The 142,784-nt window shown below is 48.9% G+C and overlaps 2 protein-coding genes and 1 long non-coding RNA gene across 3 annotated transcripts; 2 read left to right on the forward strand and 1 right to left on the reverse strand.

The window, feature by feature from the left end:
* Window positions 1-33,101: 33,101 nt before the first annotated feature.
* LOC141370243 (uncharacterized) lies at window positions 33,102-40,769 on the reverse strand. The gene is made up of 3 exons (XR_012374132.1): window positions 40,275-40,769; window positions 34,200-34,445; window positions 33,102-33,841 (listed from the first exon to the last, which is right to left on the reverse strand). It is a non-coding gene; the product is annotated as an uncharacterized lncRNA (long non-coding RNA).
* Window positions 40,770-42,798: 2,029 nt separating this feature from the next.
* TGM3 (transglutaminase 3) lies at window positions 42,799-82,696 on the forward strand. Its single transcript, XM_073878473.1, has 13 exons — window positions 42,799-42,955; window positions 53,428-53,601; window positions 53,963-54,205; window positions 54,832-54,950; window positions 56,321-56,449; window positions 59,294-59,471; window positions 59,569-59,704; window positions 68,898-69,001; window positions 71,581-71,826; window positions 75,118-75,426; window positions 77,505-77,662; window positions 81,610-81,743; window positions 82,119-82,696. Exons 1-13 carry the CDS (start codon window positions 42,799-42,801, stop codon window positions 82,264-82,266), a joined length of 2,235 nt encoding a protein of 744 aa, XP_073734574.1. The 3' UTR covers window positions 82,267-82,696.
* Window positions 82,697-116,538: 33,842 nt separating this feature from the next.
* On the forward strand, window positions 116,539-133,383 carry TGM6 (transglutaminase 6). Its single transcript, XM_025876289.2, has 14 exons — window positions 116,539-116,560; window positions 117,471-117,530; window positions 119,885-120,058; window positions 120,549-120,791; window positions 121,568-121,686; window positions 122,953-123,081; window positions 124,755-124,932; window positions 125,481-125,619; window positions 127,966-128,069; window positions 128,148-128,390; window positions 129,074-129,415; window positions 131,830-131,984; window positions 132,277-132,410; window positions 133,230-133,383. Exons 1-14 carry the CDS (start codon window positions 116,539-116,541, stop codon window positions 133,381-133,383), a joined length of 2,196 nt encoding a protein of 731 aa, XP_025732074.2.
* The last annotated feature ends 9,401 nt before the right edge of the window (window positions 133,384-142,784 follow it).

Below are 142,784 nucleotides of genomic sequence, written 5' to 3' on the forward strand. Positions count from 1 at the left end.
TCTGGCCATTTCCCAAGTTCCAGGCAGGAAGAAAGAAGAGGTAGAAGCTCCCCTCGAAGCAACCTGTTTCTTTCTCCTTGGCTGGTTAGGAGTCACCTAGCCACCCCCAACTGCAAGGAAGGCAAGGAAGCTTTTTAGCTCTCTAGCCTCCAAGGGCCAGCTAGAAGGAAGTTCGAATGGCTGTCAAATGATTTAACCTGTTTTAAATATTACCCTCTCCCTGAAGCCTTTTGTAAGCATCTTAAACTTCCTGTGCTTTATCTAGCATGTATGAACCTTTTTTAGAGCCCTCATATTTTGCTTGGTGTTAGGTACTTGCCTTACCTTTTCTTCTGGATTATAAGCTTAAGGATGATGAATGCACCCTTCACATCCTCGTCTCCCTTGCAGCTGCTTTTGGATCAATCCATGATTTCTGCCCCTTTTTCATGTGTCCTTCCTCTTTCTCCCCCTTTCCTTAAATACACATTAGACAGTCCATCAGTGTGTGTTGATTTAAACTGAGTTGAATTAGGGGCACCTGGGTGGCTCAGTCAGTTAGGCATCCGACTCTTGGTTTAGGCTTAGGTCACGATCTCAGGGTCGTGGACCTGAGCCCCACGATGGGCTCCATGCTCAGCGTGGAGTCTGCTGGGGATTCTCTCTCCCTTGCCGTCTGTTTCTCCGCCCACTCATGCACACTCATGTTCGCTCTCCCTCTCAAATAAATAAAATCTTAAAAAAAATAAACTGAGTTAAATTAAAAGGGAGAATAGTGGTGTGGTTATTGGAAAGGTGTTGAACTTGGGTGTTGGATTAAGTGGCCTGAATTTGAATCTTGCTTCTACTGTGTGACTTTGTAGGAGTCTCAGGCCTTCTGCACCTCAGTTTCTTCATCTGCAAGATGAGGGGATTGATTTAGATGGTCTCCAAGGTTTTTCCAGTTTTCAGAACTCAAGGACTCAAAGATGGAATTGATTAGCTGCCCTAGGGCACTGCAGGGAGCCCACCCAGGCCCAGTGAGAGCCAATAGAACAGGGAGCAAAGAAGTCCAGCACCTGTCACTCAGTTCACAGTGTGTGGGCATAGGCCAACCCCAGGGGCAGGAGGGTGAGGGGACAACATGTGAAAGAGACTAGATGAAGAAGCCGGGACAAGAAGTCAGTTAAGAGCAATCTGGGGAGGCCATGTTTCAGGAAGCTGGAAACTCCAATCCCCAAATCTTGAAGCCCTCAGAACCTCAAGTCTTGATGACAAGAGGAGGGTTCTCATGAAGACCTCCTTTAGGTTTGGGGAAAGTAGGGAGTCTCATGGCTGGCATCATATGTCAACCGGAATGGGTCACCATTGTGTCTGTCTACAATTCCTACAGGGGCTAGGGAAGCCAGACGGACAGGTTGAAGACCCAGGTCTGCCCTCGTGTTTCTTTGAGCAAGTTAATTGTTCTCTCTGGGCTTTAGATTCTATCTGTAAAAGATAGGCACTGGCCTACAACACTAATTTTCAGATCGTTAGGACCAGAACAAAAACAGATTAAAAGCTCGAAGAGGTTTCTCAAGCAGCGAGCCATCCTCTGGGCAAGAAAGGCTTCATGATTTGTCAGCACCCTGAAGTATCTCTGAAGACTCCCGTGGACACGGGGAAAATCACCAGACTAGGTGACCCTTGAGCTCCCTCCCTGCTCACTGACCCTATGCTTTTTTCTGATTTTGGTGACAGCCCCAGCAACGCCCCGTACCGCCCCCCTCCCCACCCAAACCACCATTTTCCATCTACTGTAGTTTGACCCCAACGACTGGTATCTTTACAAAGAGATCATTGAGTTAAGAAGCCATCATCATGACGTGCGATGTCAGGCTGACACGTTCCACCTCTGCTCCCCTCTTGTTTCTGCCCAGTCCTCGTTCTCTTCATTAAAGTTTTTATTTGCCCTTCCCCACCCTGATCATCCCTTTGTCGTGGCCACAGACACTCACTCATGAGAAGCAGTGATAAATTCCACCGTTCCTGCCCTTGCCTCCTCTGGGGGGTGACTCAAGGGGAAGTGGTGGAGCTGATGTTGGAAAGAAATCTTGCACCCGGGTGAGACTATTGCTTCTAGTTGGTGCCTCATCTCAGAGGTGGAAATTGCTGACTTGAAGGTCTTATTTTTGTGGTCTCTCTGGGGCGGGGGGGGGGAGACCTTTTGAGGCTGGTTTCACAAGGGACCTGCTAGACCAGTTTCACTAGGGTTCTCCAAGCCAAAATTTGTCATTCTTCTTTGTCCTGTTTCAGCTTATTAATAATAACAGTGACAATGACACAGGTACTCAACTATTATTATTTGCAGTGTCTATGAGGTGCCTGGGCTAGAGGCTCCACATGCCTTATCTTTAGTCTTCCTAACTTTAGAAAGTAGCTTTTAGTGTCCCATTTTGCAGATGAGTAAATCTCGTGGAAATTAGGTCATTTGTTCAAAGTTGCCAGGCTAGGAAGAAGTAGAGCCCTAGTTTCAAGCCAAAGTCTATCTATTCCAATACTCACATTCTGTCCACCTCCCCATAAAGAGATAGCATGCCGTTTCTGGGTTATTAAAGCTTTGTGACAATTTTGATAAGCAAAAGGAAAAAGGGAAAAGAGCAGAGAAAAAGCTCATAATGTTGAAACTCTAATGATGTCACTTGGAAGTCAAGTGAGAACAAACTATAAAGTCAGATCTCATTTCTGAGGGGAAACCACAGATTGACACAGGTACAAACGCATGACCTTGTGTAAGTCTTTAGAACCCTCCACTCCTCAGGTCCCTATCTATGAACGGGAGAATCAGGTTCCCTGTAAGCAGAACATCAGCTTGCTGGGAACATGCAGTCCTCTTCTCCAAGATTTTTAAAAATGAATATAAAGTTGATTATGCATAATTATTATTAGATCTAATAATAGTTTAGATCGCCAAAGTGCTTTGCCATTTGTAAAGTTCACTTCCCTCCATTAGCTCATGTAATTCTGCAGACAACCCCGCGGGGGTGGGGCAGGTGTTGCCATGACTCGCACTCACAGCTGACAACAGATCAGTGACTTCTCGATCGAACACCTCTTCATGCCAGGTTATTCTTAAACCTGGGTAGGACAAGGAGATGACTAAAACAGGGATGGCACGTGGTTTTTGTTGTTTTATTTTCATTATCTCCCTGCAATACATTTATCCTGAGATGAGATTATCCCCTCCCCCATTCAAAAAAATGACAAGAGGAGAGAAACAGTCAGACCATGCCCCTTTTAAAGGACTTCAAAGTCCAGGAGAAAAGACAAGCGTGCACAGGATACCAACATACACAGCCGATCACAGAAAGTCTTATCCAAGAAGTACACACAGAGGGGACAGTCTTGGTGCTAGGAGTGGGAAGCCTTTCCGCACTGTGAGTTAGGGAGCAATAATCCTGGTCCGTCTGCCTCGCAAAGGGGTTACAGAAGTTCAGCAAACGGCACAGGAGCTCTCGGATCCCATCTGTCCCTGTAAAGGATAATCCTTTCTGCCCATGCGTCCAGGTAGAGCTGAGGGTGCTGGTCATTCTGTTCCCCTGGGGCAGTCGTGCTGGGCCGGGGTCAACCAAGGACTGTCCTCTGAACACTTCTACGGCCCTGGCACTCCCAATGGGTGTGTAACCCCAGCGGCCGCTAAATTCCGTGCCACTGCTGTATTGATCCTTGCCCTCACTTCCTTTCTTTGTCCCTTTCCCCATCTTCTGGTACTAGGCTCTCTTTTTCTTTCCAATGAATCTCTTTCAGCCTTCCCGTTCTTGTTCCTTTTTTTTTTTTTAAGATTTTTATTTATTTATTTATTTGTCAGAAAGAGAGAGAGAGCGTGCGCACAAGTAGGGGGAGCGGCACAAGAGGAAGAAGCAGGCTCCCCACTGAGCAGGGAGCCCGATGCGGGGCTCCATCCCAAGACCCTGGGATCATGACCTGAGCCGAAGGCAGACACTTAACAGACTGAGCCACCCAGGCATCCCTCCCGTTCTTTTTCCATACTGTGTTGGTGTGCGCAAGGCCACCTGGGGGTCCATGACTTGTTAGCAGGACTCGTATATACAGCTGTGGCCACAGGTGTGACTTACTACAGCCACAGGCCACAGAGCCAGGACAGCTCAGGGGCGGGGGGCGGGGGGTGCAGTGGGCCAAGTCTCCCCTGCAGAGGAGAGTCGGCAGGGGCTTTCAGGACTCTGATGTGGCTCTCTCCCAGGGGAGACACATGGGATGCGTTTAATTCCGCCCTCACGCAACACGTGTGAAACGTTGCCTACCAGGGAGACTCACCTGATCCTCAGGGTGCAAGGTGTTTTATCGGGGGTCAGTCACGGAGGTACCCTCTGCCTGGCATGTACCCAAGTTCTAGTCTCCCAGAAGGAAAGATGTTCAGCAGAAACCACATTGTTGGTACAAATAGCTAGCACAGGGAGCCACTCCTCATCTCTAGAATAGCGAGAACCCTCCCCAAATCCGTATCACCCACGCCAGCCAAGGCCCAAACTTGCAAAGCCGTTCTAAAAATGGCAGCCTCAGGTTGGCTCTGTTCACTCTGTTCTGCACCACACCCCCCCACCTCTGCCCTCGGCCAAGCATCTTTACAGCAAAATTATGATCACCCAGGCAGCGGGGAGAGAGCACCCTGCAGTACTGAACTCAGTCATGGGTTCTGGACTTGGGGGTTCTAGGGCTTGGGGTTCTAGACTTTGCCAGTTAAGACAAAACTCGGGAGTCAAAGGGTCTGTCTTTAAAAACCAGGTGGCCTCCTCCTTATGCTTTTTGGACTGGCCTGAGGTACAGCACGGCTCTGGCCAGCCCGTGGAAGCTCGCCTGAAGGCTTTCCAGGGCCAATGTGGTGATGGGAGGCGGGCACACAGGCAGTGCGGCCCAGAGGTCACACGTCGTGCCCCTGGAAACAAAGAGCCGATAGTTATGGAACACAGGCCGGGTTAACAGGGACCCCGGTGGTGGGGGAGGTCCTCCTATCCTGGGAACTCTGGCCATAGGCTCCCAACCCCATCCCATTAATTCAGTTCAGTCCCCGGATTCAGAGGGACTGCCTGAGGCTGTCAGTTACCCAAGGTTTGCTGTCTGTGACTGGAGTTGGAGCGTAGAGGCATCTGGAAGTGTTCAGCGCTTGGCGGGCAACCTGCTGCTGTCCCCGTCAGGCTGTCAGCTGTGATGAGCTCAGCGGGCGGTGTGAGTTGAAAGCTTCCCAGCAAAGGCAACTCAGGGGGGTTTCCTTCAGGAAAAGAGGGAAGCTTCCAGAGACAGTTCTGAAAAACAGAGCATTAGGGCTCCCTGCACCTCTCTGGATGCTGGTGCTTTGGTTTTATTGTTTTTTGTTTTTTTGTTTTTTTCTGCTGCTGTTTCAAACTCAGCGTGTCCCATTTAGCAATCCTAACTTTACATTTTAAAAATCATTCCCTAAACTAGCATCCAAAACTTCACCTGGGAGGGTTGCATGCAGGAGGGACAAAAGCATTCTCATAGAAAAATGTTTTCTTGCACCTGAACCAGAAAGATCATCCTGTTCAGAACTGGTCGGGATGAAATCCCTGGTTCTAAATGGGTTTTATGTAACCACCCGCCCCCCATCCCTTTTCTCCTAATCTTCTATCCAGAGAACAGCCTTTTCTGGAGCAACTAATAGTCAAAAATGCCTCACAAGGTGTGAGCTCCAGGAGCCAGGCCGCAGGGTGCGTGGTTGCAAGCTGAGCCTGACCAGCCAGGGCAGCGAGGCAGGTCCCAGACGCCGTTCAGTGTCCCAACTGTCAGAAGAGGGCAAAGGGTTCACAGGCCCTGTGATGTGCCCTCCCCAGACTTGCAGCTTCCGGCAATAATCTCACGTTAGAATGCAGCCCGTCCTGTATCAGACTTACAGATCCTATCAGGAGCTCCATTTCAGATGTCCCATCAGAGCCTAAATCCTTTCCCGGGGACATCTGTGTGTGGCCCAGACAGCCCAGCCAGATCCAGGATGTCCTCATAGTTTAGGATATGCCAAAGGAATATCCTATACCCACACCAGCCCTGGCGTTGAGGTTCTGCTTTATCTGGGCCTGTGGCAGCTTTTTAGTTCAGCTCAGCTGAGGCTGAAATGGCCCAGAGCAGACAGAATCAGATTTCAGCTCAGAGTCTGGGCCAGGCAATTAGGATCAGTGAATTCAGGACTTCCAAGCAGGTCTGAGGCATTTCTTGGACGAGGGAAAAAGGCAGACGCTGGAAGGCCGGAGGGCTGGATTCCCAGCCCAGGTGACAAGCAGGGCTTTCTTTCTGATCATCGTAGAGCTCAAGTTGACCCACTCAAAAACACGCACACCTGGCAGGAAAATCACCAGCCTGTGAGGGTCAGCGTTTACAAGATCGGATATGATTCACAGGAGGTCATTAGTTACTAAAAACGGCTTGTTTAAAACTCCCAAGTGTGTGTTCAACTGGTGAGTGCCTCTTCATATCAGTTGCTTTTCCCCAGAGGCTCCAACAGGCAAAAATCATAGTAAAAATCATCAGTATGGATACTTATGCTGTTTTAATACCCAAGGAGTTTAAATTCTAATTTGCTCATCGGTGACAAAAAATCAAGGACTTTTGTCTTACTAAATACTCCACCCCCCACCCAGTTTCCCTGATTGGGACGATCCCTCTAGCATTTATGAAATTACAAGCCTATAACACGTTTCCCCACACATCCAGATGCCAGAGCCACAAAATACAAAGCCGTTCTAAAACCGGGTTGCTATTGTTTTTCTCATTACAAATAGACTCTGACCCTAAGCAGTGAATCCAGGATTTACAGGGTTAACATTACAGCTGCTGGGGATCTTGGCAGGAAGGTGAAGTGGGTTTGGGTCTGAAGAAAATGTTGCCTGGCCCCTGACCCCCTCCCCTTTTATTTTCCTCTCCTCTGGTTTAAAGTTTCGCTCCTGGGAACTCCTTTGTCCCTCCACCTTGGAGGAAAGAACAAGGCAAGTTTTTGCCCGCCCCTCCGCCCCCAGCTCACCTTTTAAAATAGCTAGGCGTCTTTTCTCCCATGTGGAGGAGAAAACCCGAAGGGATCACCCAGGCTAGATGTTTGGCCCGCGTTTTTTAGCCCACACTACCAAAAGCAGCCAGGGGGGCCCCAAGCCCGTTCTCCCCTTCTTCCAGAGTGGGAGCTGTCCTTTGCAGATTCCTAGGTGACTCCTGATGACAAGCAGTGGCTCAGGAGCTGTTGTGCACCAGCCGCATCCCCACAGCCACCCTGACCCCAAGTGCTCCTCATCTCCTGCCCTTTTGTCTTTCCTTTTCCCAGAAGGGACTTCAGTCAGGGTCCCAAAGACCCCTCGGCCTGAGTTCCCTGCCTGACCAGTGGGACTCCTCGCAGGCTGCAGATGGTTGCGCTCACAGTGGGGATGCATAGCTGTCAAAGGACACGGAGCAAAATCCGTGAACGGAAAAGGGGTGCGGGGGAGGGAGGGCAAAGTGCAAAGGACACCCGTGCCAGTCTCTGAGTCTCGCAGTGAAGTCGTGCAGGTCATGCTTAATCCCCCCAACAAGGAACTGTGACAGCAGATCTGAAATGTTGTCTAGAGGGGAGCTGACCTGCATCCACGACCCCACGGTGTGACGCAGGCAGCCTCCCCTAGCATGGGCCTTAACTCCAGAGTCCCAAAAGGAAAGTGTTTTGTTTTGTTTTGTTTTAAAGATTTTATTTATTTGACAGAGAGAGAGAGACAGCGAGAGAGGGAACACAAGCAGGGGTAAGTGGGAGAGGGAGAAGCAGGCTTCCCGCCGAGCAGAGACCCTGATGCAGGGGCTCGATCCCAGGACCCTGGGATCATGACCTGAGCCGAAGGCAGATGCTTAATGACTGAGCCACCCAGGTGCCCTGTAAAGGGAAAGTTTTAACCACATGGTTTATACAGTTTAGAGCAGTGAGCCCCTCATTTTAGGGAATGGTGGGAACCCTCCCCAGGTCTAAGGTCCCAGACATCAGCCAAGGGCCAAATCAGCAAGTAGGTTTTTCTGACGATGGTCTCAGGCCTGCTATGTTCACTCCTTATTATCTAAAAGGGAAGGCAAGTGAATGGGAAAATAAAGGAGACAAAGGAGAAAAATAGTATGACATGAGAAGAGAGTGCCTTCAGCTCAGGTCATGATCCCAGGATCTGGGATCAAGGCCCGCATGGAGCTCCCTGCTCAGCGGGAAGCCTGCTTCTCCCTCTCCCTCTGCCCCTCCCCCCGCTCGCGCGCGCTCTCTCTCTCTCTCTCTCTCTCTCTCTGTCAAATAAATAAATAAAATATTTTTAAAAATATATCATAATGAATAGAAAGAAAGAAATCACAGAATGTCCTGAACTTGTACTTGGAGGACATCATTCATTCAAGGCCCAGACTCCAGATGCTGAACAGTCCCATCGACTTATTTAGTGAGCCCTATATTTTAACTTTTTAGAGTAGCACAGCTCTTTATTCAAAGGAAGCCCAACCAAGGCACAGCAGTAGAGGCAGTGTGGGTGGGGTGAGTGTGGGGGTCACCACCCGGCTCCCTCTCACTCCTGCCGGTCCACAGAGCACGGGGACGGGAGGTGGGGGTGGGGAGCCATCGATTCTGGACCATCTCATTTATTTTCCAGATGGTGAGAGCAAGGCTCAGCTAAGGTCTTACAATCTTAGATACAGAACCCATTTATTTGGAGTCCCAGCTCATTTTGTTACTAATATCATTGTTTTTGGTAAACTCTACTAAGTGCCTCTTGAACAAAACGGGATTAAAGCCAACATTTCCTAGTAATGTCTCCAGATTCTCAAGACTCAATTCTCAAGACGGATAAAAAAATAAATAAACAAATGCTCTGGCTTTTGGGAAATTCTCCCAAGCATGCCATGATGTTGCATCTCATCGTGGACCATCAGCCTGTTCTTCGGGTCCAGGGTAAGCAACCCATTCTCCTTCAAGCCTTAACTTGTCTTCTTCTTTCGTGGGAATTAGTGCTGTTCCTCCATTATAGCGTCCTGGGCTGGCCCGGACTGGCGTTGTACACAGGCTTCTTTTACTTTGAAGGCAACGATGGTAGCTCATTCATGCCCTGTCCTGTGTAGTGCTCAGCTGAGCACCTCGGAGGCCCAGCTAATGTTCTCTGGTTTATATGGAACTCCATGGGGCTCACCAAGTCCACTGTGCTAATTGCCCAGAGGAGGTTAGAGTCTTAGCAAACACTGAGGCATTGCCTTAAAAAATATCTCTTCTACTTCCTCCTTCATTTCACAGCCTGGAAGCCGTTCATAAAATTGATGAAGGAAAAAAATGGAGGCTCATTATCTTCTAATTATACATGTTTCGTGTGTTTTTGTTCCTCCCAATAAGCTTCTCTAAGCTTGAGTTATGGCCCCTCTCTGTAGCTGGAGATTCCAGTCTTGCTATAAAATGTATGCTTGACAAATGCAGTTTTTTGCTTTATCCTACTTGAGGTCAAAAATATTTGTGATTTGCGGGGTGCCTGGGTGGCTCAGTCGTTAAGCATCTGCCTTTGGCTCAGGTCATGATCTCAGGGTCCTGGGATTGAGTCCCACATCGGGCTCCCTGCTCAGCAGGAAGCCTGCTTCTCCCTCTCCCACTCCCCCTGCTTGTGTTCCCTCTCTCACTGTGTCTCTGTCAAATAAATAAATAAAATATTTTTTAAAAAATTTGTGATTTGCTTTAGAGCCCAATTAACTAATGGAATTATAAGACTTGGAAGAGGCATTAGAAGCCACTGGGTCCAATGGCCTGCCTGAATCCTCCCTCTGATACCTTGATGGTTACCCATCCTGCCTTTCTGTCCATTCTGGACAGGGAGCTGACTTGCCTTGGGTTCAGCACATTCCAGGGTTTGAGAAACTTCAGCTTTTGGAGAAACCTTCCTTTTGTTAAGCTGCCGACTACAGACTCCCATGCCACTGCCCCCCGGATCTTGGCTTGGACCTCTGGGGCTCCCTGGGATATCCGTCACCTCGCACGTAATCCTTCTTTGAGTTTAGGGTAGGCAGCCTTCAACCAGCCAGTTACGTTTTCACATAGAACATTCATGAAGGACCTTGTGCATTTTGTCAGGGTAGATAGACTAGTATTATGGGACAAATGCAGTGTGACACATTCAGTTCAACCTAATTGTAACCTACTGTATGTTGTCGTGTTTAAAGGAAATAGTTTTCAAGAGAATATCCTAACACTCTGTTAATATGAAATTCTAGAACAGGAAAGACTACAGTGAAGTTTCAAAAGCATGGGGCGCCTGGCCGGCTCAGTTGGTGGAGCATGAGCTTCCTGACCTCAGGGTCATGAGTTTAAGCCCCAGGTTGGATGTGAAGATTACTTAAATAAGTCAATTAATTTTTAAAAAGAAAGGCCAATCGGTGGTGGCCAGGCGTAAGGAGAAGGGATCAGCTGTAGAAAACAAGGAAACCCTTTGGGGTAATGGAAATCTTCTAGATCATCATTGTGGTGGTGGGTATGCCAGTGTACATTTTTCAAAACTCATCAAATTGTACACAGATTTGGTGAATTTTATTGCATGTGAATTGTAGCTCAATAAGTAATACGACTTACTGAGAGAGAGAGAGAGAACTAGAACATCACCTTCTCTATCCCGTCATAAATTATTTTCTGTTGTCTGAAGTGTAGTTACGGAACCAAAGCAGGTTCTGACCTGTTTTCTTTTCAATATAAATTTTATTGAGGTTTAACATACATCCAGAAGAGTGCACGATCATTAGTGTACAGCTCAATGAATTTTCACAAAGTGAACACACCTATGTAACCACCATCTAGATCAAGAAAAGAAATTGCCACGGGAGGGGTGTGGGGGGATGGGCAAAATGAGTGAAGGGGAGTGAGAGGGACAGACTTCCGGTTAGGGAATGATAAGTCATGGGGATGAAAGCTACAGTGTATGGAATATAGTCCAACTGTACCGTCGTAGCCTAGTGTGGTGACGGGTGGGAGCTACACTCGTGGTGAGCACAGCATAATGCATAGACTTGTCGAATCCCTATGTTGTACACCTGAAACTCAGGTAACCTTGTGTGTCAACTATATTCAATAAAAATAAAAAAGAAAAGAAGAAGAAAAAAATTTTGCAGAATTCCAAAAGCCCCACTTGTACCCCCTTCCAGTCATCGATCCATTTCCCCAAGGACAAACATTCCTGTGACTTCTTTCTTTAATTTAATTTAATTTTTTTAAGATTTATTTATTCATTCATTTATTTATTTTAGAAAGAGAGAGAGAGTGAGCAGGGGAGGAGCAGAGGGAGAGGGAGAGAGAATCTCAAGCAGACTCCCTGCTGAGCGCAGAGCCCCATGATTCCGGGCTCAATCCCATGACCCAGAGATCACAACTTGAGCTGAAATCAAGTTGGTTGCTTATCCGACTGAGCCACCTAGGGCCCCTCTTGTGACTCCTAACACCATAATTTGTTTTGTCCTTCAACTTTACGTAAATGGAATTATGCTGTGTGTTCTCTCTTGTGTCTGGAATCCTTCATTCATCATGATGCATGTGAAATTCATCCATGATTTGTGCATAGTGTGTTATGCAGAATTCTAGTTGTGTAGATAAAGAATAACTTCTTTATGCATTCTGATGTTGATGGAAATCTGGGTTGTTTTCAGTTTTTGCTAGGAACATTCTAGTGTATTTTTGCTGAACACAGGTGTATAATTCTGTTGGGTACACATCTGGGAGTGGAATTGCTAAGTCTTTGGGTATGCACATATTCATTTTACTAGATGCTGCCAAACATTATTCCAAAGTAGTTGGTCTGTTTTACACACCCACAAGCAATGTGTGAGAGCTTTAGTAGCCGCACATCCTTGTTAACATCTGCTATAGTCCTTTTCATTGTAGCCATTCTGGATGGTGGGAGTGGTATTACACTGTGGTTTTAGTTTACATTTCCTGATGACTAATGAAATAGAGCACCTTGTTAGATGCTATTTGCCATTTGGATATCCTCTTTTATGAAGGGTTTGTTCAAGTCTTTTCCCCATTTCTCTGTTGGGTTGTCTGCCTTTTTGATCTGCTTTTAAAATAGTAATTTTCTGGGGCGCCTGGGAGGCTCAGTTGGTTAAAGCGGCCGACTCTTGATTTCAGCTCAGGTCATGATCTCAGGGTTATGAGATTGAGCCCCGAGTCAGGCTCCATGCTGGGGATGGAGCCTGCTTAAGATTCTCTCTCTCTACCTCTCCCTCTGCCCCTCCTCCCCCTCCCCCTGCACTCTCTCTCAAAAAAAAAAAAAATAGTAATTTTCTCCAACATGGTAATGTAGTAGCTATTTTTGTAACAAACATTTTTCCAGTTATAAATCCACAGCTTCTTTATTATTTTTTTAATTTTAATTTTAATATTTTTAAGGAGTCTTAGGAGATGGTGCAGTGTAAACCCTAGAAGGAACCCAACACCCCAATTATAAATTCTCTTTAGAATACTTTTGTGGGGTACAGACTGTGTCTCCAGCTTTGGGGTGGGTGTCTGTCTCTAACGAGGACAAGAGGGAAGAAAAGAGGAGCAGGCACCCAGCTGAACCAGATCTTACGAACCGAGGATGAACCTGAGGCTCACGGAGATAAGGTGTCTGTCTCAGGACACATGGCACAGAGGTCCTTTTACTAAAGTATCCAACATGGCAATAGAGATTAGGAACACACTTTACTGGAACCCAGAGATTTTTTTTCCAAGTCAAGCTAACCCAGCCTGACTCAACAGAGCCAATGAGAAAGTCTTTGGTCTTGAGAATTTGTCAACTCTTCCTTCAGGGTCTAGCTCAAATGTGGACTTCTTTGGTGAAAAAATTTCTGATTTTTCCAGCCGGAATCAATCTTTTGGTCCATGGACTGGGTTGCAGTATTTACCCAGTTCTCTCTTGGGCTGTTGGTATATTTGTCTTGTTTCCTGTGCTACGTGGCAGGGTGCTGAGAAGGGTGGCTTGGCTTGTCTCTTTCTGTTGCAGATGGTGGGTTTGCTCAGTCAAAGTGTGAATGAAATTGCATTGCCTCTAAGGAGAAAGGACTCCAGAGGCTGTGTGTTCCACGAACCAGTTGGCAAGCGTATTCATATGGAATTGATAGATGTCTCTCTTTTGGACTAGTGACTCCTGCACTTTTGAGAGTGGGCTCATGAACCCCAGAGTTGTCATAGACAGAGGAGGAGACCCCAGAATGGACTTTCTTTGGTGGGGTGCCCAGGGGCATGAGAACTGCTTTGCAGGAGCTGGTGGTTGACCCCTTTCCTGCTCCTGCTCCAGTTTGTTGGTAGCATAGACGCAAGAGCTGTGGTGAAGCCAGGGTTGTAGAAGAAAGCCTTGGAACCCTTAGGTTACTTGAGGGCCGGGGAACAAAGTTTAACTGGGAGAGTGAGTACACTGTGGAGAGGGGAGGTGCCTCTCCTGCCTCCTTCCTTCCTGCTTCTTGCCCGAGGGCTCCAGGTCCTTAGGTGGCAGCCTCAGAAGCATGACAGTAACGGCAAGGGTGTGTGCAGGCATCTTTCTTCAGGTTCCCTTGTCACAGGGACTATCCTGCCCTGCCCACTCTCTACCCCCCACCCTCCTGACACTCAGGGTGTGGGGGAAACTTGACCTGTCATCACTCAGGCAGGGCTCAGCCTTGGAACAAAACGGTACTTGGAGTCCCCAGGGCTGCCAAGTGCCAAGATTCAGGAGATGTCCATCGTATGCCCATTAAGGGAGCAGGCCTGGCCTCAGAAGGAATTTCTTTGAACTTGAGAGAATAGAATCTTTTGTAACAGCCTGATAAATGGTCCCTCCAGTAGACACAGAAGGGCTGGGGAGGAGCCTGGACTGTGTCCTTCCCCACTTCTGATTCCTGGAGGGAGAGAGGGTGAGCCGGAAGGCGGAAGGAAAGAGGGCTCACAGACTCCTAGAATTCTCTTTTTTTTTTTTCCTTTTTTTTTTTTTTGTTTTGTTTTGTTTTGTTTAGCTCATTAGAGCCATACTGTCACATTAATGGAAAGAAAACAAAGAACCAGAGAAGCCAAGTCACTGGTTAGAGGCAAAACTTAGACTAGAGCCCAGAACATGAGATATAAAAACTGGAAGGGTTTCAGGGGGAGGGGAAACAGATTATTCATCACTGCTCTGGGGCGCGGTGACGCTGCGTGACGTCAGATGCCGTGCAGGTTTCGTGCCTGTGTTACCTTGTTTTACTCTGCGTGACAATCCTGTTAGATCAATATCACATCGTTTTACACATCTAGTCACACTTCCAAAAATAAAAGCTGAGGAGCCTCCCAGAGTGCCGGGCACAGCCCCGGACACTGGGGATGCAGTGAAGACCAGGGTGGGCACGGCCCCACCCCTGCTGTGGAGGAGCGTCAGGTAAAGGGGAGGTCACGGCGCAGGCTGTGGCTATAACAGAGCAGGTTCAGAGTGTGGGGGAGCACATAGACGGTTCCTAATGAGACTTGGGGAAGTCAGGGAGGGCTTCCTGGAGGTGCTGTGACAAGAAGCAGGGAGGTCAGCTAGGGGCCATGGTGAGATGCACAGCAGCAAGGACAGTAGCCTGAACTGGGATAGCGTCAGCAGATCAAGAGAAACAGATGAATTAAAGAACCAGATTTTAGGGATGGCCAGGACTTGATGCCTGATGGGTGTTCGGGGTAAGGAGCTGGAGGAATGTAGCATGACTCTCAGGTTTTGGCCCCGGGCATCCCAGCCAGCACTGTCTGCCCAGCCGCCCATGTGAGGGAACCAACCAAGGCCCACAGAAGGAACTTGTCCAAGATCAGTCAGCTCCTACATGGCAGGGCTGGGCTCAACCCATCCCTGTTTCATACCTTCCTGATGGCCTTGACTTCAGAATTTTCCTGTTCGTGAGTGTCTGGACAACAGCCACTAGCTGCTTTGGCCAGACAGCACAAAAGAGGTAGGCTTCTTCAGGGGTTAGTGTAGATTTATTTTGAGCCTTAGCAGGTCATTTGAAAGAAGCGTTAAGAACCTCCCCACCCAATCCCCTGGTGCAGAGAGCCAGTCACTGTCTCAGAAGGCAGCCCGGGTCATGGAAGAATCACTAGCCTGGGTTAGGACAGGTGGCTTCAGGTCCGGGGCCTCCCACCTCACATACCTTCTCTGGGCCTCAACTTCCCGATCTGAGAATGAGGGGGGCTGGGCCCGTCGACTTCTGGGGTTCTACGTGTCTGGGGTACAGGGATGTGCGTAAACACGGAGGGTCATAAGCTAGAGGCATTCCGGAGACACAGAGTCCCCATGGCACAGGGGTCCCCTCAGACTCTACAAAGTGGGGCTGCAGAGAAGGACCTCCGAATGCTCTCTAGCAGTCCCCGTGGGTAGCCAGGACTGGGAACCACTGTCTTGAGGACTCTGGGCAATCACCAAGGTCTGTGTCACCCACAGGAAGCCAGTGGGAAGAGTCAGTGGCCTCCACAGAAGAGAAATCAGAGGAGTCAGGCATTCCTGAGCAGGGAGGGAAGTGAATGCACGGCTGAGAGTTAATCCTGACTCAGGCTCTAAAATGTGTTCCTGGTGCCTCAGAGAAAGGACAGGGAGGGGACATGAAGCAGGAGTTAGCCTCTTGCCCATAGCTCATCTCCCCTTCAGAGCAGCTTCCCATCAGCCTGCTCCTCACAGCAGTCGGTCAGCGTGGGTCCGGTTGCTTTTGTCTGACCCGGAATTGACTCGCCAGGTGACTCGCCACAAGTCCTGTGAAGAAAGAAGACACAAGATACTCTGGGTCATTCTGAATAAAGCGAGATTATGTCTCATCGAGAGATGGGGGAGACTTTGGGAAAGCAGGACTTCATGAGATAAGCCTTAATAACGCCTTACATTTCATCAGTGGGAATCTGCCAGCCAACACCTCTGCACGCCCACCCTGTGCCAGGCACCAAACGTCCCACGAGATGCAAACAAGGAGGGGCACTTTGATCTTTAGCCTCCAGATCAGCGGAGGTGACAGACAAACAAACATACATGCAATCGCGCTGCAGTGTGAGAGACTCTGGGAGCCCAGAGGAGGGTCATTAATGCTCACAACAAGCAATCAGGAAAACTTCCTGGAGGAGTTGGCCCTTGAGCTGAGTTTTGAAGGATGGGCTTGAATTATCCAGGTAGAAAGGGACGTGTGGATGTGTAAAGGAGGTAGTGATGCCATTTATAGTGTTTTATCAAATCTAAAGCCCTTATCCATTTATTATTTCATTTGGTGTTAACATGACTCTGGTTGGGAACTTCACAGACTGATACTTTCTCTTGGGCATTTCCCCTGCCTCGAGGGACGAGGAGGGAAGGCTATCCTCATCATCACAAGGCGGATCGGAGGGTTCCTTTGACAAACGTGGTGGTTACTGAGGGAGGAATCTTCTCAGTGGCTGGTCTCTCTGCCCATTATGTCCCTCGGTCTCTCTGGTAACTGATGAAATGGGTGGAATGTTCTCTATTTTATAGAGGAGAAAGCCGAGGCTTAGAGGGGTTGACTGCTCCGTCAACACTCTTGTACTTAAAGGCTAAGTAAGGACTCAGCATCCTTAAATACTTTGTGGCTTCAGGTAAAGAATACATCAATAAATAGTCCTTCTAGAGTAGGGCTTTCTTTTACCCCATCTGCCGGCTACATACAGACTTCAGGGAGGGATGATTATTATTATTCATGATGATGATTTACCTTACCTACTCCCTGCTTAATCCTAGATGTCTGACTATCACAAGCCAGCAATATTTTAATGACAATTAGATTGTTTTAGTTTGGCTATGAATAATTATAACATGCCATCTTAGCAAGCTTCTCCATGGCCACCTAATGGTAACTTAGATGTGAGAGCAGAGCCAATGACATCCAGGCTTTAAGTACAATGTCAACTTGACTTTTCAGCTGGGATTTCAAGCAGTAACCCAGATGGATGGGTGCTGAATTTTGCCGGCATCCCTGCGTTTTCCAGACAGTTCTAGTAGATTCTAACAGCTACGGTATCTCCCAGGTATAGGGGTTTGTGCGTTCAAGATGACTTATTCCCAGTGAATCCCGGTAAAATGCAGAGATCCATGAAGGAAGATCTGTGAAGCATATGTCCTAGCTCAGAGTATCATTCTGTCAAGCAACTTTTGAAAACTTAATTTTAGAAGTTTCTTTGTAATTAAAATCAAGGTTGCTGTGGTATAAAGAGAAAAACCATGGCTGCAAATTTTGAACTGATGAATTGATGAACGAGAAAACTGCCATTAAGTTCTGGAGAGGGGAAAGAGATTTTAATTTTTTTAAAAAATTAAGGTATAATTTACATTTACATTCAGTGAATTTCCTCTTTTCAGTAGACATTTTGACAAATGCACACAGCCATGTAAATGCCACCACAATGCAGGTATAACACCACCCCATCACCCTCCAGATTTTCTCCTGTCCCTGGAGAGTCAACCCCTCTGACCACCCTCAGCCCCTGACAACTCCTGATCTGTTTTCTGTCCCTATAACTGCCTTTTTGTTATGTCACATAATGGAATCATACAGATGTAGCTTTTGAGAGACTTTTCACTGTACACTTCTTGTATCCCCTAAATTTTGTGCCATCTGTATATATTATCTTTTCAAAAAATAGATACGATCTTTGTATCTATTTTTAAAAAAAGAGATATACAAAGTAAACACTTCTAATAATCCATAGGTTAAAGAGGAACCCAAAGAAAATTATAAAATGTTTAGATCTGAATAATAATGAAATTATTAATGAAATAACAGTAATGAAATGGGTTTTGATACATAATGGAAGTAAACAAAACCCACATATGCAATGAGAGAGGTTTTTGGAGGAAAATTCATAATCTTAAATGCATTTACTAGAAAACAAAGATTTTTTTTTAAGAACCTAAAGTGTTCTGTTTTAAAAGCCAGGAAAAGAAAACAAAATAAACTCAAAGAAACTACGATATAAATAATCAAGATAATTATTGAACAATTAATGAATAAAGACAAAAAATAAATGGCAAGAATAAAAATACATATGATTTATATATTTTTAAATATATTTTTTTATTTTTTTAAGTAAGCTCCACGCCCAACGCAGGGCTTGCACTCACGACCCTGAGATCAAGAGTCGCTCGCTCTACCGACTGAGCCAGCCGGGCGCCCCCATGTGATTTACATATTGATGCACAAACCAACTTAGGACAGTGGAACGGACATTGGACCTTTGAGCCTCAGTTTCCTCATCTCTCCAATGGAAATAATAATGCTCTCCTCTGCCCAACAGTAGGTAGGACTTCTGCCAATAAGGATTTGGCCAGTACAGAGCTTCCTTTTATGTATCTGCATAAAAGTTAATTACAGTGGGGATTACGGTGTGTCATTAGGGCAGTTTCTCTTCAAGATATTACACATGTAATCCCTTTACCTGGATTACTTTCTTCTCTATGACTTCTCACATCTCCCTTTTCCTCCTGCCCTGTTGGTCTGTGTTAGCAAGGCACTGCACAAGACCTCCAGGCCGCCAAGCCCTGGGTCGGGCCGTCAGAGCTCACACGCTGGATTCTGGAGTGCCCTCAGATAAAATCAACACCCCTCTCTTAGGAGACCAGGGTTTAAAACCACATCTACCACTTTCTAGCTGTGGGATTGTGAACAAGTCTCTTAACCTCTTCAAAGTTTGCACCTTTATCTGTTAAATGGGATCCTAATCATGTCCATATTATGGATCTGTTAGGAGAGTCAAATGGGATGGTAGATGTGAAAGTATTTTATGAATGGCAAAGTGCTGTAAAAATGTCAATTATTATGGTAATTGTTTTTATCAAAACTTGTTCACCAAGAGTTTGCTCCAAAAACACGTCCCCGGTCTCTGGGACGACTTTCTGTGCCTTATGGCGGTTGGGATGGGGGTAGATGCTCTTTTGATTAGCACCAGCCAGCTCCCGGCTTCCACGACTCTCCCAGGTTTTCAGGTGTATGGTTTAGCAGAATGCAGTAGAAACTTCAGGGGAAGGATTTAGGCAGGGAAAAAAAAAAAAAAAGATGGAGTAATGTTTCTTTTTTGTTGCAAAAGAAAGTTAATTAACCTCCTGTTTGTTTCCTAAGTTCTTGGTTAGCCTGAAGAAATCATTTATATGGGTGGGGGGGGGTGTGCCTGGGTGACTCAGTTGGTTAAGCATCTGCCTTCAGCTCAGGTCATGGTCCTCGAGTCCTGGGGATCAAGCCCCATGTTAGACTCCCTGCTTAGCGGGAAGTCTACTTCTCCCTTTCCCTCTGCCCCTCCCCACTTGTGTTCTCACTCTCTCTCTCAAATAAATAAATAAATCTTTTAGAAAAGAGAGATCATTTTTATTGAAAGATTAAAAATTCATATATAATTACTTTTCTAAAACTTCTATAGACTACAGTGTTATCCAATAGAACTATCATGCAGGCCACAAATGCAAGCCATGAGCAGAATTTAAAAAATTTTAGTAGCTGCATTAAAAAAGTAAAAAGAAACAAGTGTAATTTTATTTTTTTAAAGTGTAATTGTAATACTTTTTTAAACCAGCATATCCCAACTATTATCATTTCAACATGTAATCAATATGAAAAATTACTAGTGAGATATTTTATAATATTTTCTTCACACAAATCCTTCAGAATTTGAGATTTATTCATAGCCCTTGTCCACCACATTTCAAGTGCTCAGTAGCCACACGTGGCCTGTGGCTGTGGCATTGGACAGTACAGGATAAGAACTAGAATTTACGTAAGCTTGAGGAAACTAACTTCATTTCTGAAAAATAGAAAATATGACAGGACTCCAACTAGCTCCTTGTATAGTGGAGGGATAAAAATGAGTACTCGATTTGGGTTCTTTCAGTCACTCATTCATCAAGTGTTTGCTGAGCACCTACTTTGTGCCAAGTGTTGTGGTCTTGGCTCTGCAGCCAATTCACTCGGTGACTTTGGGCAAGTCACTTCTCAGGGCCTCAGACTCCCTGTTCCATGTCTAAGAAAATTGAGATACCCATATAGGAAAGAGAGAAATATTTGTGCTAGCTGGGGGGAATATGCACCTAGAAATCATTAGCTTACTGGTGGAGTTTTGCAAGGCCATCAGAACCAATCACTTTCCTTGATGGTATTGCTGGAGCTTTCACAATTCCTTTATTATTAATGTCAAAACTTGATCAACCCCATAGGATTTTACTGGAAGAATTAATCACATAAGTCTTATCTGTGGAAACAGTTTGGCATACTGACCCCAATTTCTTCATCAGTCTTATTGACCATCCTTTTAGGGAGTTTTTAAGGGAGAACTAATAAAACAAGTCATAAATTCCTCTGTGACTCCAAGTGCTTTATAAATGCTAAGCAATCATTCCTGTCTACCAGTAGATTTAACTGTGGGAAGATAGATAGGAGGTGTTGCAAGGAGTATGCCGGGACTGACTTGAAGTCTTGGAAATAAAGTCACCTTCACTAACTCGTAGGTGGCCATGACTTTGGAGTGACTGCAACCTAAACAGAAAAAGGAAATGGAGTTCTACTTCCTGGAAACAGGTTGGTGGTAGCCATACAGCTGGACTACTGGGTAAAGTCAGGTTTCCACTTCTGTTTTGGGAGAATGATTCTACACAGGTACATTTAGAGAGAGAGAGAATGACTCCTAGAAAACACAAGTGTTGGAAACTCATTGAATAGATAATGATCATAAAATCAGACACCATCACTTGTGGCTGCAGCCTGAGCCTGCACTGTTAACGCACGTTCAGGTGGTAAGCCCCGAAAAGTCATCCCTGACATTGGTACGTGGTCTTTTAAGTTTGCAAAGTGCTTTCACAGCACTGTCCCACTGGAGAATCACAATTCTGCTCTGCCTGGGAGGTAGGCTGTGTGTTATAATCCTTATTTTACAGATAAGGAGACAGAGGCTTATAGCGAATGGTCAAGATGTCCGTAAGAGTAGGGGGTTATTTGTTTTGTTTTTGTTTTTCATCACTGCCTTCCTAAGCTTCTCCAGAACTGAAAAGTGGCCCTGGTGCCTTATGCAACTTAGGGCATGTGCAGAACTTTGTAGAAGAATGCACATCTAGAGAGGTCGTAACAGTTGAGCAGACTTTTCAGCTAACTAAAGAGAATTCAAGCATAGGAGGAGGATGACCTCCATTCTTTTATAAGTACATAGACTTTTCACTTTGGACAGGGTGGAAAGAAAGGAAAAATACCTGTTCTCATCTATTATATTTCCAGTGGTATCAGCCACAAAAGAAGTAGGATTGCTGCTAAGAAACACTTTCTTAGAACCAAACATAATGGGCTTTATTGGGAAGGAAAAAATATTCCAGATCCCATCTTATATATAAGATACAACCCCTTCTCTTCTACGTGCACTTTATAATTTATGAAACTTTTCCAGACAGATTTCCATCAATTCTTATGTGTAGCAATTCCACAAGTAGAGAGCAGTTATTATCTCTTGCACCCAGTGCTTTGTTGAGTGAATGAATGGATGAATCTCCATTTTATAGATGAGAAAACCCAGATCCAAAGACGTTGAGCGGTTTGTCCCAGTGAGGGAACCGTAACTAAAACCCACATCTTCTGAGTTCAAGTCTGATCATGTTCTTACATGGATTCTCCCTTAAGATCTGGTTTCCAAACACGTATCATGGACTATCACTAGGGGAAATAGTCATACTTTTCGTGAAGTCAGGATTGGTCTCTCCAACCATTCCTAATCACTTATATTTATATAAATTAAATCACCATTCACTCTTTCTGCAACAGCAGTGAAAAGACCTAATTGACATTCCACCTCCCAAACAGCCCAAGGCAGAGAGAAGATGGCAGTGAACTGCAACCAAATTTCTAATCATCTCATCAAGAAACCAAAGTAGAACGGTTAATTTAGGAGCCATCAACCACAAGTATAGAATAATGCCTGTTTGGCAAAGAAAGTGGAAAAATACACACACACACACACACACACACACACACACATGCAGCACAGGGTACTGAAATCCCAGTTTATGGGATAGATGTCTCAACAGAGAAAAGAATGCTTCTTTATTCTCCAAGAATTTCAAGATAGAAGAGAGAAATCTTACAAGTTTAGAACTCCAGGCGTTTATTACCTACTCTAAAATGAAGAATGATAGAGTTATTGGTGAGAGAGGATATGGTTTCTACAAATCCAGAGGTATTTGGAGAAATGTACAAATCGTATTCTTTCAGGAAGGATTCAGGCACTACTGGGCAACCTCTACCCAGAAGGGCAAATGTCTTCTTATCAGGATTTTTCCAGAAATCACACCTCCAAATTGAAAGGGACCTTAAGTTGACCGTCTAGTGTAATGCCCTCGACCCTGGCTGATCTGCCAACTGCCTCCAAAACATTTCTGTCATGATCATCAAGCCTCCATTCATCCCTCAGTGATGGACAAATCCACCATCCCTTGACGTACTGTTTCTCTTTACCTGAGTTCTGGAAAGTGTTGTCCTTATGTTGAACTTCAACCTGCCAACCAGGTACTTCTACATCAGAGCCCATTCCAAAGAAAGCCAATCCCTCTTTCAATGTGACAGCCCATCTGTTCTGAAGACCATAATCATGATGCTTCTGTCTCACGCAGCTTAAAGTCTCTAAGCTAAATATCTCCAGTTAGAGGGTAGTCCCTTAAAACATTCCAAGAAGAACTGGCTTCCCAGACCCATTATCATCTTGGCCATCGTCCTGGCCAAATGTCAGCATTGACAGCTGGATACCAGAGATAGCCTGAATTCAGAGGGTACTTCCTCTAGGATAATTACTTGACATCTACCTCTGACCTCAGAAAAATGCCCTCTAAGCAGGGAGACAATGCAGGATGGGAAGGATGATCTCTGATTTCAGAGCTGGAAGCTTTAGAACTAATGGGGTCCATAGCCCAGGACTGTTCTGGGTTGCCAAGGCAACGGGCAGCACCATGTCAATAGCTCAGCACTGTATCAAGGCTTGGCCTTGGCTGAAGCCTGTGGCTGTGGGCCCAGCAGAGGGGTGGGACCGCATTCTCCAGAAGATCCCTCAGGGGCAGGTGGACCCTCCCTCCCTGCAGCTCAGGCAGCAGGCTTATCAGGCCACTCTTGCCACGGCAAGTTACCTGTCATTTATATTCTGCCCGCCGCACAGCCTGCCTATCTCAGGCCTTGTGTCTCTCATACACAGGTTCTATAATCTCAAGAGAGAAAATGTGCCCAGTAAATGTCCAGAGATTAAAGGGGTGAGACCATAGAGCAGGGACACTGAGAGGCAATCAGGTGTCAGCCATGCTTTGGCCTTTGACATGAAGCTCCTTCCCGTGGAACATTCACAGAACAATAGAGCTAAAAGAAACATCACAAACCCAACTTCTTCCTTCTCGTAGATGAGGAAACAGGTCCAGAGAGGGGAAGTGATACCCACCCAAGGGCAAACAGTGATTGCAGAGGCAGAGGCTGGACCCAAAACCCACCTCCTAGACCCTAGAGCAGCCACTCTTGTTTTCTAGGATCGACCATGAAGGCTCCCTTGCAGGAGGGCACTTGATATGAGTGTTTCCCTTCCTTCACCCATTTTGCATAGATGGAATGCAGGCTCACAAGCACTATGTTCTGATTTCCCATCTCAAAGAGCTTAGGTATCATATTGCACAGAAATCATGAGCTCACAAAGCGAGTGGGCGCACCATGCTGGACCCAATGACTAGGAGACCAGTAAAATACCGGTTTCTTGGGTATTTGGTAAGAAAATAAAGAGTCTCCTTGGGTAATTTGTTGCGCACTATAGCTCCCTCTTGGAGAGTCATGCACACAATATTGAAGACTCTAAAAGTCCTAAAGACATTTATTTAATTTTATTTAAACCAACTTTCTCCAAAATACTCTGGCCTCCTCCTATCTAAGGAACTGGTGTTGTGAAGCAAACAGCCTGGGAAATCCTGCACTGAAAGATTTCCCCGTCCGCTGTAAACTATATTTCATCTAGAGACAAGGTAGCCTGGTGTAGTGAAAAGACTGTGGGCCTTGGAGGTAGAAAGACCTGGGTTCAAATTTTGGCTCTGCCTTTTAATAGCTGCATGGCCTATAAGCAAGTTACTTACTCTTCCAGACTTGGATTTCCTCATCTGTAAAATGAGCACGATAACCCCATTTGTTAAGCTTGTCGGCTGTTAAAACTATCAAATGAGTTAACAGATATCAAGTATCTAGTACAGTGTTTGAGACATAATAGGCCTGTAAGAAATACCAGTTCCTTTGCTCTGTTATCCTTGACACTCTTCTTCTGCCTCTTTCCCCCATGCCCCCCAAACCAGAGCCAGCCATTGGCAGGGCGGAGAATGTAGCAGAAGAGTCTGTTGAGCCAAGATCTTCCTCACATGACCCTGACCATGTTCTCTTAGTTTCACGGAAGAACTACACCCCAAAAGGACCAAGGTGAAGGGGCTAAGGGGGAGGTGGCAGACAATCTTGCCCTTCTTTGCCAAACAAGGTGTTTGTGCTAGGCAGCTAGATGCTGTCAGTAAAAAGAGAAGATGAAAGAACGCTTTCAAACTGTTCCAGAATGAACACCCACTGTCATAAATGGACTTCCTAAAATAGCAAACTCTTTCCAAGCCCCAACTTGAGGGCAGAGCCTTGGCTTGTTTGCCTGGGCAAGAAACTGAAGCAAAAGTCATGATCTGAGTGATGGCAAGCACAAAGAGCAGGGTTCAGGATGGCTTCTAGGAGCTTTGGCACCAGGACCTCATTGTGGGATCTGCCCTTGGAAAGAAGCCACCACTTGACAAACACGAATCAAGCACTAGGTTTGTGCCAGACACGGGGCTTAATTGTGGAGAAGGAAACCAGGAGTCTGCCAGGGAGGCAAGAACGGGCGATGGGGCTTGGCTCTATGGAGACTGAACAAGCTGGTTGTATCAAATGCATTGGAATCTCTTTGGACTGATCTTGTTTCTGTACAGCTCTTTTCTTCCTCCCTGCCCACTGTTGGGCAGTGTTCAGAGAAGGATCACGGGCCTTAGAGACTTAAGTAGCTTCCAGTCTTACTTTGTCTTTGCTAGTTTCATGACATTGGGTGTGTGATTTGATCCTTCTGGATATGAGTTTCCTCATGTGTAGGATAAGCAATCATCCCTACTTCCTAGGGTAGTTGGGAAGACCAAATGAGCTAATCTAGATGTATCCTGAAGTGGGGCATATATAACTCTGACATGGAGACAAACATCTTTAAATTCTAATAGTTATATGTTGGTTTAGATGTACATTAGAAAAGTAACTAACATACCAAACCCTTTTAGAGATGTTATTGATTGGTACAAGGCTAAAGTAGGTATGTAAGGCAAAGAAAAAAAGAAAAGAGAGTTAATTTTAAAAAAATATTAAGTAAATGTTGGTATAGCTGGTGTGTAGATATAGCAAAACCCATGAACATGTTACGTGAATGGCTGAAGCATGGGAAACTCGGAGTTGATACAGGACCAAATATGGCGGCTGGCACGTGGCAAGCGCTGAGGGTCATTTCATCCTTTCTTTTTTGGGAGTGGAAGGGAAAGAGACTAGGAAAGGAAGGGAGGAATGAGGGGGGAAGCAAACCTACTTACTTACCTGCCTACTTGACTTGTAAGTCTACTTCAGCCCTACTCTTCTCTGCTCCAAGATTCCCTTTACATACCAATTGCTTCCCTTACCTGTGTTTCCTCCTCCTCCCAGACCCAGCTCTCAGCTCTCCCATCAGGACATTGTTTTTGCCTTAAGCCTTTGGATATCTTCAGGTATCAGAAGCTCTAACCACCTATACTCAGTACTCATCTCTAACACACTCCGAAATGTCTCCCAGAGCTTTTCAGGAGATAAACATTGTAACAGACATGAGAGAAACAGAGACAGAAACAGAGAGACACAGAGTGCATGAGAGTTACTTATGGAGGAGAGAAGAACAACTTAGGAAGGGCAGGTTGTGGGGACAGTAGAGTCTGATCATGACTTTTGAGTCTTTGGGACAGTACTGAGTTGTCTTCCTAAATGGGCTTTCTCTCTCTCTCTCTCTCTCTCTCTCTCTCTCTCTCTCTCTCTCAGGAGTGGAAGCCCAGAAAGGGGAAGTGACTTGCCCAAGAAAACAGTAAGTACCTGACTCTAAATATCTTGATTCTTAGTCCTGTTTCCTTGCTTTCTGCCATACTGGGGAATCTGGGCTTTACAGTCCTGGAAGAACCAAAGTTTGCCTTTAAAAATGGGTTCTGCTATTAAAGACAAAACAAAACCAAAAGCTGTGGGACTGAATACCTCTAAAATCCAGACTCTCAAAGGTCAAGGGCCCAGTTGTTCCATGACACAGGTGGACAGGCACGGAGGAAGAATCACCTGCCGGAGAGTAGAGCTCTCATCACACAGAGCCAGAGGGGAGAGGGTCGTGGCTCAAACATCACAAGCTCTACTGTTCCTACTGAGATTTAGCAAAATATTCCTACATCTCTAAGAGCCAGACTTATTTGGACTTTCCAGACCTTTACATTCCAGAGAGGTGAACAAAGCGATTCTCAAAACTTACCCCCACCCTTCTGGTTATCTCGACTCGTTTCCGGGAGAGAGCATTCTAGCATCATTTGCAAGTCACTCTGCCAGTGCAAAGTTACTAACTTCCTTGCTATGAAGGCCCATGCTATGCCAGGACAAGCCTTATAGCTTTTTTTTATAGGTTCATGAAACCAAGATCTAAATCTGCTGCATGGGTTCTTCCTACTTGTCTTTGAGCATTCAAGAAGTCCCAGTGTTGGATAAATTTGATGAAGACCAAAACTGCCAATCAAATCTAGCTCAAACTGTGAAATAATTCATTAGTAAGTCATCTAGTGCTGAACCCATTTTTACTTAGCTGTTCGATGTAACAAGATCAGATCAGAGTGGAAAGTGGACCGTTGGCACTGCTCATTCCTAGCTGCCTCCTTTGAAAAGACACGAGCTAGCTTGATGATGAAGCATGATGCTCAGGTGGGCCTGGCAGGTGGCTCATAAGGAAGAGTTGATCCAGTGTGCCACTCCCCAGCCTTTTCTTGGCTGAGAAGGCCTTTCTTCCAATTTTTGTTTCTTCATATCTACCTTTGAAGCCAGGGCCCAAATGTTCTCTCTTCCATAAATCTTTTCTTGAGCCCTTACTCCATTGTGGTTATTCACCTCCTACAGAAGGTGAACCTATGGAACCCTAGTCCCTACTTCAGTCAGGTGTATTCTGCTCTCACCTCCTCTGTTAAATTATCAGCTCTTAAAGGCAGGAACTCTATTTTATTAATACTTTCTTCAAAAAATAAAAACTTCTTTTTCTTTCTTGCTACCTAGTTTATGCATATTCATTATAGACACCGAACAATACAGCAAAGCAAAATCAAGAATACAAATCATTTGCATTTTATTGAACGACATACTAGGTTCTTAAAATTCCTACATTCGTTATAAAGATGCATCAAAATTGGATCATCTCATACATAGTTTTTGAATCTACTTTATATTTCTATAAATCATTAACATCTGTGGTTATCTGGTCATTTTTTTAAAGATTTTATTTATATATTTGACAGAGAGACAGCACAAGCAGGGGGAGAGGGAGAAGCAGACTCCTCGCTGAGCAGGGAGCCCGACATGGGGCTCGATCCCAGGACTCCGGGATCATGACCTGAGCTGAAGGCAGACACTTAACCACCTGAGCCACCCAGGCACCCCTGGTCATTTTTTTAAATGGAAATTTGTTTCTCTGATTTTAAAGATGTGTGATATGATTTATAATATGATTTATAAAAATTGAGAATATATAGAATTTTATAAAGTATCAAGATCATTTTTTAATAACACCACAGGGACGACTGTTTATGTTGTAGCACGGTCTTCTGTATACTAGACATACTAGATTTTTTTCTGTGAGAGCAAGTATGTATATATGTATCTCATTCGTATACAGTTGTTTATGTTCATTCATGCACATAATTTTGGTTTTTACTGAACATATCATGGACATCCTTCAATGTCAAGTACATAAACATCTACATCATCCTTTCTAATATCTGCATGTATGGCTCTGCCATGATTTAATAAGCTTCCTGTTACCGAACACATTTTTTCCAAAATATTTCCTTTTATTAACAAATGTTATCAACTGTTGTTTTATATGTATTTGTATATGTACCCTTTTCCAGGTTTTGGTAGGCATTGCCCTCCAGAAAACATGTTCATTCTTTAATCTCCCAAAATGTCAAAAGAGAGCCCTGTGCACAATGGACGTAAATAAATGTTGGGGGGGTATGAATGACTAGAATCCAGAAGCGATTGTTTGCCCCTCCCTCAGATCTTTTTTCTTTTCTTTTGAGACCTCAGAGGAAGATCTACTGATTCTTCAGTCCCACTGGGAAGGACCCAGATTAAGGCAGGGTGTGCATAAAGGAGCCACCTCAATTCTTTTATCTCAGTGGTGGTAGCCTCAGAGATGGGTCCTGAGAGGGGATGCCTGGTTTCCAGTCTGCCTGTAGGGGAGCTTCAGGGCTGGAGCCAGAGCGGGCTCCCTGCACCAGCGGACTCCCAGCTTGGCCTGTGCCTTTCCACTGACCACACTCCCCTGGACAGCCCTGCACCCCCTTCCCAAGACTTTAGGCTTCTTCGTAAATCACATTTATACCCAAGCGGCTTATGCTCTGTCATATGGCAAGCCAGCACAGGTGTGATCCAAAACTACATTTTTCTGAAACCCACTTATTATTAGCCCTAACATAAAGTGGGGAGAGAGTACGGAATTTGGGATCCAGAGTCTCCCATTTGAGTCTGGCTTCTTCTAAGATGCTGTGGTCCCCCGGGGCATTCACTTGCCCCCCCGGAACACGGCTGCTTCCTAGGAGCTGGGTAAGGATCAGGGGAGAGGGTGACTATCAGAGCAAATTTTGTGGCCGTTGTACGAGTGTTTAGCGATGTTAATAATATTTGCCGCTATTGATAACACGGACAAACCCTCCGCTACTTTTGCAGGCTACCCCGTAGGCCTTTCTGCGGTGGGTCTCTCAGCGGAAAGGAAGGGACGGACTGAGCCTGCGCAGAGGAAAGCAGGTACAGAGGGCCAGAAAGGCCGCGCACTAGTCCCAGGTGATTCGGCCTTCGGTGTCCTCATCGGTAAAAGTGGACAAGGTGGACAACTTGACCCCTAAATGCTCTTCTGGCTCTGAGACGCAGGTCAGGCGGTAATTTTGTGACCTTGGGCAGGTCTTTTCTCTGAAGGCCTGTTTCCTCATCTCTAAAATGGCCGGGTCAGGCTGGATGACCTCCCAGATCGTTTCCTTTTTGGGATTTTGCACAACCCCAGTGACCTGCTCTCTGACCGCCCTGTCCTCCAGCGTGCTCTCCGCTCCGATGCAAACCGCCACGTGGCCTTCCCGGTCAGGGCTTGGGAGCCCACACAGGATGGGCTGTGGCTTCTCCTCTCCCTGCTGTCTGGCTTCTCCGTGGCTGGCTCGCAGACAAAGCCGAGCCACAGCTGGGCAGAGGAAACCACGCGTCCCTCGGGAGGCCTCCGACACATGGCAAACCGAGGCTGCCCACCTTTCTACCTTCCCCACGCCTTCCTTCTGTTTCCCCGTGCAGCGGGGGCCTCTCTGGCCCCTTCCCACTGTGCTTGGGCGCCGAGCGCTCCCGATAAACTCATTCGCAGACTTCCTGGGCAGAGCTGTGTGCTGTCCTCCAGTCACTTTCCTCCCGCCCGGAATGTCTCCCTGTGATCTTGACCTTCAGGGTATGCCCCAAAGGCATCCTCCTCGATAAATAACTCTTATCTCCACAATGATATAAATCATTCCTTCTGAACTCTCTCCATCAGCAGTATGCACACCTTTTTAGTTCTTATCAGTTTCTGTCTTTTAAAAAACAAGTCCCATTGCTCCCCGTCTATCTTCTGGGGGTGTGGGGGGCTGGGCGTCCCTTGGCTGACTCTGCACCTCATGAGAGCAGGCATTTGATGAGATGAGCACAACAGGAGTTAGAAGGACTTTTACAGATCTCTTCCTTCAAGGTTTTGTTTGGGCGGGATTGGAAAATTTGGGCATAAACTTATTAAAGTGGAAGCTTTGATATTAGTCCTGGAAATGGGCTCGCGTTCAGCCCTGGGTTATTAATGCCATCATCACCAAGATCAGGGATAGTCTCCTGAATGCAAGACCCCGGTTTCACTGAACTGGAGAATTTGTCAGAGACAGGGTGGTAGAGACGGGGTCTCAGCTGCCAGATAGACCTGAACTCAGACCCTGATGCTGCGACTGGTTAACTGTGGAAGCTTGGTAAGTTCTGTAGCTTCTCCCAGCCTCTGGTTTCTGATCTGAGCAATGGAATAGGAATATCTCCTTGTTGTCAGGAGGCTTAAACGGTAACTGCTATGAAACTCTTAGCACGGAGACCGGCATGAGGAAATGGCAGCCAGCCATGTGGGCTGGCCGACTCCCCTCCCAAGGAAGCATCACAGACACGTCTAGATGGTGTGTTGATAGTGCCTGGTGAATGGCACAGAGCATGTCCGAGAGGCGCCGAGGTAGGGGGGAGTCGACGCGTCTGGTCATTTACAAAGGGCTTTCCGTAGGTCATCTCACGATTCTTCAGACTGCTCTAAAGGGTGAGGGGTGCGGGGATCATTACATTTTTCAAAGGAGAAGCCTTAGATTCAGAGAGTTTAAGTGGTTTGCCCAGGGTCAGTGTGATTATAAAAATACACGCTCATGCTCGTGATCAGTGAAAATGTGTCTCTGAGACTGACACCTAGATTTGCTTGTTTCATTGCAAACCCTCTTTCCACAATACACTGGCAGGATGGGGAGGGAGGGAGGGACTTGCTTGGGGCCTTGGTAATGAAGAGACCTCTAGCCAGAAGGAATGGGGAAGGTGTTGCCGGCAAGGGCATTTTCGTGTAGAGGCAAGGACAAGCAGGTCAGGTTCTAGGAAAAAGGATTCGATGTGTTTTGCTGAGGAGGAGAAAACAACGAAATTAAGGTTGAATTTACACTGAAGGGCCCTGAATGCCAGACTAGGGAATTTGGACTGCAGGAGCCCGTGAAGAGCCACTGAAGGTTTCAGAGGAGGCGAGTAACGTGATCTCACCAAGATGGGGAGCGATCTCTAAATCAGGACTCATCAGGAATGGTTGAAGAAACGGACGTTGAACCTGGAAAAGAGAAAACTTATTGCGGGGTGTGGGGGAGGTGTTTGCCAGACTTGCCCCCATGCTGGGGGAGAACATGGTCATGGCTGGGTGAAGGGAGAACGGACTTATTTCACGTGGGCTCAATGAGGGGTTGCAGGGGAAGCAATGAGGATCACCGGGTAGATGCTCTAGGAGGACAAATTCTCAGTTCAAATGAGGAAGAACTTTCTGGTCCTTTCAACGCACTTGAACCCCAGTTTAGTGAGAGCTCACGGCATGCCCCAGGCACAGGCATGCACTGATGGATGCCAGTGGTGGATGCAGACAGTTCCTGCCCTCATGCAGTTCCTATGAAATGGGGGAAGATACTCCTTGAACAGAAGAAGCACCCCAGAAATGACTGTTACAGGCAGACCTGGCTAGTGTGAGGCGGGGCTCTTTAAGAGTGGCAAGTTCCCCACCACTGGAGTTTTCAAGAGAAATTTGTCAGGAAAGGGGATCCTTGGGCTTGGAGAAAGGCTGGGTCGATGACATCTCATAAGATTCTGTGCCTCTCCACAGGTTGCAAATCTCCAGCTGCCCTAAATCCCTTAACTGGAGGGAGGAAAAAGGCAAATGATTAACATTGCCTGTTTTATTTTCATTTTGTTTTTATTTTTTTATTTAAATTCAATTAGCTAAGGTACAGTACATCTTTAGTTTTTGATATAATGTTTAACGATTCATTAGTTGAATATAACACCCAGTGCTCATAATATCACATGCCCTCTTTAATTCCCATCACCCAGCATTGTCTTTTTTAAAAAGCCCGTATTTGGGGGTGTCTGAGTGGCACAGTCAGTTGAGCATCTGACTCTTGGTTTGGCTCAGGTCATGATCTCAGGGTCGTGGGATCGAGCCCCATGTCTGGCTCCACGCTTAGCAGGTAGTCTGCTTGAGATTCTCTCCCTCACCCTCTGCCCCTCCCCCCCTCGAATAAATAAATAAATCTTAAAAAAAAAAATAAAGCCCATATGTGCATGTTCCATCTTAACTGGAGTCCAAGGTGCAGAGTGTGGCCAAGCAGGAATTTCATCCTGCATGTAGCTGGGTGACTCCACCTATGAACTGAAAGTCATTTAGCTAAAATTGTGACATAAACATGCAAATTACTTGGGCTGTGGCTACAGCCATGGTGCAATCCTCCAGCAGCTAACATTAGGCCGACTAAAGGCAGACTCTGGGGTGGCACAGGCAGGGCCCTGCTGCTGGTCAGTCAGCAGGTTGCAAGGGAGCTGGCCAGGGCATCAGGGAGAGGAGGAAGGAAGCCCAGCCCTGACATCTTTGCAATACCACCTTACCTACAGAGGAGTGTCATACTCAGGATTTCATGGCATTGAGCCTTGCTACAGCCCTGAAAGGTGTGTAGATAGGCCAGTGAGGGAACTGAGGCTCAGAGAAGTAAAAGAATTCCATCAAGGTCCCACGGTGGGCACACCACAGAGCCCGGCTTTCCATCGGGTCTTCTGAGTCCAACCTGGGCTTCTTTCTACCACACCGGGGTTAAGACTGATCAGCCATAGACCTTTGCAAAGGAAGACCAAGTGGGCAGGCACCTCTGTCCATGCTTGTGGGTCCCAGGGCAAAATCTGCACCACTCAGGACTGGAGGGTTCTATAAGGCTAATAAGAAGACTAATAATGCCCACACTAACGGATTGCACTGGGCTATGCCAGGCAGACACTGTGTTAAGCACTTTCTATTGATTGTCTATTTTGATTCTTGCTGCATCTCAACCTCAACTTTACAGATGAGGAAATGGAGGCTCTGAGAAGTGAGACGACTTGGCAGGACCAGAATTTGGACCCACATCTATGTGACCTCTGTGGCACCGCCTCCCTGTCACCTCTGCAAGTGGCCTCGCCAGGTCATTGAAAGTGCTGGGGAAGAAAAATGTCCTCTGCCCCTCGAGGTTCTTCTGGCTGCTCTGCGAATTAATTGATACGAGACAGATTAATAAGAGAAAATCAAGTTTAATTACATCCATGCAGAGAACCCACATAAATGTGAGAGATTCCAAAGACAGTCAGGCAAGATGAGGTATCTATGTCATTCTGGGCTAAGGACGAAAGGGTCTGGGGCCTCAGAGGGAAGGAAGGCCAGGCACAGGAAGAACAGGAAGGGTAAAGGTTTGCTGAGCAGATCTTGGCTCAGCAGATCCCAGGAACAATGGGACAAAGGGAGGGCTTGGATCAGACGGGCCTTGCCGGCCTCCTCCCTGTCCACCGAACCTGGTTCATGTCATACTGCCATTATCTATGGTGACAGCTCCCTTCCTGGAGCAGGTCCTCTCTAAAAAAACATTGTAGGCAGTTGGGGAAGTGGGGAAGTCGACGTTTCTTCCTGAGTCTTGTGGGCCTTGGTTGTTTTCAGTTCGAAATAATTCACATGCCAAAGTAGCACATCTTAGGGCAACTCGTTCTGAACCTCCAGGGTTCCCACCTCTGAAACTCCCCCTGGAAGTTTCACATCTTAAAAGCTGAGCCTGTGACTGTGGAGAGAGAAAATGGGCTAGTCGCTGAGTGGCGAGGGAGCCACCATGGGAGGGAAGACAAGGATTATAACGAGGACAAACAGGAAAGAACAAGTGGAAACACATGTCCCCGCGGCTCCTTAGAGCAGCTTCCCAGTCCCAGGAGCAGGGCCATCCGGTATTGGGGCTGGGTGCGGTCACCTGGCCCAGGAGATGTGCACTCTGCATGCGACCTGTTGAAAAGGAGCGCTTATTAATAAGGGCAAGACACAGATTGAAAAGGCGCCCAGAGTGGACACTTAGAGACAGGAAATGGAACAGATCGAGACCCGTGCTCTCCAGCCAACTTTCTGATTCATGAATACGGAAAAGTCTTAATAAGAAAAGGAGTGTTTGGTTTTGTCGTTGTTGTTGGGTTGTAGTGTGAATGTAGGGTGCTTTTGTTTGTTCGCTTGCTTGTTTGTTTTAAAGGAGGGATGGGTGACAGGAAAGTTGCCTGCTCCGTGATCTTAGGAAAAGCTGTCTACTTTGTGATGCTGACCGTTTCTGGTGCCTGGGAACTGGCCCCGGAAAGCCTCACATTAAGGTTACCTGTAAGGCTTGTCTCCAGTGGTCTTGAGAGCGGTGATCTGGGTCTGCTTTGGCATGGTTTGCGTGAACCCAGGAGGATTTTTCTTTTATTTTGATAGCAGTGTGGGTGGTTAGCTGTACCTCATAAGGTCTGTCCCAGCAAGGTGACAGCACATGCTTGCCTCTAAAGACCTTGATGCACGCCCAGTCTCCCGGTCAGAAGGGATGGCAAGGCTCGTCCGTCAGTGTGTGCCATGCTTCTTTCACCTGTTGGTGATATGCTTCTAGTATACTAGTTAGTTCCCCCAGATGGCTAGTCATGGCATTAAATTGTTCACTTCAGTCCTTGTAATGTTCACTTAACCCACAGAAGTTTGAGAGATGCCCATTGGGTAAGCATTGGGTACCCAAATGCTACTTCAAAAGGAGTTGATCCGTGCCCCTCTTTGGAGCATCCTGGATCTTTATAAGAGCCAAGGACAATGCTTCTGGACATTTAAGTCTGGTTTCTTGACAGATGTTTCCTGAAGTCCTTTCTCCGTCTAGATTGTTATGTCCCACTTACCCTGATGATCAAGGATGATACAGGGTATGAAATCTTAATGAGTACCCCAGAGTTTTTGCAAGCAAGTGGTTTATCTCTGCTGTAAAATGAGTTCCTTGATCTGATTCAGTCCCTAAAGGGATGCCAAAATGAGAAACAATCTCAATTATTAATTTCTTTACCACTGTTGTGGCATGAGCTGGTCTAGTCGGATGGCATCAGTCCATCTACTAAATGTGCAGAGAATAACCAAACAGTGAGAATAGCCCAAGGCTGAGGGCAAATGTACAAAATCCATCGGAAGTACCGCAAAGGGCAGCATGGACCTAGGAGGACGTCCTGGGGCATATCGATTTCTTCCAGAAATTTGGTGAGATTCACAAGTAGTACACAGGAAAATAATTTGGTCAGAAATTTTGTGGATGCTGAGGCAAAACCAATTGGCTTTTAGTTCCTTAACTATCCCCTACTGCCCATATGTCCCATTTGGTGGAAGAAAAGTACAAGCCAAAGGGTTGAAAAAAAAGGGGGGGGGAGGGCTATAGAAAGTCCATTTGGCCCGACAAATATATAATCCATCTGATAATTGTTTGGCACCCATTTGTATGCTACTGTCTTTTTCAGATTGTGGGGCATCTGCCTGCAAGTTAATCATATTGGTCAAGGACAAAGGCAGGTTTGCAAATTGGGTGGAGAGAAGATAAGGGGGGCCATTTGGGGCTGCATATTTAGCAGCTCTGTTAGTCCTATCCTTTCCTAAAGATATAGCATCCGTTTCCTTAATTTGGGAACAATGAACAAATGAACCACGGTGACTTTAGAAGGGAAGTGAATAGCTTGTAATAGGTCAACAATTATATGCCCATTAGCAACTGGAGTACCAGCAATGGTGTGCCAACAGCATGGCAGCCTCCAAAAGCATATTTGCAGGCTGCGTAAATAGTGGCAGGTTTCCCTCCTGCCAACATGCAAGCTCTAGTAAGAGCTAGGAGTTCAGCCACGTGGGCTGATTTTAACGGGCAAAGAATATGCCACCACTGTGCACGTGGGGAAACTATCGCATACCCAGTTATTATGTTTCTCCAGAAATACCATTTCTAGGAGCCATCACAAAATAGAAGTCAGTCTGGGTGTTTCAAGGGATGTCTGAGAGATCCTCTTGTGTCTTTGAGACCATTTCTATACTTGTAAGGCAATCATGGGGAATAGAGTGGGCTCTCCATCATCGGGGGGCGGTAAGGTAGCTGGATTTCAAGTGTGACAACCATCTAAGATGATGGAAAGGTTAGTCAAGAGCTTGTTCACAAGGGGTCTGTCACTGTGTAGAGAGGTGCTGGGTTTTATGAACTTTTAAGAGAGCAGACACAGCATGGGGAACACAGAGATGGATGTGGAAACCTAATGTAAGTGCGTTGGCTTTGTCAATCAAACTGGCAGAAGCCACTGCTGCATGCAAGCATGGGACCATCCCTGATGCCGCAAGGTCTAACTGGCACGAGAAATATGCCATAAGATATGTCTGAGAGGCACAAGATTGTCCTAAAATGCCAGTAGGAATCCCACGATTTTTATGGCAGTGTAGATGAAAAGATTTGTTAAAAGTCGGCAAGCCAAGAGCTGGGGGTGCTGACATGTTAGTTCCAAGGCTTCAAAGGAGGTCCATGTCTCCGAGGGCCAGGGTATATGGTATCTAGGAGAAGGGCATACAGATGTTTAGCAAGGGTTGCAAAATTAGGGATCCACAGGCAGCAATAGCCAGCTGCCCCTAAAAATTTGTGTAACTGCTTTCTCATTTTGGGAAAAGAGATGGATAAAATTGACTCAAGGCGTTTTAGGGTGAGCTTTCAAATGCCCCAAGATTATCTCATGTCCTAAGTAGGTAATAGTTGTTTGCACCCATTGAAGAGGGACTGGAGGCTCTCTGGCCTGGTTCAGCTAGTGCCTTTAGCAGAATGAGGGTCTGTAAGACCTTAGTTTGATCACAAAGTAAAAGATCATCAAGAGAGTGAACAAGCATGGAGCCTTGGGTAAAGGCTATAGAATCCAAGTCTGCTTCAATTACTTGGAAAATACTGAGGGAGACTCACAATATTCCTGAAGTATGCGAGTCCATGTTAATTGTCTCCCTCTGAATGTAGATGCAAAAAGAAATTTGTGAGTCAGGGTGCAATGGGATAGAAAAGAAAGCTGAGCAGAGATCAATTACTGTAAACCAGGCTGCCTCAGCAGGAATCGAACTAAGAATAATAGCCAAATCTGGGACTACAAGATGCAGAGGAAGAACAAAGGTTTCTGGCCCTTAGGTCTTGCACAAATAGATGGATCTGATTCCAGTCTCCGTCAAATTTACCTTCTTTCTTTACTGGCAAGATTGGAGTGTTCCAGGGTGAAGAAGTAAGGAAAAGAACACCCTGCTACAAGAGAAAGTCTATTATAGATTCAACTCCTCACTCAGTCAGGCTGGACAGAGGATCCAAGTGGCCCCCGCTTTTCAAAAGTCTGCGTTACACCACTTGGCGTTTATGAAAGACCTATATTGGTCCCTGCTTTTGCTAACTGAAAGAAATCCTAAGAGGATTTTCGTTTTTACAGAAAAAAGGCGAGAAGCAAAAATAGCATTCAGCGTTTGTTGCGCAGTGAGCCCTTATAGAGGCTGCACACGCCCCCAGCACTGAGAGCGGCCCCGCCCAGCTCCTTCCCAGGGACCTACACAAAGCATCTCAGCATCAAGACACCATAGCTTCGAAGTGTGTCTGTGAGCATCCATGCTTTGTCTTGATTTATTCTGTGCATCTGTTAGCAAGATGTGTCCTAAGGTATCATCAAAGCTAAAGAGAGGTTAATTTGGGGTCTGGGAACACTCAAAAATATTTTTCCACATAAACTGATAGCAATTGCTTTCTTCATTTTCTGCCACTTTGGCTTGCGAAAGATTTCATAGGGACACTCTACTTATCTATAGTGGCGGGAACCCGTATTGAGCTACTGATGGAATTCGTTTTTTCCTTCTCCAAAGTTAATGCAATGCACACAGGCTTGGCACTCAATCCAACTCCATTTGCGTGTGTAGCCCAAGGACTAATTAGAACATCTTTTAAACACCTCCTCTTGAGGGGCGCCTGGGTGGCTCAGTCAGTTAAGCATCTGACTTCAGCTCAGGTCATGATCTCAGGGTCCTGGGATCGAGCCCCGGGTTGGGCTCTTCACTCAGCGGGAAGCCTGCTTCTCCTCCTGCCCCCTTCCCCATTGCTCATGCTCTTTCTCTCTCTCAAATAAATAAATAAAATCTTTTAAAAAAAGATATTTTCAGGGCGCCTGGGTGGCTCAGTTGGTTAAGCGACTGCCTTCGGCTCAGGTCATGATCCTGGAGTCCCGGGATCGAGTCCCACATCGGGCTCCCTGCTCAGCGGGAAGTCTGCTTCTCCCTCTGACCCTCTTCCTTCTCGTGCTCTCTATCTCTCATTCTCTCTCTCTCAAATAAATAAATAAAATCTTTAAAAAAAAAAAAGATATTTTCAGAGGAATTAAAATCAGAATCAGTTTCTAGCAAAGGAAGTAGGAGATTTGGGGCTTGGTCTGAGGGAAGGGAGCTAAAAATGCCCTTTTCACTACATTTTAAAGTGGCATTAAATTTACATAACACACAAAAAAATTTACATAACACATCTCTACCAAAAAGCCTTGCTGGTGAGCAAGGCCTGGGGCACCTGGGTAGCTTAGTTGGCTCAGGTCATGATCTCTGGGTCCTGAGTTCAAGCCCCACGTCAGGCTCCCTGCTCAGCAGGGAGTCTGCTTCTCCCTCCCCCTCTGCTGCTCCCCCTGCTTGTGCTTTCTCTCTGTGTCAAATAAATAAAATTAAAAAAAAAAAAAGAAACTAGAAAGGTATGAATGGTGTTAAGAGAGCCTAAGATATTGGGGCGGTCTGGGATGTGGGCAGTGAAACGGGCTGCCCGGAGACTCGGACAACCTGGATGGAATCAGAGAGGATGGCTGGAGGGAAATCCTCTGAGCAGATAATGGAGAAAACCACACCAGTGTCAATTAAGAAATCCTGTTCTCCATCCTCTATTTTAGGCTTAATGGTGGGCTCTGGGGTGTGGCTGAAGTTCAGCTGACCTGTCATTTGAGGGGAAATTGTCTCTCAGGAGGAGAAAAATGAACTTTCTGAGGGTGATACAGTTTAGGGAAATTGCTTCTTAAACTCTCCTTTTTTCTTTCTCTCTCTTTTTTTTAAGATTTTATTTATTTGACAGAGAGAGACACAGCGAGAGAGGGAACACAAGCAGGGGGAGTGGCAGAGGGAGAAGCAGGCTTCCCGCAGAGCAGGGAGCCCGATGCGGGGCTGGGTCCCAGGACCCCGGGATCATGACCTGAGCCAAAGGCAGACGCTCAGTGACTGAGCCAGCCAGGCGGCCCCAAACTCTCCTTTTTTCTTAAGTCCAGCACAATTTTTCTTTTAATGTTCTAGGTTCTTGCAACATCTGCAATCGTCTGGAGGAAGATAGGGAATGGGCTTTGCATTCTCTCAGAGTCAAGCTTTTGCCTTTCCGAAGATTCAGGTTGCAAAAGCAAGAATTGTGGCTTTAAGGTCTTTTTTTTTTAAGATTTTATTTTTAAGTCATCTCTACACCCAACGTGGGGCTCGAACTCATAATGCCGAGATCAGAAGTCACATGCTCTATCGACGGAGCCAGCCGGGCACCCCTAAAATCTTTTTTTCCCCCCCGAGAGCTGGCACAGCTGGGCAAAGAGGAGATCTTGGAGCACCAGCCTCTTCCACTTCTAGGAAGTGCTCCTCTCGATGATGGAGACCAGAGAGAGTATTCTTGCTGGTCGTAAAGTGAAGCTCTCAGAACCCAGAACAAGATGAAAGGGAAAACCTCACCCAGTTTTTTTTAATATGCACATTAACAGCTTTAGCTAAGCCTTTGGTCCCTCGGAGGCATGCGCTACAGGGTGGGGGACTGTGTGCTGTCTTACAGAGCACCTGTAAGACCCACGGAAGTGTCCTTGAGGTTGTCAGGTGACCTAGTGTCCCCTTAACCCATTCTGTGGCCCACTTATCTGAAAAAGGGAGTCTCGGGGTTAGGTGGCAAGTGCTCTAACAGTTCGTAAGTGCTCCATCTGTGCCCACCAATTTTGTGACTTTGGCTTCCAAGATGTCCCTTAGCAACAGCCTTTACCTCATGTGCACGTTGACCCACAGCACAGCTGTCTAAACAGACACTGGTCTGGTGAGAACCATGAGCTCCCCGAGTCTAAGGCCACTCCAGCTGCAGACTTAGAGGACCTACACCTGCGTTCATACCCTATAGTTTTTCCTTCTTACGACAAATGACACAAAAGACACAGAGAAAAGCAGTGACTCTCTCTGAGAGGAAATGGATCCATAAAACCCAAATTTACCAGAGTCACTAAACCCAAGGAACTACTTCCACAAACATTTTCCTGCTCATCTCAATTTAGAGATAGAAAAAGGACTCTCCCCACTTTGGCTCCACCAGACCCCACAGAAAGAGAGTCCGGGCTGTTGACAGGGTAAGAATTCTTACCTCTGCTGGGCGGTTCGTCCTAGGATCTCTCCTCTGCAGCGTCTCTGGCCAGGGAAGTCTATTCTGCCAGTTAGGCCAACTACTGAGGAGGAAAAATCTTCCTCTGCCCCTCGAGGTTCTTCTGGCTGCTCTGCGAATTAATTGATACGAGACAGATTAGTAAGAGAAAATCAAGTTTAATTACATCCATGCAGAGAAACCACATAAATGTGAGAGATTCCAAAGACAGTCAGGCAAGATGAGGTATCTATGTCATTCTGGGCTAAGGACGAAAGGGTCTGGGGCCTCAGAGGGAAGGAAGGCCAGGCACAGGAAGAACAGGAAGGGTAAAGGTTTGCTGAGCAGATCTTGGCTCAGCAGATCCCAGGAACAATGGGACAAAGGGAGGGCTTGGATCAGACGGGCCTTGCCGGCCTCCTCCCTGTCCACCGAACCTGGTTCATGTCATACTGCCATTATCTATGGTGACAGCTCCCTTCCTGGAGCAGGTCCTCTCTAAAAAAACATTGTAGGCAGTTGGGGAAGTGGGGAAGTCAACATTTCTTCCTAAGTCTTGTGGGCCTTGATTGCTTTCAGTTCAAAATGATCCACATGCCAAAATAGTACATCTTAGGGCAACTTGTTCTGAAAGGAATGCCCAGGGTCCAATTCTTCTCAGCTCCTAGCCAACAACAACAACAGAAGTAATAATAAACAAACCCCTCTTGATGCCACACTCGAGAGTGTACAGCGCACTTTCAGACCCTCAGCCAAAACAATGCACCATTCTATGGGTTTCTGCAGGACTGACCCAGGATAAGGAGGGCTTTGCTCAGAGTCACAGAGCCAGTGTCATAGCAAGGGCCAAGACCCACAATTGGGGCCCAAACTCCGTGCCAGACACCCCTCTGCCCTCTTCTCTCTTCTTGGTCATCTGCCGGAGCCAAGAGGGGGTTGCATTCTGCTTGGCATGGGCACAGTGCCACCTTACTTGGACCCTCCAGAGAACTCAGTCTTTCCCACCTCACTTGGCCAGCCGACTTCAAATAGGCTCTGGAGTCGCTCACATATGGGTGTGAATCTCCAGGCTGCAGAGATTCAAGTTCACCCGTTTCTCCCCACTGCAAGATAGCAATAATTGTACCTATGTCATGGGATTGCTCTCAAGATGAGAAAAGGTAATAGATGTGAAGTGTTTGACCTGCCACGGGGAGCACTAAATTGAGGGTAGTTAATATTTCCATGTTTATGGTGATGGGTTGATTCACTTATTCAAAACTATGTGGCTCCTGCCGTGCGCCAAGCCCTCTGCTCGGCTCAGAGAAGATGCGAATAGTACACAGCCTGTATATTCAACAGCTCAGTCTAGGGATGGGGGCAGACCTAAGCAGATGAACCAGCGCAGTGAGATGCATATGGCCTTCTGGGGCCCAAAGTGCACCAGGTACAAAATGCTGTGGGAGCCAAGAGAACAGACAGAGGATGCTGATTCCTCTTTTCCCTCCCACCTGTCTGTCCGGTCTCACCTTCCTTGAGGCCCAGTCTTGCCACCTTCTCCCTAGAAACCCGATCTTGTTATGGTGGTGCTCGGTCTTCATTCCCACTCTACCCCTGGGGGAGGCCTCGAGCAATCTCTGCTCTCTCATGACTCCTTGAAGCATTATGATGTTTTTAAACTCCTTTGTTGATCACAGGAAACCCCGGTGCTTGTAAATATCCACACTAGGATTTCTTGAAAAATGTGTAAATGACAAGCCAGCGAACGCAAAATGCAATCAGAGTCATCCCCTGCCCCCCGATCCTTTTCAAACCCTTGTAGAATGTGGGCTCAGAGAGAGACCATGACTTACCCTCCCTCCTGCAGAGACTGTGGGGCAGAACCGGGATGAAACCATGTCACCACGACTAGCTCTGTGGCTGTCCCTGCTGCCTCTTTAGAAAGAACAGTCTCCCCTCGGTCTGGATTTACTCCATGACAGTCCACATCCGTGCACTTCACACTTGTACCACCTCATTTGATTGTTCCCAGCACTTAAGGAGCGGAGAAGGGTGGACACAATGACCCCCCAGTCACAGACAGGGCTTCCAAGGCTTTGAGGTTCAGTGATGGCCCAGGGCCCTGCGTGCGTCAGAACCCACTGCTTCAAGCTCCAAACCAAGCGCTCTTTCTGCAGCACTGCAGCCTCAATAAGCCGGCCGTGATGAGTGTCTCCTACCTCTTGTGCAAGCAGAAAATACCAACACTGTGTACATGGAGAAAGGACCATGCCCGTTTCCTGCTCCTGGGTTCTGTAGAAACATCCATCTGCCCCCTCCAGAGGACTTTTTAGCACCACCTCTGGACAAGGTCCTTTGAGAAAAGCATGACATCATTTCCTAAACTCTGCAATCCGGGAAGTTCGTCTTCGAAAAAAAAAATCACAAAAGTGAACCCCTGGCATTTCTTATCTCCCTTCTTCTGCCCAAGCTGGTCTTGCACAAGCAGGATGACCTTCCATTGGGTGACAAGTATGTTGTAAGGGAAACGTTTACAGGCACTACAGGAATGACCTGGTGCCTCGCCCACCTCATTAGAATTCTAATTAGATGTGTAGGAGAGGCTGCTATAAATGGTAAGGACATCCCCAGCCGTCTCCCCACACCTTCCGTCCGTCTGTCCGTGCCATTCCCACAGAAGAGGCAGAGGAAGGCAAACATGACGGGTGAGTGCATGGCATCTTCTCTCCAGGTCCTTGCTGGAAGCCCAGGCTTCTCCCGGGCCAGCCTGAGAGGCCCGTGTTTGGCTTGGGACAACTGCCCTGGGGGGCTCTGAAGGTGAGATCTTAGTACTGAAGGATGGTATTCACGGGCGCCTCTTTCTCAGGGGCTGCCTCGTCCCTCCAGCGCGATTCCAGGGGTAGGACATGTTTGAAATGTAGTCCTGAGTAATGGCCGGGTATTCCACCCAGCTGGACGTCACATCCCTTAGACAGATGGACATGCCTGGCCTTTTCAAGCCGGCTGAGCCCTGCTTCCCCTATTTCTCAGTGCAGTTGTTCCAGCTGTCAGGAACGTAGGCAAAGGAAAGCACATCTCAGTGCAAGAGAGAGCGAGAGTGACAGCATGTAAGTTTATTTAAAAAAAAATCATTAGCACAGCTGGAATGCTCCTAAGTAAACCACACATCCGGAAGCACCGCAGGCTCTTTGAAAGCGACTTGATGAGCTGAAACCTCCCGTGGCAGCAGGAGTAGGTGTGCCATGAAGCTGTCCCTTCGAGCAGCACCGGGGAAGGGGGTGAGAAAGAGCTACGGGGAGTACAGGTTCTTTGGCCCTGTGGTCACTGCTGAGGATCTGGGCTCTCGTTAGTCGGTGCCCCTGCCAGGCAGCGTGCTAATTATTGCCTGTCAGGGGTGCTCAGCCTCGTGGGTTGACTGCAATGCCAAACCCAAACAGGGCATGAGTCAAACCTGTAAAATACCATGAATGGTCGTTAGGACCTCGGGAAGGTTTGCCAAAGAAACCCTTCAGCATGATGCAAAAGGCGAATGCTGGTTACTTGGGTAATCCCAAATCCCAGGGCAGGGTGGCTGCGAACACGAGCCCCTCCCCTGTCCCCCATTTCCTCCTGTGAACATGCATTCGCGCCAGGTTGCTAACAAGAGCTCTGGACCATACAGACTGTAGCACGAGGGGATGTCAGTGTGACCTAGGCCATCTCCCTTCCTCCAGGTGGGCAGGCTTGCCGGGGTCACATAGGAAGTTGGGAGCAGAGCCCAGATGAGGTCCCAGCAGTGCCCTTTCCACTCTGTCCTGTTACCAGAGCTGAGCTCAGAGATGAGCACGTGTGGCATCTGGGACGCGGGAAAACGGTACTGACCTTGGTTTCTCCTTTGAGCTCTCTTCCCAACTGCCTTTGTGTTTCTTGACATCACCACGCCCCAGGTTCCCGTTTGTAAGATGCAAGGCCTGGAGTAGACAGACTCCGGGCTCCTTCTGTTATTGACCACTCTCACCATGAGAGGAAACCGGGGGCAGGGAGCCTGGGCCCCGGCACATGCTCACCCCAGGGGGCGAGCGCACGGCCATCACTCCGCAGGCCCTGCAGGGACCCCCCCCATAGCTTGCCCGCCGTGAGACCACCCCGCAGCCGCATGCAGCCTGTCAGTGCCCGTGACTCGTGAAGACTCTGAGCTCTAAAAACTCAACATCTAAATCAACCAGAGATGTCCTAAGGTCACGACAGAATGTAGACACTAGCCAGTTAGGAAAAAAATTCAATTTTTCAAAAGGCAGGGGAGACACAGGTGGATACCTTCATTCCCTTGGATTTGTCACGTTGTCACGCATGCAATTCCTAGCTCAGCACCAAGTCACTCAGCCAGGCAGTGCTCAGAAGAAGTTTCTTGAATAAATGAACTTTACGCGTAGGACAGCCAGGGAAAGGAGCCACGGCAGGTGCAGTGGGGGACCCAGACACAGGAGCTGGAGTCTCTGCCCTCAGTGAGCTCACAGCCGGACCGTGCTTGGAAACACCAGTTCATAGGCAAGCGACCCGCAAGGCAGAGTGTCATTAGGCTGCATTGCAAATCCAAATCCAGCACTGTGGGGGCTGGCGGGAGGAGGACATTAAGCTCAGCCAGGGTTTGGGCTAGGGGAGGCCCCGGAAGCAGATGGCATTTGGTCACAGACAGTGAGTTAGGCGTGGTCAGGAGCCTTGTGGGGTGAGGAGTGCTTTGGGCACAGGGAACAGGGAAATGAATGTGGGTGGGTCGGCAGGTGTGAGCCAGGGTTCCAGGGGCGCGTCCGGCTCCTAACTAAAGGTTCTAGTTGGAATCAGCAGGGACTCAGGTATTCCACTCCCGCTGGAGGGAGGAGCCTGGACGGTGGTGGGGACGGTGGTGGGGACGACAGTGGCAGAGGAAGGCCTGGCTGGCTGTGCTCTGCACAAAGTGGTGCAGAGCCCACCTGGAGGGGGAGCCTTGTTCCCCACCTCCAAAGCCACTTGGGGGCCCTGGGTCAGAGGCAGAGTCCTCAGGGTCCACACCTGCGGGGGGCCAGGACCTCTGTTCTGGGGACTAACCCTCGGTCCCCCTGGGCCGGTGAGCTTTTCTTGCCAGCTACTTTCCCGGGCAAAGCACAGACCTTCCCTGGACTCGTGCCCCGTCTGCCGAGGACCTGTGCCATTCTGGGCTGTGGGTCGGCCCCAACACATTTTTCCTTGGAGCTGGGACACCGGTGGCTCTTTCTGCTATAGAAGCAGCCAGGAATTCCTCCTGGGGTCCTGCCCCCCTTCTGTAAACTCAAGAGTGTGCAGGGCTTCGCCTTGCAGTGGCGAGGCAGGGGGGGTGTGGGGGGGCGCTGGCTTCCTGTCTCAGCCCCCTGGACCAGAGCGACACCTAGGCTCCTCTGCAGGCACATCGCCCCTGCGGGCTCAGGGGCTCAGGGGCTCAGGGGCTCAGGGGCTCAGCGCTGTAGCCGCTCAGCGGATCAATGACAATAAGCTGCCCCTTCTCTGGCTCAGCTCCCCGCCCAGCTTCCTGTCACCTGGGGCAGCCCCTGCTCCCTGTTCCCCGGACCCAGACCGGCCAGCAGCTGCATCTCCCTGCGGTGAGGGCTGCCCAGGGTTCCACTTTTGCCGCCTAGGATTCCATGCGGAGGTAGAACAGCTCCAGGGTTACAAGTGCACATCCACAGATGTGCCCGGGGCTGAATCTTGGCTCTGTCCTTACCAGCTGAGTGACCGTGGGCAGGCTACTTAACCCCGTGTCTCAGGCTCCTCATCTCTAAAATGGGGCTGCTTTAGGGGCACCTGGGTGGCTCGGGCAGTTAAGTGTCTCGATTTCGGCTCAGGTCATGATCTCAGGGTCGTGGGACCGAGCCCTGCGTCGGGCTTCACCCTTAGTGGGGCATCTGCTTCAAGATCCTCTCTCTCCCTCTGCCCCTCCCCTCACTCGTGCTATTTCTCAATCTCTCTCAAATAAATAAATAAGTCTAAAGTAAAATAAAATGGGGCTCTTTTGGTATCTGCTTCATAGGTGCTCAGGCCACATATTTTATTATTACTTGGAAACTTCTTTCATGAGCCTCTTCTCTCATTGCCTTGGGGTCTGAAGAAAACCCCATGAGATGAAGTCCATTTTTTAATCAAGGAGGAATTCCCAGGACCCTGCCCCGCTCCGGCCCCCTCACCAGCCCCTCTCAAGTCCCCAGTTCTTGTCTGCGTGCTGTTTTTCTTCACCTCCCGTAATCTCTCCATCCGTCTCCACCTTGCTGGGCTGCACTCCACACTCCCCAGGGCCCACATGCTGGCCTGGGGTGTGAGCCAAAGTAGGAAATTCTTTTCCCTATCGCTTAGGAGTGGAGGGAACAAGGCCCCAGGGTTTCTGATAGAGGCTGAGGGATGCGTTCAGAAGGCACCTGCCTTCCCTGCTCTTAGCTTAGTTTCCTCCTCTGTGAACAGGAGCCTGTGATTTCCCCCACCTCCCTCCCAGAGCAGCCGTGTGGCTCAGGCGAGACAGTTGGTGGGAGAGGGTGCTGATGTGTGGTAAATGGTGAATAGGCCTAAGGGAGGGATTCTCAGTCCTGCCTGCCTATTAGAATCACCAGGCAAGTTTAAAACAACAGAAAAAAAAAAAAAAACCATAAAACAAAAAAAACCAAACCACCAATGCTGACCCTATGCCTGAGACGCTAATTGAGTCAGTCTAGGAAGGGGCTTAGGCCAATAGAACACTCTGCAGGTGATTCTTATGTGTAGCCAGGGTGGAGAACCCCTGGTTCAGGAGCTTCTGACCTCTCTTTGGAAGTGAAGGGGCCACGGAGTCCTTCTTCCTTCCCCTCCCCCTGACCACATAACATCAAGGCAGGGAGTAGGCTACGGGTGGCCCCTTCTCTGTGACAGCTTCCTGGAACTGTGCCCAAGTCATTGACTCCACAGTCCCCTTGGTTAGCTACAGGGTGGCAGCTTGGAGTCATGTGTGGTCAGGCAAAACTGGCTTCCAGCCTGGGCTTGGGTCCAGGCTCTGCCTGAGCATGTGCTATTTGGCAAGTGACATCACCTAACTGGACTTTCAAATCATTCATCCGTGACATGGGGATAATGACATCGTGGGGTTTTTGTCACTATTGAGGGACATAATGCAGGTAAGATGCACCGTGCCTAGTGCGTCTGAGGTCCTCAATGGCAGCCAATAAAGAAGCTCAAACCCTCCTCTATCCTGTGCTGCTATTGGTGTTATGTGTGGGATCCCAAGGGATTTGTCCTCTGCACCCTCACCTCTGGGGGCCCGGGCGTTAGTGATGGGATCCCGATAATAACCCTACCAGAGAGGACGTTCCTGTCTCACTGTCCCCTTCTACAGATGGAGAAAGCATCGTCCAGAGATGTGGAGAGCTCGCCCGAGACCTCTCACCCCTTCAGCCCAACAGTCCAGGGTTCATTCCACATGACCCCAGGGGGCCTTGCTAGCCTCTCACTCAGCTGCCAATGGAACCCCGTCTTCCCCACCACCTGGGTGCCAAGAAACTCTACCCCCCCGCCCCCCGTGCTGCACGGGGATCAAATATGTCTGACTGTGGGGGAAGGACAAAGGGAAACTGCCCAGGCTCAAGAGAGTTGAGATCTGAGAGGAAAGCCCTGTGTGCCTGGGGCCGGTGCGGGGTTGGCCAGCAGCTAGGGGTCCCAGGTGCCCGGAGGGGAGCAGCAGGGAGAGGAGGGCGAATTGGGAATGGCTCACAGCCCCTCAGTGACCAGGATTCCAGACCTAGTTTCTGGGCCATACTCTGCTTCCAAACTACTCTGTAACCTTTTGGAGGTTCAGTGTTCTTCCTATAGTATGGGAATATTGGATTACATCGCTGTTTTTCAAGCTGCCAGTTGTCACTCATTAGATTGTAAAATCAGTTCAGTGGATTCTGACCAGAAATCAAAAAAAAGAAGAAGAAGAAGACAAAATATCAGTGAAACGCTATCTGTTATAGACCCATGTATTTAAACACTCTCTAATTTTTTAATGTGGTTTCTAACAAAATGCTTGAAGACACTTGGCTAGACGATTTTTAGTATATCTATCAGCCCCAAATAGCTCTAGAAACCTGTAAGATAAGAATCTGTCTAGGGAGGGGAGATGGGTCTAGGGTCTGGGCAGGTGGGGAAGACCCAGCCACCGGAGTATCAGTTGTCATGCTGGCCCACCTGCCGGCACCGGATGGTGCGGTCCTCCTGGAAATAGGACCACATGCAAACCCCAGGCACACACCGGACAACCCCTGTCTGCGGCCAGTGATTCAGTTATAGAGCCAGGCTGATGAAGATTGAGAGAGCTGGGATCTGTTCTATGCTTCTCATGTTATCTCTGACAAACGTGGACCACAGAATGAGTGGGTAGGAGTTACATTTCAGAAATATGGGATTGGGCTTGGTTATGAATGACAGTGAACTCCCAAATAGCAATGGCTTAGAGAAACAAGACAGAAGCTGGTTTCTTTCTTAAACGATAGGTCTAGATGTGGGCCCTTCTGGGCGGGTAAGGCAGCGGCACGGTCCCCAGCGGCCTGACTCTGTCCAGGCTCCCACTCTGCCATCCCCAGGGGATGGCCCTGCATGGTCTCAGATGGGCTCTGTCCACATCACACCCGCACTCCAGGCAGCAGGATGGAAGAAGAGGGAGGTAAGTAGATTCTTAATGGTTTGCCAACCATTTTTAAAAAGAGGTTTCCTCAAAAGAATTGAAAACAGGTATTCAAACAAATACTGGCATAAGCACATTCCTAGCGACACTCTTCACAGAGCCAAAAGGTAGAAACAACCCAAATGGCTCTCAGTGGATGAATAGGTAAGCAAACTAGGCTACAGCCATACAACAGAATATTATGCAGCCATAAGCAGGAATGAACTCCTGATAAATGCTGTCACATGGATGAACCTTGAAAACATTATGCTAAGTGAAAGAAACCAACCTTGAAGGCCACAGAGCTGTGTGATTCCTTCCATATGAAATGTCCAGAATAGGCAAATCCATGGGAACAGAAAGCAGGTTGGAGGTTGCCAAGGGGGAATGGGGAATGACTGCTAATGGGCGTGATGAGCAGATCTGAAATCGGACCATGGTGATAGTTTCCCAACACTGTGAACATACTACACACCACTGAATTGTACACTTTAAAATGGCTAAAATGGTAAATTGTATGTTCTGCGAATTTTAGCTCAATTAAGGGGGAAAAAGAAGAGGTTTCCTGGCAGCTATATAACTTCTGCCTACAGGCCATTGGCCGGAACTCATTCACGTGACACCCCCCCACACACACCAGCTGCAGAGGAGCCTGGAAAATGTAGTGCCCAGTTATATGGGGGCTTTTATTACCAAGAAAGAAGGGGCGAGGGAATATCGAGATAGACGCTTAGTAGTCTCTGCCACGTTGGGACTGCTGGCGGCACTGATATTCTCAGAATAGAAGATTTGGGGAAATTGCCCCAGGCCTGACCCTGGAGTCAAGCGCTAACTCAAGGAGGTGGCATGGAAACGTAAGAACACTGGGAAGAGGGTCCAGAGATGTCCCACTGCGGGCAAGCCACCCTCTGGGCCTCCAGGTGCTCACATCCGGAATCAGGGTGTGAGTTTATGATCTGTTCTCCATGGTTTCTTTCCCTCTGATGTTTTTTAAGAGTGTATGTTCATAAGTCAAGTGTAGGAGTCATGCAACTCTCCCTTCCCTCCTTCCTTCCTTCCAGACTGGGGCGGAATACAGCCCTGAGCCTCATAAATGTCCATGAGGTTGTAAACTCTAGAAGAACCTTACTTCTCCTGTCCTCCCCCTGCCCTTCCCTACCCTTCCCTTCCCTTCTACTCAGGCAGAGGGGGCTGGGATTAATGTTCTGGCAGCGGGGGGGGGGGGGGGGGAAAGGGAAAAGGGAAATCCTACGACAGGAACATCAGATCCCTGATTTGAGGGCTGGCAAAGCCGATCCTAGGGTTCAGAGACAGGACAGTGACTGAAGGAGACAGCTGTGGAAGGAGAAAGTTCTCCAAAACCACACCAGAGGCTTTACGAGCATGCACTCAACCTGCCAGTCCTCTCGGGAATGCAGAGACAGGCTGCTCCCCTTTTATCCACCTCCCACGTAGAATGAACGCCCTTTTGGAACACGCTTCTCTTCCAGACGCTCCCTCTCGCCTCTTTGTCAGAATACAAACGGCAGCAGGGAGGATAATGTATATAGTGAGGTCCCCTCACCACCTGGGTAACTTATGGACTGAAGGTCCTACATGGGTCCCCCTTCCAGGCAGAGAACTGGGGACCACGGCAGCAGAAGAGTGTCAGTAAGACCTGGGTTCAGAACCTGACTCTGCCAGTTACTAAGTAGACCTCAAATAAGACATTTATCTCCTTGAGCATCAGTTTCCAATTTGTATAAGGATTCCAGCCACGATGTATGCAAAGTGCTCTGTGTATTGTTAACAGCAGTTGACATGCAGTAGACTGATGTCAAATGTGAGGCCTACTTCCCCTCACCTTCCAGCTCAGAGAAGCCCCTCATGGGGAGCTTGGCTCCTTTGTGCCATGGCTCATGCTTGGGGTCAGGAAATGCAGAGATGACCATCACAGTCACTCTGAGCGAAGCCTCACCTCCTGGGGCATGCACAGAGTTCCTCATCTCCTTCGAGGATCTCTGCAGCCAAGTACCTGCAGCTCAGCCTTTTCTTTGTCGTGTTTCCTACAAACAAGCCATTGGTTTCTGGGATGAAAGGGAGAAGCCCCTGCTAGGGACTCAGCAAATAGTGTATAACCCCTGGTGGTGCAAAGAAGGAGGGGAGGCAGATGCAAGCTACAGACATGGAACCCCTCTTTCCTTACCCCTGTGCTTGGTAGAGGGCTGTCTGGGGACATACGTTCTGCTCTCAAAAAGGTCATGGTCTAAAGTAGTGAGCTTCACCTGGAGGAGAAAGGCATGCTTCCTTTTGGGTTTGGAAGGGGGAGGTGAGGAATCTCTGGAGACTCATATGATCTGAAGCTACATGTTCCTTAGGGCTCTTCTTTTCTCTAAAACAAGACAGAGAGTAAAGCTCTACGAGATAGCAACTGGCAGGGATGTGCGGTAGGTAGTAAGCAAGTTGGTAGGAAACGCGTTTAAAACGATGGGACCATTGCCCTAGAAAGACCAAGCAACTAACAAGCTAGCTCTATACACGTGTTATAGAGCTCAGTGTTTGCCCAGTTATACGGGGGTGTATAGAGTGTCTCAGATCTGGGCTGTCATTCAGTATTTATGTACAGGAACGTTCATCTTCTTTCCGCTGTCCCTTTATTCAGTAGATACTTGTTGATCGCATGAATGCTTTCATTTCCCTGAGTTTGTGCAAAACTTATCACTTTATTCTTTCAATACTTCTCTGTTGAATGAATGAATGAATGAATGAGTGAGTGAATGGCAGATGTCAATGAATGAATCTTTCGGACCCTGAGCCGGTGGCAAGATCACTTCCTGAACCCCTTCTCCAGCAGCAGTCTTTGGCTCGCCACCCCAAACAGTCTGCATTTCTCCTGAGAGAGAATCTATGAGGAGCCTCTGCCCATCTCCCCTGCTGCTTGGGTGGGAGCTCCCAGCCCTGGGCCTGCCCTGGAGCCCCACTCTCTCCCACTTCACCTTCCTCTTGCGTGCAGAGCCACTGGGCTAGCCAAACAACACACCCGCTTGCCCTGCCTTGGGAATCTTCTGGGATTGCTGCCTCTGCATCTAACAAAATTCTCTTCAAGACCCGACATTTTCAATGAAACTTTTTCTGATCCCTACAACTGAGAGGGATTCTTTTCTGCCTGCATCTCCTAGGCGCCTTTTACTCTGGACAGTGGACTTACCCCATTACATCATCCATTCCCACTTGTCTTACCCATGGCTGAAGCTCTTTGAGGGTTAAAACCACTTTTCATGCATTTTTACGCCTCCAACATTGTACCTAATGTAATGTCCTACAAATAAAAAATGCTCTATGTATGTTTATTGAATGAATGCCCCATACTCACCTTTCCTTATGGACAAAATTTTGAGCTGTAGTCATAATGGTCATTGCATGATGAGTCTCTGTTTGTTCATTTATTCCTTCATCCATTTGTCTATCTGTTTGTCCTAACACAATCAAGCAATGTGCTAGGGATCAAAATATGAAGATCAAGAATGCACATTCTGATGGAGAGAAGCAGACACATATAAAAAAAAAGGTTGTGCCCGGCACTGGGACGTGTCACCACACTCCCATCATAAAACCAGAAACCAATTGGGTTTGCAGAAGAAGGATGATAGAACATCTCAAAAGCAACTTGAAGGAATAACATTTCTCAGAAGGTTGAGCTAGGCTACCCTCCCTATACATCATGGCAATCATCATAAACCCTTCTCAGTTTAGCTCCACAATCACATAAGAAGAATCTGGGACCGGGGAAGGGGGGTTCGAGGTATTTGTCCTCAGGGTCTTATCCAGAGGTCTCATGGGGCTTTGACTGATCCCTATATACCATTCTTGCAAGTGAGCATCTGAAAATCTCCTCCAGGTCAGTGACCGCCCCATCTCTTGGCCTAGAAATGCTTCTCAGTGTCATGCCACCCCCAACCCCAGCCAGTAGTAGAGGCGCATCCCACACCCAGGGGGTGCACAGCTAGAGAAAGTAAATATACGAATAAGCACTTGCTGGATCCTGGAGTAGGTAAAAAGCACCTGGTGTCTGGGAAGGTGCAAAGGGAAAAAGCAAGCAAGATTTTCCCTTGGTGGGTGGTGGGTTTGAGACACACAGCCTCCTCCCGGGTCAGTCTGATGCCCACCCCCCACCAAAGTAATGATGCTGAAGCGACAGAATATGCTTACACAGAACTGGTTGCATGGTTCTCCTGGCTGGTTGGGTGAAGCTACGCTGAGCACGTGGCCTTGGGGCCTTAAAGCTGAGTGACAGGTGACCAAGTAGAGGGGAAGATAGTCTCAGGGGTAGTGTGCACAGAGGTTCGGCTGCCTGGACGGGCAGCATGGGAAACAGGTTATGAAGTGTTTGTTATGCTCAGTCAAGGTCTCTGCATTTTAATGTGCTTCTTCCTAGAAGTCTGGCTCTTCCCCAACCAGCCCCACCCAAAAGCTATCCTTTTGGTAATTGCCCCACGCCACCATCCCTTGCCTTCCAGGACCTCAGGTCCCCCCTCTGTCTTACAGCTTTAGAACCTCAGAACGTTAACTGGCAGACGACCTCCAACCGGCAGGCACATCACACAGACAGGTTCTCCAGCCAGGAGCTCATCTTGCGGAGAGGCCAATCCTTCAATTTCTCATTGAGCTTGAACCGAAGTCTTGGCAATGGAGAAAGCCTGGGTTTCGTCGTCTCCACAGGTACTTGCTCACCACTTCCCCCCAACAAACACACACACCTAAGCAGCCCTTGGGGCTGTCCACCCAAGGGGTGGTGGTGTGACATTGGGGTCACTAGGCGCTGGGCTCCAACCCAGCCCTGCCGTTGACTTGATGTGACCTTGGGCTAGTTCCTGCCTATCTATAAGCCCAAGAGTCCTACTAATCAAGTCCAGAGAGATTTGGCCTACCTGGTCTCTCTGGTTGCTTCCAGTGTCATCATGTGGTGCTTCTGTGGTTGATGTCCCCCCAAAGCGCCCCTGCGGTTGTACCAGGATCGGATCTCTCCCCACAGTCTGGCTGGCACTCCTTGGTTCCCATTGTCCTCTGTCTTCTTTTACAGGGCCGTACCCCTCAGAGTCGGCCAGGACAAAGGCTGTGTTTCCACTCTCCAATGGGACAAGTCGTGGGGGCTGGAGTGCCCAGCTTGTGTCCAAACAGGACAATATTCTGACCATCACCATCTCTAGTCCTGTCAGTGCACCTATAGGATGGTACACACTGAGCACTCAGATCTCCTCCCAGGGCAAAGACTTCATTCTGAAACTTGGGATGTTCGTATTGCTCTTTAACCCCTGGTTGCCAGGTAGGCACCTAACCAACCACACTCGCGGCCAACAGCTAAGCAGTACCGACGATGGAAAGGAGCTGAGGGAATGACTTTTACAGGCTCAAGTTTGATTAGGGAAAGTTTGTGGCCTATGGAAAGAGTATAGAGGCTAGGAGTCAGAAGCCATAGATCTGAGTCCAGCTCTGCCAACTAACCAGCTCTGTAAGTCTGGGCAGTCTATCCTTCTGAGCTTCAAATTCTTTACCATTAAAATGGAAACCCTGCTATTTCCTCTGGGGCTATTGTGGGGATCTCATGAGCTTTTACAAAGTGCACAATATGGTATAACTATAAGGGACAATGACCACAGTACAATTCTATAGCATGGAGACAGCTTCTCGCCTGAAGGAGAAAGTATTTCATTCCTAGGGTCTCATTTTCAGACCCTCAGGTCATCCCGGCTTCTTCAAGTTCATAGTTGCCACAATATGAGTTGGAAGCATTAGATTTCAAGGCTTCATTCCTTAGTGGAGGTTGAGGGAAGGGCTGCAGGTATGGTTTGCTCCAGCCACTAAGCTGGTACTCAGGAATGGGAGGAAGACTGGTTTCTATAGTCCTCTGTAAGATTCTAGTTCATGACATCTGATTTTTGTATCAAACAGAGGATGTTGTCTTTATGAGTAACCACGCTGAGAGAGAGGAGTACATTCAGGAAGATGCTGGCATCATCTACGTGGGGAACATGAATCGAATTGGCATGGTTGGCTGGAACTTCGGACAGGTACAAGGGTCATAAGGAGGCTGGGGATACTGTTCTTATTACCCAAGAAGCTCTGTGGCTGGCCCTGCAGAGAGGTGGAAGTTCCCAACTCTATTTGCCTGCCCTTCTATTCATTCACTTACTCATTCCGAAGACATTTACTGACCACCTACTATGTGCCAGGCCCCAGCTGCACACTTCTGCACCCAGAAGGGAGATAAGACACATTTTCTATCTTTGAGGGGCTCACGCTCTAGTGGACAAAACAAATATATAACTAAATCAATACAATGGGGTTTTTACTGGTACCATGATACGCAGATGAGGATAAGGCCTAGAAGAGCCACTTGGGACAAAAGTGTACTTTCTGTTATTCTTTCCATGTAAGAATATGACAGAACTTCCCTGGTAGGAGCATTTGGCCTCTCAAAGCCATAGCTTCCCGGTCCTTCGTTACTGTGACCTCCCCATCTGAGTCCACAGAGCTCCTAGGAAACATTCGGGGATCCCCTCCACCTCTCCTTCTTTCCAGCATATAAGTGAAGATATTAGGGTGGGTGGGGTGCCTTGGATATCCAGGAGGGGATGGGCAGAGCATGGGCCTCCAGATCCCGATCTGTAGTCAACCAGAGCAAGTCAGCTATATATTTTATATGTTGGAATTTTTCGGCCAAGTTTCATTGGAAGGAAGAAAAAAGAAAAAAAAAATGTGTAAGGGCATGCAGTGCACCTCAAGGTGGAAGGGAGGCTGATTTTGATGGCGTGGTCTGGAAAAGCCTCTCTTTTAATCAGAACTTTTAATCAGAAACCTGAGGGAGGGCAAGGGTGTTAAATAGATGTCTTGGGGAAAAGCATCGGAGGCAGAAGGAACAGCACATGCAAAGACCCTAAGGCAAGAGAAAGCGGAGCCTTCTCCATTTGAGAAGAGGTGACTAAAAATAAGACTTATTTTGGGAAAATGGCTTCAAAATCTTCTTTTAGTGGGATATTTTATCTTTATGATTGGTTTCCCAGAAGTCTAAATAATATGCTCAAGACCATAGAGTCAGATGGAAACTTTGAAATGAGCTTGGCCTGATCCCCTGTTTATACAGACAGAGAAATCAAGGACCAGGCAGGCTAAGAGATTTGCTCCCAAGGCCACGACAGTGAGGGAGTCTCCTTCAGTTTAGGGACCTCGACAAAGGGCCTGGTGGATAGCCAGGGCTCTGGCTGAGTTTGCGGGCTAGAGGCTGGGCAGCTACTCCTCGGGAGCTCTCTGTCCTGGGGGCCACAGAGTGGAAGGCCCCAGGTCGTTCCTGTGGTTCTCTGCCGCGTAGCTCCTGTACCCTTAATTAGCCAACACTCCATGTCATTTCTTTCACCATCACCTATGGTCCCATTTTGAACAGTTCGAACAAGGCATTCTGAACATTTGCCTCTCGATCCTGGATCACAGCCTGTATTTCCGCCGTGACCCTGCTACTGATGTGGCCCGCAGAAATGACCCCAAATACGTCGGCCGAGTGCTCAGTGCAATGGTGAGTGATAGGAAAACCATAATAACCAGTCGTTACCGTAGATCGAACTCATGGGTTCGGTACATGTGTTAGGTACATGTGTTCCTTACATATGTCATCTCATGGAAGCCTCACAAAATATGGTTGGTGGTTATGACCATCCCACTTTGCACACACAGAACATGAGACTCCTCTAAATTAAAGCACTTGCCTCAGACCCCTGGTGAGTGAACGGCAGAGGCCGAACCGGACCCAGGTCTGCCCGGCTTCAAGGCCCTGTCCACTCTATCTTGGGGCCTTTCTCAGATGATAAGGGAACTTGCCCTTTTGGTGTCTCCCAGGCTAGGAGGATACAAAGCTGAAACTCTGCTCCATCACTGGGCCTCCTGGGGAAAATGGTAAGTTCCCAAGTGAGCCTGAGGTATTAACCTCCTTTGCTTTGATCCCTGCCCTCCACAGCAGAGTGTTCAGATGTCAGCCTGGGCCACAGCAGGCCGGCCCACTCAGCATCTAGATGGGGAACCCCGAGCAGCTGAAGGGACTGGCTCACAACACACGGCCTCTGAGTCAAACCAGAACAAGTCCTCCAAATGCCTGCCCAGGCCTCTTGCAGTCACTCAGTCCTTTCGCGTGAGACCTGCCCCTCCCCCAACACACACACACACACGCACGCACGCACGCACGCACGCACACGCTGGGTCCTGGAGGAGCCTATCTCTCACTACTGAGTGTGTTGACAAGGCCTCCCTCAGAAAGTGTCCAAACATGGCCGCCCCCTGCTCAACAGTTATAAATTAAAAAGCGGAAAGCTGAAGAGTTCTTGAACTTTAAGCCTCTGAAACTCATGGCCCAGGAGTGTCTAACTTTTTTGTTATTATTAATGGCTTAGGCCTTTCTCCCTCTCTTTCCTTTGAGCATATCTGAGTTAATGAGCTAGTTAGGTTGCTAGACGTGGGAGCAATCTTCTGACTGCTGAATAACCAGAGGGCTTCCTGCAAGAGGCGAGGCTGACACCGGGCTGGCAGGAAAGGAGTGAGGGTGAGGCCCAGGGGATGTGGGGGCCACGGAGGCAGCGGATAAGAACCCGGGAAGCGGGGTCTGGGCTGACCCTTGGAAATGGAGTGGCCTGGGAGAGGTGGGATGGAGCTGAGGCCGAGGTCAAGGAAGACTGAGCCTCATAGGCCCAGGAGAGGGTGGGGGAGGCCAGCCGGCTCCAGCAGCTGCTGACTCACTTTGACCCTGGGGACCAACCAGGTTATCTCAGTGCCAAGTTCCTCAGCTGCACCTCCCTGCGCTCTCTCCAGGCCTCCTGATCGGGCCGGGCCTTGAGCTAATTACGGCCTGTATGGATGGGGCTTTGAAATGCTCAGCTTTCAGCCAGAGATGACCCCGCTGATTACCACTTTGGTGGCTGGAGCACCTCTGACTCAGGAGATGGGAGGGGCTACATAATCTTCCATTGTGGAGAAGGCCCGTCTTGCCTGATTCTGTGATTATAGCCCAGGCCTTGCTGGAAGTGGGGGGAGGAGCGCACCCTTCCTGCGGAGGGGCTGGGGAAGACTGGCCTGGCCTGTGCTGGGCAAGGATCCTTGTGTGTCCAGACTCTGTTCTCATTGGCCCCACAAAGACAGGGAGCAGGGCTCAGGGCCTCTCACCGGGCGGTTGGGGTCAATCAATGCTGCTGGTCCAAGTTTCATGAGCTCTGAACACTCGGCTCCTGGAAGCCCATTTGTTTCTAACTTTCCCTATTTGGGAAGGAAGGTGAAGAACAAAGGCCCAGAGAGGTGAGCTGACCGGCCCACCGCCACCCAGCTGACAAGTGGCAACGTTAGGCTTAGAACCTAGTTTCTCCTTTCTTTCTCTTCTAACTTTTGTGACAAAGCTCAGACCTTCACAAAAATAGAGGAAACAGTAAAACGATCTCCCAGGTACCCACCACCAGCTTTTATGGTCCCCTTCTCAAGGCCAGTCTGGTTTCAGGGCTGATCCCCTCCTTTACAGAGTATTCGATAAATCACAGACATTATATCATTTCATCTGTAAATATTACAATATGTGTCTCTAAAAGACAATGAAACTCAGGTCTCCTGATTCCTTTTTTTTTTTTTAAAGATTTTATTTATTTATTTGAGAGAGAGAGAATGAGAGATAGAGAGCACAAGAGGGAAGAGGGTCAGAGGGAGAAGCAGACTCCCCGCTGAGCAGGGAGCCCGATGTGGGACTCGATCCCGGGACTCCAGGATCATGACCTGAGCCGAAGGCAGTCGCTTAACCAACTGAGCCACCCAGGCGCCCGGTCTCCTGATTCCTAATCCGGTGCCTGTTCACACTGCATCCTGCCTGTGCTGCATATACAAGAATCAGGCCTTCATTTGAAAGAATGAGTGAGTGAGTGAATGAATGAATGAATGAATAGCAATATTCCATCTTCATGCATTCTAAGAAGTTAGCTGCTAAAGTTCTAAAGGCACCTTTTCAGAAGATCAGTATCCCCAAATTGAGTTTCAAAACATGGACTCCCAAGTCAGACATCAACGACAGCCCATGAGTCCTGGCAAGAAATCACCGTCAGGCTGGCCTACGGACCCTGCCTTGCCCCTGACAAGCCATGGAGCCTCAGGTTACCCTGTGAGCCTGCTCACGGGATTGATAGATGGGTTAGGGGCAATCGATAATGGCCCATTAAGCAAAACATTTTTAAATTAATAAACTGTTCAAGACCCCTAGAGGATCATTATTACCATTATCATCCCCAAATCACCCAGGCAGACACAGAAAATCCACTTGACATCTCCCTGGTTTCCCTCCTCATCTCCCCACCTTGTCCCCTGAACTCTCCGCTGATCTGGGGCTCCCTCTGCTCAGGTCAATGGCAATGATGACAATGGCGTGATCTCTGGGAATTGGAGTGGCAACTACACGGGTGGACTGGACCCACGGAACTGGAATGGCAGCGTGGAGATCCTCAAGGAATGGAAAAAATCGGGCTTCCGGCCAGTCCGATATGGCCAGTGCTGGGTCTTTGCTGGGACCCTCAACACAGGTACTCGGGGACGGTGGGCAACCGTGGGGGGTGGGGGTGGGCCCAAGGTGCCATTTCCGCTGCAGCCTGGGTCCTCATTCTGCTCCTTGACTTGCAGTGCTGAGGTGTTTCGGGATTCCCTCCCGGGTGGTCACCAACTTCAACTCAGCTCATGACACAGACCGCAACCTCAGTGTGGACGTGTACTATGACCCCTACGGGAGGCCCATAGACAAAGGCAGTGATAGCGTGTGGTGAGTAGCTGACCCTTTCTGAGCACCGAACCTGAGCGGCTTCTTACTCTCCCCCTCCCCCCGTCCCCCAGGTCCTGGGACCCTGGTCCAAACAGGAGCTGGGAGGCAAGTAACACGTGAGCGCAAGCTTTAGAATGGGAATGTTGCCCATGCTGATGTGACCTCTCGTAAGACCCAAAACCAAAAACAATGCTTCCCTGGGCTCTGCGAAGTCTGGGTGTCCACTGTCTCACCTTTGAATGAAGGGTCCAATACCAGTGACTCACGGGCTCTGGGCAACTGCTCTGAATTTAGAGGGTCCGCTAGACCCTAAGCTACTTTAGAATCTTGATTTTCCGGTACCAAATATAAATTTATCTTGTTTCAGGCAACCCATATGACTTATAGGCTGACTTAAAGGAAAGCGGTGCATTTTCTCTTATGCATGTGGACCTTTTATGCACCTTGATTGATAGAATACAAAGTCAGTTTATGCTGGATTTCAACTGAAAAGAGGAAGCCGTGTGTGTAATTGAACATATATATGTCTAACCGTAAATATGCCACGTGCACATGTATCTTTATGCACATATATACATGTAATGTCTAATGGGTGGCACCTGGAAGTCATATAAAATTTATAGACATGTATCTATAACTTCATATAGTAGTATATATACATAAAATAAATATTTTTTTTAAGATTTTATTTATTTATTTGAGAGAGAGAGAGCAGGGTGAAGGGCAGAGGGAGAAGCAGACTTCCCGCTGAGCAGGGAGCCCGATGCGGGACTCGATCCTGGGACTCCAGGATCATGACCTGAGCTGAAGGCAGACACTTAACCGACTGAGCCACCCAGGCGCCCTAAAATAAATATTATTACAGCTATTTGAGATCATACTATATGCCAAGTTATTACCAAGTGGTAACTGACAATGATTCTGTCTATCTCTGCATGTACATATAGATATCTATGTGCCTATATATGCAAAGAAGCACGTGCATATATGCCAACAATCTATTGTTTTTAATCCATTTCCAAGGATACCCCCTCTCTCTCACACACACACACACACAAACACACAATCACTCACACGCATATAGGGCTAAATAACCTGATAGCTGTTGCCACCTTATTTCCAGGTGTTCAATTCTGAGATAGTCTGTAGAAGAGAGTTCCTATTACTTCATATTCCCAGAATAAGGAGGTCCAACTTTTCTGAAATGTGCTTACTGTAACCAGTTGAATAAAGTCAAAGAAATATGAACGGGAAGAGGTGTTAAAACAAGTCAACAACAACCCCACACTAACACTGGAACTGAGTAAGATAAACATTCCCTCACCTCCGAAGGAGAGTAAGGCTTACGTAATTCACCCGAGGTCACGTGGCTTCTAGGCTGTAATGAGGAAGAGAAGGCTCGTTTCAGGATGTTCTTTCCAGATCTGCACACATACAACTTTCTGTCTAATGACATTGCTGCGTTAGCAAGATGTTGTTTCCCAACTACTCATAAATGAGGGTTTTTTTTTTTCCTCCTCCCTGTTTTTTTCTTTTGTTGTTGTGTCCCAAATCACTGCAACCTGTTTTACACCGCTGGGTGTAAAATGCCATTCCTGGCCTTGGTTTCCTTCACAAGAGGAGATGATTTGTCCAACATCATCTGGGAAGGGAAATCCCTTTGGGCGTACCCCTTCTGGGATTATCCTCCGTGCTAGGATGCGCAGAGGGACCAGAAAGCTGGAGAGTCAGTCCTCTACTGAAAGCATTCTGGTGCTGCTGGAAGACAGGGGATGGAGAAGCCATTAGTCGAGGATGTTTAGCAACCTCGGGAGGTGCATCAGACGGTAAGCCCCATGGGAGCTCAGGGAAGGAGTCACCAAGGAAGGCTTCCTGGGAGCAGAAATGTGGGGCTTTTAAGCTGAATTTGGAATTAGGACTCAGATCTCTTGGTTACTGGTTCACACTACCACCCCACATTAGCTTCATAATTCATTCCAAATATAATTATCTTGGGACAAGTATGGGCCCGCAGTGTCTCCACTGTCATTTTTTTGGCTTCGTTGGAGGATGTCAGGCCCCAAAGCTCTGATCTTTGCTGGGGGTCTCCTCCTCTCTTACCCTCTCACCCCCACCTCGCCCCCCCCCACCAGGCTTTCTGGTGAAATCAGTGGCAACCAGTGGTCCCTCCCCAAGCTGCTGCCTACCAGCTGCAGCTGGAGAACCAGCACTGGATGGAATGAGGACAGGGAGCCCTGAGTCCTGGTTCCAGCCCCACCACCATCTTGCTCCAGGGCTTGTGTAAGCCACCTCATCTTTCTGGTTCCAAGTTTCTCCTCAGGGAAATAGAAGGGTTGGCCCAGAACTAGGTGTTCACTTCAGTCTCTTACTGGCTTTAATTTTTTTGATCCCCACCCTCCTCTTTGTATGAGAGCTACCCTTCCCAGGGGACCGATACAGACCCTTCTGCATAGATCCCACCCAGGCGGAGATAAACCACGAGTCACTCTCTGCCTGGAGTGACTTCCCCAGCCTATTATTTAAGGACAATTTGGGTTTGGACAGAAACACTTCGATCTGAATCTGTGTGTTGCACATGTTGGAAACTTTTAGAAGCTTGCCCAGATTTGCCTAAAGTAATAGAAAGTAGGGATCAAGTGAGAGTAAGCCTCTGAAAGTTCTTGATAATAACGGCAGGAGCAAATAGTTTGCTGAGCAATTGCTGTGTACCAGGCACTTACTCTTCAGAAACAATGAGGTAGGCACTATTATCATCATCCCATTTTACACTTGAGGAAATTGATGCCCAGAGTCACTCACCCAAGGGCACACAGCCAGCAAATGGTGGAGATGGGATTTGAACCCAGGCAGTTTTGTAAACTATAAAGCACCAGAGAGATGCCAGAGAACCTTGTTATTACTCCTGATTAATGTTACCTTGAGCAACCGAACATTGCTCACCTTGAGATTTTCCTGGTTGGCTGGACACCAACCGGAGCTGTGGTGAGGTTGGGTGCCGTCCAGCCCGTGCAGATGGAGAAGCTGGGCTCTTTGGTTCACACCTCGGCAGCAGATGTCACTTCTCTGTAAAACTAAACGCTACCTCACAGGCTCAGTGAGGAGAAATGACTTACCAAAGTCAAACTGTGAATTCGTGTCCAAGCTAGGGGTAAAATGCAGAGTCTTGCCAACAGGACTCTCCCAAGTCAGACAACCTTAGGACTTGGGGAGGGACCTGCTGATTTCATGAATTTAGAAAACGAAGCCCCGGAGAGAAATTAGAGAGATATTTTGGCTCTCTAATAAGTGTATGACTTTGTATAAGTTTCTTAACTTTTTTGTGCCTCGGTTTCCCATCTGTAAAATGAAGGACTAGATCAGGGGACCTCAGCAATTTCTTCTAGATCTCCTTTCCTTAAATCACATTCACTGCATCCCCTGGAGCACATTTTCTTCTTAACCATTCGGCTCATGCCAGTGGTTTGGCTTAAGAGGCACAAGCCTCTGGAGTGTTTGCTTCTTGAGAATCAGGCTGCTTTGGGGTGTGGACGGGGACCTTAGTTTGGGATGCTGCTTCTCCACGGTTCCCTTCTGAGTCACTGTAAAGGAGGACTCTGGGGCCTTGATCAGTCACTAAGCAGTAGGCAAAACGATTTGGAACAGTAGGACCACGGTTACCTTTACCTTGACATTTCTGGCTTGTTTTTTTCTTTCTTTTTTTTTTTTTTTAAGATTTTATTATTTATTTGACAGGGAGAGACACAGCGAGAGAGGGAACACAAGTAGGGAGAGTGGGAGAGGGAGAAACGGGCTTCCGGCGGAGCAGGGAGCCCGATGCGGGGCTCGATCCCAGGACCCCGGGATCATGACCGGAGCCGAAGGCAGACGCCAAACGACTGAGCCACCCAGGCGTCCCTGGCTTGTTTTTTACTTGATTCGTTTCACTTGATTCCCCGATTTCTAGAGTCACAGAGCTGACTACTTGTAGACTTTCTATAGTCCTAGCAGGCACGTGGAGATCGCCCTGCCCTGTCACAGAGAGGTGGAGTTGGCTAGTTCTGGGGAAGAGCTGTTGGCAACCACACCACAGCGGGTGCTCCTGGCTCCTGATGCAATCTCTCCATGGCAACCAGCCCCCACTAGTACTTAGCCGCCCCAGTGTACCTCGCTCAGACCTGCAGCAAGGAAGCCAGCTCCAAGAGTGGGTCGGGCTCCAGAAAACATGATTAAGTATGTACCGTGTGCTAGACCCTGCCCTGGGCACTGGGCACCAAGGGTGGGGGAGATGCAGGAACTAGGCCAGAGGAGCTCGCAGCTGCATAAGAAGACAGGCAATTATGGAGTAGAAAAAGTGAAATAACTGAGTTATGTGCAAGATTCTGAGATAGCACAAACATATGGTTGGCACTCTTCCAGCAGGAAAAGACTTTTTGGAGGAGGCAGTATCTGGGCTGCATTTGGAAGGACAAATAGTTTGCCAGTGGAAGGGGTAGGAGTTTGGAGGTCACTTTCTAGACAGGGCCTCCTGACCCCATGAATTCACAGGTAAGCATAACTCAGATGGTGTCTTTAGGGCAGTGGCTTATAAACTTCCAAAATTACATTAGAATTGACTTAGGTGGAGGGAGATAGGGGAATTCACATCTTTTAGTAAATGCCTCAGGTAGTTCTGATACCTACAGTGCGTCCTTTTGTTGAGCTCCGCCTCCTGAAACCGCTCAAGACAAAACAGAGCCCAAGGTTGGGAGGTGGGAGAGAGCATGCATACAATCAGAAACAACCAGAATTTCCATGATGGTGCCCTTGGACATTTGGAAAAGCACGTGCATCTCAAGTAACTGTGAGTAAAGCTGGCTTCCAAATGAGGGAGGGACCAAGAGTATCTGTTATCTGCTCCGTCTTAAATTCCCGCCTTGCAAGTAAGTATGAAAACACAGCTACTTACCAATTTTGTTACCAATCCACCCTTCCCCTAGGGTTCTCTGCCGGGAACTAGATGAACGTGAAACTGCTCTCGTCCCTGTCTTGTCTCTTGATCACGTTCTCACACTCCATGCTTTCTCCTGGGCGAATTCTCACTGATCATGAAGACCCACTCAAAAAGACATTTTGTGGGTCTTCCTAGGGATAGTTCTAAAGAGAGTGTGCACAAGTGGGGGTTGTGGGGGAGGGGCAGAGGGCGAGGGAGAGAGAGAGCCCCCGACACCAGGCTCCATCTCACGACCCCGAAATCTGAGCCAAAATCAAGAGTCCGATGCTTAACCGACTGAGCCACCTAGGCACCCCGCCTAGCGATAATTTTTTATGATGACCTCCCCCCTCACAATTATAGGGAATAAAATCATCTGTAATCCTATTGTTCACATACTTTTAATATTTGATAGTTTTCCAGTCAATCTTTTCTCCATCAGTTGCTGTCGTTTATGGAATTGGGATTACACATTTTACAAGGCATGGGTACAAGACAAAGTATATAATAGGTGCATCCTACCTCTTCCCACACCTGGAAACCAACTTTGCAGTTTTAAATCATGTGTTTTTGCCAAAACGCTATATTTTGAGCATTTTCCCTATGTCATTAAATAATCATCAAAAATAAGATTTTAAGTGCATCGTATTCCCTTGTATGGTTGAACCATTATTTCTTTTCCTACTGTGACTATTACCATTCCCTATTCCCCTTCTTTTCCCTGTTATATATAACACAGTCATGGGCATTTGTATATGCAAATCTTGAACACATCTGCCATTAGTCCTGTAAGAAAGATTCCTAGAAATGGTATATCCTGGGTTAAAGGGAATGAGCATTTTAAAGGCTTATGACAGCTGTCACTGTTGCCTTCCAGAAAGACTGTGATCACCTGTGTTTCATTTTAGTAGTGAATAAGAGTATTCTTTTTCTCTATTCATATCGTTGGTTGGTATTATTCTTAATCATCTGTTCACCTCTTAGGGCCTAGTCCCCTTCTGCCTTGTTTCGGAGCCGACTTTTTATATCTCCCCTTGTTCCCTGAAGGACCAGCAGGGTCAGGTTGCACCCCATAAGTACTTAGGGGACACTTCCAACCCTCCAGTAGCTCTAGAGTTTACAACTCCCCCATGTACATAGATCCCATCTGGCCCCACATGAAGCTTCTTCCAAACATGCAAAATGAAAACACTTCTTTCCTGATTATAAAATAATAAAAAGTAGGGGTGCCTGGGTGGCGCAGTCGGTTAAGCATCCAACTCTTGGTTTCAGCTCGGGTCGTGATCTCGGGGTCCTGGGATCAAGACCCACAGCGGCCTCCATACTCAGCAGGGGGAGTCTGCTTGAAGAGTCTCTTCCTCTGCCCCTCCCCTACCCACTCGCGTGCATGCGCGTGCTCTCTCTAATCTTTTAAAATAATAATAGCAATAAATAAGTAAGAAGAGTCATTAATAATATAACTATCCAAAGGAAAATGCAAATAACATTTTGAGATAGATCCTCCCAGACATTTCATTCCGTTTATAGTCACACATATTCGATGTATGTGTGTTGTGTTTTAATTACCCAAATAGGATCAAGTTAAACAGTCTATTTTATGATTTCTTAAATCTTTCAATGCCAATAAATAAAAATTTAGAGAGACAGTATCGTTTGGTGGTTAAAATCATGGACCCTGCACCATTTCTTACTTGATATACTTTAGACATCCTTCCATGTAGGTGCTAGATTGATTTTGCTCTTTCTTCTGGACAGCTCCGTGATGCTGTTGCAAGGCTGTACCACAATTTCCTGACAATTTCCCTGTTGGTGGATTTTTCCCCCATTATTTTTGCTCTTACAAACAATGCTACCATGAACATCTTCCCATGTATACCTGTGTACACTCACGTGGATTATTTTATAGGAGAAATGCCTAGAAGTGAAATCACTGGCTCAGTGGGTACGTAGATTTTTAAAGGTTTTTCATACCCATTGCCAAATGGCCCTCCCTAAATATCACACCAGTTTCAACTCCTACCAGTGGGCTCTGACTGTGCTTGTTTTCCCGCACCTGGAAATGAGTATCACACAATTCTGTGTATCATCCTGGGCTTTCATCTTTGTCATCTTATGAGTGTAATAGTATCTCTTTGTCACTTTAATTTCCTTTTCATGGTAGTGAGATCAAAACTATTTTCATGCGGTCAGTGATCACTTGTATTTCTTATAAAAATTGCCTGCCCCCGTCCTTTTACTGGTGTGTTTCACTTGTTCTTTTGTGTGTCGTTCTTATTGACTTGTAAGTACTTTATAATATTAATTACAATAAATCTCTGCCTATACATATGTTATATATATCTTCTCTATTTTATTGATTTTTTTCCAATCATTTTTCTCTTCCTTCTTCAGCTTGGGCAATTTCTCCTGGTCTGTCTTCAAGTTGACAGAACTTTTCCTCCGTCCTCTTGATTCTAAGCCCATCCACTGAATTATTTCATTTAAGATAAGGGTGTGGTTTTTTTTTCCAGTTGCAAATTTCCATTTGGTTCTTCTTTCATCTTTTCTCTTGCTCTGCTAAGAGTTCCTCTCTTTTCACTTGTTGTTGCCCTGTTTTCCCTTATTTCATTGAGCTTAGTTATAACAGCTGCTCTAAAGACCTTGTTCAATCATTCCAGTATCTGGACTATTTTAAGGTTACCCTGTTGGTTGTCTTTTCCCTTGAAGGATAGATCCCGTTTTTCTGGTTCTCCGTACATTGAGTCATCTGGGTCCATAACCTGGGCATTGGGTATGTCGGGATTCTGTTAGTTTATTTCAACAGGCTGCCTGCGGTGGACCCGGACTGAGAGCCGGCAACAACTCAAATCTCAGCTCAGCTTCTTTTATCGTCAGCCAGACTGCTTGTCTGTATACGTGCATGGGTCAGAGTCGCTCAGAGACTCGGGCAGAGTTTATGAACTAATCTGGGATCTTCTTTCTCTGACCCCTTCCTTTCCAGAGCCTCCCCCTCATGCTCTAGTGGCCCCGGTTGACCTGGGCTCTTTCTTGGCTCCTCAGGTCAGAAAAATATGAGTTGTCTGTTACAGTTTCTACTGCCCTGCACTTCACCCCAGCTGTGGCCTGTCCTTAGGGCCAAGTGACCAAAAGTGCAATTTGCCCCATGCTGGCTCCTTCCTCCAAGTTTTGACTCCTTTCCAAAATCCTTCTGTTTTGTTCACTCTCAAGTAGTTGTCTTGTTTTTTTGTTTGTTTGTTTTTTGTTTTGTTTTGTTTTGTTTTGGAGTTGATTGTTATCTGCAGAAGGGACCATCTCTTATGAGCTTACTCTTCCATAGAGGAAACAGAATTACAGTCTGGTTGGTTGGTTGGTATATGCAAGTTTAATATTTTCACCTAGCCAAATTTATCAGTCATTTTCTTTATGGTTTCTGAGTTGGTACTCTGCGTTAAACTATCTTCTCCACCTCCTGAGTATAAAAAAAAAAAATTTGTTTTCACGTTGGATGGAACTTGGGCTCATGTCGGACTCACAGCTTCTGGTTGGATCAAAGCTGCCAGAACCAGGGCTAATGCAGTTGCACGGGGTGTGCAAAGGAGGACCAGATCGAGAGCACAGAACCACAGGACGGAATGACGAAGACCAGCTAATCGGCTATCCCTGGAGATGTGACTGAGACGTGCAGATTGGGAGACCAGGGGACGCCTTTGATGAAGAACGTTTTAGGACTGGTGTATGTCATTCTTCGATCCACACCTCAGCCCAGAAGCAGGTGGCTCTTAGCCAGAGCCAGGTCCTCCTCGCTGTAGCTCCATCCATTCTCAGTCGATGGGAGACACAGAGGTGTACCCCAGCAGGACGCCCATGAGAAAGCCGTGTGGGTTTGTTTGCCAGCTTGGTTGCCGGCTCTCACCTGGAGCCGTTCTTCTCCTCAGAAAGGCAGTAGAACCGTCATGGTCAAGGACCCAGGTTTGGGGGTTAGGCCTACCTGGGTCCAAACTTTGACTCTGCCATCGCAAGCTGCTTAACTTCTCTGAGCCTCAGGTTCCCTGTTTATGAGATCGGCAGAAAAATGGTACCTGTTTCATAGTGCTTTGAGGACTTGCGAGAGACAGAGCTTGGCAAGGTTTAGCACTGTAGCTCGGGCAGGGTAGCCTCACTCGATGATGAGTGGGGGGTGCTGCACTGTTCAGCCAGAGACGTGGTATTTTGTCACCTACGGCTGTGTGGCCCTGGGCAAGCTCTGCAGTCTGGTTCTGTCTGCAGGAATTTCCACGTCTGGAATGAAGGCTGGTTTGTGCGGACTGACCTGGACCCCTCGTACAACGGATGGCAGGTTCTGGACGCCACCCCCCAGGAGAGGAGCCAAGGTAACCCTCTACTGGCCCCGCTGACCACCCCCTTCTCTGGGTTTCCCTCTCTGTCCTGGCCTCTAGATTCTTTACGGTAGCGGACAGCGGCTCTCCATCTCTGGAAGGCACGACAGAATTAAGCCAAAAATATTTTCAGAGTAGACTTCTCATCCTAATTTTGCCTGGCTCAGGCTGCTATCTAAGTGAGTGGCTTCCCCGCGCCCACATGACTGTTGTCCCTGCTGTGGAGGCCCTGGCACGTGCCAGGCAACAAGGGAAGGAACCCGCGATCCGCCAACAGTGATTTCCCCACACCGCCTCTGGTAGCCTGTGTCTCCCAGCGCAGACACCATCTGGTCCCCGTTGCCCAGGGATTTAGCCCAAATTCCCCCGCTCGGCTGGAAGTCTCTGATCATGACCCCCGGCACCTCTGTCCCATCCACGGCATCCTTCTGCCAAACCAAACTCTCCTTTGTGCAGTCTGGCCCCCTCCCTGTCCCTGTGCCCAGGGCTTCTGCTCCCACTTCTGGCCACTCCCTTCCGAGCTTGGGTCCCAGACACTCCAGGAAGTTTTCTTTCCCCTCTTATGACCTCCAGGGAGTAACTTGTTTGCTACCTTCATTTTGAATTGTTTCTCTCAAACTTAAAAAAAAAAAAAAATTATGGGGCACCTAGGTGGCTCAGTCAGTGAGGCGTCCAACTTTTGATTTCAGCTCAGGTCTTGATCTCAGGGCCATGAGTTTGAGCCCAGTGTTGGGCTCCACACTGGGTGAGGGGCCTACTTTAAAAAAAAAAATTAATTATAAAAGTAATATGTGCACATGGTTAAAAAAATTTCAAACCATTCTAAAAAGATTCACAATAAAAGCTAAGTCATACCTCCCTACCCTAACCCCACCCCTCTACCAGAAGCAATAAGCATTACTGGATTTGGGGTGGGGGGTAACCTTCCAAATATTTTCCAGGCCTCTGGATTTCACACTTTTCACTGCAACCCATTAATGGTTATAAAATCAAGTTAGTGAGTTGTGACTAACATTTTTTTTAAAGATTTATTTATTTATTTGAGAGAGAGAGAATGAGAGAGAGAGAGAGTACATGAGAGGGGGGAGGGTCAGAGGGAGAAGCAGGCTCCCTTACTGAGCAGGGAGCCCGATGTGGGACTCGATCCCGGGACTCCGGGATCATGACCTGAGCCGAAGGCAGTCGCTTAACCAACTGAGCCACCCAGGCACCCATGTGACTAACATTTTAAGAAATGAAGTAGAGGGGCGCCTGGGTGGCTCAGTCATTAAGGTCTGCCTTCGGCTCAGGTCATGATCCCAGGGTCCTGGGATCGAGCCCCGCATCGGGCTCCCCGCTCAGCGGGAAGCCTGCTTCTCCCTCTCCCACTCCCCCTGCTCGTGTTCCCTCTCTCGCTGTGTCCCTCTCTGTCAGATAAATAAAATCTTAAAAAAAAAAAAAGAAGTAGAATGGGGGCGCCTGACTGGCTCTGTCGATAGAGCGTGTGACTCTTGATCTCGGGATTGTGAGTTTGAGCCCCACAGTGGGTGTGGAAATTACTTAAAAATAAATCTTTTAGAAACAAAAGAAAGAAACGAAGCGAAATGGCATGGAAAGTGGGGTTAGAGGAAAAGAAAAAATCTCAGGGTGCATTGGACACAATAAGAACAAGTATTGTCCTGTAAAACTTTTGTCTTAGGACTATCTATGTGCCATAATATAGAGATCGTGGCAAAAAAAAAAGGTTGAAAGTCACTCTTCCAGGCATATAAACGTGCACGTATGTGGTTTTTTGGGTTTTTCTGGGGTTTTGTTTTGTTTTGTTTTTAGGGGAGGGGGAAGGGAGAATCTTAAACAGGCTCTGTGCTCAGCGCAGAGCCTGACATAAGGCTTGATCTCACAACCCCGAGATCATGACCTAAACCAAAATCAAGAGTTGGACACTTAACTGACTGAGCCACCCAGGTGCCCCATATGTGTCTTTTTTGTCTATTTGTCTTGTAAACACAAACAGAATAACCCCCTTCTTTCTATTCTGCTGCACCTTACTTTTTTCAGCTGGGCACTTCGTGAATGAAACTCTATCTATTTCTACATCTATATATCTGTCTACATGTCTATCCATCTATCTGACCTACCTGTGCCAAGTGCTAGAAGAGGAAGGTGATAGACAGGGCTTGGGAGCTCAGAGGAGCAAGACTCCTATGGGCTGGGTTTAGGGAATACTTCCAGGAATAAGGAATGAGGGATTGGGAAGGATGATTTGTAGGGGTAGAAAAGAGGCAGCCATGAGCACAAGAGGTAAGAAAGGAGACAGCCCAAGGGTGGTGGATCAGCATCCACCACGCACCCGCGGAGGGCAGGACGGGGCCAGTCTTCTGCAGAAGAACACTCTGTGCGGGGTGCCATGCAGAAGATAACAGGAGGGTCCATGCTGAGTGCCATATGAGGGGGGCAGGCAGCCGGGGCTGAAGGGGTACTGGGGGGAGAGGCAGGGGAGTGGTGTCGCTGGGGTGGCTCCTAGGGGACAGGTGCCGGGGTGGGCTGTGGCACCTGGCTTTGGCATGCACGCAGTCTCTGTACCTCACTACCAGGGGTGTTCCAGTGCGGCCCCGCTTCTGTTGCTGCCGTCCGAGAGGGCGATGTGAACCTGGACTTCGACATGCCCTTCATCTTTGCGGAGGTAAACGCCGACCGCATCACCTGGATCTATGACGTCTACAACAACACTCAGAAGCAGAATGCCTCGGACACTCACAGCATTGGCAGGTACATCAGCACCAAGGCGGTGGGCAGCAACTCTCGCATGGACATCACGGAGAAGTACAAGTATCCAGAAGGTAGGGAGGGCACTGGTGGGGCTGTGCTACCCGGGGCTTGATGATGGGAAGACAGCTTTGAGGGTGGAGAAGGGAAAATCCTTCATACTCCTTCTGTGTTCTCTGCGCGTTCTGCCTGAATGGTAGGACTGCTCCCTGGCACCTAACGTCCAGCTCTGCAGACTATTTCCAGTGGGGACAGAACTGTCACAAGCAGATGCAGCGCCAGTGGAATTTTGCCACAGGACCCAGCAGCTGTCAGCCCAGCTCTTCTCCAGCTGTGTCCCTTTCCCACAACTGGGATGACAGCTCTGTGATTGGACATCAAAGGGAGAAACACGGCCCCCATGAGAGACTGCCCAGGGCTCTAGGAGAAATTTCTCAGTCGGCCTGCTCTCTGAGCCTCCAAGAAAGACAGGCAGGAAATACTATCTGAACAAAGAAATGGACAAAGACCCTGAAGAGGTGGGCCCATGCCTTGCATGCATCAGAGGCTCCCCAAGAAGCCTGAAGCACCCACATGAGTCACTGGGAAGGCTCATTTTTCTACAAAGCTGCCTCTCTGCAAATTACATTAGCTACTCTAGTTTGGAAGCTGCTCTCAGAGTCAGCAGCCTGTCTCGCTGGGGACTCTCCAGAGTGACAAAGTTCCACGTATGAAGGTGACGTCCATTTGTAGAAACAGCCAAAAGTGAATGAACACTGGCTCTAGCAAGCCAGTCACTCCGTAACGCATCCCATGTCTCTTTCTAGTGTGTTTAGAAATAGACACTTTGGTTGATCCTCACACAACACAGGTTCTGAGGGGCCAAGCAAAGTGCTCTCCTAAAGGCACCCAGAACACACCCTAAAGTGAACCCCAAAGCTCTCACTACTGCTGGTTGTTGGTGTCAGCTGCAGTTCACGAAAGAGAAAAGCTGGAGAAAGAGCTCAGGAGATGAGGTCTGACTCCAGGTCCAGGTGGGTAACCCCTCCGGGTAGTGGTACATGTGGACATTTGGAGGCATGGGCCTAGGGTCATGAGATTGGTGGCTTCAGGGTGGCCCCCAATCTGCCTCTGCAGGCCCTCCCATGGCTAGGTCAGACAGCCCTTCTCTAGGTCAATACACACGTACTGAGACCCACCCAAGTGCCCGCTCCATGCTCAGCAGCTCTGGGGAGGCAATGAGGGACGTAGCAGATGGGTCCCCTGCCCGCCCCGCCCCCCAAGCTCACAGATGTAGGAGAAGTATTTTCAACACTGTTGCGATAGAGAAACAAGTGTAGGAGCCAGGGAACAAATAACCAGGGGCTGGAAGTCAACTCCAGTCCTACACTGATCACCAGGAGACCCCAAGGAGGAGTCTTAGGATTTCGGACCCCTTGCTTCCTCACCTGTAAAATGACAATAGCAATGCCTGTCTTCAGTAGGATTTAAATGAGCTGGTGTAGAGAGAGTGCCAAGTGCAGGGCCTGGCACCGAGAGAGGACTTCTGAAATAGTGGTGATGCTTATCAACTCGGACATCTGCGGCGTCACTGGAATAATGACCTCCCGAGGTGACTTTTGAAGTGCACTGCTTACTGGGATAGATGTCTTGTGGGGGTCCTTCCCTTAGTGATATACCTTGATTGTGCTTATTGAGGGGCTCTGTCTGTCCCAGGCAAATCTCCTAAGCCACGGAGCGGGGCCAGGCCATGGCCAGGTTGGGGGTGGTTCCGGCAGGACTCTTGGCGATGCCCCAGTATCTCTCTGCATGACAGCAGAGCTGGTCACCCTGCCTGTTGTTGCCTGTTCTCCTTACCTAGTGATGCCAGCTTGTCTGCGAGGGCCCCAGGGAGGAAAAGCTCATAAAGTGGGTTGCTAAGCATTTGCGCAATGGCAACACCAAAGGAGAAAACAGCAGCAGGAAGCTTAGTCTTGAGTCAACCCATCAGGTGACCTATATAGGTATCTGGGCTCTGAGCCTCATTGTGCAAACACACCCACTTTGAGTTCTCCCGGGCTCAGAAGGCTCAGCTCCCTGCACAGACATCAGCCCTGGGTGTGGACTTACAACTCTGCTGCAGGATGGGAAGGCACCAAAAAGAACCCAGCCCACCAGGAGCTATCAGCTTGGGTAATCTGGCTGCCTGCATCCTTTTCAGGAGGATGTTGGGGGGGGGCGGGGAACCTTGGACTATGGGTGTAGACACCTGGGGGCTGCCCCCTCTCTGCCTCTAACCCCAAGATTAGACCAGTTGCTTGGACCAGTTGCTTCTTGTCGTTAGGACCTTACTTTTAACATGATGGGCTTGGATGAGTTGGCCTCTGAGGTCTCAGCCAGTTGTTACACGGAACTTACTGGAAAGTCTTCGCTAAGTTTTAAAGTGCTTATAATAAGTCATCTGGTGTCTTCAAAACTTCACGGTGGTTGGGGAAGATGGGGGCCCTAAGTATGGTCTGCAGGTATAAACATGGTAATTCTTCTCTGTGTATGTCTGCCCATGTTCCTGGAAGGTCAACACACCTTCTCCTTAATAGTAGATCTGTCTTCAGGTCAAGGCAGGGAGCCTTATGTGAACCATGTGGCCACCATGGGCCCAGAGGCTTGGAAGTGGTTACTCACCTTAGTGCCCAAAAGCCATGACTCTGAGGGTACACCATGGCCGTGCTCACATTCCACAGCCCTCACAATCTGAGTCAGAGTCAGAAAATCGGTCCTTTGTGTTTTTAAAACCTAAAGTCTCTCGACAACTTAAACCAGTCATAACTGGGACCAAACGAACAGTGGGGAGTTCTTTTTTCACAAGGGCAGAAGCTCCACTCTGTGACCTCGAAGGACCTTTAGAAACAAAGCAGAATAACATGGAAAAGTGGTTTGAAAAAAAAAATTTTTTAATGAAGCCAATTCTAAACCATAACCTTTTTTTGTTTTCGTTTTTTTTTTTTTTTGCTTATAATTTCATTCTAACCTTTTTTCCACTCAGTTTTTTTACTTGTGTTTAAAGGAGCTGTTTGTTCTCACAAGAGACCTTTTCTCCAAAAATAAAGAAATACATAAAACGAAGAAAAGGAAGAGGAAATCTAACCTAGTTAGCCTGAGCCAAATATCAGGCCATATGGTAACTTCGTACAGGTGCTGATAAAGTTTTCCCCGCAGCTCGTTTGGACATGCAGAGCTGTCAGGGAGAGCGCACGGACCAGCTGGTCCGTGCGCCTCGTACTAAGGAAGATGAAATGGAGAGACCCGGAGAGCAGGGACCCTTGCTTGGATCAGAATCCTTGCAGAGCCAACGAGTCCCAGGCTGCCACTCCGTCCCTGAGAAGCTTCCCTCTTTTCCCACCATGCAGGTTCCAGCCAGGAGAGACAAGTGTTTGAAAAGGCCTTGGGGAAACTTAAACCCCACGGGTCCTTTAGCGCCACGTCTGCGAGACACTTGGCAAGAGAGGAAAGGGAACCCAGCATCTTGGGGAAGTTCAAGGTCACTGGCATATTGGAGGTGGGCAAAGAAGTCAACATGGCCTTGTTGCTCAAAAACCTGACAAGCGACATGAAGACGGTGACCGTGAACATGACGGCCTGGACCATTGTCTACAACGGCACGCTGGTACACGAGGTGTGGAAAGACTCCGTCACAATAGCCCTGGATCCCAAAGAAGGTAACTCATCCTGTGGTTTGTGGGGGATGCCACGCATCCAAGATGGCTGATGTTCTTTTGGGGTTGGAGAGTTCCTGTTGGAACGGATTCAGCTAAGAGAGGAGCAGCGCACCATCACTGTGGTTAAGCCATGGGTTTTGAAGGCTTGAAAGTTGTCATGGGGAACAGTGCTAATCAGGGTGGCGCCGACCAGAATCCTTCCACACCAGGGGGGAGGAAGGAGGGAGGCTTTGGCAGTTAATAGCCCCACTGCGATATCCCTTAGAGGTATATACCACTTCACTCAGCACGCAGGGTGCTTCCTTAGATCCTCTCTCGTTTGACCTACTAAAAAAGGCAGATTTCAGTATCACCTTTTACAGAGGCAGAAACTGAGGCTTGGAGAGATGGTGACTTGTTTAAGAGATTAAGTGTCATAGCTAGTAAGTGGTGAAAGCAGGGTCTTGGTCCTGGGTTTCCTAATGCTAAATCCAGGCCCACCCCTCATCTTCTAGATTCTACTTCTGCCACCCCTGCCCCAGGGACTCCCCACCCCCACCCCACAATGAATCACTTTTCAGGTTTGACCCCGGAAGGGCTGCAACATACAGCAAGGTCTGACACCCTTGTCCAGTGTTCGTCCCCTCATAGCTGCCAGGTGGGGAGTCTCCTGATTCCCCAGGGCAGTGATGCCTGAGAATTTGGGAGGAACAGAGACCCGTGGCTGCTGGGAAAGGAGCGAGGTGGAGCAGCAAAAGCCTGGCACTCTGGGAGGATTAGCATGCAGGTGTGCTCACACTGGCAAAATCCTCCACGCTGTTATGAAAAATTGAGCCTTACAAAGCAGATTAACAAGGGTGGGGTGGCTCTTTGCTTCATATAAATAAAAACTGATTAATTGTACAGCCCATCTTGAAAGAGCTCTGTCTGTAGGGAAACTGAGATGTTTTACACCTGTCAGAAGGCAGCATCCCTAGCAACCTGGCTTCTGGCGGAGTTATAGCAGAAATCTTCCCCACACCAGAAGCAACCGCCAGGCTGCTAGCTACCTTCAAAACCCAAGGGGAGAGCTATTTTTTGCAGGCCAAAAATAGTTCACATGAGGGAAATGGTTAAAAATTTTTTAAAAAATCCATTCAGCACATTTGTCTGCCTACTCAGGGCGGGCCAGGCTAATTTCTCAAGTGGGAATGTCAGAGGCTACTTCCTCCTCAAAGAGCAGATGACCCTGTGGGTGCCGGGGCACCCCAGGCCACCCAGCATCACCACCGAGAGAGAGAGGTGGGAGTTACCCAGACCACAGAGGAGGGAGAGGGGCCCTGAGGCCTGGGGGGAGCCAAGTAAAGGGACAGAAGCCGGGGAAGGCATTTCCACGTGAGGGAACCATGCATGTCCAAGCACGGAAGTGACCATATATCTGTGTTGGCAAAGGACCGATGGGAAGCACCAAGGACTTCTTCAAGGGAGAGGGGAGTTAGGTTGCAGTGACGCAGGGCCAGATTGAGGGGTCTGACCTTTATTTCTGAGGCAGCGAGGAGTCGTGGAAAATTTCAAGTGACAAGGAAGAGGAGGAGCATGATGTTGGGGCGGGGGGAAGCTTCTGAAGCCGCGTCTGCCAGGTGTGTGGGGGTGACTGGAAAGCGGGAGAGACCAGAGGGGGGAGGCGGCTTGGGGTGTTGTCACAACAGAATTCCAGACTATTAGTTGGCCTGGGAGGATCCTAAGCACGTATGGAGCCAATCCCCGGCTTCCCTTCCTAGTTATTATTTGTTGTCATCATGAGGCAATCGGTAAGCCTCTGTATTCTTCCTGCCCTCTGAAATTGTCCAGGACGGGAGGAAGCTTTGGTCCCTACCATCCTATTCTCCTGGGAAGCTGCCCAGCCAGTCAGAGGCCCAGGGCCTCCCCAGCCTCTGCTCTGGAGGCTGCACAGAAGGGAGGCATGTTTCCCACAGAACAGGCAGGGAGGGTTCAGTCAAGCCCGGGGCTGCAGACCTTCCCGGCCAGCTCCCCACCACCTTGGCTGGACCTCAGCTCTGAAGGTTCCAGAAGTCAGCCCCCCTCCCTCTCACTCTGCCCTCCCTGGCTTCTCCTTCCAGAAATACAGCATCCCGTGAAGATTACATATGCTCAGTATGAGAAGTACCTGAAGGCAGATAACATGATCCGGACCACAGCTGTGTGCCAGGTGTCTGACGAGGCTGAGGTGTTGGTAGAAAGGGACATCATCCTGGACAACCCCAGCCTGACCCTGGAGGTAACGGGGGGTGAAGGGGTGCACACCCGAGCCACCAGGAAACTCCTTCCCTGTTGAGAGGGGCAGGGAACTGGGCCTAGCTCAGGTCCAGCCTCTGCCACATGAATTGGCCAGAGTTCTTGCTCAGACCAGCGTCCTTGTTCCTTGTGATAAATAGGCACATTGGCCCATGGGCTTCTTTGGTTCTGGTCCCAGATGCACTGGGGGTATCCGCCAAGAAGCAGCTAGAGGGACTCCTCGGCTCCCTGGTGCACTCAGCTCTGAGCACCTGCTGTGTTCTGGGCTCTGCCAGGCTCAGGAATCACAAAGAGTCACAAGGGGAGGGTCCTGCCCGCAGGGAGCCCAAGGCCCAGCCCCTGGCCATGTTGGTGGAGAATGGAGCACCACTCGCTTGCCTCTGTCCACATTCAAGACGCCAGAGTTACAGAATCGTGGACTCTTAGGAGCCCACTCTCATGCTCCCATACCCTGCCACGTCACACATGAGTAAACTGAGGCCCAGAGAAGAGAAGAGAACTGTCATCCCTGCCCAGAGCCAGGGCTGGACCTCAGGCCCTTGGACTCCCAGCCCAGGGCCCTTTCTAGGTGTCTGGGTGTGTCCACAGCCAGCAACAGCATCTTCACGGTGGTTGAGGATGAGGATGTCTCTGTCTCTGCTTTTAGGGCTTGCTTTTGGCTGTGACTTGGCTCCCAGGGTCCTTCCCAGGAGCCCAGGTGTGTGTGTGGGGGGGGGCTTGCAGGTGTACTGAGGCACCTGGGACCACTCTGTCCTTTCCTCAGCACCAGGCCAGTACTTGTGCTGACTCCAAGCCCATCCCTTCCTGTCCAGCCTACCTGGGACCTACCCACCCTTTCCTTCCGCCGGTCCAGGGCGGAGGCCACCAGAGGCAGACAGCACAGATCTGAGGGGTGAGGTGCTGGCAGGCAAGGGCGGGAGGATGGATGCACAGAGGAGGTGGATCTTCCTGCGGGGTCCCACGGAGAGTCTCACGATTGGGTCCACCCACACCTGCTGTATCTACTGTCTGCCCTGGCTGCCAAGACAACGCTTGCCTTTTCCATCCCATCACAATGCCACCAGCATTCCAAGCCCCAGATTTCTAGAGAAGCCAGCTAATTGTGGCTGCCCTGGTCCCACCTCTCCCTAAGCTGCACCCTAGCTGCAGGGATTCTTGACCTCAGAGGGCAGAGACCAAGGGCACACGTTCCCATTGCGGCTGGCCTGGGACTGAGCTCTTTCGCTGTTCCAGTTCGTCCAGACTGTGCTTCAGAATGGGAATCAGTCCCCCACCTCAGAGGGGGAGCCAGTGACCGGACAGGCAGTTTGGGGGGAAGCAGAGAGGGGCACGAGTTCAGCCCTTGAATCACCACCATGAATCAACAGCCACACTGAGTAGCCCTTGATCTCTGTGTCTCAGGTGCCCCAACGCTGTTATGGGGATAATAAAATACTTCCCTTGCAGGTGTCCTGTCCTCAGAGAAGCCTTTCCCTTACGTGCCCCCTCCCACACCCTCCAAATCAGGCATGGTCTCCAGTTACACACGCTTGAGAGCCTTCTGTCCTCTCACTTTGTTCTAGTTGAAGTCATACCTTTATTCGTGTACTTGTTTGGTCTTGGTCTGCTACCAGACGGTCGGCTCCAACAGGGGAGGCACTACCCCATTCTGGGCCCATCACTGTCATCCCTGGTACAGTATCTTGGAAACTAATCCAAATTTGTAAAATAACCAGAACTGGAGCTGAGCCCTTGTGCATTCTGCCCCACCCACAAGAGTCTTCATTTTCAGTCTGCGCTTGTCCTCTGCATGCTGAAGCCTCTCCTGATTCCTAAGACAGTTCCAAGAACTGTGCCTCATCCCTGCAGACGTGATGGACAGCCGAGGGCTGATGCCCCCCTGAGGCTGGGAGGTGACCCTAGATAGCAGCCAGTTCAGTTAGGAAAACGTTCCATGCTAAAATGATGAGTGTTTAAGGGAAGGTAGATTTTCCCCATTATACTCCTTTATCCTCAAACATTCTTATAGCTTTATCTTTTATTCAATACTTTTGCTCTACATCTTTTGCATTTCCATATCAAGTCAACTCTGTCTTTAAAGAGTCTATAATATCTTTAGAAAGGAGATCAGAATATAAACAGGCTGAAAAGGTGCCACCAAGAACTTTCTTACTTAATCTTTAAAAAAAAAAAAAGGCATCTGAGGGCGCCTGGGTGGCTCAGTTGGTTAAGCATCCAACTCTTGATTTCGGCTCAGGTCATGATCTCAGGGTTGTGAGACTGGGCTCCATGCTGGCGTGGAACCTACTTAAGATGCTCTCTCTCCCTCACCCTCTGCCCCTCTCCCGGCCTCTAAAAAAAAGGCATCTGATCATTCTTCTTTTGGACATCTTTGTGTGAATTTCCTCCTAACACAACCTCACCTTTACTTCAGCCTTCAGAGCATCAACACATTCTTGTCTTGATGAAGGAATCAGCACATAGCTCACTCAGAGCAAGGCACAGATTTTTAAACTCATGAGGGTAATCTCTATGAAAAGATAATAATTTGGGTGAAATCCCATGATCTAATCTGGCACGGATTGACAGCAGACATTGACGATGTTCTATTGGAATCAGACCATGAAATCTGAACTTTGTTCCAAAGGGTGATGTCCTTCGTGTTGGCCCATGAACCACTGATGATCAGACACAGATTTCTGGTGGCTCTTATCCTCTCTTTTGGGTGCATTTACAGATATGGGTCAATGGGCCACGGTGGTAAGCAACAATAAGGAAAGAAGAACAAATACATGAAAATCTCAAAGTGAATATCAATGTGAAAAATATGGCACTGTTTATGTAGCCATGTTGTATCCCAATGGCATAAAATTATGCTTCACGCTGCCCATTACGTCCCAGCCGTAAGTGAGTTCCATGGGAAGAATTACAGTAGAGATCATGCTGTGCACAAAGTACTGGTAGATATCCCAGGGCCTGGTAAGAAGGGCAAAGGCTCTGGAACCAGAGAGGCCTTGGTTGTTGAAGTTATCTGAACTGAAGCTTTATTGCTACCAAATGGTAGGGGCAAGAAAAGGAAAACCACGCTAACAACAGATGATCCCTCAAAGAAAGAGAAAAGAAATCCAGCAGCCACACCGATCCAGGTTCTATTTCCCAGACGTTTTCTTCTGCATCCATGATCCCATTCGGTTCCTTCCATGCAAGGCAGGGAAGGACGATTAGCCCTCTTTACCAGATGAGGGAGTCGAGGCCCAGAGAGATGACGTGTCTGCTCAGTCACGGCTGTTTCTTGGCAGAAGCACAGTTTTCCCTTCGACAGCAAACATATAGTCCAGGTGGCTTTTCTGACGGGAAACCCAAGGCTTCTCCAGCCTCTGACCAAGGACAGTGGGGTGCAGGAGCCCTGTCCAGACCCCACAGGGCACACAGGGAAGCTTTGGGCACCAGAAGTTTCGAAGGACAGCGATAGACTGGGATGTCATCGGAGGAGAGTGGCCTGAGCTGAGGTGGGGGCCCAATGCCATGGCCTGTGGAGAAGAGCGTGAGGCTCTGAGGAGACGGGGGTGTCTGAGCAGGCTCAGGCCTCCTGGGGAGGGCACTTCCAGGCCAGAAGGGGAGGAACAGGACCCATGAGTAGGAGCCTCAAGGAAAGTACTGTCACTAAGTTCAGAATGAAATAGTCCCCAGCCCTCTGAGCAGCCCACATGGAGCTTGGCTGTCCTGGGAAGCGGGGCTGCCCTTCCCAGGACGACCGTGAACCCGGCGGGGAAGCTAAAGTGCTTTCAGCCACTACGATGTGCCGCCTCTCCCTCTGAGCCCGGGGGTCCCGTCCGAAGCATGGAGATGATAGCAGTTTCCCAGGAACCCCCTGCATGATGTCTCCCCATCCCCAAGTCGCCCACCCAGCCGGGTGGGCTCTCACCGACCTGGTCACCCCTCTCCCCGCAGGTGCTGGAGCAGGCCCGGGTGCGGAAGCCCGTGAACGTCCAGATGCTCTTCTCCAACCCGCTGGACGAGCCGGTGAAAGACTGCGTGCTGATGGTGGAGGGCAGTGGTCTGCTGCTGGGCAGCCTCCGGATCGAGTGAGTCCCAGGCCTGAGGGGCCAGTGGGGGATGGCGGGAGGGGGTTCGAGGGGGCCTCCCCACAGCCCCGGGGAGAACCTGCATGTGGGGTTGCACATTTGCCTCTGGTTTGGGGGTTTGCCAGACTCGAACTCCCAGGAAGTTGAGATCACCAGAGCTTGGGGCTGGTGTTCAGGGCTCAGCGTCTGTGGGAGATCACGGAACTCCCTCCCTCCCCTGCTGAGGGGCCCCAGGGCTCGCGGGGCCCATGACCCAGGGAGGCAGCCAGAAGGCGCCACCTCACCAGCACAGGACTTGAGGGCCATAGAGGGCCCACCTTGCCTGAGGTCCCGTGAGCCTCCCCATCAACACTGACCCATGCCCTCCCCCACCAGCGTGCCAACCCTGCGCCCCAAGGAGCGGTCCCGAGTGCGTTTTGAGATCCTGCCCACCCGGAGCGGCACCAAACAGTTGCTCGCTGACTTCTCCTGCAACAAGTTCCCGGCGATCAAGGCCATGCTGTCCATCGACGTGGCCGAGTGAAGGGCCCGAGGGGCTCCCATACAAACTTGGGTAACACGGAGCAGGCAGGGCTCACCTGTGAAGTGAGCCCCCTGCCCACGCTGTCCAGCCTGGGAAACCCACAGCGCCCCCCAAGACAGCCTGGATTGGGCCCCCAGCCTCGGGCACACGCCCTCTCCCTCACTCCCAGGCTGGGCTGGCCCGACCCCGGCCTGGGACTTTGCTCACTTTTGCACATTCCCAGGAGCCCCATGGCCCTGCTCGGCCCTCAAGCCCATCAGCGCTGCAGGACAGAGTGGCCCCTGACCCAGCAACTCTCTGAATGGATATGGGGGAGAAGACAGACTCTTACTCCAAGCCTGCAGCTGGGACATTCCTACGTCTCCCTCGGGCCACCATGGGGGGAGGGGGTTGGTTGGCGCTCACGTCTTTACACTCAAAATAAAGGTTAAAAAGAGCAAAATCAGCACAGGCTCTCCAAGACTGCTGCTTTGCCTAAGGAGGTGGAGGAGAAAGAGGGGTGGGGGCCATGTTCTTCGGGAGAAAGGGGACCCCAAAGGAGTCTTGTTCCCCACATGGCAACGTCCAAAGGGAGCGGGCTTTTTCTCCAGGGGCAGAACTAGAGAGACAGTTCAAGTGAATTTAGGAAACCTTTCTAACAGGATGTCCAAACATAGATGAGGAGGGTGCCTGGAGAGGGAGCATCTTGTCCCAGGCAGGCTTCGAGCACTCTCTGTGTGGCTGCCGGCCAAATTCTGCAGGTAGCAAAGAAGGGACGTCAGAGTCTTTTCTGGAACCCTTTTGCAGAGCAGGCTCCCATGGTGGCCCCACCTCTGCTCCCATAGGGCTCTTCCCTCCTGGAGCCACACTGCCCCTCCTGCAGCCAGGCGGCCACGGCCCTGCTAACTCAGCTGGAAACTTCTCTGCCTTCCCACGTGCTCTGATGGCTCCTCAATCTTCGCCCTTTGAAAGGACCCCAAGCAGAGTCCATAGCTTTCCTGTCACTTGTGCTGATGAATCCCATTTTGGCAATCATGCCTCGCTTTCTGAATCTAAGGGACTGGTCCAGGCTTGAGAATGATATGTCTAGGTGTAGGGTTTTTTTGGCATTTATCCTGCCTGGTGTTCTCTGTACTTCCTGAATCTGTGACTTGGGGTCTGACATTAACTTGGGGAAATTCTTAGTCATTATTGTTTCAGATATTTCTTCTATTCCTTTCTCTTTCTTCTCCTTCTGTTGTTCCCATTACATCTATGTTACATCATATGGAGTTGTCCCACAGTTCTTGCATACTCTGTTCTGCTTTTTTTTTCCCTCCAGTCTTTTTTTTTTTAATCTTTGCTTTTCACTTTTGGAGGTTTCTATTGAGCTATTTCAAGCTCAGAGGTTGTCTCCTCAGCCATGTCTAGTCTACTAATAAGCCCATCAAAGACATTCTTAACTTTTGTTACATTGTCTCTGATCTCTTGCATTTCTTTTTTTGTTTTTTCTTAGGCTTTCCATCTCTCTGCTTACATTGCCCACCTGCTTTTGCATGCCGTCTACTTTATCCATTAGAACTCTTAGCATATTAATCATAGTTATTTTAAATTCTTGGTCTGATAATGCCAACATCCCTGCTGTATCTGGGTCTGGTTTCAGGGCTTCCTCTGTCTCTTTAAACTGTGTTTTTGCCTTGTAGTAAGCCTTGTAATTTTTTCTCGAGAGCCAAACATGATGCACTGGATAAAATGAGCTGCTGAAAATAACCTTTAGTAATGTGGTGATCAGGTGTGGGAAGAAGGGATAGTCCTATGTCCTATATGTCCTATAGTCCTATGATTAGGTCTGCTTTTTTGTGAGTCTGTGCCCCTGAACTGTGAACTTTACACATGCTTCTCAGTTCCTGCCCCTCCTCCACAGGGGAGACTGTATGGCGAGAGTGTACTGGAGATGTGTATTTCCCTTCACCCACGTGGAAGGTGAGAGGGGGTCAAGGTTGGGTATTTCCCTTCCTCTGGGTCAGTTAGATGCTGACAAAACCCCAACAGATCAGGTTCTGGTTAAATAGTTTCTCCTAGGGCAGACCTTGTTAAGAAGAATATTCTGTTCTTCTTATGAAGAGTATGCCAGAATATTCTGGCATATTTCAAAATTTTTCAGAACCCTTCCTCATGTTCCCTTCCTCCTCCTGCAGCATGAGGGGATTTTTCTCTGATCTTCACTGGGAGAATCTAGTAGGGCTCCTGGGGGTAAAAGTCACAAAGGTGTGGAGTGCCCTTGGAGGACCCCTTGGAGTTTTTAACGCTCAGACTTGTCCACACTGAGCCTCCAGCAATTCATCAACCACAGTTCAGGTTTCCCTACCCCAACACTGGCTCCCACAGAAGATTCTGCTCGGGGGGTTTCTGCTCCTGTAAGTTATGACTCTATATTCACCCATCATGTCTCCAGTTTTGGTGTTTGCACGGTGACCTCATTTCTTTCATGGTTCTAAAAAGAGTTGGTTTGTTCAGCTTTGTACCTGTTAGGATGGAGTGACGATGTTCAAGCTTTGTACTTGCCAGACCAGAAGCCAGAAACCTGTTCTAAGCATTTTTTGGTATTTGTGGATTTACTCCTTCCAACAATCTTTTGAGGAAAAGACTAATATTGCCTTCATTTTACAGATGACACAACTAAGACTCAGACAGTTAATTAGGTCATGGGAGAGTTAGTAAAGGCAGTACCCAGGCAGGCTGGCTCCAGGGCCTAGCCCCTGTGTTATGCAGTGTTACCTACACAAATTCTCGAAAGGTATCCAGCAATAAATGCTATCACAGGTTTACAAAGAGACAGGGAGGTAAATGATACAGAAACTCAAGGAAGCGTGTCTCTGCCGTGGCACCCAGCCCTGGGGAGGCATTCTTGGATGCCTCCTCCCAACCTACTTTCCCACAACTGCTTATTTACCAGCTCTGGCATTCCCATACTGAGGAGGTGCCATCAGCAGGGGCCCCGAGAGCCCCTTTCCCGGAAGCAGCCTCTTCATCTGCCCTACTTCTGGTTCTCAGCCATTCTTCCTCCCGACCTTGATCATACATGCCTCAGAAGTCAGACTTAGATCAATGGATTCAACCAGCATCTCCTGGAGCCTGCCCAGTAGGAGGGGTTCCCCCGTTATGTTGTTTCTCCTCCTGGCAACCTTCAAAAAGGGACATGATTTACCCACCCTTGTGTACCAACAGAGGCCAGAACAAGTTCTCTCCATTCTCTGCTCTCATTCTAGCCTTCATATGCCTTTATGATCACCTACAATATTTTATTGCAACCATTTATCTGTCAATGGTTGCCGATCTACAGGGTGGAAACATAGGCAAATGTGCATAAAAATGATGTATTGATATCACATTAGAATATACGATACGTTCAATGACATTACCTGATCAATCCAAGGTGTTGAATTATTGCACAGCATAATTTGTTGTGCTGTGCAAAACTGAGACAAAATTGGAGTGTTAACGCAGTGATTCCATTAATCTTTCATGCTGCCTTGGATGATCTATGTCTTTGATTTTCACGAGATAAACCCACACAGCATGCTTCAGGAGATGTAATCAAGGGGGTTCAATCTGGAACAAAATAAAATAATATTACTTATGTCTTCTGAGTTTATGGCCACTGTGTAGTAAGTTAGCTTTCTCTCTTGTAAAATAAAAAAATTTAAAATATATACAGACACATTTATTAAAATATTTTTATACAAATATAGTCACCAAAAAATTGCTTAAATGCAAAAGCACAGAAGAATGAAAAAACAGTTCCCTTTCCCCACTCCTCGTCCACTTTTTCCCCCAGAGGACAGGCAAGTTTTGAGACTGGAGTGCGCCCTTCCAGATTTTTCTCAGCCCTTGAGGGATGAGATTGGGGTGCCTCCTACTGTCCCAACTGTGTAATTGCAGGCTTTTGTAAAAAAACATCTGATGGCTGAAGGCCTAGACTTCTGTTTAAATTTTTTTTTTTTAAGATTTTATTTGACAGAGAGAGACACAGCGAGAGAGGGAACACAAGCAGGGGGAGTGGGAGAGGGAGAAGCAGGCTTCCCGTGGAGCAGGGAGCCCGATGCGGGGCCCAATCCCAGGACCCTGGGATCATGACCTGAGCCGAAGGCAGACGCTTAACGACTGAGCCACCCAGGCGCCCCCTTCTGTTTAAATTTGAAATGCCTGTGGGGACTGGGGGCATCACTCTACAGAGAGATTTTGATATTTTTGTGTATGACACTGGCAATCTGACTCACCTGATCCCGGAAGATGTGACCTCTCAGGGTCACCAAGCCATTAAAAATTCCATGGCCAAGATCTCACCAAATCACAGATGATTAATGAGCCCCTCCTGTGACGAGGTTCTAGGAATTCAGCACAGATGATCTGTACTTTCTGGAAGTTTGTCATCATGGGGAGGCAGAGGTACAGGGGTGAATGTGGGGAGATAGGTATTCAAAGGAATAATCAAATAAACACAAAGTGTAGTGGATGAATAAAATCCAGGATGTGGGTATGTGTTGGGGAGGGTGTGGGTAGGGGAGGCCCTCTGACAGGTGATATATGGGTAGAAACCCAGCATGGACTATGAGGGAGAGCCGTGTGAAGATCTAAAGGAGTGAGTTCCAGGAACAGTGCGGCAAAACCCCGAGGGGGGAGTATCCCTGGAGCACAGAAGAAACAATGTTCCTGCAGTGAGCAGTGGAGGCTGGGAGGAATCAGGACAGAAACTGAGCGGTGGAGGAGCGGGGAGAGATAACACTGTAAGGATTTCGGCTCCTACACTGAATGGGGAGCCCAGGATGGTTTTGAGCAGAGAAATGACAGCATCTGACTTGTGTTTTTAAAGAAACCCTCTGGCTCTGGGGTGAGAAGTGGTGAAGAAGGCAGAGCCCACCAGATGTCCCCAGGGATCGGATGTGGGCCATGAAGAAAGGAGGCATGAACAACGTCCTCTGGTAGCCTGAACCTTTCAATGATTCCAGCCCTCCTGGAGCACAGCTGTTTTGCTCTTCCTCCACCACGTGAGCCCTGGGAAACTGTGAAGTGGGAGGCTCTTTACCACCCCCTCCAGGCTCACTCCTGCCCCCCATCGGCCACCCTTCTGCATCCAACCCCCTAACCACTGTGCTGAGACCCCCTCCTAAGCTCAAGAAGCATCTTCTTCAGTCGAGGTCCCAGGTGCTGAGAGCTCCATGCCAGTCCTGGAAGGAGGAGCAGGGTTGGGGGCAAGGGGGGTGGCGGAAGAAGGCTTGAGGTCCAGCTGGGAGGCTGGGGCAATCAGGGAGGACTTCTCAGAGGAGAGCTCGCCTGGAAGGATGTTAGGACTCTCTCTTGTTCAGACAGGGGGCCTGGGATCCCGGCAGGGGGAAACAAGAGAAGGAGGTTGTGTTGCTAAACGTGAGAATGACAAGGACTGGGGAGAACCTGACCCTGACTGGCCAGAGTCAATTTCAGTTTGGTGGGGACCGAGCAGGGGGAGGAACCCTGTGCCAGATTAAATTTTCCATTTTCCAAAAAGGGCCACATACTAATTAGAATTCCATATGCTCTTCCAGACTCAATCAAAACGTGGAGTCTAATTTCCTCCCTTTCAAAGGGTTGTCCTTTGAGACTATCTCGACGAACAGATTGCAGTAGAAGTGATGCTATTTGACTTCTAATAAATCATACAAGACAGCATGGCTTTTGCCTGGCTCTCTCGCTCAGGGCACTCACCTTTGGAACCCAGCCTCTCTGGTGTGAGGCAGGGCCACACAGAGGGGCCCCCCCGAGGCGGGCCAGCCGAAAGGCCAGCTAAGGTTCCTACCACCAGCCGGTGTCAACCACCAACCGTATGAGGCAAGGAACCCTCGGGTGGTTTCAGCCCCAGACATTGAGTTACCCCTCTCTCTTGACTTCCAGTTGAGGCCGCAGACATTATGGAGCAGAGGTGAGCCATCCCCCCGATGCCCTGTCCGAAATCCTCGTTCATAAGAATGATTAATGGATGTTTTACACCACTGAGTTTGGGGGTAGTTTGTTGTTCATCAGTAGTAACCGGAACAAGCTCCAACACATGTCAGGCCGGTGAATGATTTCCTAGTGTCATTTATGTCTCCCTATCATTTCCTGGGTTATCCATGTCTAAGTAGGCATTAGGCACAGGCATTAGGGCTAATTATAGACTTTTATCTAAATATTATTTTATTTTTGTTCCCCATTGTGCTTGACCGGTACCTGTTTGTTGGGGAGGCAGGCACCCTTCCCACCCAGGGCAGGGACAGCCCTTGTGATTCTGTTGAAGAGCAGGGATTTCTCTTCATGATGCTCTCTCAGAGTCGACGAGGTGCCTGCTCCTCATGAAAGGGAAGATGTGGGGGGCTGAAGGATGAGATCCGAGGTAAGGGACTTCTCTGCCCATCAGGTGCCTCCCACATCAGCCTCATCCCAAATATACCATCCACCTGTCATCTCTGCATCTGCTCAGCCCATCACAACCCCCTTGAACACCTGCTATGTGTCTGGCACCGCACCACAAACACAGAACACAATGGTCCGTGACCTCATGGAGTTTACATCCTCATGCGGAGCCAGACAGAACAAACGAACAAGTAAAATACAGTTTGTGATGAGTGTGATGAAGGAAAGACATGGTGTTGTCCTGGGGAATAACAAGCTACCTTCTCCCCGAGCCAGAGAAGCGCTCTCTGAGGAGTTGTCTTTCAGCTAACACCGGAAGGAGCCAAGCTTGGTAGCCCCATCTGCACGCAGTGGAAACCGACTCTGGCTGGATCAAGGAGAGAAGGAAATCTCGAAAGGACGTCAGGGAGCTCACAGACCTGGGTGGAGAAGACAGAGGACCAGGCTTAGAAAGCAGGGGGAACATCACAGACAAAATTGCATCACATAACCCGTGGAGTGAGCACACGAGTGGTGACCTGAGAATAAGGTAGCCCTAGAATCCATTTTTTAACCACCAGAACCACATTTGACCACCATCGTCCCCCAGAATGGAGTCCTCATTGTCCCCACTTCTCGTCATCAGCTCCCAATTAAAAATTCCAAGTGAGAACATGGGCTTGGCTGAGCCTAAGTCATATGACTGTGCTCATGCTGCATCAAAGTCTGTGGACTTTGGACAAGATACCTGGATCTGCAGCAGCCATCTTGTCACTATGAAGCAACAAGTGTGAAGAAGAAGAAAAGCCAACAGCCAAAGATAATGTAGGAGAAAGCTTTGACTGAACTGCTACACCAGCCTTGAGAATGTCTAATTCTGGACATTTTATTAAACAGACAATAAAGGTCTTTAGAACTTGAGCCACTGTTACCAGAGATTCTACTACTTGCATCAAACGCACTTTTAACTGTTGTCGAGGGAAAGAGACACGTGCTCAAGTCACTTGCATCTAAGATGACCGGTCGGATGTGCTCTAGTGGGTGGAAGAGGCAGGGCAGTAAGGTTTCTCACATTTCATAATAAATCAGGATCAACTAGGAGTGCTTTTTGAACACAGATTCTCACAGCTCAACCTCCAAACTCGCTGGCTCACAATCGTTAGGCATACACATTTTGTGCCATCCAGATGGATCTGATTTAGGCGCTGCACTGAGAATCCTTGATGAATTCTGCCCACACCGACACCCGACACCCGGCTCAGAGGAGCTTCGGGGCAGGAAATGCAAGTCCGTTCCATTCTCTGGCTCCCACTCTGAGTTCCGACTTTTCATCTGCAAAACTAAATGTGGTCATGAATATCAAGCAATTCACAGTGCCCGGAACACAGAAACAACAAAATAAATGATTAATAATAAATCAATCATCAAGCCAATTATTTAAATTATTAAATGAATAAAATTATTTAAATTATTTAAAATAATACATACTATTATTTATTGCATCAGACTGCCTAGGGAATCCCAGTTCTGCCTCTTCACTGACTATATGACTTTGGCAAATTACTTAAACTCTCTGTGCTTCAGTTTCTTCATTTGTACAATGAGGATGATATTGGTCCCCCGCCTCATAGAGCTGAGTTAATCATGTTGAGCTCTTAGAACTGTCGGTGCCGGGCAGAGTAAATGTTCAGGAAAGGGCAGCTTTAATTATTATTGCCAGAGCCAAGCATTGGTCCAAGCATCGTCCTAGCCTAAGCTTCACTACCCCTATCCAAGCACTAGGGTTTGAGAGTATCAGGGAGGACACAATCGTTCTGCCTAGAGGTAAGCGGGAGGGCTCTTGAAGCAGAGGAGATTTGACCTCCCCTCCGGTCAGGGTGGTCTAATCAGGGCTGAGTGGCCAGGCTGAGGCTCAGCTCAGAGCCTGAGGGTTTGCCTAGAATAGAGCAGAGACCCACTTTCTCTGGGGGATCACAGGGCTAGACACTGAGAGCTGGGCCCTGAATAGTAAGGCGAGACCCAAGCGTGATGAGGGCTGGGGATGGGTTGCTGCAATCTTAAGGATAACCAACAGAGGGAGCCCTAGACTGGAACTGGCCTCCAAAATTCGGCAACTGGGAAAGGAGGGACCCAGGAAACCAGGTGACTTCAATGGCAGCAAGACAGAATCAGCACCACAGAGAGTGAGTGCATCAAACGCACCGGGGGGGGGCGCCCGGGTGGCTCAGTCTGGTAAGCGGCCGCCTTTGGCTCGGGTCATGTTCCCAGAGTCCTGGGATCAAGTCCAACATCGGGCTCCCTGCTCAGCGGGGAGTCTGCTTCTCCCTCTCCCTCTCCCTCTCCCTCTGCCTGCCGCTGCCCCTGCTTGTGCTCTCTCTCTCACTATCTCTGTCTCTATGTCAAATAAAAATAAATAAAATCTTAAAAAAAAAAAAAAAAAGCACCAGGGGAGCTTGTTATAGCTGCATGTATTAATCCAGTATGGATTCTTAAAAAAGACAACAGCATAAAACAATACCAGGCTGCCTAGAATAAAGGACAGAATAAAAAGAGCAAAAATAAATGAAACAGAAAACGCTCAGTAGAAAGACTGAACAAAGCAAAATATTGGTTTATTGAAAAAAATTAACAAAACTGACAAACCTTTAGCAAATTGATGAAGAAAGAGAATTATAAAACTATGTTGATGTGTTCATAATGTATAAAAATGTCATGATGTATAAATACAATGACACAAAGGACGGAGCAGGAAAGAAAGCTATTTATCCTAGAGTAAAGTTTCCATATGCCGTTCACAGTAAGTCAGTATTAATCCAAACAGGATTGTTTTAAGACACTAATTGTAACCCCCAGGCAATCATGAAGAAAATAAGTTAAAAATTACAGTGAAAGAAACAACAAGGGAATGGAAATGGTATACTAGAAAACACCTATTCAACACAGAAGAAATCAATAATACAGGAAGGAAGACACAAAACAGAAAACAAATAGCCAAATGGCAGATGTGAATCCTATCTTAATGGTAATTGCAGTAAATTCTCTGTGTCCATCCCTGAGATTTTCCCCCCACAGAAAGGCAGAGGTTGGCAGAATGGATAAAAAATAAGTAAATAAAAGAACATGACCAAACTCTATGCTGTCTACAAGAGACCACTTCAGCTTCAAAGACACAAAAATGTTGAAGGTCAAAGGATGCTCAAATACATACCATGCAAACAGCCACCAAAAGAGAGCCGGAGTGGCTATACTAATGTTAGACGAAATAGACTTTTTTTAAAAGATTTTATTGTATTGTATTGTATTGTATTGTATTGTATTGTATTTATTTGACAGAGAGAGACACAGCGAGAGAGGGAACACAAACAGGGGGAGTGGGAGAGGGAGAAGCAGGCTCCCCGTCGAGCAGGGAGCCCGATGCGGGGCTCGATCCCAGGACCCTGGGATCATGACCTGAAGGCAGACGCTTAACGACTGAGCCACCCAGTCGCCCCCTAGACAAAATAGACTTTAAGACAAACATTCTTACTAGAGACAGAGTAATGCCTGCTTCTGGTGCAGGATCTGTGTAGACAAAGCCTAGAAATAGACATACTTACTTACCCTTCACTCTAGAAGTTTCTCTTGAACACTAACATTTAAGAACCACCGGTGTCTGTAGTAGGCCTATAAAGGATTTAATCTGGCCCATACTTTGGGATCAGCCCTACCATCTTTTGGAGGGACAGTCCTCAGGTGTATTCCATACAGTTCTTCAGAAAGTGCCCAGCAGGATTAAACCCCAGTTGCCCCTAGTAATTGTCTTAGTCCATTCAGGCCGCTCTAGCAAAGTACCAGAGACCAGGTGATTTATAAACAGCAGAAATTCATTTCTCACGGTTCTGGAGACTGAAGTCCGAGATCAGGGTACCAGTATGCCCAGGTTCGGGTAAGGGCCCTCTTTCAGGTTGCAGACTACTGACTTCCCATTACATCCTCATGTGGCAGGAGGGGCCAGGGGGCTCTCTGGGGTCTCTTTTTTTTAAGATTTTATTTATTTATTTGAGAGAGAGAATGAGATAGAGAGAGAGCATGAGAGGGGGGAGGGTCCGAGGGAGAAGCAGGCTCCTCGCTGAGCAGGGAGCCCGATGCGGGACTCGATCCCGGGACTCCAGGATCATGACCTGAGCTGAAGGCAGTCGCTTAACCAACTGAGCCACTCAGGCGCCCCGAGGGGTCTCTTTTTTTATAAGGGCGCTAATCCCATCCACGAAGTCTCGGTCCCCGTGAGCTAATGATCTCCCAGAAGCTCCACCTCCCAATTACCATCACATCGGTGGGTTAGGATTTCAACATACGAATTTTGGGTGGGACACTTATTAAGGCTAACACTGGATTGCCATTCCTCCCTTCCATGTCACTCATAATGCTCCTTCACTTCTGCTTCCTTGGATCACCTCCCAAATCAGCTACGTGCACCCAAGCCCTTGTCTTAAATTCTGCTTTCAGAGGAGACCAAACTAAGACCCCGTTCATCACTGCCCCCAACATGCCTCCCCAAGACACGTGCCAGGGCCCCTCCTGGGTGGGTGATCACCGTTGCCCTAAGCATCTCTAGACCCTGGACTCCTTGACTACTGTGGCCTTGCCTTCTTCACCTCCAAGGAGCCCTCTGGACTCAAGAAAAAGTAGCCAAAAGGAAACGATTGATGCACTCAACTTCATACAACACTGAAAATACTTCAGGTAAAATGGAAGCATGGGAGACAGGCCATGGTGACGGGAAGAAGGAGTTGGCAGTCAGGAGGAGCAGAGGAGAGAGCCTGGGCTTCTGTCAGGGGTCGGAGGGTGGGAAATGAAGCTTTCAGAACAGATTGAGGGGAGATAAAAAGATTGGTCTTGGACATGAGTTTTTGGTGCCTCTGAGGGGTATCCTGGTGGAGGTTCCAGTAGACATTGGTTATCGGTTTCTAAATTCTAGAATTCTAGAATTCTGGAATTCTCAAAACCGGAGACAGAGATTCAAAAGACCTCAAGCTATAAGCGATGCTCAAAGTCATGGGTATGGACAAGGTCACTGAAGGTGAATGTTTAGAGGAGAAAAGAACCTTAAGAATCACTGTTTTCCAGTTAGGAGTGGTTTCTGAATGGTGGGGTTTTAAGGGTAATGAATGAACTGCTATTGAATAGAACTTCCGTTCTTTATGAAAGAACTTCTATTTTAACTTTAGACACCTCTTTTTTGCAGCTTTATGGAGGTAAAATTGACAAATAAAATTGTAAGATATTTAAAATGGACACCCTGACGATTTGATGTACGTACACGTTGTGAAACGATTCCCCCCCCCATCTAGTTAATTAACACATCCATCCCCTCACAGATTTATCTTCTTTTTTTTGTTTTTGGGTGAGAACACTTGCATGCCACTCTCCTAGCAAATTTCGGTTACACAATCCAGTATTTATCAACAGTAATCACCATGCTGTACATTGGATCCTCAGACCCTACTCATCCGATAGCTGAAAGTTTGTACGCTTTTGCCAACCCCTCCCAGTTTCTCCCACCCAACCCCCAGCCCCTGGCAACCACCTTTCTACTCTCTGTCTCTATGAGTTCCCTTTAAAAAAAATAATAATAATACACTTTTGATTTGTTATTTTAGACAACGCTCTCTGTAGTAGGTGAGGATGAGAGAAGAGAACCAAAGACAGAGTCATGGAGACCCCCATGTTGTAACCGCTGGAGGCCTTTCTGGACCTCATCTTCCCACCTATAGGAGGGGGTCCGGCTCTCAACACAGGCCCCAGCCCAGTAGGCAGGCTTGTTCCATCTTCTGCATGTTAACCATGCCAGCCCTGCCCAGCACCCCAAACACTGCACGCCATGGGATTTGCTCAAGGGAGGCAAAGCGGGTTTATTTGCTGTGTCTAGTCACCTGATCTGACAGATGCCAAGTGCCCCTGGGCTGTTTCAGAGGGCAGTTCCCCAAGATAGGCACCGGCCTGCTCTCCTGCTGAAGAGTGCCACCTATAAAACTCAGAATGAGACGCCAGCTCCACCAAAGACTCAGTCCCTCGGGAACAACTCAAGTCCAGGAAGAGAGGCCTCCCCGTGGTCCCGGTGGGGAGCCACGGAACACAGAGATGGGGGAGAGCAGGGGCAGCGTGGGAGAGGGGCAGACACAGCGCCTGTCTTACCACAACCAACAGCAGTGTGATCCTTGGCCAAAGTCACCTCTCTCTGAGCCCTGGGTTCCTCATCTGCAAAACGGAAATAGTGACACATTTTCAGCCTCTTTGAGCAAAATTACATGAGGCGATAAATTTTAAATTTTTTTTCCAATTGTTATGTGCCGAACATGCTGACGAGGGACTGTTTTTATTACTCTGACTGCTGTCATCAGGACTCTCCTGCCCCCAAACAGAGGGATTTGATGGCCCCAGAGGTCATCTATCCCTAGATCCCAAACTTGGGTCAACTGTGAACCATGTTCATGACTTTCACATTTTCCTGACAAGTACTGCTTCTGCCAACCAACAACCACGAGAGAACCTTCCAGAAGAAAGGTGGTAAGATGAAGGTGAGCTGGTTAGAGACCCCAGGACTAGGGGAGTAACACAACAGCAGGGCATCTAACACCCACCACACTACCGAAGAAGGCAGCCTACAGCCAACCCCCAACATAGCAACTGAAGGTGGTCCAGTTAGGCTCATTCCTTCCCTGGATCGAACAGGTGTCACTCTGACACCACCAAGCAGACCCCAGCTCTGGCAAGGGGGACCCATCTAAATCCCACAGGCAGCCAGGGCTTCCCTCCCCACCCGGAGATGCCAGGTACTGGGCAGCATTGGCAAGGGAGATCCTGCCACAAGGAACACCGAGAAATCTCCAAGCCCAGATGGAGAATTCTACCAAACATGAAAGAAGAATTAACAAGAAGTTTGTGCAATCTCTTACAGAAAACAGAAAAAAAGAACACTTCTCAATGTTTTGTTTTGTTTTGTTTTGTCCTGCCTGTACCTGGTTTTGGTCTCAGGGTGAGATTGACCTCCAAGCTGTTGTGTGTCTCAATATTTCGTTCCTCTTTATTGCTGAGCAGAATTCCATGGTGTGGCTCTTCCGCCATTTGTAAACAATTCACCCATGGTTTAGGTGAAGGGGCTGGCTGTTTTCAGCTTTGGGAATTTTACAAATAAAGCTGCTATGGACGTTGGTGTCCAAGTTTTTACGTGAACATAAGTTTTCATTTCTCTGTATAAATGCCAAAGAATGCAGTTGCTGGGTCGTATGGGAATCACATGTCTTGTTTTATAAGAAATTGCCAGACTGTTTCCAGAGTGGCTGTACCATTTTACACTCCCATCAGGAACGGATGAGTCATTCCGGGTCTCCACATCCTCACCAGCATTTGGAACAAACTATTGATAAACACAACTTAGATGAGCTTCATGGGGATTATGCCATGTGGAAGAGAGGAAAAGCCAATCCCAGGAGATTACATACTACAATCCTATTTACCTAACATTCTTCAAGAGTCAAAAATGATAGAAACGGAGAACAGACTACCGGTTTCCAGTGGTTGGAGATGGGAAGGGGGCGTGCGGGAGGGAGATGGGTGTGATTATAAAAGAGCAACATGAGGGGTCCTTATAGTCATGGAACTGCTCTGTATCTTGGCTGTGGGGTGATGCACAAACTGACACAGGTGATAAAAACCTGCATGAAACTAAATACACACGCATCAATATGAGTAAAATTGGAGATCTAAACAAAGCACATGGACTGTATTAAAGTCAGCATCTTGATTGTAATATTTTACAATGGTTTTATAAGATGTTAGTGCTGGAAGAAACTAGATAAATGGTACCTCGGATCTCTCTGTGTTATGTCTTAGAACTGCATATGATTCTGCCATTATCTCAAAATTAAAAGTTTCACTGAAAAGAGACATCTGGGCCAACGTGTTCCAGTGTCACAGCACCATCCACCAATAGTCAGCCCTGGTCCACTTCTCAGATCTAGGGGTACACACAGCACTGTCCAATCCACCAACAAGAGGACCAACCTGGGGAATAGATCTCTTGGAGACCAATGTGGGGAAGGAGTTAGATGCAGGCGTGGAGCTGTTCGATCAAGACTAAAGATGGCGTCACATGCTCCCTGTGGTCATAACCTCCCCGTGGTCATGACCTCTTGACTTCCCGGAATTCTCTCCATGGAGGCGATGGGGGAGGGAACACGGTGCATGACAAATCAAATCCAATAACTCTACAACGTTTGCATGAAAAGCATCAATCACCCACTTCCTTTCCCCTAACCGCTCTCTCTCCTGTGGCAACTTCTTTCCCTTTTTGTGGTAAACGGAATTCTAAGATGGCCACTGTGACAGTTCATTTTTTTTCTTTTTACTAAAGTATAATTGACATACCACATTTTATTAGTTTCAGGGTATACAGTGAAATGATTTTATATTTGTATATATTGTGAAATGATCACCGCAAGTCATTAACATCTGTCACCATACATAGTTACAAAATGTTTTTCTTGTGAGAACTTTGAAGAGTTACTCTCTTAGCAAGTTTCCAATGTGCAAAACAATATTCTTAACTGTAGTCACTATGCTGTACATTATATTCCCAGGACTTATTTATCTTGTAACTGGAAATTTGTAACTTTTGACCCCCTTTATCCATTTCAGCAACCTCCCCACACACACAGCCCTGGCACCCACCAATCTGATATCTGTATCTATGAGCTTGGTTGATTTTGTGTGTTGGCTAATTTTATGTCAACCTGACTGGGCCACAGGGTGCTCAGATACTTGGTCAAACATTATTCTGAGTGTTTCTGTGAATCTTTTTGGATGAGATTAACATTTAAATTGATAGAATAAAGCAGATTGCGCTCCTTCATGTGGGTGGGCCTTATACAATCAGTTGAAGGCCTGAATAAAACAAAAAGGCAGAGTCTCCTGTGAGTGAGAGGGAAATCCTCCTGCCTGGCTGCCTTCAAGCTGGGACACTGGTTTGTTTGTTTTTTTTTCTGCTTTTAGACTCAAACTGAAACACTGGCTCTTCTAGCGTCTCCAGCCACTGACTTTCAGATTGGAATGGCAGCATTGGCTCTCCCGGTTCTCAAGCTTTTGAATTTGAACTAGAATTACACCATCAGCTCCCCTGGGTCTCTGGCTTTGCAACTCACTCTGCTGATCTTGGGATTCATCAGCCTCCATAACTGCATGAGCCAATTCCTTGTAATAAATATCTTTATATATATTTTATTGGTTCTCTGGAGGACCCTGACTATTACAACCACCAATAACGCTTGCCCTTTTAAAAATCCCCTCTCCTTTGAGTGTGGATAGAAACTATGAATCACCCCCATGATTGTGTTACATTACATGGCAAAAGGGAGATTATGCTGAGTGGGCCTGGCCTAATCAGGTGAGTCCTTCCAAAGCAAATTTTCTCTGCCTGGTTGCAAAAGAGGAAATCAGAAAGACCTGCTCTGGCTGGCCTGCAAGAAAGCAAACAACCATGCTGCGAACTGTCTGTGGGGCCACTTGGCAAGTAGCTGCAGATGGCTCCCAGTAGCTGAGAGCCGTCCCCAGCTGACAGTTAGCAAGACAACAAGGACCACGATCCGACATCTGCAGGGTCTGTCAACAACCTGAATGAGTTTGGAAGAGAAGCTCAAGCCTCCAATGAGAGAACAGCACTGGCCAACAACTTGATTTCAGGCAAGTAAGGCCCTCCGCAGAGAATCCAGTTAAACTAAGCCTAGACCTAGAGAAACTGTGAAATTAATGTTGTCTGGGTTTTTTGGCTTGGTTGGTTTTTCTAAAACAGAATTTTAAGGGCGCCTGCGTGGCTCAGTCAGTTAAGCGGTCAATTCTTGGTTTTGGTTCAGGTCATGATCTCGGGGTCCTGGGTCCGAGCCTTGTGTTGAGCTCCGTGCTCAGCAGGGAGTCTGCCTGTAGATTCTCTCTCTTCCTCTGCCCCTCCCTCCACTCATGCTCTCTCTCTCTCAAGTAAATAAATAAATCTTAAAAAAACACAAAAAACAAAACCAGAGTGTTATTTCACATATGCCAGGTCATAATTTCTGGATATTCCTCCCCACGCTGGAGAATAGAGACTTGCTATATTTGATTACTACTCAAGTTTAAGAGGCTCAGAACATTTTCAAAAGACACTAATAAGCACACCCCTCACTCCATTCTTTAAAGGGAAGTGTACTGCTCCATTTTGGGGAATAGAATTAGACCGGAAAACAGAATGGAACAGCGGATGAAGGAGGAGGAGAAAGAGATGGTTACCTCTACGTCATGATAGCTTCCCTTCATCAGGTTAGTGGGCTGCTATACACACTAACCCAGAATGACACCATACAATTAGATTATATAGGGTTTTCTTTTTTCAATGTGATGAAATTCACATGACATAAAATTAACCACTTTAAAGCGAACAATTCAGTGGCATTTAGTACATTCACAGTGTTGTGCAACCACCACCTCTATATATTTCTAAAACCGTTTCATCCCCCAAACAAGAACTCCATACCCATGAAGCAGTCACTCCCCATTTCCATTTCCCTTCCCCTCAGCCCTTGGCAACCACCAATCAGTTGTGTCTCTCTGGTCTTACTTACTCTGGATATTCCATAGACAAAGAATCATACAGTGTGTGGCCCTTTGTGTCTGGCTTCTTTCACTTAGCATGTTTCCAAGGCTCATTCACGTTATATCGGGCATTAGTACTTCGTTCTCTTCATGGCTGAATAGTATTCCACTGTAAGCATACCCTACGATGTGTTCATTCATGCATCCGTTGTTTCCCCCTTTTGGCCATTGTGAATCATGCTGCCATGAACATGGTATACATGCACTTGTTTGAGGACCTGTTTCCAATTCTTCTGAATATACACCTTGGAGTAGAATTATGGGCTTATAGGGTGATTTTATGTTTAACTTTTTGAGGAGCCACCAAACATTTCTTTATATATGTTTGTTTTAGCTGCTATTTGTGGTAATTTATTATGCAGGATTTTTAAAAGTCTATATCCAGCGACACCTGGGTGGCTCAGTCGGTTAAGCATCTGCCTTCGGCTCAGGTCATGATGCCGGGGTCCTGGGATCCAGTCCCGCTTCGGGCTCCCTGCTCAGCAGGGAGTCTGTTCCTCCCTCTGCCTGCCGCTCCCCCTGCTTGTGCCCGCTCGCGCTCTCTCTCTCTCTCTCTGACAAGTAAATAAATAAAATATTTTTTAAAAATAAATAAAATAAATAAAAGTCTACATCCATGTCTTCAAATAACATGTTCTGGATAATTTAATTGCTGCTTCTTTATTTTTCAGAAATATAATGACAACTCTCCCTTGACTTCCCACCATGAAAAATGAGGGTCAGGTCCTCTTAATTCCCACCCCCCATCCTGCCCCCAGGCAGTCTTCCCATCCTCCTCTTCCCAGGGTGGTTACGTCATAACTTTGGTAGGATTATTATGTGGTGCGTACATTACTATAACAACCATGCGGCCCGCACTGTGCTGACTCTTCCTTTCCTGCACAAAATTGGTTTTTTCTGGAGTTAATGATTTAAAATCTAGGCTTTATGTTTGCTTCATTTTCTATGTACTTATTACTATTTCAAAAATCAAACACTCTGGCAATTGTTGAAATAGCCTCTCAAGATTTGTGGACACCTCAGCTACTCCATCCATTTTAACATGCTAGAGAAGCTTCTCAGAGCCTTCTGACCTGCTGGACCCTGGACTTGGCTGGTCCTTATGCCCAGTGACCAGCTGGAGTCCTAGGGTCTCCCTTCTGGATCATTCTGGAATTTGTCCCTCTCCGTTGGGGCTCTTATTTCCTGTGTCACCTATCATTTCCTCTTACCTGGCTTACTTCCTCTTTTATGTTGCAAGATATGCTCCAGTAATTTCCCAAGAAAAGGTCCTTGGAGGTAAAACTTTTGAGACCTTACACGTCTACAAATGTCTTTATTTTACCCTCATACTTGGTTTCCAGTTTGGCTGGATCAAGAATTCTGAAGCAGAAATTATTTTCCCTCAGAATTTTCTTCATCCTAGTGTTACTGAGAAAACGAAAGCCACTTCCATTCCCAGTTCTTTGTATATGATCTGTTGCTTTCCCCTGAGGGCTTGTAGGATCTTCTCTTCGTACCCACTATTCTGTAATTTCACAAGACCTGGTGGTGTCCCTATTCACCTGTAGTCCATTCAATTTGTCATTCAGAAAGTCCTTTCGCCCTGGAAAGGCATGTCCTCTGGTTCTGAGAAATTCTCTTTAAATGTTTCATTGAGGGGCGCCTGGGTGGCTCAGTCATTAGGTGTCTGCCTTCAGCTCAGGTCATGATCCCGGGGTCCTGGGATCGAGCCCCGCATCGGGCTCCCTGCTCTGCGGGAAGCCTGCTTGCTTCTCCCTCTCCCGCTCCCCCTGCTTGTGTTCCCTCTCTTGCTGTGTCTCTCTCTGTCAGATGAATAAACAAAATCTTTAAAATAAATAAATAAATAAATATTTCATTGATAATTCATGTCTGTCTCCATCTATATCTTTATGAAATTCCCATGGCTCAGATATTGGACCATATGGACTGGCCTAGAAATTTTCTTATCTTTTCTTTATCATGCATATTCCCTTGTTTTTCTTTTTACACGACTCGCTGAGCAATATCTTCAACTTTCTTTTCCAAGACCTATATTCTAATTTTTCATTCCTGCTATCAAATTTGTAGTTTCCTAGAGCTCTTTGTTTTGAATGTTCCTTTTTTTCTTTTATCACACCTTGTTTTTGTCCCATGGCTACAGTATCTTCTCACGGTTCTGAGGATACCAAACGTGGTTTACTTTCCTGAAATGTTTCTCCTCAAATAGGCATTTCGTCCAAGGTTCTTGTTTTAGTATGTTTATTTCTTTTCCCTCTCTCATGATTAGAAGTTTTCTACAGTTGTCTGATGATTCTTGTCTGCTCAGGGTTAAGGATGGGTCCCCAAAGCGTTGGTAGGAGGCCTGGGGATGCCTGGGGATAGGAGTGTCATGGTGCGGTGACAGCTTGGGGTTGTTTAGCTAAGAAACTCCAACTCTGCATCTTAAAGCCTTTCTTTCAGAGCTCGTCAGCCTTCTGACAGGTGTATCCTGCCAGCTGCCAGCATCATGAGTGGGAAGGTCAAGAGGGAGGTGGAGGCAGGGTGGGCCAGTGCCCCGGCATATGATATTCGAGGGCCTCCTTGATGCACCTGTTTTCAGTGTGGTGCCCCAGCCCTCAACTGTGCATGCTGTGCGTCCGCCTCTGTTGCGTTCTCCCCAAAGAACAGAAGTCCAGGCTTTATGGGGCCCGGGTAGGGGAAGTCATTCAGCTCACATGGGTGGGCGGAGGTGTACTGCTTCATAAACAGACTTCCACCCAATTCCTATTTTATTACCGTTAGCCCCTCCACCCCGCCCTCCGGTTATGGAGGGGTCTGCTGCTGTCAGTTCCAGAGCCTCTGGGGGGACTCTGCCGTATGACAAGTTGGTTTTCATCACTGCCTGGCTCTCCCCATTGGTGATTCCCGGTTGGGAAGTGTTTTTCAGATCTGCTAGCGATTTGGCACTTTTGCCCCTGCTCTCCGTATTTCCAAGTTTTGCAGCTGTTACCTTTTCCCTGGCTCCCTCATCCTTGTGCATGTATGCATTTTGCATAGAAATTCCTTCCTGCCATTTTGGTGAGGTCTCAGGAAATGTCTGCAGCAGCACCATTCCTGGAAGCCCTCTCCCACCTCTCCTTGTTCTGCGAAGCTCTCAGTAAAGTTGTGGGGGAACATTCCCTGCTGGCTTTGTGGGGTGACTAGCCTGAGAACCATCTTAGGTGGTGCTGGCCTGGACACAGCCAGAACCTGACATTGTTCATCTTTTTCTTTGTTTCATCTCCCTTGAGAGTTTGAAGAATGTTTTGGGGCGGGGGGGTGGGGATTGGGAATTAGGTTGTGAGAGTATTTTTCCCAACTGGTTCCATTTGAGATTTAATTAAAAAAAAAAAAAAAAAGCACTCAGAATTCACAGGAAGAACATCCTTCTCCCAACAGAATGAAATCACTTTTAATTCATTTCCCGGGAAACTTACTGGAATGGTCTCTCCCAGCTCGGAGCGAATCCATTCTCTATTTACGCATTTCTTGGGAATCGTCCATTTCTACCATGTATTGTGATTATTTGGGGTATGGGTTTTATCTCTCTTATAAACGTTGAATTTCTTGAAGGCTAGAGACTTGGTCTTATTCGTTTTATTTTCTCTCCCCATCCCCTACTGTCACTTTGCCAGAGCAGGTGTTACTAAACATTTTATAAATGATGGAGAGAATGAATGAATGAATCGAGGGATTCTGAACAAAATAACACCCGGTAGCCGGAGTGTGTCTAACTCCTTAATCTTCCACAGTGCCTTACCCAGATGCCCCATATAGGTGCTAATACGCGTTCGGGGGCTGGCAAGAGGATATGCGGAGCCTTCAACAGTGATAACTGGACCAGAGAAGCGGGAGCGCAGCAATCTTCTTGTGTCCCTGCTGTATTCCTGCCGTGTCTAACCTAGCCCAATAAATAGCACCAGCTATCTACTGAAAAAATGAAGAAACAAAAAATTGCCTTGGGGCTGAACATCTATTCACTGCATAACCCTGTGGTTGAAAATATGGGCTCCAAATTCAGGCTGCACGGGGTCAAGTTTGGTTCTATCAGCATTCAAATGTGTGACCTTGAGACATACATGGATCCTTTCTGAGCCTCAGTTTTCTCCGCTGAGAAGTGGGGACAACACTGGTGACTAATCACACACGGGAAGCAGGTTAGAGCAGAGGCACCTAGGAAGCACCGTAGTAAATGGTAACCATTACAATTTCTCAAAAAGGTAAAGAAAATATGGCTTGTCAATGTTCTATCATGATCTCATCTTCGTGAGCCCTGGTCCTGCCCAGAAACAACAGATTTTAAAGGTGGGTCAGTCATTCCTTATTTTTTTAGTCCAAGTGGTCCGTAGTGATGAACCAGCCCCTAGTGGATGAATGCCCAGCCTCTCAAATCTCCTTCTCTCCCTGTTTCTCTCCAGGACCTCATCTGGGGCTTTTATGATGGAGCCCTCTGATCACAGAGAGGCTACCCGTGTCTGCTCCTTGACTGGTGACAGGTGATGCGTGCCCGATCCCGTGTGGCCCTCTGGAAATGGGGCTGGCTCCAAGGGCGGCAAGCTTTCACTTTTTACTTGGTGCTCTCTGACCTACTAGATCTGTGATTCGGTGTCTGACATCAACTTGGAGAAATTCTCACTCATGATTGCTTTGAATATTTCTTCTGTTTCTTTCTCTCTTTCTTGTACTCTGGCATTCCCATGATGCAGACATTACACTGTTTGTAGCTGTCCCACAGTTCTGGATATCCTGTTCTGGTTTGGGGGGTTGTATGGTTTTGTCTTGGCTTGTTTTTGTTTTCATTCTTTTCTCTTTGCTTTTCTTTTTTGAAAGTATCTATGGACATATCCTCAAGGCCACTGATTCTTTCATTAGCCGTTTCCAGTCTACTAATGAACCCATCAAAAGCATTCTTCATTTCTGTTACAGTGTTTCTAGCATTTCTTTCGATTCTTTCTTAGAATGTTCTTCTTCCTGCTTACATTGCCCACCCCAAGCATATTGTCCGTTTTTTTCCATTAGAGCTCTTAGCATATTAGTCATAGTTATTTTAAATTCCCGGTCTGGTAATTCCAACCATCCCTGCTGTCTCTGAGCCCAGTTGTGATGTTTTCTCTCTCTCTTTAAACTGTGTTTTTGCCTGCTAGTATGCCTTGTGATTTTTTTTTTGTTGAAAGCTGGACATGATGTACTGGGTAAAATAACTCCTGTAAATAGACCTTTAGTGATGTGGTGGTGAGATGGGGGGGTGGACGCGGGGAGCATTCTGTGGTTCTATGATTAGGTTGCAGTTTTTTAGTAAGCCTGAGCCTCTGGGCTGTGACCTTCACAAGTGTTTCTCAGCCCCTCAGCCCCCGTCAGTGGGACAGGATGGCTAAAGGGGGATGGAGTTGGGTATTTTCCTTGCCCCAAGTCCACTAGGCTTCTACGAAACCCCAGCTGAGGTTAGTCTCACTTAAGGGCAGGCCATGTTAAGAACAGAATGCTCTGGCTTATTTCTAAATGGTTCCTTTTCACCTGCCCCTGACTGAAGCATGGGGGGCGTTTTCTCTGATCTTCACTGTGAGAATCTGGTAGGACTCCTGGAGACAAAACTCACAAAGGTGCGGGGTCCCCTCTAGGACGGGCCCCCCCTGGAGTTTTTCTCTCTCGGACTTGTCCAGCAATTCGTCAATAACACACTAGGTTTTCCAATCCCAGGGCTGGTTCCCATGGAGGTTTCTGCTCCAGTCAATTGCCAATCTCTCTGTCTGTCTATCTCTCCAATTTGGGCATCAGTAGCTTGCCCTGTGACCTCACTTCTTCGACAGATCTAAGAAGAGTTGTTGATTTCCCGTTGCTTACTTGTTGTTGGAACAGCATGAGGACATCCAAGTTCCTCACGTGCAGGACTGGGAACTGGAAAGCCTCCTCCACTAGCCCTTTCAGCATCTGTTCCCCAGGGGCACGTGAGAACATCTGGATCCCCACCTGTTACATACAAGAGGCTTGTTTCAGGCCCGCCTCTCAGGCCTTCTCCTTGGCAAATGCTGTTTCTGGGGAAAAAAAAAAAAAAAAGAGCTTATTAAAAGGATGAGGAGGACCCCCAGAATCATCAGGAGCACTCAGCTTCTAGGAATGATATCTGGAACCTCACAACTGGCCTGCAGAGGAAACAGCAGGTCTTGCTGATGCTCCTGCCCCTGCCTTGCCAATACCACCTATGGGGTAGGAGCTCATTCTTGCGATGCCTGGGAAAACGTAACTGCCGTAGCAGCTGCTCTCAGCTCCCGCTCACACCAGCAAACGCCGATGTACAAGGACTGCGCACTCTGAGCTGGCGTGTGGGTGTGATCTGATGAGTGTACGTCACAGGCCTGCATCCTAGCTACAAGGGAGGCCGGGTATCGGGACTCCCGAGGCTGGAAATTCATCAAACACAGCAAGGGCATTCAAAGGGGGTTGGACAGCTGGACAAGATGATGCAACATGGAAAGAAAACCCTTTTTCATTTTATTATGAAAATGGTCAAACATACCTTTTATAAAATTTTGTCGGGGCGCCTGGGTGGCTCAGATGGTTAAGCATCTGCCTTCAGCTCAGGTCGTGATCCCAGGGTCTTGGGATCAAGCCCCATGTCCGCCTCCTGGCTCAGCGGGGAGCCTGCTTCTCCCTCTGCCTCTCCCCCTGCTCGTGCTCTCTCTCTCTCTCTCTGTATCTCTGTGTCTCAAATGAATAAATAAAATCTTTTAAAAATATTTTGTCAAAGAATTTTATAGTGAACATCATATAGATTTCACCATTAACACGTGACTCCACTTGGTTTGTCACACATCCATCCATCCATCCATCCATCCATCCATCCATCCATCCATCTCATTTTTGTTGCATTTCAACTGCACCATCATTAAATTGCAAACATCAGTACACCTCCCTCTAAATAATTCAGCACGACTCTCATTGAATAGAGTTTGAAATTTGCTTCCAGCTTACCTTTTCTTAACTGTTAAATTCACAATGAAATATGCAAATATTTTTTTTCTTAAAGATTTTTATTAAATAATCTCCACACCCAACTCACCCAACTTCGAGTGGGGCTCGAACTCACAACCCCGAGATCACGGGTCACATGCTCTACCAACTGAGCCACGAAATATACAAATGTTAAGTGTACATTTGTTGAAGTTTACCAATGCCTGTGTAACAAACATCCCAATCAACTATCCCAATCAAACTATCATCCCAGAAAGTTCCTTCATGTCCCTTCCCAGTCAATCCCTGTCCCCAACTCATCCCCAAAGACAACCACAGTTCTGATCTCCCAGCTCAGGTTAGTTGGCAATAATCCTTTTAATTTCGGCTTTTCCCTCAAACTATGTAGCTACAAATACCTCCCTGCCTGTCCTCCTACCTCTCTGGAAATTTGGTCAGGAGAGGTGAAATCAGGTCAAGAAATCTTCCTACTTCCCCTCCCTTGGTCTCCCTTCTCTTTCCTGCAATCAGCAGAGGGGGGCTTCCTTCACTTCCCGGATGGAAAGGATTTCAATGGGATATCCAGAGATCTCTGGCCCTGGCTTACAATAACCTTGAGGGTCTCATCTATTAGGCCTGGCTCCTGATTGTTAGTGGAGGTTTAGCCTTTACTAAGCCTTTTCTCAGCAAGGCCTAGCTTTAAAGATCATTGTCTTGTTAGACACCAATCAAAGCAAACAGAAACCCGAACACTGAATCAGGCAGCCAATGCCTGATATTTATTCTCCACTTCAGTGGGTGGGGACATAATTATAAACATAATTTATAAGACATACAGCTGAAAATACTTCAAACACATTATCCTCCATGAAGAATGAGGGAACCACATATGAACCGAGGGGAGGATCTAATATAGGTTGATATATAAACACTGATAATAAAAAAAAAAAAGTGTCCGAAGTCTATGTAGAAATGAATTTCGAAAGGAGTGATGAATGAGGAAGAATGTCTAAGTACATGAAGGGATCATGAGCGCCCATCGCAAAAACAGAGTAAGCTGTGAACGCTCCATAACTTAGTAGCAGCTTCTAGGTCCTGATGATGTCTGACAGACGGGCGGGTGGATGAACAGGGCAACACTTGGGTACCAGGGACAGGCTGTCTGTGATCTCCTGGCTCGCCCACAGCTTCTGGCCCTCACACAGGGGGCAATAACTGAAGATGGTAGCATGGAGCCTGGACGCTGGCTAGCCATGTCACCGTGGTTATTACTCTCAGGACGAAATGATGTAGAGATGAGTTAGAGATTCCCGATCTTTTATTAGTTACCCAATGACTTCACCCAGGGAATAGAATCATCTCCCATGTCACAGCTCAGATTGACGGAGGCCCAGAGAGGGGAGAGGAGAGCCTGCTACCAGACCAGTCCAGGTCTACCTGAGCTGGGTCCTTCTGACTCACTGTCCTGTGAAGATGAATTCCCAAGACAATGTAGATGACTTCCAGCCTGAGCGCACGGAGGATCATGTGTCCAGCTGGCAGCTCAGACCTTGGGATTCGCCCACAGACAGCACCAGGCTTGCAGTTGCTAGAAAGGAGGGTACCGAGCACCAGAGGGCTCAGTGGGACGCCCCTGCAGAACACAGCTGCCCTGGGATTTTTCGGGCCCATGGCCTCGACTTCACCTGAGGCCACAGCCTCACGCCCACTCCCCACTCCGTAGAAGGTAAGTACACCCTAGACCAGCATTTCTCAAACATTTCAGTTTTAGGACCTCTTTACTCTGAAAAAATTCCCAAGAACGTTTTTGCTTATGTGGGTTATAGCTCTGGATATCTGCTGACTTAGAAATTAACACTGAGGAACTTACAAAATGTTTATTCATTAACTCATTTAAACACTAACAAACCCACTGCATCTGAACACAAATAACATGTGCTTATGACAAATAACTGTATTTTCCAAACCCAAAAAATAATATTAGTAAGAGTGGCATTGTTTTACTTTCTTTCTTTCTTTTTTTTTTTTTTTTTAAAAATAAATAGAGGGCTTCACAGGAAAACAGCTATAGTCTCATATCTGCTTTTCCATTCAGTTTTTTGCAATGTCATGTATCACACGCTTCACTGTACACTCATGAGAGAATAAAAATGAAATTTAAAATAAAACCCTTCATAGTGCTATGCAAATAGGATTGACTTCACAGATTCCCTAAAAGAACCTTGGTGGCCCTGGGCCTCCCGTTGAGAATGGCAGCTCTCAGTAGAGTTTCTCAAATTGTATTATGCATATGAATCATGGGAGGAACTGTTAAAATGCAGATTCTGCTTCAGAGGGTGTGGGGAAGGGCCCAGGAGTCTACATTTCTAACCAGCTCCCAGCTTCCTTGGGGGAAGGGGCAGGGAGGATGCTGATGCTGCTGGTCCTAGGACCACACACTCACAGATTCACTACTCGGCCTCTGACACTGTCCAAGGCAGGGCCACAGAGATGCCCTGCATCTTGGAAAAGTCATGGTGTCCTCCAATCCATATAATTAAAAAAATTTTTTTAAATTAAGAATTAAAAGAGTAAATTTGAAATTAAATAAAGCCCCCAAATCCTTCTTTTTCCCAAAGTGATCACTTCATTTTCTTTTTTAAATTATTTTTAAAACTTGTTTTTGGTGTGCACACTTTGCTGGTGTGAAGCCTATGAGTAATCCATTACGGTTCAAAGGGCGGAGGTCCCACCTAGGTCTCTGCTGCTCTGAGAAAGCCTCTCCCCTATGCTCCGCTGCCCACGAGGAGGCCCCTGTTTTTCTGTATTCCCCCCACCAAAAGGACAGAGGACGTTAGCGTGACCCCCCTCTCCACCAGATAGAGGGCTCGGTGCTGGGAGCAGGTGAGAGGACAGAGAAGCTCTCCAGATGTCTGTCGTCAAGGAAACGGAAACGCAAGGACGCCAGAACAGCTCCGCAAAGAGCATGACATTTCTTCCTAAGGGCGAAAACCTGGGAAAAAATGACATTCCCATCAATTCAGGGAAAGTAAGCAAAATTATATAAACTGGCACTAGAAATGCCACTAGTGATGAGTGTGCACGTGTGTATTCGTGATCCGGAAAGGGAGCATGACATGAGCAGGTCATACAGTTAAGTGAAAAGGTTAGGCTCTAAATCCACGTCTCCGTACAGCGGGATGTGTGTGTATTTATTTACATATGTTTGCAGTGACATGCATGTATACCTTCTTCTTTCTCTACGTTGATTGAGTAGAGTATATATTATTTTTACAGTCAGAAAAGCAAACTATTTTTAAAGATTTTTATTTATTCGGGGTACCTGGGTGGCTCAGTCGGTTAAGTGTCTGCCTTTGGCTCAGTTCATGATCCCAGGGTCCTGAGTTCGAGCCCTGCATTGGGCTCCCTGCTCTGCAGAGAGCCTTCTTCTCCCTCTCCCTCTGCCCTGCTGTTCCCCCTGCTTGTGCGTGCTCTCTCTCGCAAATAAAAGAATAAAATCTTAAAAAAAAATTTTTTTTATTTATTTGAGAGAGAGAGAAAAAGCACAAGCCGGGGGGAAGGGCAGAGGGAGAGGGAGAAGCAGACTCCCCACGGAGCAGGGAGCCTGATGTGGGACTCGATCCCAGGACCCTAGGATCATGACCTGAGCCAAAGGCAGACACTTAACCGACTGAGCCACCCAGGTGTCCTGGAAAAGCAAACTATTTTTAAAGCATGTGTTTATTCCACAGGCACAGATTTATTTTGTGAAGCAACATTGGGGTTGTCCCAGTCTTTGGTTCCTGCCTGATCGTGTAGAATCAGACAAGGTCAGAACTCATAAGACCTAGTCTGCAATCTTATTAGGCATCACGGCCCAGAGAAGGTAAGTGACTGGCCGAGGGTCACACAGCCAGTTTGGCCCGGAGATAACAGAGCCCCGTCTCCTTGCTCTCATCCCAGAGTACATTGCTCTCCTCTAAGCTTGACTATGAATTGTCGTCTGGGGTTGTTTGGGGCTGGATGGCCGGGGGGTGGGGGGGTGCTTTTTAAATGCCCCATTTTCTGGGAGCCCAAGTCCAGGCAAACCCAAGATGAAAGATAAAGGGCCCTGGATGAGACAGTGATTAGTGGGGAGGAGCCTGACCCGCACAGGCAGAAAAGCAGCCTCAGTAGGGCCTGGGTCCGCAGCTGCGGGGCAGGAGGGAAGGAAGAGCCTGGCCCGGGGCCAGGAGGCTGTAATTAAAGGCAATGCAGGCCTGCAAACAGCCCATTAAAGATGTTTGCCCTGCATCAAACTCAACCCTTCTGCCACTTTCCACATCAAACACTTGGGGATTTTATACACTTTCCTGCATGCTCAGGTGATCACAGGGAGCCATGGTGCACAGCGCTTGCTGGCCTTGCCCCTTCTTGCCCGCCCCCCCCCCCCCCCCCGTCTTCCAGAGTCCCCCCCACACACACTCCCCCTTTCCTCCCTGACCCAGCCCCACCCAGCCTCTGTGGGCCCCAAGTCATCTGCTCAAGGCACTTACCAACAGAGAGAATCGTCCCTCCCAGCTCCCAGGAAGATAAAATTCCTTCTGTTTCATTCAATGAGATAAGACTTCACAAGCTTTGAGGTTTGGAATCTTGGAGCCTTGGGATCTTAACCTTTGAGCTAAGATGATGCTTCATGCTTTAGGCCAGTCCTTTTAGGTCACAGGTGGAGAAGCCAGGGTTCTGAGATGAAGAGGTCTTGCTCAAGGTCATGAGCACGGGTGGCTGCCAGATCTCTAAGCTTCAGGCTGGAGCCAGCTCACAAAGTCAGGTGAATTAGCCTTGGCTTTGAACCCAAGAACCACTCCCCTCTTTCTTACTGACCTCCTCCCAAAAGCCTAGGTTGATGTCACTCCCGGACAGGGAGACCCTGCAAGAAGTCCAAGGAATTGGGCTGTCTGGGCCTAGACAGAAACGGGGCCTCAGTTTCTCCCCCAGTTTCTCCTTCCAATTTCCAGGCTAAATTTCACTCAGGCAGAGCGGCAGGGCAGCATGCCAACTCCGTTGTCCCACCCCAAAGCTCAGAAGTCCCAAACTGGAAAGTTCACAGACTTTGAAGAGGTGGACAAGCTCAGGAATGGTCCAACCCGCACAGGATGAGCGACTGCCAGAGCCGAGGGACAGGTGAGTCAGGGTCCCTGGGCATCCATCCAGACCCTGTCCATGAGTTATCTCAGTCACCCCCAGGGTCGCCCTGTAAGGAGAGGCCCCTGTCTTCATTTTACTGCTCCTGTGACCAGGAGATGAGCTGGCCTTCAACCCCAGGCCTACGTGGGTCTGAAGTTTCTCCCTCTGAAACTCAGGGCTCCTTCCTGGAAGTCGAGCCTGCTGGTGGGGCCTGTGGGAGGCAGAGGGTGTGGCATGGTTGGGGGGAGCACTGCAGGCCTTACCCCTGTAGATGCCTCTGGGAGCCCGGCACAGAAGAGAGCACCTTGGCCCAGGAGGCTCCTGCCCTCACCCAGGATAGGAGAAGCCAGCCCCAGACCAGTTGCAGTGAGCCCCGGGGTCCCAGCCCCAGCTCTGCAGCTTATTACCACGCACCTCGAGGGCACCCTCTCCGAGGCTCCGTTTTCTCATCGGAGGGCTGCTGGGAGGGTGAGAACAGGAGACCATGAGCCCAGTTCCTGTCGGCTTTCCTCTCCCTCTCCTCTGTTCTTGCCAGGCTTGTGACCTTTCTGGGCCTCAGTTTCTCCCACAGACCAGCTCCCAAATCTGTGTGCAGAAAGCCTCTTGGCTGAAGCCACTCCCACGCTGGACACCCTTGAGGTGCAAACCAGGAAAATTAGTGGGTGATCAGGTGTCACTGCCAGGGTAAGAAAGGCCACACCCCCTCTAGGATTCTGACTGTCCTGCCCGGCAGCGCCCTGAGATCCGCCGTGTGAACTCGGGGCTGGCTGGCTGCTCCTACACGCCGTCCACACGGTCTGCACACTGCGCCCCGAGCAAGCAAGAGCAGGCTGCCCCGGCATGGCAGGTGAGTGGGCAGGGCCTGGGGGCCTCGGGGCACAGGGCCTCCAAGGGGAGCTTCAGGAAACTGCACAATCCATGCACTGCTCCCTCATGCTCCCGAAGACATGGAGGCCCAGAGATAGAAAGAGCCATCGCCAGACGGCCGGGCAAGGCCGTGACAGAGCCCTTCCTGGCCTGAAGCCAGGCCTTCCCCGCCCACCTGGCAAGCAGGGGGAGCGGGGGGGGGGGGGGGGGGCCCATGGGCTGTGTCCTCTTCAAATTCCCACCCCAAAGACTCGAGGGCAAGAGCGGCTCTGTCTGAGGTAAAAAGAGCTACGTGACCTTGAGCAGGAGAATTTGCCTTTCGTGCCTCCATTTTCCCATCTGTAAAATGGGAATTATTACAAATCTTCTCACAGGCCCGCTGTGAGGAACTGATGAGACCGAGTGTGCCAAACACCCCACAATATTTCATGTGGGGCCTCATAGGCAGCAGACTCAGAAAATGCACCACCCTCTGTGGGCCCAATATAGTGAGGGGCAAACTCACTTCCACCCCAGGAACTCATCCGCTAGCTCACAATTACATATTTTTTGCCTCCCCTGGCTTGGTGCTGGGGTCCACGGGGTGAGCAAGTCAGCCCACACAAGGGTCCTAGGTCTTTAAAGGAATTTCCTAATTCTATGCCTCCTATCTTCTATTGTCCAAGATCATGTGACAATCATATGAGTCAACTCTTGTTTATTTTTTGACTTTCAAAGTCAGGTAGTTTAATTTCCTTGTCATATTTGAACTTCTTCTCACCCCACCCTGGCAGTTGCTAACATTTATGGGCATCCTGGGCCCTGGCTTTTGGGCTGGGTCTGCTCCCTGAGGGCCTTGCCCCCGCAGCTCACTCCCAGATTGCTGTTTCAAGAGCCGGGGCTGCTTCTGCCCTGTTAGCCCTGGGTTCCAGGGGACTGGCTCTGCTTCCTTTGGGATCTATCTACATTTCGGGGCACACCTAGAGGTCCTTCTTCCCTAATTATCTGATACACTATCAGACTTAAAGTTGACAAAGTTTAATGGCTGAGAAAAGACCCTTCTGGGAGCAGAGTCAGGGACAGGGGTTTCCAGTGTCAGATCTGTTACTAACTTGCTGGGTGGCCATTCCTCTCTCTGAAACTCAGTTTCTCCTCCTGTAAAATAATGGGGAGACCCATCACACCTAGCAAGTAGAAGGGACAGATAGGTCGAATTCAGTTCCTTGGTCATCTGGGTCTTGCTGGCTTCTTGGGGACTTACTCCTCTGAGCAGTAAGCACCTGCCCACCATGGAATCAGTGCGTGAATGACCAAGACATCGGATTCTGAGAGCAAAGTGCGTGGCCTGCGTGCTGATTCTCCTCTCCCCACTGTCCATGGCAGACATCACGAGTTGAGCCCCGAACTCCCTCCCTCCTCCCCCCCCCCCCCCCCCATGGGACCAGGATGTGGCCCGGGGATTCTCCTCAACATAGTTCTTCAAGTAGTCCTACCAGTCGATCGGTGCCAGCAAATGAAGAAACCCTTTTGCCATTATTGGATTATAATAAGCTTTCAGCTCGGAAATTCTAAGAATCGAAGGACGTACTCTGGGCAGAGGTTGGTTCTGGCCAGGACGTTCTCACTATTGCCTAGTGGTGAGAGAGGCCAGCAGCTTCCAACAGGACCAGAAAGGAAAGGGAGATTGGACAGTGGCCCCAGGCAATGCCCCAATTAATCATTTAGCTGTGGAGGTCAGGTGCTCATGATGCACACTAAGGATAGGGTCATAATGGGGCCATTAAAAACCAATTATGCGGAGTCCAGAGTCTGGGAGAGATTGCTGGTGTCAGCAGAGCCTCCTGGGCTCAGCCCCACTGGGTGCCAGCCCTGGGGCTAGGACAGAGATCTGGGGAGGAGAGCATCACCAGCTGACTGGTGTCACCCCAGGGCTGGAGGAGAAAGAGCTGGGGGGTGAGCTAAGGCTAGGGGTGGGTTGGCGGTGAAGAGTGGGGGGGGGGGGGCAGGAGGCAAACTTTTCCTCCAAGTAGGACCCGTTCTTAGGCTCACGTCTGGGGCCAGCAGGTGAGCAAGGGAGCTGGAGAAAAGATGCGCTTGGCCAGGAGGGGAGTGGCAGGAGGGGCAGATGGTGAAGGACCTTGAATGGCAGCATCCCAGCTGTGGGTCTGATGGCTGTGAAGCAGGGGAAATGACACGCTGACCTCGTGCGGTAAGGAGGGTCCCTTCTCCTCGCAGAAGCTGGGTTTCTCCATAGTAACGGAATGGACTGAACAGCGTGAGCTGGAAAACGCTGAGAGGCTGTTGGAGCTGTGCGGTAATTTCAGCAAGAGGTGAAGAGGGGAGAGTACAAAGAAAACCAGTGCGTGTGGGAATAGGGAAGGGGCGGACCGAAGCGGTGGGGGACACGTGGGGAGAGGAGGAGCCCCCGCCCCCGCACGGACCCAGCGAACCGTGGACCCGGCACCAGGCTAAGTACCACATGCAGAGGTGGTTGACGCTCGTTGCCCGAGAGTGTTTATTTAGTTTTTTTTTAAAGATTTTATTTATTTATTTGAGAGAGAGAATGAGAGACAGAGAGCACGAGAGGGAAGAGGGTCAGAGGGAGAAGCTGACTCCCTGCTGAACAGGGAGCCCGATGCCGGACTCGATCCCGGGACTCCAGGATCATGACCTGAGCCGAAGGCAGTCGCTTAACCAACTGAGCCACCCAGGCGCCCGCCCGAGAGTGTTTATTAAATGGCTCCTCTCATTCTCTGGATTTCCAGGCTTAGGAGACGCATTTTCTCCTCGCCCTACTTACGGTCCTTACCTCGTCTTCCCGAAAATCTATGAGCAAAGTATTATTATGATTGCCACTTTCCAGGGAAGGCAATCTGAACCTCAGAGAGGTCCATTCACTTATCCAGGGCCACACAGCCAGTAAGCGGAAGATTCAGAACACTGGACAGGCAGTGAGCAGCTCTTGGGCAAGTGCGGACGAAAATCGGATTCATAGCAGCACACGCACCGAGCACCTCATAGGGGCCAGGCACTGCTCTAAGTACTCCACGTGACTTGTTCCACTTCAGGGTTACAACCTGAGGGGGCGGCTCCTATCACAATGCCCATTTTCACCAGCAGACTGGGGTTCAGAGAGGCTCGGTCACTTGCCTCAGATCACCCAGCCGGTGATGGGTGAAGCCTGCATTTGAATTAAAGTGTGTGCCTCTGAAGTCGCCGTGGAAGGGAAGGCTAAGAGAGGAAGGTGGGTGGCAGAAGGAAAGGACAGCAGCTGGGGGTGGGCCACGAGGCTTCGCGGTGGCAGGACAGGCGGAGAGAATGCTCTTACGGCACCCCTCTTCCCTCGTGTCTGGTGGGCACAGCCTCAGGTTTGGCGTCCGTCCGTGGGCCTTGAGCTCAGGGCTGGAGCTCGCCCCGCATATCCCCCGGGCAGGGGCCAGGAGCTGACAGCACGTCCTCCAGTCAGTCCTCAGGGCCTCAGGTGCAATGTCGATCAGAGAAGTCCTCCCCCATCCCCTCCCTGGGGCCCACCAGGGGCCGGTGTGACAAGCCTCCATCAGTGCAGGCTTGGGGGTGGGGGGGCATATTGTGGGCAGGGGCTGAGAGGAACCCCGGGGGTGTCCGAAGCACTTGATTCAGCAAACCACCAACAACCCAAACCGGAAAAGCTCTTCTGGACTCATTTCACAGATAAGGAAACTGAAGCCCAGAGAGAGGAAACGACTTGACCCTTATCCCATGGGGAGCCAGCGGCAGGTGCCCCCACCTAGGCCCAGGACTGCAGAAGGAAGGAAGACAGGAAGGAAGGGCCGGTTTGGGAATGCGGTGGCGTGACAGAGGGGATTATGGGTGGGTGGGGGGCACAGGGTGTGGGCAGCTGACAGGGCACCAGTGTTGATCCCCAAGGGTGTGCCAGGAAGCTGGGGAGCTCCCCTTTTCACACCCTTGTCCCAGCTGAGGGACAGGGAGGGACATCCATTCATCCAACCAACATTCACTGAACCTCTACTGGGCCCTGGGCCCTGAGCGGGGCTCAGACAACCCAGACAGAATGAGACCCGGGCCTTGCCTTCACGGCGCTCACAGCAGAGGAGAGAGACATGTAAGCAAACAATTATGTCTGGGCTTCCTCGATGACTGATTAGAGACACAGCCTTAGTCTCGGCAGAATTGGAGCTGAGCGCAGGGAGGAGGCGACGTCGGGTTTATTTTGATAGGGGTTCTGGAAGCCATCCTGCATGCACATCTATCTCCTGGCCTTGGGCTGCCCCATACGAAGGCCCCCCCTCCACTCTGTGCCCAGTGGTCCCCATGAGGGCTGAGGAGGACACCAGTTAGGGCCCAGTTGGGCTGTAATCACCAGAAAAGTGGCTTTCTCCCTGTGGGATCCTGCCCCCCACCCCCAGCGCTCACAATCAGCCCGCAAATGCCCGGTCACGAGGGTGTGATGCTCACGAATACAGATGGCGCGGGGACCAGAGCAGTGACTCCGGGGTCAGGGCAGGTATGGCGTGGGGAGGGTGGCAGCTCAGGATTTCTCAGTAACAGCTCTGCAAAGCCGGCAAGGGCCAAAAGGAACAGCTGTGTTCTGTGAGGGTAAGGGAAAGGCCGGGCAGGGACAAATGCGGGGTGTGGGGGGTGGGGTTTGCAAGAAAAAAGTCTTCGGTTAGCGGAAGGAAGAACTTTTTTTTAACATCGGGACGGTGGATGAGCCGCCTCTCAGAGGTATGCAGGCTGGAATTATGACCCTGTGGTCACCAAGAATTCGGAGGAGGGACTTTGACTCCAGCAGGAAGTTGTGAGAGAGATGGTCTCTGAGATTTGGGGATAATGATAATAATGGCAGTTGTGACTCATTCCACCCCCCCCTGCCTCACCACGGTGCGGCTCCAGATGCCCAGAGGGCGGTGGGAGCTAGTTTGGGCTGTGACAGGGTACGGCGAAGCCAAGATGGGACACTTGGGACTTGAACCCATGACCCGGAGCCCAAGGACCCTCTTTACCTCCTCACCAGCCCCCTCGCAAGAATCCCTGGGGCGAGCCAGCCCTGAGAAAATTACCACCCAATACCTTGTCCCCTGCTCCTCGCTCAACCCCTACAAAACAAGAGGAAACGAAACACAAAAAAACAACTGCATCCTGTTCTGGCCTGTCCCCACACAGGGTGTGGCTGGATTGGTGTCCTCAGGCAGAAGTCCCTTTCTTTCCATCTATGGGTCTCAGTTTTTGTCAGTAAAATACAGCCCTGGACTTGGAACGGCCCTTGCAGCTCTCCTGCTATCAGACAATCCCATACGTACAAGGTAACTGGGGTCCCTGCCTGTGCAGACAAAACAGAGGCCACCTGAGCTCAGACTCCTGGGACCTGAGAGGAAGGTTCCTGACCGAGAACTACCGGGGCTGAACGGGTGGTGGGTTCCATTCTACTCTCAGGCGGGAGAATTAGCGCGCGAGGTGGGGGCAGGGGGCTGGGTCCCTGGCTCTGCTGTTCCGGCTACCGCCAGACGGGGTCGCTGTTGGAACCAGTCCTTGCTCACCCACCGCCCCGCTGCCGAGCTTGGGACTCAGTGTCCGCTGTGTTAAGTTCCCGTTCACCTGTTCAGTCATTATCCCCAAATCACGACGCCCCGCGAGGGCTTCCGGCCGAGTTCGAGCTAGCTAGAACCAGCCTTTTCCAGGAATCTCAGGCCTGGGTATCGAGACTGGAGCACCAGCCTGGCTCCTCGTAAGTGGACACTAGGTGAAAGACTTTTGCAGTCTAGCCAAGAAAGATGTTCATAGCCTCCAAGTGGCGGTCTCCAGAACCAGGCTGAGGAGCTGAGACTCTTCCTTGGGGAAGGAGAAGCACCCCAAGAAGTCGTGGAAGTCAGGGGCACAGTGCCTACATCTGCACCGTTCACAACTGCCTGTCACTGGTCCACAGTCGTTAGATGCTGGTGAAGGGTAAGCCTGGGACCAGGCCCATTCCAGCTATGGTGGAAAGATGGGAAGAATTACTTACAGGGCCTGCCTCAGGGCTCCCAGGCTGCACAGAGGACTTGGACTTGGCCTTGGCCATGGGAGGAGGCAGAGGGTTAAGCAGGAAAAGGGACAGAAGCCTGTGGTGTGGTATCAGAGTGCAGGTCCCACCTTCCCCCCAGGAAAGAACATGACATTTGCTGAGTGCCTACCATATGCAAAATGCCGCACCACTGGATTTCCTGCAGGGGCAGTCTTTTTGGCTGAATCCTTCCCAGAACCCTGTGGGGTAGGTGCTATCATGGCCTCCACTTTTTAGATCAGGACACTGAGACTCAGAAAGGTGAGGTGATGTGCCCAAGGGCGCACGAGAGCTGACCCAACGAGGGTCAGGCTCCAAATCCTGCGTTTTCTCCAGCCCACACCCCAAAGACGCAAGACAATTCCTGGTCTGGGTCCTTGCTCACCAGAGAGGCAGGAGAGCATGGAACCCTGGCACCACCCATGTAGCTGTGTGACCTTTTGTAGAGTGACTTTACCTCTCTGTGCCTGAGTTTTCTCATCGGTAGAATGAGGGGTAATAGTAGTACTTACCTCAAGGTTGTTGTCATGATTAACTGAATTTATAAATGTAAATCACAGAGGATGATGTCTAGCTCATGGTGAGTATTAAATATATATGTATTAGCTATTCATCTTATTACTCTCATTATCATACTTGGGGCAGGGTGGCGTTCACATCACCTGGGAGAGTCTTACCAGGCCTCTAAGTTAGGATTTGCATATTGGAAAGAAGTTGATTATTATTGTTGAAGAAGAGTCCTAAGGATTTATCCAGATACCAGAGTTGCATGTTGAAAAGTTTAGCAGGTATGAACCGACAACCCAAACGTGGATGTGAAAGGTGTGTCACGGGGCGCCTGGATGGCTTAGTCAGTTAAGCGTCCAACTCTTGATTTTGGCTCGGGTCGTGATCTTGGGGTCATGTGATCCAGCCCCGCATGGGGCTCAGCGCTGGGCATGGAACCTGCTTAAGATTCTCTCTCCCTCTCCCTCTGCCCCACCCCCCTCTAAAAAAAGAAAGAAAGGAACGGAGGGAAGGAGGAAGGATGGAAGGAAGGAAGGAAGGTCACATTTACTGATACTATTTAAATGAAATCTAACTTTGGGTCCTGATCCCACTGGGCCTGTGGAAAATTCCATTCCAGTTATTCCTGGGGCCCCTGCATGTTTCGCTTATCTACTGCTGTATAACAAACCGCCCCAACACATAGAGGCTTAAAAAACAGCAATCATTCTCTCACTCACAAACCCGCAGTCTGGGCAGAGCTCAGTGGGGGCAGCTGGGTTCTGCTTCGTTTAGGATCAGTGGAGGCAGCATGACCAGAGGCTGGAGGATTTGCTTGCAAGATGGCTCGGTCCCATGGCTGCCAAGTCGGTGCTGGCTGTCAGCTGGGCGTTCGGGGGGCTGGGGCCCGGGGGTCAGGCTAAGAGTAATGGTTCGGTATTCGCTAATTCAGTGTTCACAGCAAGTTTGAGGAACGTAAGTACTGTGAATAACCAGAACCAACTGCAAATGATAAAAAGTAGCTGCATGAGCGAATGACTGGCAGGTTGAAGCAAGTGGGAGGACAAGGCAGACGTGGATGAGACACGTGTCAAGGGCTTGGCCTCACCTCCCTGTCCTCTCCCTGCCCAGGGATCAGTGTCACCAAGGTGGACTGGCTGAGCCGGAAGAACGGTGCTGCCCACCACACCCAGGAGTACCCCGGCCCCGAGCTGGTGGTTCGCAGGGGCCAGGCGTTCACCTTGGTGCTGGAGCTCAGCAAACCCCTAGAGGAGCAGGAGACCATCATCTTCACCATGGAGACAGGTAACTGTCTCGCCAGCGCCCCCTGCTGGTCTACATCCAGAAAGCTCTGTCTTGTGGCAAGTGACCTGAGACCCTTCGGTCATCAGCACAGACTGGAGGGAAGCAAGTCCCAGTCCCTGCAGGTGGGCTGAGCTCTGACCCCTGGAGGCTTTTGATGACAGCCTGCTGCATGCGGATGGCTAGCAGGATGGATGATGCAGCCCTGGAATTCTCTGCCTACTAAGGAATCTAGGGCTCTGGAAAACCACGGGAATTCTTCAGGGACTTTTGGAGCCCAAGCTTTTCTTTCCTAGACAGACAAATGACAGACTTTGATTTCAGGAATCCTGTTACTGTCTCCTAGATCCAGGAGGTGGGTGGGGAATCGGGAACAGGCGGGGTGGCCCCCAAGAGTGTCCCGGCGGTTCAGGGAGTGAAGTTGGCATTCCAGGCTTGTAGCTTTTCTGCTTCTCTAGAGCTGGGTCTCCTGATTCCCTCTCCTCTCTGCCAGGACCCCAGGCTTCTGAGGACCACCACACCAAAGCTGTGTTCCAGATATCGGAGCCAGAAGTGGGCAAGACCTGGACAGCCGTGGAGGAGGCTCAGACGGAGAACAGCATGACCGTCAGCATCACCAGCCCTCCCAACGCTGTCATCGGCCGCTACCTGATGAGAACCAGGGTCTCCTCTCGCCGAAAACAAAATGACCGGAAGCTGGGCGAATTTGTTCTCCTTTTCAACCCGTGGTGCCCAGGTAGAGGCTGACAAGTCCGAGGCAGAGGATTTCCCAGAAGCTGTCCTAGAGGCGGGCCTGCCCTTAGCAGGGGATCTGGGAGGCAAGCTAAGCAACAGGGAGGTGAATGCCATGCCAAGAGCTTGGCGAGAGCTGGGCCTAGGCAGAAGGGGGCCCTGGGCAGAGGGACCCGGTAGCAGGGGCTACAGAGGATCCTGTGCCAGAGGGGCAGGAATCAGTGGTTTCTGGTGTACAGGGCCAGTCTGCAGGGATGGGACCTTGTGGGAGGAAAGGCCCAGGCTCTTGCTATCAGCAGCCTTGGTTTAGTCCCCACTCTGCTAAGTTGCCTCCCTCTGTGACTCTTGGTTTCCCCATCTGTGAAATGGGACTTATAACAGTGCCTACCTCTTGCGATTACAGTGGGAATTCATAGTGCTGATGCTTGTAATGTACAAAGTACATCATAAGGAGTACTGGAGTCAGTATTCTGATTAATATTTAAGAAATGTGAGGCTGCTGTCGGCACCAAGCAGGGTTACCCAAAGGGTCAGGATTCCTAAAGTCCCTCAGTCTTGGGCTGGGTTGGGGTGGGTTTCTGCCTGGGGAATGGAGTCCCCCAGGTGGAATGGGGCTTGGCCAGAAGGCGGCCTAGGAGCCCGCAAACCCCTCTGCCCCCCACCCCCCGCTCCGTCCCAAGCCTCCAGGCCCCATCTCGCTGCTCTCCCTGATGTAGCCCCTGCCCCAGGCCTGCAAGGCCAGAGCCCCAGCCCACACTGGGCCCGACAACTGCTTTTCAGAGGACGACGTGTTTCTGGACTCAGAGGAGGAGAGACAGGAGTATGTGCTGAATGACAGCGGGATCATCTTCCGAGGCGTGGAGAAGCACATCCGAGCCCAGGGCTGGAACTACGGGCAGGTCTCCAGGGGGCACAGGCCAAACGGGGGATGCAGGGTGGGGTGTGCAGAAAGTCAACCCAGGAGCCATTCTGTCTGCTCACTTCCTCCCAGCAGGGACAGGCTGGGCTGACTCCTAGAGCAAATCCCTTCATTCACTCACCTGCTGTTAGCTGTGCCAAGGCCTGTGCTGGGTCCTTGGGAAGGGGAGGTGCTTTGGATACAGTGCATTGTAGAAGAAAAAATAGCCTCGATCAGGGGTTCTCAGTCTTGGGCATGCCCCAGAATCCCACGGTGGGCTCTTTAAAACACACAGATGGCTTACCCCCCACCCACCCCAAAGTTGCTGATTCGGTAGATCTGGGGTGGGGCCTGAGAATGTGCATTTCTAACGAGGTCCCAGGTGGTGCTGCTGCTGCTGGGCAGGGACCACACTTAAGAGCCACTGACCAGATAAACAGTTACAATAAAAGGTGTGATGGCGGAGGGGAGGGGGGCAGTAGAGTGGTAGAGATGGGGCCAGAGTCAGAAGAGGATGAAAGAAAACTCCACCTCGGGGACTGCGGAGGCTTCGTGGCATTGGGGCTGGGTGTCCCAAGCCGGGCACGATGTGGCCAGGTGGGGAGGCCAGAGCCCACCGCAGCGTGGCAGCGGGAGGCAGGGAACAGAGGAGGCTGTGCTAGAGGAGTCTGGTCGGCCTGGGCTTCAGGTTGGCAGGGCAAGTTAAGGACCCTGACTTAAGTCAGGCTGAGGAGCCAGAGGTTACTCTGGGGCTCAGGGGCTGGGTAGGGACCAGGGACTGGAGAGTCTGGGGTCCACTTAGTGGGTAAGCACTCCTCAGCACCCGCCTCTTCTTGCCATGTGGTGCCCCAGACCTTCCAAAGACCCATCAGAGACCAGAAATCATAATTTGTATGCAAAGATCCTCCAGTTTTAAATGCTGTCAATTCGTTCAAAGGTCTTTGAAAAAGTCATTTAAATAAAAGGGGTGTGCCGGCAGGAGAGATGTGGCTCCAGGGTCACCCATTTACCACAAACTTTACTGTGGGGAGTGGGGGGTCCAGGGGGTGGTCACTGAACAGGGAGGGACATGAGTAAGGTGCAGCTTCTGGCTCCCAGTGACTCTTTGAGGGAGGGTTCCTGAGACTTGGGGATGCTTTGCAGTGTCCCCAGGGTGGCGGTAGCAAATTCCCCTGCACGACACAAGGGACCCACTGGGTATGCATTGTGGGAGGCTCTGGAATGTGGGTGAGGCTCTGGCCTCTAAGCACAGCCTCTCCGGGGACAGTTTGAGGAGGATATCTTGAACATCTGCCTCTCCATCCTGGACCGAAGTCCTCTTCACCAAAACGACCCCGCCACTGATGTGTCCCGCCGCCACGACCCCATCTACGTCAGCAGGGCCATCAGCGCCATGGTGAGGAGCCGGCCATCCCTGCATACGCATGTCTTCCTGGGTCCCTGAGCCAACCCCGGGGTCACACCCTGTGATTTTCCCACGTTGCATCTTGTTCTAATTCTCTATCGCTGCCCCACATCATAGCCAAAATTCAAGTGGCACAAAACAACCACTTATTGTGCTTAGAGTTTTATAGATCAGGGACTTGGGCAGAGCACCGTGAGGACACCTGTCTCTGCTCCAGGATGCTTCAGCCGGGGGTGTCTGAATGGTGACCAAGGGCGGGACTGCTTTCATGAGACCATGTATCTGGGGCCTGGGTTCTAACAGGCAGGGGTTCTTTGGTTCTCTTCTGTGCTGTGTCTGCTGGGGCTGGGATGTCAAGCTGGCTTGCTCACTGTCGTGTGTGGCCCCTGGGCCGGGCTGGTTAGAACAGTCGTGGCCCTCTCTCTATGCAGCCTTTCCATGTGGCTAGCTTGGGCTTCCTCACAGCATGGCGATCTCCGGGTAATCAGACAGAGCAGCTGGCTTCTGGCCAAACAATGGTTCCAAAACAGAAGAAACAGAAGCTTCGCGTCACAGAAAGCCTGGGCCTGGAAATGGCACCGCATCCCTTCTGCCATAGTCATCGGTCAGAGGAGTCCCAGGCCAGCCCAGATTCAGGGAGGGGGGTACTTAGGCCCAGCTTTCCATGGGAGGAGCGCCATCTTTATTCTGTTACACACAACAATTCCCCCTCCTCCTCACAAGAGAGCCAGAAGGCCTACTGCAAGCAGGTGCTAAGACCAGTGAGTGGGTATCTGTGATTCCAAAAACGTATGAAGCTGATTTTCTCAGAGTAGAATTTTCTCATTCTCAGAATGAAGAATACGCTTCATTCCTCGAGACCTCAGACAAGTGTGGGAGCCCAGAGACTCAAAAGCAATGACCAGTTCCAGACAGTGGAGTGACACAGCCCTGTGGGATAGCGGTACAGGCTCCAAGTCAGAATCCTGAACTTGGGGGTCACCGCACTTTTGCTAACTTGCTGTGTGACTTTGACAGGTCCCTTAAACCCTCTGAATCTGTTTTAAAAAAAAAAAAGGAAAATGGGGCGCCTGGGTGGCTCAGTTGGTTAAGCAGCTGCCTTCGGCTCAGGTCGTGATCCCAGGGTCCTGGGATCGAGCCCCGCATCGGGCTCCCTGCTCGGCGGGGAGGCCTGCTTCTCCCTCTCCCTCTCCCCCTGCTTGTGTTCCCTCTCTCGCTGTGTCTCTCTCTGTCAAATACATAAATAAAATCTTAAAAAAAAAAAAAAAAAGGAAAATAACAAAACCTACTTTAGAGTGGGTTACTGTAGTGTGCACAGAGCCCTTAGAATACTGCCTGCACACAGTAAGCGTCTAATGAATGTTAGCTGCCTCTATAATTATACTACCAATAGTCCCCAAAACAGATCATTTAAAAGAGGAAATGCTGTAAAATCATAGGTAATTTTCAACAATAGAGTATCCCAATGGAAGGTCATTGAAAATGATAAATGGTACCAAAAGTAGGTATTTTAAGACAGCAGATGCCCCCAGTTTTTGGATAATTTAAAAAGAAGGGGTGGCTTCCAATGAGTAGGTGGTCCAAAGTGTGAGATGATGTTGCAATGGCAAGGTCCCGGGGAGGGAAGCCCTGCCCATTGGTGGACCGGTGCCTCCTCTGCCCAGGTGAACAGCAACAATGACCGGGGCGTGCTTCAAGGCCAGTGGCAGGGCAAGTACAGCGGCGGCACCAGCCCCCTGCACTGGAGCGGCAGTGTGGCCATTCTGCACAAGTGGTTCAAGGGCAGGTTCAAGCCAGTCAAATACGGCCAGTGCTGGGTCTTCGCTGGAGTCATGTGCACAGGTACCCAGGGAAAGACGGTCCCCCACCCCCCACCCCAAGCCAGCTCCCTCATTTGCCCTCATTTGCATACACTTGCACAGACCCCACCCCAAATCTACCTTTTTTGGCAATGGGGAAGTGGAAGTCTGGTTAATGATGAGAGAAACCAGATAGTTCATTTACATGACTTTTGATCTTTTATTTTGCAGAAGGAGGCCCAGATCCTCCTGTCTTGAGCTCTTTGAGTGTCCCTGAGCAAGTCCTGTGGCCCCTAGGCCTCCGGTGCCCCAGGAAAATGAATGGGCGATTACGTGGCTATTATATGACTTCCAAGGTCTCACCAGCCTCAGAGCCTGGCTATTCATACGGGGGTGGCATAGTGTCTTCGGAAGTCTCCAGAGAGTTGTACAGGGAAGGCGGTGCTTCTGAGAGTGAAGCAGGCAAAGCAGACAGAGACAGGGAGGGGGTGTGGCAGATGTGGGTCCCTGCCACCTGATGGGGGGTCCCTGCCACCTCCTGGGGGGTCCCTGCCACCTCCTGGGGGGCCGCACCAGCCTCCTGCTCTTCAGTCCTTAGGTGCCTGGGGATCGCCACCCGGGTGGTGTCCAACTTTAACTCAGCCCATGACACGGACAGGAACCTGAGTGTGGACAAATACGTGGACTCCTTCGGGCGGACGCTGGAGGACCTGACAGAAGACAGCATGTGGTGGGTCTTAGTCCCCTGGGTCGCCAGCCCAGCCCCAGGGCTCCCTGAGCCCATCTGCAGGAGGGGTGGCCCCGGGACACATGACCCAGAGGCCAAGGGTGGGGGGACTCAAGATTTGACTGCCTTGAACCCCAGTTCCCCCTCTGTGGAACTCCGAGCCTTCCCTGAGATCCCCTCTGCGTCGTTACCCCTGTGTCCTGCCCGTTTCTCCGTCAGCAGCCGTGCACCCTAAATGTGTCCCAGGGGGGAGACAACCTCCTCAGTCCCGACAAGACTCTTCCCACAAAGCTTTAAACAGTTCATTTTAATTTAACTTTTTATTTTACTTTTTTAAAGATTTTATTTATTTATTTGAGAGCGAGAGAGCGAGAGCGAGCACACAAGCGGGGGGGGGGGGGAGAGGGAGAAGCAGATTCCTCACTGAGCAGGGAGCCCTACTCGATCTCAAAACCCCGGGATCCCGACCTGAGCTGAAGGCAGACGCTTAACTGACTTAGCCACCCAGGCGCCCTCATTTAATTTTTTAAAATAGGAAATACATGCATGTGCATTAATATTCAAAAGGTACCAAATGGGCGACAGGGATAAGTCTCCCTCCCGCCTGTTTCCAGCCTCGCGTCCTCCTCACAGGAGGCAACACTGCGACAAGCTTCTTACACCTCTTCACAGGGAGGCTCTGCAGATACAAGGACGCACATACTCACAGTCCCTCGCTCCCAAACTTTTTACCCCTTAGTATCCGCAGCATGATGTAATCCTGCTCATCTTGTTCTACTTCTCAGAATTTTATTTATTTTTATTTTTTTTTTATTTTTTAAAGATTTATTTATATATTTATTTGATAGAGAGAGAGACAGCAAGAGAGGGAACACAAGCAGGGGGAGTGGGAGAGGGAGAAGCAGGCTTCCCACTGGGCAGGGAGCCCGACGCGGGGCTCGATCCCAGGACCCTGGGATCATGACCTGAGCCGAAGGCAGCCGGTTAACGACTGAGCCACCCAGGCGCCCCAACTTCTCAGAATTTTAAAATAAGGTTTTAGAAATAATAATAACGCCACGCTCAGTGAGCACCTAGTCTATGCCAGGCCCAGTGCTAAGTGCTGTGCATATATGGACCCATGAATTCCTCCAGACAGTCTTGTGAGCAAGCTAGCATTATTAGCCCTATTTTGTCAATGAGGAAAGCCAGGCACAGAGAGGTTAGGTAACTTCTCTAAGGCTACACAGCAAAGTGAGTGGAAGAGCTTGGGTATGAACCTGGTCTGCCTTTCAGTTGTATAGAAAACCATAGTCAAAACCAGGAAAAACCAGGTCTATAGCCCCCTTCCTTCTCTCTGCCTCTCTGCTCCCCTTTCCTCCTGCTTTTGGGTCTCCACATTTCCTCTCCCTGCAGGAGCACCAAAAAAAAAAAAAAAAAAAAGTCTTCTCTTTTGATGCTGGGGCCCCTGTCACCACAGAGGTTATCAGATTACACCCAAGTCCTTATCTGGATACTCTCCCACACAAAGACCACTACCTCCTTGACAGGAGTCCTGAGATAAAGATGCCAAGTCCGGCAAACCAGGGTTTATCTCTCCTGCTTCCTTACTGGGTGAACCTTGTGCAAATGATGTCACTTTGCTAGTCTCATGTTCTCATCTCTAACCCAGGAAACATAAAGTCTGAACTCCTTACCAAGACCTACAGAGCCCTGCATGATCTGACTCCTACCTACCCCGCCCCCCCATGCTGGCCAAAGCCCAGCAGATACGTACTTTCTGTTCCTTGAAGACACAAAGATTTTTCTTATCTCAGAGTCTTTGCACATGCTGTTCCTTCTGCCTGGAACACTGTTGCCATCGCTCTTCCAATGGCTAATCCTTTCTTACTTAAGCCTCATTTTAAATGTCATTTTCTTAGAGTTGGTCCCCAGCCATTACTCACCACTCAGGTCTCTCGCTTTCTTCACAGCATTTGTTACTTGCATTTGTTTTATTTATCCGCTTACTTATTTTTACCTACCCCCTCACCCCTCTCCTCCTTTCTTAGAATGTAAGCTTCATGAGGGTAAGATCTTGGGTCTTATTTGCGATTGTATTTCTGGTACCTTGAACAACAGTTTCTTGATATATATATATATATCAATATGTGTATATACACAGACACATATTACACACCTATATACATATATTTAACTATCAGATTGTGTGTGGAACTGTTCACCAGTATGGTTCAATGAATGGTTCCTAAGATTCAGCCCCAGTACTGCAGTTTGGGGCCGGGGCCTGGCTCACAGCAGGAACTGGCCATCCTCTGGGCCTCCGTGCTCACCGAAGGCCCCCCCTGCCCCCTCCTCTCTCTGTGGCAGGAATTTCCATGTCTGGAATGAGAGTTGGTTTGCCCGCCAGGACCTGGGCCCCTCCTACAATGGCTGGCAGGTTCTGGATGCCACCCCCCAGGAGGAGAGCGAAGGTATGGGCTCAGCCGGGCGGGGTCGCAGACCCCCGCTTTCCCTCACCCATGCTGCTCACGCCCGTCCCTCCTGCCCAGGCGTGTTCCGGTGTGGCCCGGCCTCCGTCACCGCCATCCGTGAGGGCGACGTGCACCTGGCCCACGATGGCCCCTTTGTGTTCGCGGAGGTCAACGCAGACTACATCATCTGGCTGTGGCACAAGGATGAGAGCTGGGAGCGGGTATACTCGGACACAAAGAAGATCGGGAGGTGCATCAGCACCAAGGCCGTGGGCAGCGACTCCCGCATGGACATCACCGGCCTCTACAAGTATCCAGAAGGTAAGGGCAATATGGTGGCCTCTGTCAGTCTCCCAAGACAGTCTGTCTGCTCTACAGAGGCACCACAGGCCAACCGGGGCCAGGCCTTTCCCCGTGGGCTATAATGGCAAGGGAAGCAGCCATTACCCAGCTCTAGACCATCACCGCCGTGTAGACAGTTGGAAGGGAGCATGATTAACAAAATGGAATTTGGAGCCAGACTGCCTGGGGTCAAATCTTGAGTCCCTTATGAGCTGCTTTATTTCTCTGTGCCTTGGGTTCCTTATCTATAAAATGGGGTGATGGTAGCACCGACCTCCCAGGGGAGGAAATACAACGGCTAGAACTGTTGTGCGTGGCACATAGCCCGTCTGCATGAGTGTCGGCTCTCCTTATCGGATGAGCCTTCAGACCCAGTTGTCAGAGAAGCTGCCAACCTGTATTTTTGTGCAAAATTTTCCGATCTGGAGTTGGCGACTAATTTAAAATGTATTTAAATAGTCCCAGAACTAAACACAGTGCATATGGCTGAGGTGTGCATCTGGTTCCCGGGCTGTCAGTCTGAGACCCCCCCATGGCCGTGGCAAATCGAAGGGGTGAAGGAGGGATGGTTTTGCCTGGAGAGGAGGGGAACTGAGCAGAGAGGCCCTGGGACAGGTGGAGGAGGAAAGGGGTGCCTGCCTCACCGTGCGTGATGCCCGCAGGGTCCTGGAAGGAGAGGCAGGTGTACCGCAAGGCCGTGAGGAAGCTGTTCGGTTTGGAAACCGCCGGGAGGAGGACCCGGGTCCACAGGGTGGGCGGCCGTGGTCTTTGGCGCGAGGACCTCCTGGAGCCCGCCACCAGGCCCAACATCACCGGCAAGTTCAAGATGCTGGAACCGCCCATACTGGGCCACGACCTGAGCCTGGCTCTGTGCTTGGCCAACCTCACCTCCCGGCCCCAGAGGGTCCGAGTCAACCTGAGCGGTGCCACCATCCTGTACACCCGCAGGTCGGTGGCCGAGATCCTGCACAAGTCCCACTCGGTGCGGCTGGGGCCAGAAGAAGGTAGGAAGGCCCCCGCTTGGGGGGACCTCGCCAGCCCAACCCCTTAATGGGTGGGGGGGGGTGGCGCGGAGCACACCTTCCCAGAATCCTGCACTCATTTCCAGGAAAGACAGGGATGTTGCTGAGCATGTGTGCAGTGCCTTGCCTCTTGTCCCCAGTTGACAGGTGAGCAAACTGAGCTCAGAGGGGCTAACTATTGAGACTAGTAATAGAAGTCCACAACCATCTAGTGGCAAACTCATATGGAGGTGAGGTGATCTCAATCCCTCTGAATATTTACACCTGGAACAAATACCTGCCGGGAACATTTCACAAGCTATGGGGTATGCCTCGTCACCTTCCTAAAATCCAGCAAATTCTGGAGCCCAGCTGTCTGCAGGTGTCCCGTGTGAGGGGCATGGACCAGTAAGCAACGGTTACTAAGTGCTTACGTGTGCCAGGCCCTGTCCTGAGAATTCTGTACACATCAGCTGCTGTCCCCACAACATTCTCTGTCCCCAGCCCTCCTTTCCTCCCCTCCGGTTTCTGTCTGTCTCTCTCCCTCTCCCCCCTCACATAACATTCTGCACTCTAAGGATTCACTTAAAGAAATTGTTCTTCTGGGCCCAGTTTCAGAAGCTTGTGTGTTTTGACCCAGGGAAAACATGTGAAGGAGATATCACACACCTTTTCATTTTTTTGCTTTTTATCTTTCACGAAATCCAAATCTCAAAATAACACTTCATAAGGAAATATTAACTAACATGCACTTTCTCCTGGCTTTTTTTCGTATTAAAAGTAATATGTCTTCATTAAAGATTTTGAGGGCACAGAGAAAGACCACCTGTGATCCTGCCACCCCTCCACAAATTGTTAACATGTTTTCCTTCCATATATTTAACACCTGTTGCTTTTTGCCAAACAGGTCTGATTACACCGTGGGCGCTCAGTGTTTATTAGTGCCTCTCTCTGTTCACATTACATTGTTATTTACATATTTTTATGAGGTCTCTGTCCACATCATTTTAATAGACGTGGAATCTTTAAATAAATAGACAGATAGTTCTTTTTATATGTGGTGGGAGTCAATTTGCTAATATTTTATTGAGGAACCTTGGAATTTGCATGTCTAACAAGTTCCCAGATAATGCTGACACCCCTGGTTCCAGGACCACGCTTTGAGAACCACTGATCTCCCGCCACGCAAGGAGTAAATGATATAACACATGTAAAGTATTTGGTGTCATGCCTACCACCTAAGGAACATAATTTATTGTAGGGATTGACAGGATTATTGAGATTATAAATTGGAGATAATAATACTGGCTCATGGAATTGTTGGGAGGATTGAATGAGTTCATCAACGAATGTGCTTCCAAGTGCCCAGCAGTAAAAGTTAGTAAAAATTAGCTTTTATAATTATTAATTATTGCTGTTATTGTGTTAAGGATTCTCCCAGTCATGACCTACTAGACTAAGGAAACCCATGAAGCAAGGTTGAGTTTTGACAGATGGATCGGCATTTGGGCATTCAAGAAGCACCTGCTATAGGCAAAGCTCTGGGAGACCATAAAGTGAACCAAGTTCAAATCCTTTAAGGACCTTTTCCACAGGTTGTAACCTGACGCCCTCAGGGGCAGGAAGGAAAGAGACACACGGGAAGAGCAGTAGGGGGTGGTAGGGCCCGGAGCAAATCAGAAAGAACATACTGCACCTAAAAGAAAAAAACATACATGGTCCAAAAACACCCAGATACGAGTGGGAGTCCGCTGGGGCCCGTGGCAACCCATGCTCAAGAGAAGGAAATGCACAGGCAGGGTGTCTGCGGCTGCTGAGAAACCCAGATGGCCAGGACCACGGGAGCTCAGAAGGCAGAGGGCGTGAGGTCACTGAGCGGGGTATCCGTGAAGGCTTTCCACCGGGGCGGGGGCGCTGACTAGGATAGGCCTTAATGGGGAGGGAGGATTTGGAGAAGCGGCGAAGAAGTTGGCCTCCTCACCGGATTGGAAGCTTGAGGCAGACCTTTGACCCCCCTCTTCTCTACACCTAGCACATAGTAGGTGCTCAATAAACAGTGAGTGGATTCGTGATAATGGACTGAGAGACTTGCATCTGGAATGATTAGGGAAAGTTCAAGCACACCTCCGGGAGTTCTTGGAGAAACAATCTGGTGTCGTTGGTAGCCAACTGCCTGAATTTGAATCCCACCTCATCTTGGCTCCTTGATTTACTTGCTGTGTGACACTGGACAAGAAACTAACCTCTCTGAGCCTTAGGTTTCTTCATCTGTGAACTGACAATAATAATGCCTATCTCAGGTTTGTGGCAAGGACCAGAGAGAGTGTAATTAGGAATGGAGCCTTCCCTCCCACCTCTTGGGTTCTGTTGAAAGAGAATGTTGGACCCCTAACTCCTGCCTCTGCTTTCCCTTCCAGAGAAAAAGATCCCAATCACAATATCTTACTCTCAATATAAGGAAGGTCTGACGGAGGACAAGAAGATCCTGCTGGCTGCCATGTGCTTTGTCACCAAAGGAGAGAAGCTCCTGGTGGAGAAAGACATCACTCTGGAGGACTTCATCACCATCATGGTGAGTCCCATCTGCATCCACCTCCGTGCTCCTGGCAGGCCCCCTTCACAGCTGGGGGAGGGCATCAGAAGCTGGGGGGTTTGTGCTTTTGGCTCCGGCTTCAGCTCTCAAGGGCCAGAGACAAGTGGCATGGATGGATATAATGATGGAGCTCAGTAAGGGGGTAGGTGGATGCAAGGGGTGGCCATGATTCATGCCCAGGCCAGGCTCCAGCCAGCGTCCTAGCTGGGACCTGTGGGTTTCCTGGGGGAGTGTGGAGGAAGACGATGACTTACGGGGATCACCCCTCCAGGTGCTGGGCCCCGCCGTGGTGGGGGTGGCAGTTGTGGTGAAAGTGACGGTGGTCAACCCCCTTCTGGAGAAAGTGGAGGACTGTGTGCTGATGGTGGAGGGCAGTGGCCTTCTCCGGGGACAGCTCAGCATCGAGTAAGTGTCAGCCTGGGAGTGGGAGCACTACTTTCCCTATATGATGGGCCACGGAGAAGCGGCCAATGGAGGGGGCTACGGGAGAGACTCTGGACCCCAGGAACCAGCTCACAGCCTAGACACACCAGCCTTCCTTTATTTTTTCCTTCTTTCATTCATTTGGTCCTGAACTCAGTCATATAACTCACCCACTCACCCACCCACTCGTTCACATGACCCTGAATCAGAATGACCTGTTCTCTGAGCCACGTGGCAACCATTGGGAACGCCAAGATAACCAGATGGGGTTCTGCCTGAAGAAGTGTTCTCACAGACGGGTGGTCCTTCAAATGAGCACAGTGTGATTTGTGCAGAGAGACGGATCCCCAGGGCCCAGGGAATCAGAGGCAGCCCTTAATTGGGGATGGGGTGGAACCAGGGAAAAGCTACAGTGGAGCTGGCCTTGAATGATGAATCGAGAAGCTTTTGAGGCATCAAGAAGGATAGAGGGCTTCCCAGTCAGAGGTCTCAGTGGCTGGGGTCGTCAGGGAAGGCCTCCTGGGAGAAGAGGGACTTGATCTGGTCCTTAGGTGCGATTGGAATGGGAAGGGCATCCTAGGTGGGAGGAACAGTGCAGATAAAAGCCCAGAGAGAGGAAGTGTACGGGATGTTCAGGGCACAGGGAGGTGACAAGCCTGGCATTAAGCTGGAAGCGTATTGACAAGGCTTGAATGTCAGTCTCAAGGTGTGACCTTGATCCCAAGGGCTCTGGAGATGGCAGGCCAGACTTGGGAGGAGAGGGGGCTGATGGTCTGCCTTTCTCCCATCCCCTTTCCCCAGTGTGCCCAGCCTGGAGCCCCAGGAGAGGGCCTCGGTCCAGTTCAACATCACCCCATCCAAGAGCGGCCCGAGGCAGCTGCAGGTGGACCTCGTCAGCCCCCACTTCCCGGACATCAAGGGCTTTGTGATCATCCACGTGGCCACAGCCAAGTGACCGGCTGCCACAAGGGGCTCAGAGGCGGGGAGACAGCTCCCATTCCCTTCCTGTCCACCTCTTTGTCTCTCCCGCATGGGAGCCAGGGGGCCCGGGTTCCAGTTCTGCTTCAGTTTCTGCCCCACTTGGTGAATTTGGGTGAGTCCCTTCCTCTCCTGGGCCTCAGTTTCCCCATCTGTAAAATGAAGTGTGAGACTTAAACTTTTGGACAACGATGTAGGGAGGCAGATGTAGGGAGCCTCTTCCACCTTCACTGACCACCCTCACAGCTGGGAAGCTAACAGACCAAGCCTCACAGTAACCGAGGCCCCCCGCCCCGGCTCTGCCACCACCTGCCTGGTCCGCTCACCGTCACCCTGGCCAACCCCTGGGCTCTCCCTGCTTCTCTCTCAGTACCTCCATGCTCTGGCCACCTCCAGACCCAAGAATGTCCTCCCGGCGCTGAAAAGGACCCCAAAAGTGTTTGAGCTGGCTCCTAAACATCCCTCAACATTCCCATTTTACACAGAGAGGAGAGCCTTGCCCATGGCCATTGGGTGAGCTAGAGGCAGAACTGGGGCCCGTGTGCATGCCACTTACATCATCTAAGCTTTACCCCAAAGTCATGTGCTGAAAACCATTAGATTTGAAGCAATGGGAGATCTTCCCTCCATGAAGACCCGGGCCCAACATCCGAGGGGCCCCTGCTGCCTGGAAGAAGCTGAAGATGGAAGCGCCTGACTGCATCCGAGGATGAAGCCCCAAATCTGATCTCGGCATGGTCATCAGGGGTCTCCTACCACCAGCCCAGGAGTTACTGACTTTTTGAGAATGAGAACAGCGTTAACTTTGCAAAACACCCCCCAGCAGCTACACACAATCAAGTTCTTAGCCTCAAAACAGGACAGAGGCCTCTGGGACAAGGGCTGGAGTGGAGACCACCAGGATCTGAGGATAACCGCAAAGCTCAGAATGTTCTAGATAGCCAAAAGAATGACAACTAATCATAGAATTTAAGTCATCTGCACAACAACAAAACAGCCTCATCTGCAGCGAGACACCTCCTGCCCGCGAACTTAAGTGGGAACAATTTACTTAGAAAGTCTTTGCTAAAAGGAGGTCAGGGAAACACACGGGCAGTGTGTGATGGTTGGTTCCTGTGACCCAGGCCTCCGGGAAGGCATTTGCCCGACGATTCTACGCAGCATGACAGCTTGGAGAATCCAGATGTGTGGAGGACCCCCTTTCCAAACCTTGGTTTGGGATGCTGATCCCGTCCATCTAAGAGGGGCACAGCTGGAGATCCAGAGCGGGCAGCCCCTTCCTCGAGGCTGAGCGGCAGGAAGGGGTACTGGGGGGCTGACTCCAACAGAGGGGCTCTCCCACCCTTAGTAAAAGGGATGCGCCTTTCTTTTTTTTTTTTTAAAGATTTTATTTATTTATTTATTTGACAGCGAGAGACACAACGAGAGAGGGAACACAAGCAGGGGGAGTGGGAGAGGGAGAAGCAGGCCTCCCGCCGAGCACAGAGCCCGATGCGGGGCTCGATCCCAGGACCCTGGGATCATGACCTGAGCCAAAGGCAGACGCTTAACGACTGAGCCACCCAGGCGCCCCAAAGGGACGCTCCTTTTAGCAAGGAGACCTTCTTGGCCCCTTCCAGTTGCCCCAGACACCGCATCCTTCCGGCAAATGCCAATTGCCCGCCTTCCTCAGGCTTGGCTGTACCGGGCTGCCCCTCCCAGGAGGCAGACTCTGAGACAGAGTTTAGGGTGCAGGACCCTAGTAAGGAATTCCTTAGTAAGGAATGACCTGGGGGTCCACACGGTGGAAGGGAGGGGGAGGAAGCAGGATGGGTGGAGGGAGGAATCAAGCCATGACTCAGGTCCAGTGAGAGCCTGGGTCCACCCCACGGGCGGCTCTGGGGCTAGCGTGGCCCATGAGAGTTGTCCCAGGTTGGGCCAAGCTGTCTGGGCCTTTCTATGCTCACATCCGTCACTGATTTGCCCCAGAAGAGGCGTGCCTTTGGGCGAGCTAGCTCGCTATGGCAGAGGCCAGCCCTGGGGTCATCAGCAGTCAGTCCTCCCAGCGGCTGGGACAACAAGCCCTCCACTGAAGGAGGGGCCGGACGGTGTACGCCACCTGCCTTCTGTTCAACCCAAGGCCAGAGCAGTGACATTACCCAGTTCCCTGTGCTTACCTTCCGGCGGGTGGCAACAGGTACTCAATCACCACATTTTAAAAGGTGCAAAAAGTTAAAATGAGAAATAAGAGTAAACAAGTAAACAAATCCGTGGGTTAGCTAATTACATGTAGTGACGTGTGCCAAAGAGAAAATAAAACGCACTGTCACCTCTCCGGGAGTTTTGGGGGATGGGATAACACCACCTCCCACGGTGGCCTCAGAGAAGGAGTCTCCAAGGAAGTGATATTCGAGCTCAGATTTTACTAGTAACCCAAAAAATGATTAAAAACTACATGAGTGTGGGAGCCTGGGTGGCTCAGTTGGTTAAGCAACTGCCTTCGGCTCAGGTCATGATCCTGGAGTCCCGGGATCGAGTCCCGCATTGGGCTCCCTGCTCAGCAGGGAGTCTGCTCCTCCCTCTGACTCCCCCCTCTCGCTCTCTCTCTCTCTCTCTCATTCTCTCTCTCAAAATAAATAAAATCTTTAAAAAAAAAAAACTACATGAGTGTACTTACCACATTCCAGGAACTGTCAGCAGGTGCCTTACATGTATTTATTTAATCTCCTAACAAGTCAGTGAAGTACAAACTATTGTCTCTGTCTTTAACCTGCCTCGTGGCGCAGCCAGGGCTGGGCACCTTGACTCACACAGAGCTCTGGGTGGAGGGTGTGTTCAGAAGGCATCACAGATGGCGAAGCACCCCCCGCCCCGGGCAGTGCCCGAGCCAGGTAATTTCTGACATGACACATTCCGGTTACCAATCGCTGTATAACAAACCACCCCATGACTTAAAACTTAAAATAATGACAACAATTATTTCACGAATGAATCTGCACTTGGGTCCTGGGCTTGGTCGGGATCGCTCATCTCTGCTTGACTCCGTGGAGCGGGGACAGTGCCAAGGTTGGCCAGGATCGTCAGAAGGCTTATCCACTCACAAGTCTGCTGGTGGATGCTGGCTCTTGGCTCTTGGCTCTTGGCCGAGCACCAGGCTGGGCCGTCAGCCACAACACCTACCCACAGCGTCTCCGTGTGGCCTGGGCTTCCTCACAACACGGTGGCCGTGGGGCAAGGACAAGCATCTTGGGAGAGAGAGAGAGAGAGTCAGATGGAAACCATATTGCCTTTATGCGTCGGGGCTGGAAGTCGTCCAGTCCCACTCCTGCCACATTCTATTCATCAAGGCAGTGACAATGTTCCTCCAAGTTTCAAGAGGAAATAGACCCAATTCGTGATAAAAAGTGGAAAGATCCCCGAAGGGCTTATAGGACTGTAAATATTGCCGTAGATACTTTTGGAAATATACAGTCTGCCATGTGGTTTCCTGCTGCCTGCCTCTGGACCCTCCGAAGACTTGTGGAATCCCATATTGCCCCGTGTCTCATCTGTCTCCTAGTATCCTCTCCAATCTGCACTTAATTTCTATACCGCCCCCTTTGCTTAAGCCGACAAGAACCCATTTCTTCTGCTTGCAACCAAGAAGTCTGACTCATGCAGACACCGAGGTGGAAATGAGCTTGGTCTGTCCCAGGAACAAAGTGAAGGCCAATGTGTCCAAAATGTCCTTCCCTCTTCTTGATATCGGTCAGCAGTCCTAACCTTCAGTCCCTAGACAGTAACCAACAAGGGGGATTTACAGACCAGTACCTTGACCCTGACCCCTCCAAAGCTTCCCGTTCATGTTATCTGTGCCCATGTTGCAGCCCTAAAATGCTGTCCCAGTGAAAGATCCTTCAGCCTCCTCTTCAGTGGTGAGACTCAGTGGGTTCTGGGACTATTTCTTAAACTGAAGTAGGCAAGGCAGAAAGGTGGTTGCAGTAATGGTGGTGCTTGTGTTAGCCAGGGTCCTCCAGAGAAACAGAACCAACAGGATGTACATATTGGCCTTGTGAGCCTCCATAATCACATGAGCCAATTCTGTAGTCAACTGTATTTCTATGGACTATCAACGGACAGTCAAAACCAAAATTTATTTTTAATTTACACTTATAATCTGTAAAAAAATACAAAATACTTAGATGTCAATCTAACAAAACCTATGGATTTACATGCTGGAAACTAAAAAATGCTGATGAGAGAAATCAAAGAAGATCTAAATAAATGGAGAGACATCTCTTGGTCATGGATTGGAAGACTCAACAAAGATAAGAAGCCAATCATCTCCCAAATTGTTATGCAGGTTTAGTGCAATTCCCATCAAAATCCCAACAAGAAGATTTGATAAATTGGACTTCATCACAATTCAAAACTTTTGCGTCCATGAATGATCCTGTTAAAATAATGAAAGACAAGCTCCATACTGGGGGAAAAAAATATCTGCAAACTATGTATCTGACAGAGAACTAGAATCCAGAATATATAAAAGAACTCTCAAAATCCAACAGTAAAAAACAATCTAAGAAAATGGACAAAAGACATAACCTTTTCACCAAAGAGCATATACAGATGGGAAAAAAAAAAAAAACCACATGAAAGGCTATTCAGTATTATTAGCCATTAGGGAAATGCAAATTAAAACCACAAGATATCACTATATACCAATGAAACGGCTAACATTAAAATCCAGTGGCAATGCCAAATGCTGACAAAGATGCAGAGAAACTTGATCACTCTTATCTTGCTGTAGTAAATGTAAAATGTTACAGCCACTGTGGAAAATAGTTTGGTGGTTTTAGAAAGAAGAAAGAAAGGGGAGGGAGGGAGGAAGAAGGGAAGGGAAGGAGGGAGGGAGGGAGGAAGAAAGGAGGGAAGGAGGGAGGGAAGGAAGGAAGGAAGGAAGGAAGGAAGGAAGGAAGGAAGGAAGGAAGGAAGGAAGGAAGGAGCCACTAAGATACAAGCAAGGAATTTCTCTCCTGGGCATTTACTCCAGGAAATGAAATCTGTGTGCACACAAGCACCTGTGCATGGATGTTTAGCAGCTCTATTTGTAACAGCCCCGAACTGGAAACAAGCTAGATGTCCTTAATTGCTAATTCAGCTGTGGTCCATCCATAGCATGGAGTACTACTCAGCAATAAAAAGGAATGGACTATGGATGCTTCCGGAGGAATCCCCATAGAATTATGCCAAGTAAAAAAAGCCAGTTCCAACAGGTGACATGCTATGTGATTCCATTTCTACCACATTCTTGAAATGACAAAATGCTAGAAATGGAGGACAGATTAGTGGTTGCCTGAGGTTAAGGGGGACTGAGGGTGAGAGTCAGGATGGGTATCGCAGGGCAGCACAAGCATCTCTGTGATGAAATGTTGTTGCCCTTGACTATATGAAGGTCAGTATCCTGGTTGGGATACTGTACTGTAATTTGCAAGATGTTCCCACTGGGGCACACGGGCTGAAGAGCACCTGGGATCTTTCCGTATTGTTTCTTACACAGCATGTGAACTATTGTTATCTCAAAATAAAAAGTTTAACTTAAAAAAATCACTGATGGAGGTTTGTTTTATTGTGTAGCATATCATCTACCCTCAAGGTTACCGTGTGCTTAGGAAGAAGGTGTATTCTGCAGGGGTTGGGCGGGGTGTCCCATAGATCTGTTAGGCCAGCATATTGGTAAGAGCTCCTTTGAAGTCTTTGCTCAGAGATCATGTGTATTGACTGTTTTGTTTGTTTTTTTCCTCCGGGGAGAGAGGGAGGTCATGGTTTCCTAGCTTGTGTTGAGAGTGTGTGAGTGTGTGTGCGAGTGTGTGTGCGTGCGTGTGTGCTGCATGTCTTATCATTGTTGACTGAAGACTAGACATTTTACATCAGATACTCCTCCGACTCTGAATTCTGATCCCTCCCAGGAGGGGCAGTTGCTACTGCTGTTTGTTTCTTTGTGTCCTCCTTTTGTTGGCCTGGATTAATTCTGTTGGTGTCTATTTCCCTTGCATTGTGCAGTGGCTGACCTTTTGGCTTAGAGTTTGGGGTTTTTTTATTCTTGTTTTTAAGTCTGACTTCTTAGAGGTCATCCCTCGGTCAGCAGATGATTAGTCAGAGGTGGGGCTGAAGCAGCTCGAGCCAGCAAGGCTTCTATCCTTTGCTGATGCATCTGTGGGTGGTTTCAGGAATGCATTCAAAGTTGAGGCAATTTACAAGTGGGCCCCTCTTTTAAGTTCTGTGTGTACAACACCTCACCCTCAGCCAGGAAGGAGTAGCTGGCTGGGGTTCTCTGTGCTCTCTTTTTAGGAGCTCACAGCCTTGGGTATGACCTCAGCCTTCCAGACCACCAGAGACAAGTAGGATCTTATCAAGACCCCGTCTGGCTGCCTCCTTCCCACATATCCACTGCTAAATTTCTGGCTGGTCTATCTGTCTGGTGCTTGCCCCAACCAGTTCCAAGGCCTTAGGCTAACTGTGACATTGGCCTTCCCTGATAGTTTGCCACGGATCTTGCTGTTGGGTTTGACATCACCCCTGGGCATGTAATAATCTGCACTTTTCTCCAATAAAGTCCAGCCCCTTCATCTGCAGAGCTGCAATCCTCACGGCCTGCCTTGCCCTGGTAGGACCACAGAGCTGGGGGTAGGGGACCAGCAGCTCTAAGCTAAAATGCCATGGACTCCCATGGGTCTTACCGAGGTTTGGTAGATTTTCTTAAATAAATGCCTCTCAATTTGTGTCTAACTTAACACATCCAAAATCGAATCCAAATCCAAATCCCTGATTCCTGTCCCCTTCTGCTGTAGATGGGAACTCCCTCCTTATAGCCTTTTGGGTCAAAAACCTTGGAATTATTCTTTTTTTTTAAAGATTTTATTTATTTATTTGACAGAGAGAGACACAGCGAGAGAGGAAACACAAGCAGGGGGAGTGGGAGAGGGAGAAGCAGGCTTCCTGCAGAGCAGGGAGCCCCATGCAGGGCTCAATGCAGGGCTCGATGCGGGGCTCCATCCCAGGACTCCGGGACCACGACCCGAGCCGAAGGCAGAGGCTCAACGACTGAGCCCCCCAGGCGCCCCAACCTTGGAATTATTCTTTACCCCTATTTTCCTCTCTCATCTCATGACATCCAACTACAAGTCCTGTCAGTTCCACCTTCGAAAGATGCCCAGAATCCATCTGCCTCTTGGCACCACCACCAAGCCCGCTCGGATCCCAGCCACCACCATCTTTTGCCTAGAAAACTGCAGTAGCCTCCCTGCTGGGCTCCCTCCCTCTGCTCCTGCTCCCCTTCTCTCCTTTCTCCTCGAGGCAACCAGGGGAGCCTTCCCAATGTAAGTCACATCATGTCATTCCTTTGCTCAAATCCCCTCCATGGGTGCCCCTTCTCACTCAGAGTGAAAGCAGGGGTCCTTCGGGGCCCCCTGGCTGTTCTCTGGCCTCTCCTCTATCACTCTCTTACCCACTCCTCAAGAACCAGAGGGACTGGATCAGTCAGGATCTTCCATGCAGTAATCTGTATGGGGAAAGTTTAATATAAAGAATTATTGAGGGGTGCAGGGGGTAGGCGCGCAGTTGGTTAAGCGTCCAACTCTTGATTTCTGCTCGGGTCATGATCTCAAGGTGGTGAGATCAAGCCCTGCCACGGCCTCTGCACTGGCCATAGAGCCTGCTTAAGATTCTCTCTCTCCCTCTGCCCCTCCTCTCCCCCAACCCTTTCTCTCTCTCTCAAAAAAAAAAAAAAAAAAAAAAGAATTATTGACTACAATGGGGGTTGGAGCAATAAGGGATTAGCTAATAAGAAATAAGGAGCACTCCAAAGAATTTAGAAATTTCATATTTAACAAGTTGCTACTAGCCCTACGGCAGAGAGAGCCCCCAAGAAGGGCCCACTCCCGCCCCCCACCAAGGTTGAGATCGCGTTTGCTGTAGAGGACATGCTATGTTGAGCACAATGGTGGAAAAGTGAGCTGTGTGCCTCACTACTGGAAGTGGCTGGAAATCTACCCTCTCAGATGCAAGGGAAAGCCATTCATGGTGAGGTTTTCTCCCTGGGGGCACGCTTGCAAAACCACCTGAGACAGGTGCCCGGGACGCTGCTGGCCATGGGGTGCTGATGCCTGGTGCATCGCAGGAGCCGGTGCTGACAAAGCCGTCTTCCGTGCAGAAGCTGGTGCTGCCGACACCACCCGGGATGTGGGAGCCCGGCCCCAGGCAAGCAGTGCAAGCTGCAGCAGCCGGCTGAGAGCACACCAGAAGCGGAAAGCAAGCCCTCTCATCCCGCCGTGTCTCTCCAGCGCCCTCTACCGACAATCCGTAACATCGCGCCCCTGACCAAAGCGGTGGGTTTGGAGCGGAGATGCAATAACTGGCATGGAGACCTTGTTGATATTTTGTGAAAAATAAAGAGCGCTCCCATCTCAGTGCCTTTGCGGTTGCTGTACCCCCTACCTGGAATCCTTTTTGTCCAACCCCAACCACACCTGCCAGGCTTGCTCTCTTATTCCAACAGGTTTCTGCTCAGACTGTTTATCAGTAGGACCGTCTCTGACCACCCTGATTAAATAGCGCCACGCTCACAGCGCTTCACATTTCCCTTCCTGGTTTACTTTCCTCCATAGCATTTGTCACCATTTGACATAATGGATTTACATGAGTATTATTTACTGTCCATCTCCTCCTTCTAGAATGAAGTTCATCAAGTTCAGAGAATTCTTTTTTTTTTTAAGTCATATTCCTTTTTATGGGCTATGATTAAGATTCTGAATATTTACCGAAATAAAGCTTAATACAAATGCTGGACTACTTAGATCGAAAAGGACCTCTCATAGAAGCATATCTGTCCTTAAAGGAATTCCAGTTTGAGACTCAATTTTAAGAATAAGGCATAACAAATGAACAGAAGACATACTAGGTCAAAAGAGGGATTCTTCAATTCCCAACATACTCTACACCTGATAAAACAAATCTAGATTTTTTTTTTTTCTTTAAACAACTGCCAAGGCTGGAATCAAAGACAAATAGAAGGCACAACAGTTTTGCTCTGGTTTGTGTTATTTGGATTTTGGGGTTTCTTTGTTTTGGGGTTTTTTTTTGTTTTGATTTTTTACAAATACAAATTAAACATGAAAAAAACTACTTCAAAAGAAATCTAGATCAGTTGCATTCTAGACATTTAAAACCTTTCTCACAATTTAAATGGTAAAAACAGGTTTATATTTGTTTTGTGATCACATATCAAAAGAAAAAAAAAACTCTACTAACACCTTTTATTTTTTTAACCATACCAGCAAGAATCAAAACTGTCAATTTTTCCAATGGCAATTTCTACACACCAGAAGGTAGTCATGACTCTCAAAGAAGAAACAATTTGGA

The sequence above is a fragment of the Callorhinus ursinus genome, unplaced genomic scaffold, assembly GCF_003265705.2.
Source record: "Callorhinus ursinus isolate GAN/ISIS: 27379988/994484 unplaced genomic scaffold, GSC_fseal_2.0 scaffold29, whole genome shotgun sequence".
Classification (NCBI taxonomy): Eukaryota; Metazoa; Chordata; class Mammalia; order Carnivora; family Otariidae; genus Callorhinus; species Callorhinus ursinus.

Excerpts from the sequence above, each read along its gene's own strand:
- TGM3 (XM_073878473.1), top strand. The coding sequence starts at position 42,799 with ATGACCTGGTGCCTCGCCCACCTCATTAGAATTCTAATTAGATGTGTA. Across the intron at positions 54,951-56,320 it reads TTGGCTGGAACTTCGGACAG|TTCGAACAAGGCATTCTGAA; the intron begins GTACAAGGGTCA and ends CATTTTGAACAG. Across the intron at positions 75,427-77,504 it reads AGCCCTGGATCCCAAAGAAG|AAATACAGCATCCCGTGAAG; the intron begins GTAACTCATCCT and ends TTCTCCTTCCAG.
- TGM6 (XM_025876289.2), top strand. The coding sequence starts at position 116,539 with ATGAGGGCTGAGGAGGACACCA. Across the intron at positions 124,933-125,480 it reads CGCTGGAGTCATGTGCACAG|TCCTTAGGTGCCTGGGGATC; the intron begins GTACCCAGGGAA and ends CCTGCTCTTCAG. Across the intron at positions 131,985-132,276 it reads AGGACTTCATCACCATCATG|GTGCTGGGCCCCGCCGTGGT; the intron begins GTGAGTCCCATC and ends TCACCCCTCCAG.